At 44.9% G+C, this 143,437-nt stretch overlaps 4 protein-coding genes across 7 annotated transcripts; 2 read left to right on the forward strand and 2 right to left on the reverse strand.

Moving 5' to 3' along the window:
- Positions 1-764: 764 nt before the first annotated feature.
- Positions 765-1,772, reverse strand: LOC133373208 (testis-specific serine/threonine-protein kinase 1-like). Its single transcript, XM_061602625.1, has one exon. The coding sequence runs from the start codon at positions 1,770-1,772 to the stop codon at positions 765-767; it is 1,008 nt and encodes a 335-aa protein (XP_061458609.1).
- Positions 1,773-5,049: 3,277 nt separating this feature from the next.
- LOC133373458 (testis-specific serine/threonine-protein kinase 2-like) lies at positions 5,050-5,889 on the reverse strand. Its single transcript, XM_061603238.1, has one exon. It carries the CDS (start codon positions 5,887-5,889, stop codon positions 5,050-5,052), a length of 840 nt encoding a protein of 279 aa, XP_061459222.1.
- A 7,920-nt stretch (positions 5,890-13,809) lies between these two features.
- On the forward strand, positions 13,810-78,942 carry DGCR2 (DiGeorge syndrome critical region gene 2). Of its 4 annotated transcripts, none has more exons than XM_061602597.1 (11): positions 13,810-14,179; positions 42,470-42,505; positions 52,379-52,501; positions 58,773-58,898; positions 60,511-60,721; positions 62,534-62,610; positions 64,762-64,938; positions 66,492-66,695; positions 69,372-69,524; positions 70,500-70,736; positions 72,402-78,942. In XM_061602597.1, the coding sequence occupies exons 1-11, from the start codon at positions 14,101-14,103 to the stop codon at positions 72,641-72,643; spliced, it is 1,665 nt and encodes a 554-aa protein (XP_061458581.1). In that variant the 5' UTR covers positions 13,810-14,100; the 3' UTR covers positions 72,644-78,942. The 4 variants fall into 4 exon arrangements, with proteins under 4 accessions (XP_061458581.1, XP_061458583.1, XP_061458579.1 ...); XM_061602595.1 differs by having other exon boundaries at positions 13,814-14,179; positions 60,502-60,721; XM_061602599.1 differs by lacking the exon at positions 42,470-42,505 and having other exon boundaries at positions 13,811-14,179.
- A 19,262-nt stretch (positions 78,943-98,204) lies between these two features.
- On the forward strand, positions 98,205-128,461 carry LOC133373396 (carbonic anhydrase 15-like). The gene is made up of 8 exons (XM_061603056.1): positions 98,205-98,293; positions 116,670-116,705; positions 119,368-119,538; positions 121,176-121,336; positions 124,802-124,894; positions 126,219-126,285; positions 127,180-127,346; positions 128,157-128,461. Exons 1-8 carry the CDS (start codon positions 98,266-98,268, stop codon positions 128,367-128,369), a joined length of 936 nt encoding a protein of 311 aa, XP_061459040.1. The 5' UTR covers positions 98,205-98,265; the 3' UTR covers positions 128,370-128,461.
- Positions 128,462-143,437: the final 14,976 nt, after the last annotated feature.

Genomic DNA, 143,437 nt, shown 5'->3' on the forward strand with positions numbered 1-143,437 from the left:
TTTACTAGATCTGGATCTTCTTAAACCTTAATTTCACTGAGATTGCTATCTTGTGTGGAAGCATCAGTGCACGTACCTTACAGGTATCTTGTGCGGCAGAAGTTGCCATTGCAAAGATGTAGACAATCCAAAGGGCTGATGTCTGTTTGAAGCACGCCTTCATCACAGAGAAATTGACTGGCCCTACAGCAGATGGACCTCTGATGTGTTAGATGTCAAATTATTGGTCTTGCAGGTAGCATAACACCAACCTGGTAGGGGTAGCAGACCAAGCCTTATCAGGGCATGGCAACAATCATGTCCACACCATGCATTTAGAGCCCTCTTATACCACTTTAACAGTCATGGCTTCCCCCAGAGAATCCTGGGAACTGTAGTTAAGGGTGCTGACCTTCCAGAGCTACGCCCTTAAGAAACTGCTGTTCCCAGGATTCTCCATGACTATTAAAGTGGTATAAGAGTGCTTTAAAATGTATGATGTGGATGTTCATTGAAGATCAACAATGGTGAGATAAAGCTATTCTCTCTACTTCCAATGTGGTGTATCTTACAGATGTTGAGAGGTGTGGATGTTGTTGGCTCTTGTGGCTTCCAAGACAGAAAATCTGCAAGGACTTGATGGAAGAAAAACCTCTCCCCCCCCCAAATTGCTTTGATCTCTTTCCAAAGAGTTTTCAGAACAGAGTCGTTAAAGAAGTTTTTGAAACTGGTAGTGCTACAGAAAGCCACTTTCATCTTTGCTTGTTGCTGGGTCCCTGGCTTTTTCAGAGAGAAGTCCTTTGCATCTTGTCAGACAGGAGATCCAGATCAGCGTGTCTTTCTTCTTGGATAACTTGTTCATTGTCCGAGGTCTCTGGCCCTGACTCTTTTCCAAACATGGATTTTATCTGATTATGATGGTAGGAGCATTCCCCCGTTTTCATGAGCACGGTGTCTGAAATGGATTTGGGTTCCTGCATCCAAATGTGCATTAAAATCTCATCGATGCACAACCGACGGGAGACATCGGGTTGGAGCATGCGGTAAATGAGATCTTTGCATTCAACCGACAGCACTTTTGACCTGGGGAAATGCACCCGGTGCTCTTTTTGCAACTTGAGCATTTTTTTGATGTTCGAGTCATCGTACGGCATGGAGCCGCAGACCATGATAAACAGAACCACTCCTAGGCTCCAGATGTCATAAACCTTGGGCTGATAGGGGATGCCTTGCAGCACTTCGGGGGCTGCATAGGCAGCAGAACCACAGAAAGTTTTGCTGAGGACCACCTTACCATCATCGTCGCGGGTTACTTGTTTGGAAAAACCAAAGTCTGTCAATTTGATGTTGAACTCTTTGTCCAAGAGAAGGTTCTCGCACTTCAAGTCTCGGTGGACAATATCCATCTCGTGGCAGTACTTGATACCACTAGCTAGCTGGTGGAACATCTTGCGAGCAACTTCTTCAGGAATGGCTCCTCTCCTCTTGATAAACTCCAGCAAGTCTCCTTGTACGCCGAGTTCGGTCACGATGTAGACTTTGCCTTCAGAGGTCTCGAAGATCTCGTAGGTCTTGATGATGGCCTGGTGCTTCACTCTTGCCAGCATCTCAATTTCTCTAGGAAGAAACCTCTCCAGAAAGTCCCGGGGAGCTTTCCTCTTGTCAATGATCTTGACCGCAACATTGCATTTCAGCCGATCCGAGTACGCCGATTTCACCTTGGCATATGACCCTTCTCCAAGATTGATTCCCATGATGTAGCCTCTCTTTTTAAGAACTTCAGCATCATCCATAGTACCTGAGGCAGCGTCTAACCAATATGTTCAAGATGGCTGAGCATTACTATCCTAAGGGGGCACCCCACCCCCATTCACACGCATTCCAGGATGGTAATCTGAAATGTCTTGGGCTGTCCTGCCTCAGAACCCTGAACATTCTTTTGTGATGTCACAAAGCAGAGCTGTTGTTAGTGTTGACTGACCATGCATGAATATGGCTCATGTTGGAGCGAATTCATACGGACACCAAGGGTAAATAGAGGTACGAACATGCCTGCGTGTCACCTGAAAGTAGTGGCATCTTCTTGTATTGGGGAGGCTTTAAAAGGTTTGTCCTGTTCTCCTATGCAAAGAGCAGCCAATATACAGAGATGGGAGGAAAAGCAAATCTCCGTGCTCTGTTTCCCCCCCAAAAAACATTGAGTTGTATTCAACTAAGTCCTGCTCAGAGTAAACCCGTTGAGATTAATGAACTGAAGTCAGTCATGTCTATTAACTTCAGTGGGTCTACTCTCAGTAGGACTTGCATCATCATCATGATTAAGACCAATAAAATTTATATCCTGCCCTTCCTCCCAGTAGGAGCCCAGGGAAGCAAACAAAAACACTAAAAACACTTTAAAACATCTAAAGCATTGAATGACTACTATCCAGTAGGCCTGGGCGTGTCAAAAAAACTTAGGGCCCATTCACATCACACTCAATACCTCTTCCTAGGAAACTCTGGGAATTGTCGTTCTGCGAGTATCCTAATAATTCCCAGCAACCTTCACAAACTTCAGTTCCCAGGATTCTTTGCAGGAAACCACAACTGTTAATGTGGCATGCAATTGCTTAAAATGTATTGGGTGGATGAGGCCTTTCATTCTATTCCAAGGAAATGCAAATTCTTTCGGCCATACCGTATGTGATCTAGGAGAATTGTCTTAAAACAAACAAAAAACTTAACAGCGCTATGGGATTAACATATCACCCACTCCATCTCTCCCAATAGCAAATAGGGACAAAATAGGGATGGTGGTTTTTCAGAGTTGGGAAAAGAAGGATTCACCCCAGGAAACTGGGACAATAGGAGGCATATGTGTTTCAGGATATAGATTTTAAGATCTCCTCTGTTCACAGGGATGGGCGAGCCTGTCAATTTCAGTTTCTCATTTTACTAACCCAATGGGTCTACTCTGGATGGAACCTAATATGTGGTGAATGTATTCCACTCGGATGTAATGTAGTTTCTGAATTCCTGATTTTTAAAAATGTATGATGCATCCATTTATTGATTTTCGCTTTAACTGCAATTAAAGAGAGGCATATAACAGCCTTAGGAAGCTGCTTTATACAGAGTCAGACCATTGTTCACCTAGCTCAGTATTGCCCACACGGACTGGTAGCAGCTCTCCAGGGTTTCAGACAGTGGTCTAGCCCTAACTGGAGATGGCAGGCTTTGAACCTGGGACTTTCTGCATACAAAGCAAGCTGCTTTTGCATTCTCTTGTGCAACAATGTTCCGCTGATGCAAAACATTTGGCCAATGGAACAGTTTGTACTGCTAACTGGTTTTCACGCAGCTCTGCCTGGCAACCAAGATGTCTTCTGTATCTTTAAAAGTTGTGCAGGGGGAAGGGAGAATTCCACCTTGTGGTTTTTCCCCTTACAGGGTTGCAAGAACACCTGCACCTGGCTGACTTTCTCTTCTCCTAAAGATACAGGATCAGTCTCAGGCCCTGAACCTGGCAACCCTAGCATCGCAGGATTCATGCAAATTATGTTCAACGCTTTGGATCAGAGGTTTGTCTCCTGAAAAGGATCTAGAACATAGTGAGGATTCTCCCAGAACCTACAAGCAGTGGAGGCTGGTCCGCTAGGGCAAGTGGTGCACCGCCCCACCAAACTCAGTCTGCCCTCAGCAAGCTCCCACCTGCCAATCTTCTGCCTGGTCTGCCCACCTTCTTTCTTACTATCAATCTAGGGGGTGGCCCTGCTTGCCATCCTCCTCCTCCTCCTCCTCCATCTCAGTGTTGCTCTTTGTAGAACTCAGCAGGGAGGTGGAGGGACACAAAGCCAGAATAACTTGGCTCTGCCTCTCATTGGCTGTGACTCTACCCACTGTGGGACTCCCTGTCTTCCGCCCCCTCAGTCTTAATGGTTACCACTGAACAGAGCTATAGTAGTGGCAGGTTCAGAAAGGAAAGGATGCTTAATTTCCCATAAATAATCAGTAGTATAGTGACAAATTCAGAAGTGCAGGGTCTCTTCATGATAGTCACAGCCACACCCCTCCTCCCTTTTCTTGCTGCTGAGTTGAGAAAGAGATCCTTGTTGATGCCTTCTCTCACAGCAACAGACACCCCAGGAGCCAATCAGCATGAAAGGGGAGTGTGCTAGATACTGAGAAGAGTCTTCTCAGTGGCTTACTCACCTCCGGTCACTCTGATTGGCTCCAGTCCGAAGGAAAGGACAAGGAAGCATGCTAGAAGACTCTTCTCGGTGGCCAACACACTCCCCTTTCATGCTGATTAGCTTGTAGGATGCTAGAGACATAGGGACCCTGCTCCCCAAAAAGTAAGGGGTCTAATACACCCTGAGAGCATGGATGACTATACCCCTGCACATAATACCTTGTAACCATTTAGGTGGTCTCAAAGGACTGGAATAATTAAATCTGCAGCCCTTCTACCTGGCTGCAACTGAGGAAACGGAGTCAGAAAGGCCTCATTATTTATCTTCACCCTTCCCAGAGCTGGCTGCATCAGCTGCCATTCTACATGGCTACTTCAGAGAGAGAGGTCAGACAGTGAGGCCCCCTCCATCGGCTTTGGTGGGACCAACTGCCATTTGGCTGGTCTCCTCTCAGAACAGATTCTACATGGCTGAAAACAGTGAGGACCCCTCCGTCGACTTTGCTGGAACTCACTGCTATTTCCCCCCACACACTGAGAACTGCCTCCATTCTACTTTGTCAATGTGTGACCTCATTATATAACACTATGAAAGAGTTGGTACCTAAATTTGCTTATATTTCCTCTGCCCTCCCCATTCCCTTTTCCTTTCAAGTCATATCTCTTAGAATGCAGTCTGCTGTTTTAAATGGGCTCTGGCGGAAAGCTGGCATTGAATTTTAAAAAGTAAAAAGGTAAGTAGCAAATTAATAAACACGTAAATAATATATCGACCTCGTAAGGAGAGCAGTGCAGTGCAGCTCAAGGAAAAGGAATTCACAATTTACTGCACTCTGCAAAAACAATAAGTACTCCCTGTTATGTTTCATGTTTGCTCTTTACCGGCTGGGTTACTCTCACAATTTGCGTGACTTCAGGCGCTTCCCCTGCACCCAAGGGTGGCTCAAGACGTCTTCAATCCGCAGTCGGTGAGAGACGTCTGGCTGCAGCATGCGGAAAATAAGATCTTTGCATTCGATGCTCAAGGAATCTGGGAAGAGCACTCGGTGTTCCTCCTGTAGTCGGACCATCCGCTTGACGTTGGAATCGTCATAGGGCATGTACCCAGAGACCATGACATACAGGATGACGCCCAGGCTCCACATGTCGTAAACTTTGGGGTGATACGGTCTACCCTGGATCACCTCCGGAGCGGCGTAAGCCGCCGAGCCACAGAACGTCTCACTGGGGATGATTTTCCCACCCCCATCCCGAAAGCACCGCTTGCAGAACCCAAAATCTGACAATTTGATGTTCATGTCTTTGTCCAGGAGGATGTTGTCACATTTCAGGTCCCTGTGCACCACATCTAAATCGTGGCAATATTTGACGGCGCAACACAGCTGGCAGAACATCCGGCCCGCGACTTCTTCTGGCAAGCCTCGGTTGCCCTTGATGAACTCCAGCAAGTCTCCCTGCACGCAGAGTTCCATCACGATGTAGACTTTGCCTGATGTCTCAAAGATCTCGTAGATTTTGACGATAGAACAGTGGTTCACTGTTGACAAGATCTCCAGCTCCCGGGGGAGGAATTTTTCTAAGAACTCGGTGGGAACTTTCCTCCTGTCTGTAATTTTCACGGCCACATTGAATTTCAGACGCTCCGAGTAGGCAGATTTCACTTTGGCAAAGGAGCTTTCACCCAAAGTATGCCCTAGAATATAACCTTTCTTCCTAAGCACAGCGGCATCGTCCATGACACAAAGGGTGGGCACGCCTACCTCCCATCTGAATGTAATTTAGTGGTGCATTCCTTTGGGTCTTGTGATGGTCATCTCAGGAGATAAGAGTCTGCAAGTGCTGAGTGGTCTCCCAAGCACTGTTTTGAATACCTGATGTCATCGGTTGATGTCATAAGGCAACACTGTAAGGCATATGTGATTCAGGGACTTTAATGAAAGGGCACACAATTGTCGCACATAGTCACAGTCTCCTAGTATGATCTATATCTTCAGCTGAGGGCCTTCTCTGGGTCTCCCTTTGGAGGGAGACTTGGAGGGTGATGACAAGGGAGAGAGTCTTTTCAGTTGTGGCTCCCCACCTCAGAACGCTCTCCCCAGCTAGGCCCACCTGGTGCCTTCGCTGACATCTTTTCAGGTAAACACTTACTTGTCTCCCCAGGTTTTTGATGGACCGAGTTGATGTTTTGCTATTTGTGCTGCCAAAGCTTCCTGTGGCTGTTTATTATTTTATTTACTTATTTATTTATTACATTTATACCCACCTTTATTTTCATCATAGAAACCCAAGGTGGCTTACATATGGTTCCCAGGTGGTCTCCCATCCAGGCACTGACCAGACCTAACCAGCAGGGTTCTGGCCTCATGTGTCTTCAGACCATAGCCTGGGACCATAGCTTTTGTGATCTATCTAATCTATCTACCTATCTACCTATCTACCTGTCTGTCTGTCTGTCTAATCTATGAAGAAATAGTAAGTGTTTTGTATGGATTTGTTAATGGTATAATGGGTGGTATTCAGTGCTAATCCTACTCAGAGTAGAGCTGTTGAAGCTAATAGATATGACTAGCTCTGCTCACAGCCGGAGTTCGATTTCAACGGAAGGAGGAAGTCGAATCTCCGGTAAAAGGGGTCGAGGTCCACTCAGCCTTCCATCCATCTGTGGTTGGTAAAATGAGTACCCAGCATATGCTGGGGGGTAAAGAAAGGCCAGGGAAGGAACTGGCAATCCCACCCCATATATACGGTCTGCCTAGTAAACGTCGCAAGACGTCACCCTAAGAGTCGGAAATGACTCGCACTACAAGTGCGGGGACACTTTTACCTTTACTCTGAGTTGATTACAACGCTATGTATTTATGTTGTAAAAAAGCAACTTAACAATAATAATAATGCCACCAAGTCATTCCATGGAACAGAACATAAGAAGAAGAGCGCTGCTGGATCAGACCAAACAGCCTTTTAGTCCAGCATCCTACTCTCACAGTGACCAAAGAAAAGTGGATTTAATGAATGCACAATGAAACAAAGGTAGGCTTGTATTTTTATTTATTTTTTGCTTATTTAACAGAATTTCTATACTGCTTCATCGTAAAAACCTCAAAGCAGTTTACATGAAATAAAATGGGATGACTATCAATGGCTGCTAACCATGATGACTATGTTCTAACTCCCCTGTTGGAGGAAGCCTGCTTCTGAATACCAGTCACTGGAAACTGCAGGGGAGAAGAGACGCCGTTGCACTCAGGTCCTCCTTGCGGGCTTCTCATAAGCACCTGGTTGGCCACTGTGAGGGTGCTGGCCTGATCCAGCGGCCTTTTCTTATGTTCTTGACATGACTAAAATTATCGATCAGAGTTAAAAAGACACAGAGTTAAAAAGAAGTTAACCTAAAAATATGCAAAATAGAAATAAAAGCAGCAGTTTCCGTTTATGAAATAAAATTATTTTAATGACAAAATGATTGGAATTATAAAATTAAAAAATGCCACATCTTGCAGATCTCAACTATAAAATAGCTTTTGGATGGCTTTGAAACTGTTGCCGTCTGGATACGAAGGCTTTCTGAAGGCCGCATTTGATTGCTCTTAACATAAAGCTGCCCCCCGCCAGCACCCAAAGGGGGCGATTTATCTTACGTTTCCTTATTACTGTTGCCTTCTTACCGAGGCTGTCGGGAAGATGAGGCAACCTCCACGACCCTTTTCCATATAACTGCCAAATGAGAGGTGTGTTATTAAGAGCGGGCCGCTGTGAGGTCAGCTGCTCTGCCATTCTTTATAACTAGGAATCATCGCTCAGTGGGCAAGGGCGCGCTCATAACAACATTTAAGCAAATCGCTGCGTGGACGCAAAACACATCCTGCTTAGTAATGAGGCGGTCTTAATCCATCCTCTCACCCTTGACTCTGGATGCACTGATGTGAAGGTTTGGGGGCAACGGGAGTATGCAATGTTGACATGTCATCTATTTATCCATTGCGGTGGTGGGGGACCTGTGGCCCTCCAGATGTTGTTGTAACACAACTCCTTTCTTCTTTAGCTGTTGGTCGTACTGGCTGGGGCTGAAGTGAGGTGGGAGTCCAGCAACATCTGGAGGGCCACAGGTTCCCCAGGAGGGCCACATTTTCTTCTGGGCGAGGGGAAATCCACATGCCAGTGGTGGACAAGGCCAGGAGCAACAGTGGACAGAGTTATAAATGTGAATTTTATGTTGCTCTACGCCTCCTGGATGTTTTGTGAGAGGGCGGTCCATAAATACTTTGATCAATCAATAAATACATATATTTCCTATTCAATCCCCAGGTCTACCCCCCTGAGAGTCGGTGTGGTGTAGTGGTTAGAGTGTCACACTGGGACTTGGGAGATCAGGGTGCAAATTGCTGCTCATCCATGAAGCTCACTGGGTCACCTTGGACCGGCCACCATCTCGCAGCCTAACCTACCTCACAGGGTTGTCATGAGGATACAATGGTGAGAGAGAACCATGTATGCTACCTTGAGCTCCTGGGGGGGGGAGCATGAGAGATATAAGGGTAATAAAATAAAGTGAATAAAATAACAAAACAGTAAGATCTACTGTTCTTGAGTGACATGAGATATATATCTACACTACATATTTGTATAAGTTTTGTACTGGTGTTTCTGAGTTTTCTGCAGACCCACTGCTGGTAGGTATAACGTCTTCCTTGTGTCTTATATTCCTCCTGAATATGAAGGCCTCAGAATCTTCCTCTTGACACCGGTAGATATAAGTCTCCTGGCAGATCAGGGATGGAAAACCTTTTTTCAGTCCAAGGGGCCGCTTTCTCTTCTGGGGGCTGCATGCCAGTGGTGGGTGGAGCCAGAAGCAAAAGTGGGTGGAGGAATCAATGTGAACCTTACCTTTGTCCAGAGCTTGGCAAAGTTACTTTTTTTAAACTACAACTTCCATAAGCCCCAGCCAGCATGGCCACTGGATTGGGCTGATGGGAGTTGTAGTTCAAAAAAAGTAACTTTGCCAAGCTCTGCCTTTGTCCAGTACGGCTAGTTTCTATACACACTCGCACACACACACCCCTCTGTCCTCCATCCAGAGAAGCGAGAGGCATTACTAGAGTTCAAAGTCACATTCCAAGCCAGGCAAAAAAGGCTCAAGGAGGTGCGAAGCAGGGCCGGCGAGAGGCGTGGCCTGAGGAGAGAGCTGTGCCTGGGTGGGGTTGTGTTGGGAGTAGAGCACCAATGTTTGTAACCAGTAGGTAAGTGGCAAATTCAGAAATGCAGGGTCATGATAGTCACAGCCCCTCCCTTCCCCCCCTTTTCTTGCTGCCGGGTAGAGAATGAGATCCTTGTTTGATTTCGCGTCAATGTTAAATGAGCATTACCAAGTCGGGACGATCAGAGCCGCTCCTGCAGATGCTCAGTGATCGAGCTGGGATATGAGGGTTCAGGCAGCCCCTCAAATACCCTGGACCTCAGTTGTTCAGGGCTTTGTAAATTAATACAAGGACCTTGCATCTGCTTCAGTAGCAGATGGACAGCCAGTGCAGATGCTCTAAAAGCGGTGTCCCGTGTTGCTGGCCATGGCCTCCCATCAGCAATCTGACCGCTGCATTTTGCACCAGCTGGAGCTTCTGAACCAGGGCCAAGGGCAGCCCCACATAAAGCACATTGCAGTAATCCAGCCTCGAGATTACCATCGCATGGACTACAGAGGTCAGGCTGTTTCTGTCCAGGAACAGCTGTAGCTGATGAACCAGACAAAACTGGCAAAAGGCACTCCTAGCCACAGAGGATACTTGGGCTTCTAACAATAAGATTAATCCAGGAATGACCCTAGGCTAGGAAGCTTGACCCCATCCAGAACAGGTAACCTGCCTGTCTCCCAAACATGGGAACAGTGGCGTCACTAGCGTTGGTGTCACCCGGTGCGGCCCGCAGCGCCTTCTCTCCGTGCGCGCGCAGCCTCTAGGAGCGCGCAGCCGAATGACAGGGCCCGGCAGCGCGCGGCCGCCTTGTTGTCTGCCGCCGCTTCCACCTTCTAATAGCCAAGGAAGGCAGCCAGCCACGTGAAGACTCTCATTGGTGCCTAGGCGGTGCCTGGGGGGGGGCGGCTCTGGGTGTCACCCCATCTGGTGGTGTCACCCGGTGCGGCCCACACCTGCCGCACCGCCCTAGTGACGTCCCTGCATGGGAACCACCTACCCAAACAGCCTCAGTCTTTCTAGGATTCAAGCACAGTTTGTTGGCTCTCATCCAGTCCACTACAGCATTCAGACACAAGTCCAGAGCATTCACAGCCTCTGCTGATGCACATGTTTTCCACACTTTCCACTGCATTTCCCCCGTTGCTTTCCTTATTGGAAAAAAGTCTGAACTTTTGGGAAAACGGGTTTGTTACACAAGACCTCCCAATCAACTGTAATTCCACAACCTGAATTTGCTTGCAGGTGATTGAATCCCACCCAGAAACTGAGAGTCTGGAAGTACCTATTGTTTCTGAGAGGCTACATAGCCTAGCTTGAAGTGAGAGGCTGGTTTCTCCTGGCCCGTAAGTCCTCTCTGAGCATGTGAAAGGATTGGGGCAACCACAAATAAAGGCCCGCTACTAGAGTGGAACAAAATGGTGTCCATCACAAGAAGGGCAGGCTATGCATTTTCATATATAAATAAAGATTATTTTTTCACAACCCTTCACTAGAGGCTCAATTCTTTGAAGGTTCTGGCTGGTTATAAGTTCTGCTTTTTGGCAGTGCAGTGCCCCATCGGTTGTGCCCTGTGCCGCCCTGTGAGGGTTGTGCCCCAAGATCCTTTGTGACATTGCAAAGGATTCTGGGGCATACCCCTTGGAAGATCTCATATTCTTCCATTGGGATCTGTGAAAATATCACCATTTTTAATAACTGCTTGTAAGGGAAGGCAGTGCTTTGCATGCAAAAGGTCCCAGGTTCAATCCGCAGCATCTTCAGGTACAGCTGAGAGGGACCCCTGCCTGAAACCCTAAAGGGATGCTGCCAGTCAGTGCAGACAATACTGAGCTTGATAGATCAATGGTCTGACTGTGTCTAAGGCTGCTTCCTAAGTATGGCCAGGCTACCACATGCGGATATATATCCAAGTAATTTATACTTAAGAATAGACCTGTTGAAAGTAATGGATCCAAGTTACTAATTCTGAGTAATCTCAATGGGTCTGCTCTGAGTCTTGTTTGCTATAACCCTCATATTTTAAGAGTAGGGAGGAATTTTCACAGCTTTATGCATGGGAAATATGTGTACGCTCTGGTTCACTTTATATCAGTCATATGCAAATAAGCCATGAATAGCGCTTTTCCCCTCTGGGAACAGCAAACAATCGCGTTACAAGTTAGAGAAAAAAAGAACAGAAAAAAAATGCAATGCTGGCACATTTTGCAAAGGCTCTACTGCCGTGAAAGCATAAGAAATAAACTCGTTGTTTTCTTCTCTTTTAAATGAAGGAATGTATAAATGAACAGAGTGTCCTGATGTACCCTGGCATGCGCTTTTGTAGAATTGTAGAGCTGAAACCTTGGAGGTCACCTGGGTTGCATTTGGGCTCAGTTCTGAATAAATGCCCCTAGGCTCTGGGGGAGAGATCCAGTGTGGCATAGCGGTTAGAGTGTTGGACTATGACCTGAGAGACCAGGGTTCAAATCCCCACACAGCCATGAAGCTCCCTGGGTGACCTTGGGCCAGTCACTGTCTCAGGGGAAGGCAATGGTCAACCACCTCTGAATACTGCTTACCATGAAAAAAACACTATTCATAGGGTTGCCATAACTTGGGATCGACCTCAAGGCAGTCCAATTCATTTTTTTTCAGGCACTGGGGGTTGGTGCCCATTGGGACTGGTGGGGCAGAAGGCAGAGGAGAATAACAGTAGGCGGAGTCAGAGCCAATGAGAGGCGGAGCCAGTATTGTCTGCATTCATTGGCTGCGACTCTCCAGGGTTTCAGGTAGGGAGTCTCTCCTAGCCCTACATTGAGATGCTGGGGATTGAACCTGGGACCTTCTGCATGCAAGACAGATGCTCTACCCCTGAGCTACGGCCGTTCCCTGAAGAGGTTGTCTGGAAGACCCTCAGGACTCTGTGAAACCCTTGGATTCTGCAACCATCCCCTTTGGAGTTCTGTAAAGTTTTATAACCTCCCACCCCAGGCACTTTGCCTGTCGCGCAGGGACAATCCTCCATCAAGCTCAAGTTTCACTTTGAAAAGTTGCAAATGGTAGTCCTGCTCAGAGTAAACTCATTGAAATGAATGAACAGAGCTAACTTGGATCCACCAATTGCAGTGGGTCTACTCTGAGTCACCTTCGGTGGATACAGACCAAACATGCAGCTGCATTTATGAAAGTTTTCCGTCTTCCAGTGGCCCAACAATTTTAAATTGCGGAACGGCAACTCCCATCATCGGTTGCCATTGGCAGGCTGGTGGGAGTTGGAATGCAACAGCAACTGGAGGGCCACAGAGTCCCTACAACTGCCTTATAGAGCAGTGGTTGCCAAACTTCTTTCCACAGACCACTTGACAATTGCTGAGGTCTTGGTGGAGCATTTAATGATTTTTCCGCCTGCTGTAGCCATTGTAATGTGCTCTGCTAGAAGCAGCATGGTTTTTAACTGATTTTTTTATTTCTTCTTTTATATCTTATAGATTGCATTTGACTGTATTCATAATAAAAACAGAATATAAGAAATAAAACCCCCCAAATATAATTAAAAATCCATACGAATATTTAAGGCAATGGATGCGCCTCCATGTCTTCAGCCACAAGGCCACAGACCACCTGGGTGAAGCTTGCACCCACTAGTAGTGTAGTGGAAATTCAGAAGTGCAGGGTCCCTTCATGATAATTACATTCACTTCCACCACCACCCCATTTTGCTGCTGGGTTGAGAATTAGATTCTTGTTAATGCCTTCTCCCACAACAACAGATATCCCTAGGAGCCAATCAGCATGAAAGGGGAGAGGGTTAGCTACTCAGAAGAGTCTTCTCAGTGGCTGACTCACCTCCTTTCACTCTGATTGGCTCCAAGCAGCAGGATAGGTCAAGGAAGCATTTTAGAAGCCTCTTCTAGGTGGCTAGCATACTCCCCTTTCATGCTGATTGGCTTGTAGGATGCTGGAGAAATAGGGACCCTGCTCCCAAAAAAATAACGCCTCTATGGCCCCTTGAGATCCTGGACGACTACACCTCTGCCATCCACTGTTTGGGAACCCCTGGTATTAGAATATAAACCCCATTGAACTCAGTGGTGCCATTCAACCGTCGTCCTACTCAGAAGGAGACCCATTCACATGAATGAACCGGGACCACCATGGGAAACCACTCAACGGAGGATACTCGGTAGACCACGCACAAGCATCGCGCGAGCAAATTCGTGGAGTGTGTGTGACTTTAAGACGTGCGTGCGCTCCCTCTCTGGGCTACAGCGAGCAGTTCCCCGCCTGCTCATTACCCATGCGCGCATGCTGATTTCCCGCCCCGAGGCTCCTCCTCCTCGGCCTCCCCATTGGCTGCGAGACGAGGCTCGGCGGTTGGGCGGTGCCTATGCAGATTTCCCGCCCCTCGAGGCTCCTCCTCCTCCCCATTGGCTGCGAAGCGAGGCTCGGCGGTTGGGAGGTGGGAGGAGGCAGCACCTCGGGGGAGGGAATGGGGATGCTGCCGCCATCTTGTGCGTGCAGCTACAGCCAGCCAGGCCAGCCAGGCGGGCGAACGGACCCCTTCGGCTGCCTCCCCGGCCTGTGAGGGAGACGCGGCAGCTGCTGCCGGAGGAAGGAGAGGACGCCCGACTGGTTCTCGGCAGTGGCGACGACGTCACGACGACGACGAGGGAGGCAGCCTCCTCCGCCTCCTCCATTTATTTTATTTTTTCCTCATCCCGACGCCCCCCTCCCGCGGGGGGGTTTATGTTGCTGCGCCGGGTGAGGATGAACGGAGGATAAATGGTGCCCAAGGCAGACAGCGGCACCTTCCTCCTCCTCTTCCTCCTAGTGCTGAGCATCACCGAGCCGTTGCGGCCAGGTACGGGGGCCGGGAAGGGACATTTTTTTAAAAAAGTGGATGGGTGGGTGTGAGAGGGGGAGAGAGAGAGAGGCTGAAGTGTGTGTGTCCTGCTTGCATTTGGGGGTCAACGTTAAGGGGGAGACTTCACCCTCTTGCCTTGGAGGTGATAGGGAGGACCCCCCCTTCCTGGTGGTTTCCCCAAGACCATCTATGTGTTTTATAAGGGAGGGAGCGAGGGAGGAAGTTCAGGATATGGGGCAATGTAGGGTTTAGGGTGTGTGACTTTGTAGTGGGAGGCTTGGGGTGGGGGAGAGAGGAAGAGGCCAAAGGGGTGAGGGCTCTAGACCTACTTGTGTTTTTTGGGGGGGGCCTCTGGAGTGGAACCTTAAGGGGAGACTTCATCCTCGTGCCTTGCAGTTGGGGGTAATGGGGAAGCTCTTTGCTCCTAAGACTATACAGTATGTATTTTGTAAGTAAGGGGGAGTTTAGGTTGTGGGGTAGTTTAGGGTATGACTGTGTGATGGGGGAGAGAGGAAGAGGCCAAAGGGTGAGGACTGTGGACCTACTGGCATTTTTTTGGGGTGGGGGGGAAGAGCTCTGGAGTGGAACCTTAGAATCATAGAGTTGGAAGGGGCCTATAAGGCCATCCAGTCCAGCCCCCTGCTCAGTGCAGGAATCCCGCCCAACGCAGGAATCCTTAAGGGGAGGCTTCAACCTGTTTCCTTCGAGTTGGGGATAACAGGGAGACCCCTTGCTCTCTTGCAGTTTCCCTGAGAATATCTGTGCATTTTGTAAATAAGGGGGGGTCCACTTGCAGGTAGGCAGCTCTGGAGTGGAACCTAAAGGGGAGACTTCACTCTCTCCCCTTGGAGTTGGGGGTAAGAGCATTTCAGCATTTTATAATTAAGAGGGGGGAATTTACAGTCTTGGGATAAGGGGCTAAGGTGTTTTGAGGGTTTGACTTTGTAGTATGTGATTGAGATTTGAGGTATGACCTAAGTGAAGAGAGGGATGGGTTCTGTCCACCTCTGCCGTGGAGTGGTGATAATGGGGAGCCTCTGGGGGGTTCTCAGAGAACTGTGGAGTGTTGTAAAATACTTGGGGTGAGGGGATCTCTTCCAGGCCTTTGCAAGGAGTGATTGCGATCTGTGGGCTGCCTTTACTGAAGGCAGGTAGTGGGGATGTGTTGTTCCCTAGGATGAGGTGTGTGTGTAACCAACATGGCAGTGGTCAAAAAGAACAGAGGTGAACACCTCAAGGGAATGTGGCATTTATTTATCCATTGCCACGAGATAGGGAATTGAGGTTTAGTCAGGCGTTGTGATGTGCCCAGTTCAGGAGCATGTCCAGCAACATCAAGGGGAGCTCAGTGTGTGGGACCATGAGATCATGGGATGGGAGAACTTCAGGGCTGCTTGGGGGCATGAAAACTTGTGGGATACCCTGGATTATCTTTTTAAATGATACCAGGGCCGAATGTTGACATAGGAAGAAGAAGGGGGGAAGCTGCAGTAATAGTTGCCTGCAATAAAGATTATGGGGTTTCAAGGGCTTGGGAATGGCTTAAAAAGTGAGTCCTCAAAAGAGAGACGAGTTTCTGAGTGCCATGTTATTATGCTGTACACCGCCCTGGGAGCTTATTGCTATAGGGCGGTCTAAAAATGTAATAAAATAAATAAAATAAATATAAATAATGTTCGGTGAAGTGATGTACGTGAGAGAAGCATTGGGAGATGAGCCATGCATTTGGGGCACATGGGCAAGAAGGAAAAGGAAAAAGAGTCTTCCAAATGGGATGTTGTGGCAGTTAATTACAGGTCTTGGTAACTCTAGTTGCAGTGTCTTTTTCTCGTTTAGTTCTGCTGTTCCCTCTGTAGTTCAGCGGCAGAGCGTCTGCTTTGCATGCAGAAGGTCCCAGGTTCGATCCTTGGCGTCTCCAGTTAGGGCTGGGAGAGAACTCTGCCTGAAACCCTGGAGAGCACTGCCAGTCAGTGTAGACAGTAGTGAGCCAGATGGACCAGTGGTCCGACGTGGTATAAGGCAGCTTCCTACGTAACTGAAAGCAATATTGACTTTGGAAACTTCAGACCTGGGAAACTTGTTTCCTTTGCAGAAAGCTGATGAATGATGCAAGGGCCTTTCCATACCTCACCTCTGTGTGTGTGTGTGTGTGTGTGTGTGTGTGTGAGAGAGAGAGAGAGAGCGAGAGAGAGAGCGAGAGCGAGAGAGAGAGCGAGCGAGAGAGAGAGAGAGAGAGAGAGAGGGGGGGGAACAGTGAGGGGAACAGTGAGGGAAAACTAGGTTGTTTTCTACAGTGTCCTTTTTTGGGGGGGCAATGTGTGTTCCCAAGATTTGTCTGCAGATTGCAGTGCAAGGAAAAATCTAAAAGGGTAGTTTTGCAGGTAAATCAGGATGCTATCCAACAGAGGTCATACTCTGAGGAGACGCAATGAAATTAGTAAAGTAACTTAAGTTCATTAATTTCAATAGGTCTACTCTTATGACTGATGTTGGATAATTGTCCTCAGTTCAGGAAAAAGGCCTGCTTTGTCCACCTCTCACTGCCTACAGAAGTTACTCGGTAGAGGACTAATGACCGACGCATTCAGAACAGAGAGCTTTGTCTTGTGCTGGAGTTTTAATTGACTGATGGGACCCAGTTCTGTTGTTCTGTTTCATTTTTCTGCAGTGCAACATGGCATTCCAGATAGCTTTGAGAAAAAGTGGCTGTTAAATCCCCCCTCCCCCTTGCACCTAGCTGTGGGGAAAAATATAATGTATAGATGAAATGAATGCTGGGACTTTACTTTTGGGGCTCAGCTATGTTTCTTTGGAAGAGATTGTTTCCTGATACAAAGGATATCAAGTAGCATTTTCAAAGTTACGTGACTTGAGTTATGTAAACGTTTGTTATATGTGCATTGTGGTCATGACCAGGAACTGGGAGAAACATCCAACTGTATAGTCTTTTCAGGACTTGAGGGACATTTTTTTAAAAAAATTAATCTGCTTCCTGAAAATGCTTTTGTCATGTTACATAACCTCGCTGCATGCAGAATTAACAGGTTTTTACTGCCTGTGCTTCTTATAAATATGAATATTGCTGAGAATGTGAATGATGATCTCACAGAGCCTAGTTGTGGCTTGTTTGCTTAGCTGCTGATGCAATATAGCATTATGGAGTATAACATTTGAGATGTAATTATAACGTTTAAAAACCTTTAGAACATGCCCTAGTCTTCAGGTGGCTTCCTTTGAAAGAGGCTTATGTGTTGCTGCAGTATTATCGAGTTCTTCATGGGCTGTTCTTTCCTTTCTTTTTTTGTGTTTTGTAGAAGTTTTATACCTGACCATAAAATGCATGGATTTGACAACTGGAGCTCTTATTGCTTGGAACAATAGCTTTTAAAAAGTTTTGACTGGATTGTCTTGTACATCTTTTACAACTTGGGGTTATGCCTGTACGTGGAAAGTGTGACTTTGGACCAACAAAACTGCATGTCTGTGGCAGAGAGCCATTCTCATAATGAAAGAAGGTTTCCTTGATGCTTCTTGCTCCTGAAGAGGCAAGCCGGATTTTAAATAGGCCTTTGGTTTGCCTCTTCAGCGATAAAAAGGTAAAGGTGTCCCCGCACTTGTAGTGCGAGTCGTTTCCGACTCTTAGGGTGATGTCTTGGGACGTTTACTAGGCAGACCGTATATATGGGGTGGGATTGCCAGTTCCTTTCCCGGCCTTTCTTTACCCCCCAGCATATGCCAGGTACTCATTTTACCAACCACGGATGGATGGAAGGCTGAGTGGACCTCGACCCCTTTTACCGGAGATTCGACTTCCTCCTTCCGTTGGAATCGAACTCCGGCCGTGAGCAGAGCTTCGGCTGCGTTACCACCGCTTACCACTCTGTGCAGTGAAAATTCTAAAGAAACTTTGGCAGCTCGCTGGATTTTTTTTTACATGCAATATATATCTCTTCATTAGATCAGGCCCTGGGTTCATCATTTAAATGTAACTAGTGAAATGAAATGGAATATCTTGCCCTGAATTAATGAAATATGTTGCCCTTTGTGCATGGTAATAGTTGAAGGAAGAAGTGACCACGGCAGAAACACCTTTCTGTGATAACTTGTTATCTGCCTTGGTACCTGTACAGGTTAAGACCTTTGCCTCTGATCTCTGGGTCTTGTGTGTTCAATAGTCTACTCCTGCATATTGTTCTTGGTGCAGATCAGGTGTGGGGAACCTTTGGCCCTCCAGGTGCTCCTGAGCTACAACTCCCATCTGCCCTAACCAGCATGGCCAATGGCCAGGGATGATGGGAGCTGTAGTTCAGCAGCACCTGGAGGGCCAAAGGTTCCCCACACTTACCCTGCTGTAGACACTACATCAGCTGTGTTGTCTTGCTGTCTCACAAATAGCCGGGACGTTTAAATTTTGGTAGGTATTTCTTTTTTACATTACTTGGTCAGTGGAATCTAACTTGGTGGTTTATCACTGGAGGCATTCAAGAGGCAGCTGGACAGCCCCATTAGGGACACTTTAAGGTGAATTCTTGCATTGAGCAGGGGGTTGGACTCGATGGCCTTTTTGGACCCTTTCAACTCTACGATTCTGTGATCATTTCCTGTTAATATAAAGAGCAGAGTCTTTGTTGTTTAATGATGTCTTTGGGTTGTTGTTGTCTCTTAGTTTTTCTAGTTTGCACTTTAAAGTGAAGGTTAAGATGAAGTTGAGTGGTTGGTATGTGTGCCTCTGTGTGTTTCTGTTTAAAGCAGAGATGGGGAGCTGGTGGCCTTCTCAATGTTTCTGGATTACAGCTGCCATAATATAATCCATGTCCACTGCCCTGCTGCCTGACACTGATGGAGCCCAACAGCATCTAGAAAGCCACAGGTTCCCCATCCCTGGTTTAAAGCCTTGAGTCCCCCCACAGCACAGCAAAAAAGTGTCACGTGGCCGTTGTATTACATGGGTTTATTTGTTATCCTGTAACATTGAAGGCAACATTCCTGTATTATTGCCTCATCATGTTGTTTAAAACCATGCTGCTCAGTCTCTTGTTCGATACCTAGTTGTTGACTTGTAGCTAACCTGTTTGTGAATTATTGAAGGGTTTCATTTTGCAGAATTGAGGGGGTCTTCTATGCCCCTCTAAGTAATCTTGGCTGTGTAGTAATCGGGAAGATCAAGTTTTTCACACAGTTGAGACATCTTGTATGTTGTCTCCCGTGTCCCCTTTAGTGTACTCAAAACGAACGATTCTAGTTTTTTTGTGTTCCATAACACAAGTTGTGCTGGTTAAATCCTTTTACGATGAACAGTGTGTGTTTTGCTGTGAAGCAAGTCTTAGTTTGTTGAATGGAGCTTACTGAATATAAAAATTGTCCTTATGCTGTGGCAAGCCATTGACTCTTCTAGCCCACCACTGTGCACTCTTGACTAGCAGTTGCTGGACAAGGACTGCGGTGCAGAGATCCCACTCTGCTGGCTAGCACCACAGAGCATCTCTGGTCCGGATGGTGGGTGGTGCTCTCCTTCATGCCCCACTTCCTTATCTGCCATCACCTGATTGCTCACACCCTTCTTTCCTTGACACCATACACACCTTTCAGGATACTGCTTCCCAGATGCATTAAGAAGAGGAGGGGGCTCTTTGGGGAGCCTCTGCCAGCATAGGAGAACTCTTTATTGGTGTAGGAGGTAAGGGTTGGGTAGTCATCATCTGAACAACACACAGTCTTGAACAGGTAGGGCCATACTTCATGAGATCTCAGTCCTGAGTCTCAGAACAACTGTCTTGCTGTTGTGTGGATGTAAGTCAGAGTGCTCCTTCTGGGGTTTTCTGGCAATGTTTAAATGTTCATATAGGCCTGAGACCCAGCACCTTGAAATTTCTCCTTCCTTTGCCAGCCTACTATACAATGACCTCAGCTCAAATAATCTACTGTTTCCCATCCCATCCCTCTTCTTACCATCTCTTTTCAAGAGGACTTTTCTTTTCCCCCAAAACTCTCCCTCCTTGCCTGCCAAATTGTCATTTCCCCCCCTCCATCCATAATTCCGTCAGATTCCTGAGCTGCACCTTGGTATGTAGTTTCAGTCCCAGATACAGAGGCAACCTGTTCTTTCCTTCCACCCAAAAAAGTCCATTTCAGGTTCTCCCCCCTTTTTTGGCTAACCACAGTGGCAGCCAAGTTCCTCTCAAAATAAAGATAGGCATTGGAGGAAGAGTAGGAGTTGCTTGGTAAGAGCTTTGGTTTCCTGCTCTGTTATAAATATAGGAAGCAGCCTTATCCTGAATCAGACCATTGGTCCATCTGCACAGACAGGCAGCAGCTCTCCAGGCTTTCATGCAGGGAGTCTCTCTCAGCCTTACCTGGAGATCCTGGGTATTGAACCTGGGACCTTCTGCATGCAGAGCAGATGATCTGCCACTGAGCTACAACCCTTCCTCAGTGGCCTGGAGAAGGAAGGCAACAGCTACTTTTATGGTTGTGTTGCATGTCATGGTAAGCTCAGAACCTTGGCTTAACAAGACACTGTATGCAAACTACTTGCAAGCCATTTGCTTCTGCTTTGCTTCTTCCTGGTGCACAGGTGAGTTCAACAAGCCACCAGGTAGGGGATAGCTTTCCACAGGTGTGGGGAACCTTTGACCCTTCAGATGTTGCTGATCTACAACTCCCATCCTCCTTGGCCTTTGGCCATGCTTGCTGGGGCCGATAGGAGTTGTACTTCAGCAACATCTGTAGGGCCAAGGGTTCCCCATGCCTGGCTTAGCACTATGGTCTAACTCAGGATTGTGGCTTTGTTTTACTCTTAAGAAGCTAGGGTTTGTAAGCCAACAACAAACCATGGTTTAAAGCTGGCTAGAAGTCCTGGCTTGTGGGTGCAACACTAATCTATCCCCTTCCTGGTTTGTTTATGTGCTCACACCAGGGGAGAAGCAAAGTTGGAAAGATAGGGTTGAATGCCCAGTATCATTTACTAAGCCAACATTCTTGGTTTACCGCTGCAATGTAGCCTTTACCTGTGGGCCAAAGAAGAGAAGCAGCTCTGGTGAGATATGGAGGTGGGGAGTATTGAGAAAACACCAGCCGGAGATTTAAAAAATAGTGGATGAGGTATCTGTGACCAGTTGGGAGGAGAAGGCATTAATCTCCTATCTCCATATTCTTCTTTCCTGGCTTATGTGCTGTGTGTGTTGTGAGGCTTCACTGCTGCAAACAGTTTTTTTAAAAAAAGACTTTCTGTTGAACTAGTGGTCCATGTGGAGCTTTGCTGAGCTGTCCACGGTGGTGACTGACTCTCCCTTCCAGCGATCTGCGATTGGAAGTGTGTCAGTCCCTAAGGGAAAGATCAGAGCTGTTTTGCTCTAGTGCTTCCTTCAGGAAGAACCTTTGAGATAACATTTAAAACTGTGTAATTAGTGAAACAATAACACTTTGCTTGCTTAGTTTAATGAGGCCAACGATGGAGGAGAGTGTTAACAAGATCCTTAGAAGTTTGCTGTATTACAAAATATCTGGAAACCCAAGGCAGTTGCCGAAGGTCATGTCATTAGATTTCTTCCTCGCTCCTTACTTTTCTTAAGGTCAGACTTTTTATTGAGGTTTCTAGCATGAAGGATATTTTTTTAATTAAAGGATTATTTTATTGAGGTTTCTGTCTTGCTTATGTTCCTCGTTTGGCTAATATGTGATGTGTGATATTATTCTCAAATATTTTCTGTATGAACTAATTGCTAAGCTGTATGAGGTTTTGGCCCGAACTTGTGTCCTCAGACTCTGTTTCTGTCAGTTAAGTAGTCCTAGTTTGCCTTTTGATAAATCTGCCCTGGTATTCTTCCTATATTGCTATATATTTAATTTGGTGTTCCTTTTATTCTCCCCTGTCAAGCAAGTATGGTAGATGTGCAGAAGCAGGCTCGTGTGTGGGTCTGCATTTGAAGTATTTGCTATGAAATTGGGATTCCCCACATTCAGCAGGTAGAATTTCATATACAGTTCCTGTTGTTCTAATGTGTACAGATTGCTCATGGTTAGCATTGCTGTTTTTCCTTTTGCAAAATATTTTTATTTGATTTTTAGGACAGAAAATAATAAGAGTAATAGCAAGAAAACAAAGAGAATAGTAATGATCCATTGCTATTGTGATATAAGGGTCTCAAGACCAGTTATCAATACACAAGTATCTTTTTGTTTTTTTACAGCAGGTGTGGGGAACTTTGGCCCTCCAGCTGTTGCTGAATGACAGCTCCCATCTTCCCTGGTCATTGACCATGCTTGCGGGGGCCGATGGGAGTTGTAGTTCAGCCGCTTCTGGAGGGCCAAAGGTTCCCCACAGCTGTTTTACAGGAATCCTCCTAGATTACCCAGTCATGTGTAGCCAGTGGTCTGCAGTTATTTTCTTTCTTTTTACTTGCATAAATAATACCAAGTTTCATGAGATTTGTCTGCTAGTGTTCCTTTTCTTAGTGTCTTTAGTTTATGCATTCGTTTCTCCATCAGTGCAAGTTTCCACACTAGAAGGATGTTGGGTTCAAGTACCTTCCTGTTTTTTTAGCAATAACAAGGCTTGTGTCAATTAAGAGAAAGGTTACCAGATCTTTGTGCATTGCTATTTGAGATTGACCATCACATGTAAGGAGCAAGGCAAATTGTGGGTCAAGTTGCAATGACTGATTTCTTGTTAATTTCTTGATAGGGCTTTGCTGTTGCTAACTGTGCCAGGTCTCTGCTTGGGAAATGCAGACTTAATCCAGATTCTCTTTTCTCTTCACCCTGATAGGAAACTGCCTTTTATTGAGTCAAGTTATTGTTCACCTCAGTATCATCTATACTGGCTGACACTAGTGCTTCAGGGTTTCAGACAGTATTCCCGCCCCCCTATCAAACTTGCGGCCTTCTACATGCAAAGCATGTGCTCTACCACTGAGCATACATCTCAGGTGATTGATGCTTTAAAAGCAAATATTGCCTACCGTCTGTTTGACTATTATATGCATGTGTAAACTTGCACGTACAGCCTGCTGCAGCATCTGTGCATACCTGTGGACCAAGGCCAGCTTTTGTTCAACGTAACGTCATTGTGTTACATAGGCTTAAACAGAAAAACTTGTCAACTGAGAAAACTGACTAGTACAGCCTTCTCCAACCTGGTTGCTGTGATGGCTGGGGCCCACTAGGCATTGGAGTACAAAACATCTGGAGGGCTCTGGGTTGGGGAAACCTGCAATAGTATGTTATAAACAATTTTTTCACAATTATGTACTTTCATGGCTTCAATCCTTCATTACACAAACATGAAAAAGTGTATGTAAGAAAGCTGTATAATGGATCTTTACACAAGCAAGCTTCTATTTTGTAGGTATGCACACAAAAGACTAAGAGCCATACAATGCCAGCAGCCAAGCTAAACAGCATATGATACACTTCAAACTTTACAGTGAGATAACAGTAAAATGCATGACAAGCGGCTACTCGAGGAAGACTTGAGCGGAAAGAAAAATCTTTAGCACGTGCCCAAAACATGCAATTGTCTCTGCATGGCTTATTTCAGGAGAAAGAGTGGCAGGTGGTCCCACACTAAAGACCCGACTCCAGGTGACCACGAGTTGAATTTCATGTGCTGCTAAAGAGAGCCTCCTCGGGTGACCGAGCAGGTCTGTAAGGGAGACACATTCTCTTGGGTAACTCTCAGCACTGAGTAACTGTACCTAACATCACAGCTTTTGTTAAACATTTCAGGAGCAGAGCATTGTTAACAGAAAACATAAAAGGGCTGTGAGGCCTTACAGAGTTACTGTGGGTGGCCCCTTGGCTTAACTTGTATACATTGGAGCTTTATGTAACTTGTATATTTTGTGGCCTTTTGGCCTTGCTGTTAAGATGGTCTCATCCATCTCAGTTTGTCTCTGCCAACTGAAGATAACCCTGTGCTAGGGGCATGGTCTGCATGCCAAAATTTGCGGGGCCGATCCCTGGCGTCTCCATATTAGACCGGGCAAGATCCCTGCTTGAAACTTTGGAAAGCAGCTGCCAGTCAGTGTGGAGGAGCAAGATGGACTGATGGTCTGACTTAGTGGAATTCCCTCCCTTTGAATATTAGGCAGGCACCATCCCTGCTATCTTTTCGGCGCCTTTTGAAGACTTTCCTCTTTCAACAAGCTTTTTAAGTTGAGACCTATCCCAGTCTGCATCTGTGTCAGAACTGTTTAATATGTTTTTTAATAATGTTTTTAACCCTTTTTTAAGGTTGTTTTTTTAAAAAGTTTTTAATGCTGTTTTGTTTTAATGTATTTTAAGATCTGTTTTTATGATCTTTTAAAGTGTTTTAGTGCTTTGTTTGCCACCCTGGGCTCCTGCTGGGAGGAAGGGCGGGATACAAATTAATTAATTAAATAAATAAATATAAGACCGTTTCTTATCTTCATGCATGTGATCTAGTGTGCTCTGGTCCATGAAGGCCTGCCATCACGTATCTTTCAGCCTATAAGGTGCCACAAAGATTTTATTTTGGCACCCATCTTCGTTGTGCTGCTATATTTGAAAATAACCTACTTTGCTAATTAACATTGGCTTTAATTAATTTCCGTAAAGGAGAAACCTACTTTTTCCCCCATTGAAGATTCTTTTAAGATGAATAAGGGCTTGAGAAAACTGAAAAGTTCAATTTAATGCCTGAAATTAGGGCAAGTCATCTTTCATCAGTTGGATTGTGTAGAACTTTGTTTTAGATTATTGTTGCTCAGGGCAATTTAATGTTTTACATATTTTTCAGAGAGCTGTTACTGTTCAGTGAGGATTTTAACAGCTAGCTTTTTAAAAAATATTAATCTTATTAATAGTTTGGAGAGTGTTATGTAGGGTCACTAGGCATTTTTAGAAGGCTATTCAGTGAGGTTGCTTAATACCCTGTTGATCCCTTTCATAGCATCTCCCCACAACATGGAATAATCAAAGTTACCTGGAGGAAATAATGTTGTTAAAATCTTGTGTCTCAGCTAATCATCATTGGCTACAAGGCTTGCCATTGCTGGTATAATTAAAAATTGATTTCAATCTCATTTTCTCATTAACCTGGATATACTCTCATCCCAGTTGATTGGAGCGGTACAGGGTTAGATACACAGGGGCTCCATCAATGCTGGCTTGGCTTACCAGCTAGGTGTCATTTGTGGTTGCCACCAGTCTCCTCCCCTGCATGTTCTGGGATGCAACGAAGGATTGGGAGGTGAGCCAGGGTTGTCTTTCATTTGTGCCAGAAATGGAAAGAGTAAGCAACACTAGTATGAGTTTTTCCTGCTGCTTGGAATGGAGCCTTGCTGTTTCTTGTTTCTGCCATGTTTTTCAAGCCTGGAGGAATCGGTGTAGTTGCAGAGGTAGGGGCACTTGCATCTGGGGAGCTGGCAATGGATTTGTGGATGCCTGGAGATACATACCCAACTAGGAAATGGTGCTCACAGCAGTGGCTTTCTTCCTTCTTTTAAATTTCCTTAACTTGGATTCTTCCGTGCCAAAGTGACATCCTTGTCACTCCAAACGCTGTATCACCTGTGTGTACCTCAGGGAGACAGCCACTTTTACAAGCACTAGGACAGGCAGGACATATTACATCAAACAGAACATCACCTGCAGGTCCTGCAATATAGTTTACGTCATCGAGTGCAAAAGACCAGGATGTCATATCCAATATGTAGGAAAGACCACAACTGACCTACGCACGCGCTTCAGGAACCACAAGTCGGCAATTTTGACAAAAAAAGTGGAGCAACCTGTTGCAAAGCATTTTAACATCGAGGGTCACAGCCTGTTGGACTTTTCCATTACAGCGATAGAGATGCCAGCAGATCCAGCACCATTGACCAAAAGGGAGAACTTTTGGATATACTCTCTGGACACATTGGCAGCCCATGGCCTGAACCTGGAGGACAGTACCGCCACTCCTTAGCTTCTGCAAATGAAGCCCCTCTGAGCATTCCATCCTCAAAGCTCTATAACTGCCACCTTGGTAACAGCATTTGTATGTTGGCAACTGATGAAGGCGGAAGCTGAAATGTTTTGTTAATACAATAAAAACCTCTGTTTTGTTAATCACAATTACGTTTATATATTTATATTAGGTTATTAACAGAATCCTTATAGGGATCCAGAGCAAGCTTGAGTGAAGTTCTGTTTGTTGCTTTCAAAACTGTCTTATATATATATATATATAATTTAAGCTGCTCATATGAATTTGGCCTATTTGAATAACGTGACTTTCTAAAACAGTCTGCTTTCACTTATTTGAAGAAGGGTTATTGTGGAACGTTAACTGCTGTACGTAGAGAAAGGAAAGTCAATTGAAGCGAAATTGGGTAGCTTTGCCTAGCAGTTGAAGGGAATGTTCCCATAGAGAATAAAGTCCTACCTTTACTACTGAATTTAGTCATTCAACAGTGGGATCCTAAACTGGAAGAAGAGAATTTTATACCGCCTGAAGATGTGATTTTATTTTCCGATGGTACTTTTCCTCTACCTGCTAGATAAAGCTACTCAGTTTGGATTCTGTTGCCTTCTTGCCTAACACACCACCTAAAATTAAATATGACCCTTTTGCTCATATAAAGGACTGCCCAGTTTCTTTTGATTCCTGCTTTCCATCTACCAAGGAACCAGTCTGTTTCTCATGGGGCTGGAGACAGATTTGGGTGACAGCCAGTGCTTGTGTTTTCAGAGATGGGAAATCATTGTTACATTTCCTGGGGACAGGCAGCATTACTGCAGCCTGACACCTTCATAGCACCTAAAACAGCCTCATTTGGATGTCTGCTGCCTCCTCCCCCTGTACACCTTGGTTCTGTGGACCAGATGACCATGGCTTCAACATCAGCTGATCCTGTCCCCTTTCAATTGCTCTGTTTGCTGTCCAGCCTGATGAAGAGTTCTGGAGAACTCAGAAATTGCACATTATTTAACCTTTTCTGACCAGGGACCCACCTTTAACCCAAACTTGCGTTTGAGGACCCATTTCTTTTTACCATATATTTCCATGGTGGTAGTGCTGATGTTGTGATCCACCTTAGATCAGGCTGTCACCCAGTAGTGGATCCCAACACACCAGCTGAAGACCAATGCCCTAATATAGATGTTATATACTGAACAATGTTGTGAGGTGGAACATCTTCCAAATTGGGATTCTTCCCCCGGCCCCCAGACTACTGTATTTCTCCACAGAAAACTTTCAATTTCTTTATGTAAATAGTTTCAGAAAATTGGTTGCATAATGAATGAGTGCAGTAACAATGAAACTAGGCAGTTTTAATTTTTTCCCCAGGTGACTTTCCCTAGGAATCATATGTATTAAACCAATGCCTGCATTCAGGCAATCTTCCAGACTATGGTGTGGTGGAGTGGGATCACACAATCCTCCTGGTTCTGGTAAGTGGCAGACTGTTGATGGTGTTCATTCCAGATATGTAAACATTGATTTGGTCAAGCCATAGTTTGCCCGCAAACAAGGATCACAAATCACAGTCTGATTCTCTTTGCATACGAACCATAGTTTACTGCATTTAGATTCACCAGGAAACTGTGGTGTACTGCTATCCAGAAGTCAAAGCTGCTAATTGCTTCTGCTTGCACCTAGAGGAAGGTGGAAGAGGAGGCTGGACATGTGAGCTCAATATTTGCTGTGGCTTATTCCTGATCCTGAATGCAGCTCTTCTTTCTTTTCCCCTCTTTGCAAAGTAGGGTAGAGGTGGTGCAGTCAATTAAAGTACACATAAGAATTTGGTGTGCCAAATGAGATTTAGGGTACTAGAAAAATTACATAACTGTCTACTGAGAGTAGCTCGCTGCCAAATGACATCAAGAATTTTGAGTCAGCTAATTACAAAATCTTTTTAGGAACCAGGAGCTGAGACTGAATCTTTAAGTAAATGCAAAATTACATTTAATGCTGTTTTTGGTAACATTTTTGCTTCTGTTGCAGTTTTTTGTCCTACAGGATCTTTTAAAACTTTATCCTGTTGCCTGGTGCAACTGTACAGCACAGCAGAAGTATTTAGCCGGTTTCTACATTTGGCAAAAGGTGTGAATTCATTTGGGCTAGGCTAATTTTGCAGGCAATAGCAGTAATAATATAGCTATGTTCAAATTGACCCTCCTTAAAAAACAAAAACAAAAAAACCCTTGGGTGAACGATGCACCAATCTTACCTAGCATTACGACAAATTGTACATCCCGTTTGTTACAAGGGTGGTATAGAGTAAGGGAAGGGCTGTAGCTCACTGGTAGAGCATTTGCCTTGGACGCAGAGGGTCCCAGGTTCAATCTCCGGCTTCTCTAGGTAGGGCTGGGAAAAGACTCCTGCCTACAACCCCGGAGAGCTGCAGCCCGTCAGCGTAGCCAATACTGAGAGAGATGGACCATTGATTCAGTATAAGGCAGCTTTCTAAGAATATTCTAAGCAAATGCTTTTGAAAAATTGCGGTGAGCCTTGTGTGAGGCTTTGCGCAAATGTAATTGAATGATTTGCTGTTGTCAAAATGCTGCTCCATGCAAAGCGGTCCTGAGTGTGTTGAGTGTTGAAATATTCCAAGTGCGAGACGAGTCTTGCCTGAGCAGACTTGGATGGGTGCCTGGGCAGCTTTGTCCTGACCACCCATACTGTGCATCTTGGCTGGCCCAGGAGGCAGGTCTCAACATGGTATCATTCCCTCTCATTCTCTCTCTTAGTGTTATAAAAAGGCTAGAGCCGCCCACCATCCTTGCTGTCCCTTTCAGTCTCAGACTGAGCTGGTTTCCCCAATCTTGCTTCGGGTGCAAAGAGTACATAGCCACCAAGTGGTAGATTGAGGTAGAGCAGGGGCGGGGAACCTTTTTGAGCCCAAGAGTTACATTCCCTTCTGGGCAGTCCTGGGGGGGGGGGGACATGGCAGTGGTGCACCGGCAACAGAGGCAAATGTGGGCGGAGCAAAGAATGTAAATCTTACCTTTGTACTGTTGGCTAGTTTCTACACACATTCACCCCCCCCCCAATCTCTATCCTCCATCCAGACATGCAAAAGGCACTGGCAGAGTTCAAGGACGTGTTCCAGCCTGTCAAAAATACTCAAGAGTGCGAAATGGGGCTGGTGATGGTCTGGGGAGAGCTCCAAGGACCAGACAGAGAGCCCTGGACCTGAGGTTCCTTACCTGTGAGATTGGGCATGCCATTATGTGCTCTGCTAGACTAGTAATATGAATGTAGTGCCCTCAGTGCAGAGCTTGGAAAAGTTACTTTTTTGAACTACAACTCCCATCAGCCCAATCCAGTGGCCATGCTGGCTGGAGCTGATGGGAGTTGTAGTTCAAAAAAGTAACTTTTCCAAGCTCTGCCTCAGTGTGCACACTGTTCTACACAATATAAGAGGGCAGGTCACATGTGGTACCGGTGAGGGTGACGGAGGCTGGGATAGACAGGGTAGAATATATAGTGTTTCAGTTACATGTACTTAGACTTAGTTAAACAGGGGAACTGTGGGCCAGTGGTGACTCATTTGTTTACCAGAAGATCAGGCTGTGTGCCACTCCAGTGTCTTTGTCTCTTTGCTCTTCCGTGGTATGTGCAGCACAAGAAATAATTGTGTCGTGCTGTATGTCAGAACTGGGTGGATAAAAGTTTCCATGCACCCTGACCCTGCACACGTTCACTGGGAACTGGGAAGTAAACCTTTCTGAGCTCAGTGGGGTCTTCTCTGGGGAAAAAAGTGTGCAGTAAATTGCAGTCTCATTGGTTCTTCAGGCCCTCTATTCCAGGTACTTGTAATTTTCATAAAAGCAGGGCTGCGTCTTCTGTGCTGTGCAGCACTCCCCCCATTTATGATCCATTCTGTGCCAACAAAAATGCAAATTTAGCTGATTTGGAGAATTGCTTAGACTACAGAATTTTACTTGTGCTAGTTGCGGGATATTTGGCAGGGCATGGAAGCTCTGCCTATGGCCGCTTTTCCAGGCAGTGCCTGTGCACTTTCAGGCCTATCTATGCAGCTATCAAGACTCAACATTTAGAAGCTGAGACTGATGAATCCTGAACCCCAGGCAGCTTCCTTTGTGCTTACACATCAACAGCAGGATACACACAGTCCTGGATAGAGGAGCATGTGAACATTTTGCAGCTTCCCTTTTCTTGGAATCTGGTTCTTCCACCACCACCACCACCACCACCTTGCAAGAGCAAGATTAAGAAAACTTGGCTGTGTTCGTGCATGTTCTTTCCTCTCCCATCCCCCAGTGCTGAGGCTGTAAGTAAAACTGAAGCTTCTTGATTCTTGCTGAGCATTGTCAGTTTTTAAGCGTCAGCAATTCATTTTATCGAATTAATGGGGGGAAACTATAAAATGTACGCTGAACAGCCAAGCTTGATTCACATTACATTGAATGTGCATAATGTCGCTCAGCTATTGCCAGCCTGGTGACCTCCAGATGCCGTGGACTACAGCTCCCTTTAGCCCTTGCCAGCACAGCTGTGGTCCAAAACTGTAGTCCAAAGCGTCAAAGGGCACCAGGTTATGGATGGCTGAGCTAGTCTTATCTTGAATATTGGCAGATTTTTCAGGAGTGGAGTGTAAGTTTGGCAATGTTTATATTAGGCGGTATAAAATAATTGTATTAGCTGCTGTGGATGGTTCATTTTGCTCAGTGCTCATTCCTATAAACTGTCCTATGCTAGGTATCAAAATGTTTATTACTTGCATTGAAAAAGCAATGCAAGAAAGAGTGTTTTATGTGTAACTATTTGAAATAGCAGTAAGAATATTGACTAAACAAGATATATGCATAAACAGACCAGTAAGACATCAAACATACCAAATACGCTAGGCTCATTCAAATCGAAAGCATATGATCCAGTGGGTACATACATCTATACTTCTGGCAATAGATTTCCAGTATAGCTATTTATCTGTCTGTGCATCACTTTTTTAAAAGAGCAAACAACCCTTCCGCTTTTAGCTCCAAGGCAGGATCATTCATTCCTCTGATTTGGGAATTGCAGTTCAGTCCATGAACCATAGATGTGGAAAGCCCTCACAGAGTCATCCTATGGACCTAGTCATGATTTGGGGGAAAGGCCATAGCTCAGTGGGTTAGAGCATCTGCTTTGTACGGAGAAGGTCCCAGGTTGAATCCCCAGCATCTCCAGGTAGGGTTGAGAGAAACCCCTGTCTGACACCCTGGGGAGCCACTCCCGGCAGTGTAGGGCTCCCAAACTGTGGCCCACAAGCTCTGTTCAGTCAGTCCGTGGTGTGTCCGCATTAAATATTCATATTGATTTTTAGCTGCCTCTTTATTTCTGTTTTTATTTCTTATATTGAATTTTATTGTACTACAACTGTAATTCCATGGAATTCAAATTGTAATACAGTAAAATACAATGAAATTATGCAGCAATTTAGCACAGCGCATTACAATTGCTACATCAGGCGGAGAGATCATTAAGTGGCCCGCCAAGACCCTCTGCAAATTTTGAGTGGTCCCTGGGGAAAACCATTTGGGAACCACTGGGGTAGACCGAGATGACCAACGGTTTTGCTCTGTATAAGGCAGCTTCTTTCGTTCCCCTGATTTCTTTTTCGAACGGAAAGTTACCTGGCGTCTTCTCTCTCTTATACCTCGTATGACTAAGTACTGCAACTGTTTTCATACCGCCCTGTGTGGTTTTTATAGATAGCATGCATGCTTTGTTACCTTCTGATTAATTTTGTTCCTTCTGTGTCTCTGGGTTGCGTGTGTTTTGATGGCTGTAAGGCTGAAATTTTCGCAGAGAGTTGTCTGCCACCAACATGTAATTCAAGAGGGCTCCTCTGTGCATTAGTGCAAAATGCTATGACAAATAGCTCAAGGGTAGAGCTTCTGCCTTGCATGCAGAAGGTCCCAGGTTCAGTCCCCAGCATCTCCAGGTAGGGCTGGGAGAGTCTCCTGCCTGAAACTCTGGAGGGCCGCTGCCACTCAAGTGCAGGCCATACTGAGCTTGATGGACCGATGGCCTGACTCCCTATGTTCCTATCGCTGTTTATTTCAAAGCAACAAATGTGGTGAAATTGCTTAAGAGAACTCACAGCAACAAAACATGACCGTGTACCCTTGTCCCAATACAGAGTGTGTACCATATCTGTGACACTGTTGTTCCTTTTTTTAAATGAACATAATATGTCACTTTCTTCATAAACACAGATTATGTGCGTCAGGGCTTGGTCAACCATTCTAGTTGGCCTGTACTAGAATTTCTATGTGTGTAGTATATTATATGGTGCACAGCTGCAGTAGTTGAATGCTTCTCTGAGGACATGACTTGGCAAAATTGACTAGGCTATGATCTGAAGGCACATGAGGCCACCGCCTTAGTGCAGCTAAGCAGGTTTGGGTCTGGTCCGTGCCTGGATAGGAGATTCCCTGGGAACCACATGTACGCGGCCTTGGGTTTGAGGATGAAAGAAAGGTGGGGTTGAAATGCAATAAATAAATAGTAAAACACTCCGCCCAATCTGAGCATCTTTTCTCTCCCGTCTTCCCCCGGTACAGCCAATCATAGGGTCTCGGTGATTAGCGTTTGGGTCTCCTACAATGTTTTCTCCCCTTAAGATTTCTCTAAGGGATGTTTCTTTATACTGTCACAAGGATTGGCAGTGGACTTTAATTTTTCAAATCGTATGTTTTGCGTTCAGACATGTGCACTTAAGAGCAGCTGAAGAGGAAACAACGGGGCATGGAGCGCATTTAATTAACACTGCCTGAAGAGCAGCCTGTTGGGATGTAGGAACCCAGACAAGTCTTTTGGGTCCGCTTGTTAGCACGTCACCATATTAAATGCTTGTATGTAGTGGATTTCTAGTGTTCTGAGTGTTCAGAATACTGTCCTCAGTAATCCTCACAACAGCTCTTAAAGATAGAACAGTGCTATCATCTCCATGGGGCAGACGTGAGGGGTAGGACTAGCAGCTTCCTGAAAGGCATCTAGTGGCTTTGTTGGCTGAGGGTAGATCTGCACTGGAGAACAACAGCTATTGGCCATGATTAGCCAAGTGGAGGTTCAGAGGCAAATATACCTTTGAATTCCAGTTATTGGCTGGAAAGGCTGTTGCCTCCAAAGATTGCTCATGGGCTTCCCAGTTGCATCTGGTTGGCCGTTGTGGGAAGCAGGATGCTCTTGGCCATGTCATTACACTAGTACTAGAACTATCCATATGGGTTGTGTGTTTTTTGAAGACTCTGTTGCTCCAGTATTCTGATCAAAGGCATGTTGGCAGAGGGTATATTCAGATGTAGTTTGACCATTTCCAACATGTAGAACTGATATAGGGCCTGACGTGTTGCTAAAGCAATGGCCCAGTTCACATAGAGCACTGTACACCATAGTTAATGGCTTACTGTGTACATGCCGGTCTCACATGCTCTGTTCCTTCCCGCTAGCTCATGGAGGAAGCCAACCACGATCCCTGGCCTAGCATTGTGCCCAACCAGGGATCATGGTTTGTGTTGTTCCAAACAAACCACAATCTGAGCCGACATTTTGTTCCTGGCTTACTTTTTTTTTTTTTTTAATAATTTTTATTCAAATTTTTCCAAAAACAAACAAAACAAAGTCAAAAAGACATAACAATACAACAACAAAAAATAAAGATAAAATAGTTGACTTCCGATTTGTCGCAGATCAGCTATAAGTATATAATATACATCAAACCTGTCCCTTAATGTATACATACAGAATCCCTTTTCTCCATAAGCTGTCTTAATTAATCGTCAAATCCCAGTATCATCATTTTATTTTGATCTTTCAACAAAAAGTCTAAGAGAGGGTTCCATTCCTTAAGAAATGTATCTGTCGATTTTTCTCTAAGTAAACATGTCAATTTATCCATTTCTACTAAGTCCATTAATTTCAATAGCCATTCTTCCATTGTTGGTGTTGATTCCATTTTCCACTTTTGTGCATATAATAATCTTGCTGCCGTAATCATATACAATATTATTCTTCCATATTTCTTTTCTATTTGTTTATCCATAAAACCCAATAAAAAAAATTCTGGTTTTGACTGAATATTTATCTTTAGAATTTTTTGCATCTTCCTACCTATCTGTGCCCAAAATGATTTTGCCTTTTTACACAACCACCACATATGATAAAATGATCCTTCTTGTTGTTTACATTTCCAACAAACATTAGAAACATTACTATACATTTTTGACAACTTTTCTGGAGTCATGTACCAACGGTACATCATTTTATAAAAATTTTCTTTAAGATTATAACATAGTGTAAATTTCAAACCTTTTTTCCACATATTTTCCCATTGATCCATTTGTATGTTATAACCAAAAATTTTTGCCCACTTTACCATACACTCTTTTACTTGTTCTTCCTCCATATCCATTTTCAATAAGAGTTTATACATTTTCGCAATTATATTTTCATCATTTGTACACAATCCTATTTCAAAATCAGATTTACTTATTTCAAACCCATACATTTTCTTGTCCATTTTATATCTTTCTAACAATTGTAAATAAGCGAACCATTGAAAACTATATCCTTCCTTTGTCAGTTGTTCTCTCTCTTTCATTATATATTCTCCATGTACATTTTCTAATAGTTCTTGATAAGTTAACCATTTCTCTTTTCCAGCCATTTCTCTTCTATAAAACGCTTCTTGGCTTGAGACACATAATGGTATTTTCGAATAAAACCTTGGTTTATATCTATTCCATATTTTCAACAGAGGACGTCTTATAAAATGATTGTTAAAGGCTACATTTACTTTTACTTTGTCATACCATAGATATCCATGCCATCCCCACTTCAAATTATGACCCTCCAAATCCAATAGTCTTTTATTCCTCAATAAGATCCATTCCTTTATCCAGACTAGACAGCAGGCAGCAAAATAAAGTCTCAGATTTGGTAATCCCAGTCCTCCTCTTTCTTTGGCATCTTGTAGTAGTTTAAATTTAACTCTTGGTTTTTTTCCTTGCCATACAAATTTAGAGATATCTTTTTGCTATTGTTTAAAAGGTAAATCAGAGGATATTACAGGTATTGTTTGAAACAAAAACATCATTCTCGGTAATACATTCATTTTTATCACAGATATTCTACCCATTAATGACAGTTGTAGTTTATCCCATCTTAGCAAGTCTTTCTTAATCTCTGTCCATAATTTTTCATAATTATTATGAAACAACTTTGAATTTTTATTTGTCATAATGATACCTAAATATTTCAACTTTTTTTCTATTGTAAAATCTGTCTTGTCCATTAACACTTTCTGTTCCCTTAAAGTTAAATTTTTCACCAACATCTTTGTTTTTTGATTGTTAATCTTAAATCCTGCTAACGGTCCAAATTCTTTTAATTTGTCCATCAATACATTAATTCCTTCCAAAGGATTTTCTAGTACAATTATCAAATCATCAGCAAATGCTCTCAATTTATATTCTTCTTTTTTTATCTTTAATCCCGAAATTCTTTTATCTTGCCTTATATCTCTAAGCAGCACTTCTAAGACCAGAATAAATAAAAGGGGAGATAAAGGACATCCCTGTCTTGTACCCTTTTGTATTTCACATGAATCCGTTAAATCTCCGTTAACAATTATCTGAGCCTTCTGAGATGTATAAATCGATCTAATCCATTTTATAAAATTGTCTCCAAAATCCATTTGCTCCAAAACCTGAAACATAAATTTCCAATTCAAATTATCAAATGCTTGTTCAGCATCTAAAAAAATCAAAGCTGCTTGTTTATCATTTCGTTGTTCTAAATATTCCAAAACATTCAAGACATTCCTGACGTTGTCACGTAATTGTCTTTTAGGTAAAAACCCTGATTGATCTTCCTGAATAAATTGTTGCAATATTATTTTCAATCTTTCTGCCAAGATCATTGTAAAAATTTTATAGTCATTATTCAATAGAGATATTGGTCGATAATTTTTTGTTTTAGTTAAATCTTGCTCCTCTTTAGGTATTAATGTTATATTAGCATTTTTCCAACTATCCGGTATCTTTCCCTCTTGCAGAATAAGATTCATTGTAGACTGTAAAGGTAGTAAGAGTTCTTCCTCCAAACATTTATAATACATTGCAGATAACCCATCTGGTCCTGGTGCCTTTCCTAATTTAATTTTGTTTTAGCTTCAGATATCTCTCTTGACGTAATAGGGCCATTAATAGCTTGTCTCTGAAAGTCTGTAATTTTAGGCAAATTCTGTTTAGATATATACTCTTCTATTTTTTCAGATGGAATTTCCTGACATTTGTACAATGTTGAATAATATTGATGAAAAATCTTTTTAATTTTTACATTATCTGTCAACGTCTCATCTCCTTCTTGTATCTTTAAAATAATATTTTTTTGATGTTCTTTTCTTAATTTATATGCTTACCATTTCCCCGGTTTATTTGCAAATTCAAAAGTCCTTTGTTTAGCAAAATTTAGTTTTCTTTCAATTTCTCTAACTGTCAGCATTGATACTTGCTTCTGTAACATTTTAATTTGATTTACAATAGAAACTTTAGTTGGATTCTTTTTCAATTCTTCCTCTTTTTGTTTTATTTCTTCCAAAATTAATTGCATTTTCTGTTGTTTCTTTTTTTTTAATTCAGAGTTACATTTAATAAAATATCCCCTCATAAATGCCTTACTTGTATCCCAAACGATATTTTCACTTGTTCCTTTATGTAAATTATGTTCAAAAAACTCTTTTAATTTCTTCTTACATTCTTGTACTACTTTGTCATTCTGTAATAAAGATTCATTTAGTCTCCATCTAAATCCAAGATTTTTCTTTTTTAAAGTTAATATCACAGGGTTATGATCCGAAAAAGTTTTTGGTAATACATCCATTTTAAAAGTATCCTTCGCTAAAATTTTAGACATCCAAATCATATCAATCCTCGAGAATGTTTTGTGTCTTTCTTCCGGGAAGGGTGACTTAGCCTGTGCCTGCTTTTGAGACGGGCTCCTGCCTCAAAAGAAGCTTATTCAGATATATCAGTCAGATTTTTTTTTTTTTTTGACTGATTAAACTTCTCCCGGGTAGGGAGAAACGAAGAGATTAACCTCAAAGCCTATTTTTGTTGGGACGACCAGATCTCATTAATTTATGGGACGAGGTCCAGCCGACGAAGGTGGGACGGATTTTCAACAACAAGCTCTATCTGATAAAGCGAACGTTCATCTTATCTTCTAAGAGAGAACGCACTAACAGGCAAGCACCCTTCTTTCTATATTTTTCTTTTACTTGACTTAAATTGTTGCTGTTTAAAAGAGATTTGCCAGATTGATCGGTTTTTGACATCTCACTGGGGAGCCATAACTTCTCTCTGCTACTCACTAATTAATAGCTTATCTCTGTTTTTGTTGCAAAAAGCTGTCCTGGATTTGCATTCTAAAGATATACACAGAAGAGGGATTTCTATTCCAGATTTTTATTTTGAAGAATATTATATTGTCTGAGACTACTCTCTTTTTGGTCTATTTTATTTTGACGAATCTGTTTCCTGACGACCGCCATTAATTGTTTCGATCCTGGGAACTGCATTTTGTTTACTTAAGCATGGAGAGATAAGGCTGTCTGCTCTGTTTATACTGTGATGTCACCAAGTTTGGAGTATTAACCCAATTGTTGCTGAAATAAGAAGTGGTTCTCTTATATTTTTCTTTTAAAATGGCAATCAAAAAAGTGGCTGAGAATCTGGAAGTAACTAGGTTTCAGAAAATAATGGATGAGATTGAGATAACGAAACGAACCCTGCGACAGGGTTGTAAGGAGCTGAAAATTGAATTGTGCAAAATGATCCAGGAGTTTAAAGAAATAGGGGTCCCTGTGAGAGAGGAGACCCTGGAGCCTGGAACAAACGTGGAACAGGAAAAAGATTTGGAATTTATGGATTTTAGAAACAAAATCTATTGTCTGGAGACACAGGAGATTAAAGACATAGGGGTCCTTGTGAGAGAGGAGACCCTGGAGACTGGAACAGGGGTCCCTGTGAGAGAGGAGACCCTGGAGACTGGAACAGGGGTCCCTGTGAGAGAGGAGATCCCGGAGATTGGAACAAACGTGGAACAGGAACAAGATTTGGAGTCTATGGACTTTAGAAATAAAATCTATTGTTTGGAACTCAATGTTATCTCTGAAGAAATTAATGAAGATTCTAGAGATAAAGTTATCAATGGCATGGATAATCTTCTGGACTGGAATGATGTGATGGAGCCCAATATAGAGAAAATCTATGGAATTAACTGCAGCCATGTGACAATGGAAAAACTTTCAAGAGATGACCCAGTGTATTTTGAAAAAAAGAACAGAGATATGATTTTACAGCAGTATTTCAGCAACCTATTCAGAATGGATGGCAAGAAAATATTTGGGATAGAGGTAATTCCCATCAGACTCTTACTATATGACTATGGCTTTGACAGCAAGATTATTATGGAATACTGATAATGGAAGATTGGATACTGAAATTACTGGACTTAACAAGACTATTGAAGATGGAAGATGGAAAATGGAACTAATAGGGATAATAGAACAATGGCTACTGAAATTACTGAACCTAACAGATTCTGATGTGATGGATTAATTGAAATGTTTATTTTGACTATGGTTATGACAATAAGATTATCATAATTAGTAATGAGATGGATTAATCGATATGCTTATCTGGAAAAAAAAATTGATAGATATATTTCTTAAAGAATTGAAACCTCTCTTTGACTTTTTGTGGAAAGAATAAAGTAATGTTTATGAGATTTGATGATTAAGTAAGATAACTACTGGAGGAAAGTGATTTTATAATATGACTTAAGAGACAGGATTGTTATATATTATAGACTTATAACTGATTTGATCTTTGACAAATGGGAAGTCAATATTTTACTCTTTATTTTTTATTTTTGTTTTTGTTTTTTTTTCTTTTTTTCTTTTTGTTTAACTATTTTTGATTTTGTTTTTTGTCTTTGAATGTTTTATGATTTTGTCTTGTATGTTTTATGAAAATCTGAATAAAAATTATTGAAAAAAAAAAAAAAGAGAATGTTTTGTGTCTTTCTGAGAAATAAGTAAATTCCTTTGCATTATCATTTATATATCTCCAGGTATCCACCAATTCTAAATTTTCCATCAGTTCAAAGCAAATCTTCGGTAATTTACCCTGTGTCTCTTTGATATTTTTTTCAGAAAGCCTATCAATTTTTGGTGAGATTACTCCATTCCAATCACCCATAACACACCAATGGTCATATGAAAACTCTGACAATTTTTCCATAAGTCCTGTGTAAAACCTTGTTTTATCTTCATTGGGGGCATAGATACCCACTATCAAAATGTTTGTACCCTGTAGAGTAATTTCAACCCCCACAAATCTACCACTATCATCCAGTAATACCAATTTAGGAAGCAATTGTGGGTTAATGTAGAGAACAACTCCATTTTTTTTTTTGGTCCAGCCGAAATAAATTCTTCACCCAAATTTTTACAAATCAAATATTTGGAATCTTTCTTCTTAATATGAGTTTCTTGTAAACAAATTATATCCAATTTTAATTTTTTCAAATAATGAAACACTTTCTTTCTCTTCTGCGCCGTATTGGCTCCATTTATATTCCAAGTTAGATATTTGTAATCCATCTTTAAGCGTGTATTTTAAAATGTGCCTGATGCTCCTTTTAATCCATCATCTTCCTTCCCTTCCTCTGCATATCTTTGTTGACTTTGTTTCCCAGGAATTATATCCATATCTTTGAGTTTATCTTCATCCATGTCTTTTGAAGCTTTTCTCAAGAAGTCCCTTGCTTTTTGAACAGTATTCAATCTATATTTCTGTTGTCTGAATGTAAAGATCACTCCTTCTGGAACATCCCATCTAAATTGAATTTTGCGTTGCTTAAGTTTCTCTGTAAGGAAAGCATATTCTTTTCTCTTACGTAAAAGTCTAATAGGAATTTCTTTCATCACCAGTATTTCCTTACCATCAATTTTAAAGGTATTTTTAAAGTGTTGCTGTAATACCATATCTCTGGTCGTCTTCTTTATAAAATGAACAAGCACATCTCTTGGAATTTTATTCATTGTTGCATATCTGGAATTAATTCTATACACTTTGTCTATTTCAAATTCCATCCGATCTTCATTCAAATCCAGAAATTTTACTAGAGCATTAACAATTTTATCTCTGATGTCTTCACCTGTTTCCTCAGGAATTGCACGGAATCTCAAACAATGTTCTTTATTTCTCATTTCAGTCACAGCCATATAATCCAGGTTTTTTTCTAATTCCAGATTTAATATATCTGTTCTATTCTCCAAGATTTGTACCTTTTCTTTAGTGTTTTTTGCATCCTCCTTTATTTGCCCAATTGTCCCTTTGATCTCATCCACTTGTGTTTTAATATAGTCTTTTATATCTGTCAGTTCAGTTTTCATTTCCTGTTTTATATCATTAATCCCTTCCATTATTTTTTGAAACATATCTGGGGGTATAGCCCCTTCCTGTGGATCAGTAGAACCTCTTCGCTCCTGGGCCTTAGTTGCTTTTCTAGTTGTCATTTTCAAGAGAAGCCTTTAATTTCTGATATTAATCACTGTTTCAAAACCTAAAGGCAGTCTATTTCTTTTTTTTTTCCTCCACCAACAAAAGAGTTAATATTCCAGGCCTGTTATTGAAGTCCAGCCAGCACAGCACAGTTCTTATCTACATCCAAGAATGCAAAACAATTCTGGTTGCCAACACCAAACAATTAGTAACATATACGAGCAGCAGATTCGTCCAAAGAGAAATAGTCCAAAGAGAAAAATAGTCCAAAATATAATAATTACCTCTCATCCGTTTTTAAACTTTAAAACTCCAAATTCAGGCCAGCTTTTTGTCGTAAAAAAAGTATATAAGTTGTTTACATTTTCTTTCTTCCTTAATTATATTTAAAAGAGAAAAAGTATGACTCACCCAGGTTTCTCAGTTGCTGATTCGTAAACAAATCCCTTTTATTGCAGTAATTTAAGCCGAATGATAAGATTTAGACAGAAGTAGGCTCGCTGGTTAAGAACGTTTTTTTTTTAAGAAGAAAAAAGAACGCTTCGCTTTTTTCCAGTACAGCTTGCGTGGAAATCCTGACTCCGTCTTCAGCCGATCGGCATGCCTTCTTATCTCAGGAATTTCCTGATCAATTCCAGCCGCCGACAGCTCAACGAAGTCTTGTGGAAAATCTGATCGGTTCTCCTATACCTTGGAGAACATTTAAACCAGTCCAAGATTCCTCTTGGCTGGCTTTTAACCTGAAAAAAGCTTCCTCTGAGGCAGAGCTCCCTCAGAGACAACCACCAGCCAGCACTACTTCCGGGAAGCCCCATTTTGTTCCTGGCTTACTGATCACGGTCTGTCTTGGCGAAACCTTCCCTGATCCCCGGTTCAGACATAAAATGCTAAGCCAGGAATTTTAATTTGTTTTCTCCTTGTGCTAGCGCAGTGGTGGGGAACCTTTTTGGCCCCATGGGCCAGCTCCTTATCAGGATTGGACTTGTGGGCCAGATTTGACAGGTGGCCGGGGCTGTCCACCTGTCGATCGCATAACATCATTAAGATGTCACATGATTGGCAGGTGGGTTGTCCTGCCAACCTGTCAAAATCCCTTGCAAAGGATTACTAAGCACCTGACAGCCAACTGGCTGACGGGCATTTGGGAACTTGAGCACAAAGGGAGTTGCTAGCCCAATGCTCAGCGCTTTTGATCATTGGGCTGGCAAAGTGCTTCTTCCTCCCCTCCCTTATGGGGGAAAGACAGCTGCATTTTACCAGCTGGAGCCGAAGGGAACACTTTCTCCCCTTTGTTCCCCTGCCCACTGCTGCTGCATTTTACAGGCTTTCTTTGCCTGTGTGTGCCAAATTGGACTTCCTGGTAGGCCAAGATTCTGCTGGTGGAAAGGAGCAAAGAGTGAGATTGGGTTGTTCTTAGTAAACTATTAACAACAGTTGCAGTGATGTGTACTAATGCAGCTAATAGTCAGCGTGCATTACAGAGTACTGTGGTGGTGGAAGATTTGGCTAGATCGAAGGTGCCCTCTAAAGTGCCCATCACCTCCTTCCCAGTAGGACTTTTCCTTTGGAAAGTCTACGTTGTGCTCATGCAAGACGCCTGGTTCTATATTTTACCATTTTAATGTGTACCTTGTTAAAGTACATTAATTAAATGTCTTCATACCTTTTTTTTAAAGGGACAGATGACCTTTCTGATATTGGCACATTTAAGTCTCTTATCCTTTTGTAAGTTTTCTTTTACATTTCAACTTGCAGGTGCAAGACAACTTGCAGGTGCGCGACTTCTTTCAGGTGAGTGTTTGATCTGGACAGGGACTTGAACCTACCCAGGGGACTTTTTGAATTTTGTTCGGGCCATGTTTTTCCTATAAGGTTTCTTTAAATGCCCCCCGTTCAATTAAACTGCCATATTTGAAATCTTATGAAAGACTTGAGATACCTATGAGTAGTTTGCCCTGTCCCACCCTTGTATTTAACAACTTGTCTGGTAGTCATAGGTGACCAGGAATTTCATGTAGGCCAGTGATTTGGAGCACAAAACTTCCCAAAATGGGAAACTTTCTCTTGCTTTATTTTTCTGTGGAAATTTTTCCGTTTCCTAAGTTTAATAACAATGAGCGACTACAAATTGCAAACGTTAGGCCAGCTTGCCAGTTGCAAAGGTTTTAGCTTTGTTTACTATAGAAAAATAAAAGGAACATTAAGGCAGAGCTAGCCAGTTCCAGATGTTGTTGGACTCAAACTCCCATAGTCCTTGACCATTAAGAACATAAGAGCCTGCTGGATCAGGCCAGTGGCCCATCTAGTCTGGCATCCTGCTCTTCCAGTGGCCGAACAGATGCTTGTGGGAAGCCCACAAGCAGGACCCAAGTACAACAGCACTCTCCCCGCTTGTGCTCTCCAGCAGGTGGTCTTCAGAGGCACCTCGCTTCCAGCCATAGAGGTAGAACTTATCCTTATCCTCCATGTTTTTGTCTAATCCTCTTTTTAAAGCCCATCCAAGTGGCCATAGAACATAGGCATGTAGGAAGCTGCCTTATACAGAGTGATACCATTGGTCCATCTAGCTCAGTATTGCCTGGCAGTGTCTCTCAAGGGTTTCAGGCAAGGTTTTTCCCCAGCCCTACCTGGAGATGCCAGGGATTGAACCTGGGACTTCTGCATGCAAAGCAGGTGCTCTGCCTTTGAGTTATGACTCTTATGGGCGTTGGACCCCAGCAACACCTGGAGGGCAGAACATTGGCCACCCCTGTTCTAGGGCATCAGAAAATGTACCCTAACTTGCATAGGAAACTGTTTCCAGTTCATCCCCCCCCCCCGTATAACCCACGTTACTGATTCAGGTGAGTGAATAGGCTGACAAAGAAGGGATGGATCACTCTGTCTGTCCTCCTGCCAGCCTGCTTGGTTTTGTGCTAGCTGTAGGAGGAGGAAAGCCCTCTCCTCTGCCACCAGCAAGGAAACGCAAACTAGTTAATGGTTTTGCAGGCTAGTAACTTGCATGCTTATTTGCAAGGCCGTCCTGTACATGGACTCATGGTTTCCTGTTTTTTTAATGTCTAATGTATTCTGCATGCTACGCTGGATTTGTGAGGCATGGGATGCAAGCGGTTTATAAAATTAGGAGTGGAATGGAGAAAGTGAGCGGTTATTTCTTTCTCTTGTAACACTAGAATGCAGGAACCGCCAACAAAATAGATTGGCAATAGATTCAGGACAAGGGGTGGTATTCACTGCTAGCCTTACTCAGAGTTGACCCATTGAAATTAATAGAAGTGACTAACTCAGGTTCATTAATTTCATTGGGTTTACTGTGAGTAGGACTTAGTTGAATACAACCCAAAATATTTTGTGCAGTGTGTAATTGGCTTATGGCAGGCGTGGGGAATCTTAGGTCCTCTGGATGTTGCTGAACAACAACTCCCATCATCCCTGGCCACTGGCCATGCTTGCTGGGTGGAGGGCCCAGGGTTTCCCACTCCTGGCTTATAGAATGCCAGACCTAGAATAGGGCTCTGAGCACATTAGTCACCTACCCCAAAGCGTTCCCATTGGCCACGCTGAAAGAGGAACGGGTTGATCGGTTGGTCTGCCGATCAGTTGTGAAATCTCCTTGAAGCAAATTAAAAAAAAATACACTCAAGCTGATCCCATCAGGTCTTTACATGGAACAGGGGTGGGGTTTGACTAGAGTCGTGTGCCCCTCTTTTCGGAAGAGAGGGATGGAGATGCACTGGAACTGGCAGAACAGTAATCATCCCTGAACTTTGGGCATGCTTGCTGGGGCTGATGGGAGCTGTTCTTCAGCAACAACGTGAGGGCCAGAGGTTCCCCACATCTGCTCTAAAGGGTTCTTCAAACTTCAGGAGTGACAGTTGAGGTGCAGGAATGAGGGGATTTTGTGAGAAGCCCTCCCCGATCGTTCTGTAGGCCTCACATTGTTCTTTGCTTCCGACACTTTTAATTTCCTTGCTTCATATATTTTTCAGCAATTCTTTAAAAAAATCCTTGAAGGCCTTGATGTATTTTATTAAATTTTGTGCACCCCCCCCCCGAAGAACTCTTTGTATGTAATTCTGTTGCTTTGGTTTGGGGGCAAAAAAAAGTTGGGAGAATTCAAGAATCTTTCTCAGACTTTGGCCCTCAAGTCCATAACATGCACAATATAGGCTTGACATTTGGCTTGACACGACTTGCTAGAATGTCGAGATGTCTTTCATAAAAACCTGCTGACGTGAGGACTGCTGAAAATCTGCATGCCTCAGGCTCATCCCATCAATTGCGACACGGAAGCTGTTGGAAATACAGGCCAACAAAGTCAGAAGCTGACTTGATGGTTATGTTAACTCCCTCAAACTTGTCCAGTAGTGTTAACTCACTATAGTTGCTCAATAGTCATGTTATTAGCAGGGCTGTGGAGTCGGTACGCCAAGCCTTCGACTCTGACTCCAACTCCTCTATTTTTCTACTCTCCGACTCCATCCAAAATTGCTTCCGACTCCACAGCCCTGGAAGACGCTGTAAATGTCTTTTTAAATTAGAAGCTCTCGTAGGAGCATTTTTATCTCTGCCTGAATATGCGCTGATCTTGGCATCACAGCATTTGTCATCATTTGGGTCCTGTGTCATACACTGACACACACAGTGTTTTCCATCCTGAGTTATGGTGAAATGCTCAAATACAGCTGACTTCATGGGAAGCTTCTTTGACATTTTGAATTTATATTTTAAAAAATTTGTCAATCAAAATTTATTTTGAAGCCGGAGTCGGTACATTTCTATCGACTCCGACTCCACCCAAAATTGCTTCTGACTCCACAACTCCGACTCCACAGCCCTGGTTACTAGGTTTGGGAAGTTTTCCCTCTATAAGGAATTGTGTGGAAATTTTGGAATGGAACAGCTAATGCATTTACTCTTAACTATCCCTGTTTACCAGATGAAAGTGCATGAACAAGAATACTAGGGAACATTGGGTTGTATTCAGTGTTAGTCTTACTCAGAGTAGACCCACCAAAGCTGAAGGGCATAATTTACTCCAATCTGTTAATTTCAGTGGGTTTACTCTGAGTAGAATATAGTTGGATGAAACTATCGGTGCATAGCCTGCCCTTTCTCACATTGCAGCTGCTAAAGCAGGGATAGGCAATGTTGTGCCCTCCAGATGTTGGCTGGACTACAGCTCCCATCGTCCCTGACATTGGCCATGCTGGAGTCCAGCAACATCTGGAGGGCACCATTTTGTGTACCCCTATGCGAAGGCATATTTTGAACTATGTTAATGCCCTATCGGAGGAGAGCCATATTTTAGCATAAGAACATGTACTCTCTTGGCTTATAAATCAGCGGAATACATTCCAGGGTAAATGAGTGATAATGTAAAGCAAGTGTGGTAGAGCATTGGCAGTGTATAGTAGTTGGGGAGGGAGACCCGAGAGTCCTCTTAGGCATGACGATTGTGGTGCTATAAGCATGCCCCTATTTTCATCTGTGAAAAGTTGCAGCGCAAGGTGACAACACCTGGCTCCTTTTAATCTCACGCTGGTCCTGCAGTGGCTACATTGCAGTGTGTATTTTTGATCGCAGGCAGTAGAGAATTGGGAGGTGGCGAGCAGACTGAAAGCAGAAATATGTAAAGCTGAAATAAACAGTGGTCAAGAGGTTGGGATCCAGGATTGCTTCAGGGGTGACAGCTTTGGTCTGTTTTGTCTATTGGAATACAGGGCCCTGGGCTGATCCTAGATGACAAGCTGTGGCTGGGAAGTTTGTTTTCACCATTTGGGTGTAAAGGCAGTCATTGTTTTTCACAGATGGGATTCACTGGGTGATTTTCCAGGTGCTAAGAGATGTTAAGCAATACCACATGCATTTTCATCTGAAATACTTTGGGATCTGCCCTGAACTGTGAGACAGGGCATGTGAAAACATAAACACAACATAGTCTTTGCCCTGCAGACCTCTTGCATGTAGTCCTCTTAGTGGCCCACTTTCGTTCAGTCTTCTTCAGCCTTGGGCCTGCAGGTCTTGTTGGACTACAACTTCTACTGTATCTGACTATTGGCTGAGCTGGCTGGGGATGATGGGAGTTGGATTCCAACATCTGGGGACCCAAGCTTTGTGAACACTGCTCTGGTTTAGATAATGTGGGCAGGTGACTTGGGAGTGTTTGTATTTTAGGACCGTATGAGCTTCAGGGGCTTGGCGAAGGCTGTCTCCAAGCTGCATAGTTCACCACCTTAGGGAAGGTCTCAGAGTTCAGATCCCCACTCGGCCATGAAGCTCACTGGGTGACTGTGGGCCAGTTGCTGTCTCTCAGCCTAATCTACCTCACAAGATTATTGTGAGGATAAGGTTGGTAGGGGGAGAACCATGTTTGTACGCCACCTTGAGCTCTTTGGAGGAAAGGTGGGATATAAATGTAATCAGGTTATTTATTTATTTTAGAAAGATCTGTCCTTCCAAGAGTTTGCCCTTTGGGGATATGAATATGTACAGAGCCATGGCCCATTAAACTCAGTGGGACTTAGCTCACGAGTTCTGAATATATATGCGCATATATCTTCAGTCTTTGCCAACCTTGGTGCCTGTAGACGTTTTGTATTGCAACTTGCGTCGGCCCAAGCCAGCATGATGTGCAGCTGGCGCTAAAGGGTGTTGCTGTGGAAGCCACCAGGTTGGGGAAGGCTGAACTATAGGATCAGTCTACACGTTTAACATACGTTGGGCTACTAAAGACTTCTTGGAGGCAAACAGCTTTCACACTGTGCATGCTTGTAATGTATGAATGTGCTTGTGCAATAAGGATTAAGAACTGGGTGTTGCCTTGTAGCCTATCAGCGTTTCATCTCATCACTTGCATTGTCTGATACTTAACGAAGGACTGCAGTTGTGATTGGCTTGACGTTAAGGCTGCTTTTAAAAGCAACAGTAATGCTTAGTTGCTTCTGTGCTACACTCCCAAACCAATTGCTGCTGTGATGTATACAAGGCATTAATTGTAGGTTGGTAGGTGAGTCATATGTTCTTTATTTGTAAAAAGGGAGATTGAATAATATTATATGTCCAGATCTGAGACGTGGCAGCCCTAAAACAGTACCAGCTAATCCTAATCCTGTGAGCTAGTTTATTGGTCTGAAGCCCTGGGATGACAAAATGATTCATAGCCCAACACTGGCACAGCATTTTATGGGTTGATTTGATGTTGCAACAAGTCTAAGATTTTCACTTCACATTTTCTATTTGGACATTGATTCCATGTATAGAATACATGCATGCACCTCCTGATGAGTAAATGCAGTAAAATCAGGTTGAAAATGGCACATATCAAGCTGTTGATAACCCATCTACTCTGACAGTGGCTTTCCATGGTCTCAGGTGTGGAAGTGGACTGCCTTCAAGTTGACCCCAGTTTATGGCGACCCTATGAATAGGGTTGTCATGGCTAGCGGTATTCAGAGGTGGTTTCCCATTGCCTTCCTCTGAGGCTGAGAGGCAGTGACTGGCCCAAGGTCACCCTGTGAGCTTCAGGGCTGTGCGGGGATTCAAACCCTCCTCTCTCAGGCACTTGTTCCATTCATGCAAGGATTGACACATATATTTATATTTTAAAAAATGTCAAAACACCTTGACAGGATGAAATGCAACACATAAAAGCAATCAGTAGTGTTCACCTTTCCTCCTCATGAGCTGAACCTAATCTCAGAGTTTGGCATTCTACCTTTCCTTTGCTTCTGGATTTGAATAGTTTTTAGCTTTGCCTTTTAGCTTTGTGTTTCTGTCATGGGATGTGATAATTTTGGGGGACACACCCCTCGATATGAGTCAAAGCTGTTCTAGCCGTGCTGTAACTTTTGTTGTCATCCACAGCAGTCTAGCAGGTCTGAGTTCTTAGCTGTTTTTGTGACCTCAATGCTTACTCTGAGCAGGAGGTGTGTCTGGCAAGAGAGTTTTAATTTCCTTCCTCTGGCTCAAGCTGCTTTCATGAAGAGAGCATTTTACGCTATCATGAAACTTACTTGTCTTATTACATATTTTATTTTAGTGTCTTTTAGTTCCCTTTTGGCATGTGATCTTCTAAGTCAACTCTTAACTTGAAAGGAAAGTGCAGTTATGCAAGAGCGAGAATAATTTCAGCATAAAAATATTTTTTAGTTCTCCTTTGCCTGATAAAACTATGGTGAAAAGCCAAACTGCTTAAGTTTAAACAGCTCCATGCTGTCAGAATAAATCTCCGTTTGATGGATTCCACTTTAGGCACCAAAGTGTTGGTAGATTATTGCTGCAAGCCTTAACTAATTGGAACTGTAGAAGGACCTTTGGTACCGCACAGTGAAGGTGACCTTGTCAAGGTTAATGACTGTCAACTGAATGGTCACAAAACTCTGTCTACTACAGATCCCCTTTATCTGCAGTCCTGGCCAGCTGGATATTGACAGCTTTGTTGTAAAACAATAACAGGCTTCTATATTCATGTCTTGATATTTCAACATAAAGTTGCAGCGTTTTTCATTTCGTGAAAGGTAGCGTTTTGTATTTTGATGAAGCCGTTCTACTGGCTTTTGTCTCACGTTAGACTTGCAGCAACTGGTAAAGAGACGTTTTGCAATTGCTAATATAGGAAAGACTGTTGATACTGATAATGTCTGAATCAGGAGAGGCTCTGCAAGCTCTGGACCAGCATCTCATTGCAGTGATTGACTGGTGAGGGCCAATAAACTGAAGATGGAGGCTCTGTGGGTATGTGGTTTCTGTGTCCGTGTTCTGGATGGAATTGTGTTCCCTCTAACGGAGCAGCTACCTTAGATATCTTTGTCATTAGATGCCCAGGTGGCCTTGGTGGTTAGGATTGCCTGTTACCAGCATTGTCTGGTTTGCCAGCTATGGTTCTATGTGGATCGGGATTACTTGGCAATTGTAGTCCATGCATTGGTAACCTTGAGACTGGATTACTGCAGTGCGTTCTAGGTGGGGCTGCCCTTGGGCCTGGTCCAGAAGTTCCAGGTGGTGCAGGATGCTGTGGCTAGACTTCTAATGGGGGATGGGGCAGTTGGCCAACAGCATGCGAGACCTCTGTTAAAACATCTGCACCGGCTGCCCATATATTGCTGAACCAGGTTCAAGGTTCATGTGTTGATATACAAAGCCCTAAATAACTTAGATCCAGGATACCTTCAGGACCGCCTGAGCCCTTATATCCCAGTCCAATAACTGAGATCATCTGGAAGAACTCAGTTGTCCCTCATGTTACAGAAACCTGTTTAATTTTTTTTTGACTAGCCAGTCATTTTAATGAGTGTTTTATATTGCTTTTAAATGTTTTTACATTGCTGTCCACTGCCCTGATGTTTTGTGAGGGCAGGATATAAATACTTTTATAAAAAAAAATACTAAGGACAGTTTATTCAACTTTGTTTAGAAGTTTATTTAGAAAGTTTATTCAACTTTATTTAGAAGAGGCTCATTAGGTTCTAAAGGTATTCATAAGTGAAATATTTCATTCTGTAGTTTGCATTCAGAAATGGGTTTTGGCAGGTGGATCTGCTGTACAAGGTGTGCAGAGACCTGGTGTACGTGTGGGAGAGATGGCATTCAGCAACACACAACCTACCTTGTAGAGATCCTGATGTGCCCCAAGATTGTGCAGGTTTTTAAAAACTTGCTCCCATAGCTTTCTGACATGTGGCTATGTCCACTTATCGTTGGATCAATTCATAGAAAGTTTCCTTTGCATCTAGCTCAGTGTTGTCTACACCGACTGGCAGCAGCTCCCCAGGGTTTTAGGCGGAGGACATTTCCCAGCTTCACCTGGAGATGCCAGGGACTGAACCTGGGACCTTCTGCATACAAAGCAAATATGAGCTATGGCTTTCCTAGACAAACCGCTAGGCTTGAGGCAGAATTGTAAGCAAGATCACTCCCTGGATTACTGCTAATATTTTATCTGTAGGGCTCTTTAGTAGGTCTGACCTGTGTTGCTGTGTTTACATTGCCTTAGTTTAGTTCTGAGAGCCAGTGTGGTGTAGTAGTTAAGGTGTTGGGAGTGGTTAAGGTGTTACGACCTGGGAGACCTGGGTTCGAATCCCCACACAGCCACGAAGTGCACTGGGTGACCTTGGGCCAGTCACTGCCTCTCAGCCTCATGAAAACCCTATTCATAGGGTCGCTGTAAGTTGGGATCGACTTGAAGGCAGTGCATTTACATTTAGTTTAGTTCTGCATATTTAGTTTAGAATTAACCTTTTGTCCCCTTCCATCTTGCCTGGAAAATCTGTGCTATAAAAATTGGCAAGCCTTGCGATCTCCTCCCCACGCCCGCAAAAAGTGAAGGCTGTGTCTCTGGATACTGTCTCCTTAGGAAGCACTTGCAAAATGCATAATGTGAACACAAGTTTACAGTCGCACAGGTAAAGTCACTTTTGTGGGCTGTGATTCCAAGAGTATTTTATATACAGTATTTATCCTTCATTGAATACTTGCTCCCCCTCTATACCTCACACAAAGAGGGTCTCGCTCTGTGGCTGTTGAGCAGTTTAACACCTTTCACCCCCCTCTCCAGCCCAACCAGGCTCTCACCTTGAGTGGTAGGAATTGCTGCCAGTGAGCATTCACAGCAAGAGCCTCCCACCCCTTGTCCATAGTGGCAACAGAGCAAACAACAAACACCAAAGAAAAGGAAGGTGCCATCGTCATCATCTTTATAATTTACCCGCCCTTTATCCTAAGGTCCCAGAGCAGGTTACAACAATATAAAATGCATCATTAGAAACAATCATGAAAACAGGGTAGGCCCCTAAAAATATACATCTTGGGTGTCAAAGGCCGGGTAAAGTGGTACATCGTCAGCATTCGCAAAACCTGTACAGTGAAGTTGGCAGATCCACCTTTACGGTGAGGGAATCCCACAACTTAGGGGCTGCCAGAAAGCATGCCATCTCTTGGGCCACCCATCTGAGCTTCTGAGGATGGCAGAATTATCAAGTGTCTGTAGGGAATAAACAGAATTTTTCTCCCGTTCCCTGTCCTAAGGAAACTCTCAGGTCTCAAGGTCAGCAGGATTCCTCCTTACCAGCCGGTACAGACAGCATGCAGCATCATTGGATGGAAGAAATAAGTGGGACTTTGTTCCAAGTAAAACCTTCCCTCATGGCTCTGTAGCTTATGCCGGTGACGATTCCTTAGCTACAGTTAAAGAGGAGGACTGGGTTTGCAGGGAATGCTAAGCTCTGGTTAATGTTAACTAAGGTTTATAAACCAACTACAAACCTTGGTTAATGGCAAGCTTTGATCATAATTAATAAACCATAGTTACTCTGTTGGGCTGGGTGACACTAAGCCAAGGTTTAAGAAGCTGTAGCTTAATAAACCATGATTTAGCATTATGTGCAAACCAGGCCATTGTGTGAATTAGTGCTAGGTCTCCAGAGTAATGATTTCATTGGAGCTATGCCTGTTTTTCAGGTGTGTTTTTTTCCCCTTCACCTGATAACGTTTTCTTCTGATTGTGTCTTGACTATTATTTTCATCCTGGCAGCCTTATAAACAATGATAAGGCGTTAAACTTTTTTGTATTCGTTACAGTGGTATAGTAATTTCAAGTTTCCATGTAGATCTGTTTTGGATACTTTGGTATGAAATCTTCAGCAGCTGCCCCCTTGTGTTTTGCAGAACTGCGCTGCATCCCAGGGCAATTTGCTTGCCGCAGTGGTTCCATCCAGTGCATCCCATTGAACTGGCAGTGTGATGGCTGGCCCACCTGTGAGGATGAGAGCGATGAAGTTGACTGCCCAAGTAAGTGCACCTAAAATGACTTGTATGTGCCACTCAAGCAGGAAAATTTTGCAATACCTAATAAGGGTGGTAATAGAAAGTAGCCTAGTTCACAGAGGTAAAGTTCACGTTTGATTCTCTCCCCTGTTTGCTTTTGGCCCCATCCACCACTGGCATGTGGCCTTTGGAGGGTTGCTCAAAAGCCTGAAAAAGGTTCCCTGCTCCTCTTTTACTTGAGTAGATCACTGCTCTTTTCTGGGCTTTCTGTCCAGTTGGTCTGTATGCTTCTTCTGAACAATCCTGATTCTTAGCTGAATTTTGGACTCTACGCTTTTGAGATTTCATGTAAAAACACCTATAGATGAGTCACATTTAATAGCAAGTTTGAAGTCTCTAATGTGTGCAGCTGCATCATTATTTCTTAAAACTGGCTCCCACTGAAGCTGGAAATCCAGAACGTCGAGTGATCCCTTGGCAGGGAGAGAATATGCAGTGTAGAATATGTGGTGTAATCAAAGTGTCTGGTAGGCTTACATAAGAGACTTTTTTTGCCATTTGTGTACGGTTGCCAGCTATTTTCCTGTGTTCGTCATTTGTGTTCAGTGCAGATGGAGAACTCTGACTGCGAAAAGAGAAATAATTGAGAGTTAAAGTAAAGGTAAAGGTGTCCCTGCACTTGTAGTGCAAGTCGTTTCCGACTCTTAGGGTGACGTCTTGCGACGTTTACTTGACAGACTGTATATATGGGGTGGGATTGCCAGTTCCTTCCCCGGCCTTTCTTTACCCCCCCGCATATGCCGGGGGAACAAAGTAAACCAGAACTATCACTAGAAGCTAAAATGATGAAACTGAGGTTATCGTACTTTATGTAATGAGAAGACAGGATTCACTAGAAAAGACAATAATGCTGGGAAAAACAGAAGGGAGTAGGGAAAAAAAGGCCAAACAAGAGATGGATTGATTCCATAAAGGAAGCCACAGACCTGAACTTACAAGATCTGAACAGTATTTGATTTGGATTCCTGTGTTGAGCAGGGGGTTGGACTTGATGGCCTTATAGGCCCCTTCCAACTCTACTATTCTATGCACAGGGTGGTTCACAACAGATGCTATTGGAGGTCGCTGATTCATAGGGTTGCCGTAAGTCGTAATCGACCAGAAGGCACGTAGCAACAACAGTACGCCTAAATAAGTGAATCTGAGCACAGTCAGCTAGGAACAGGGAGCTTCTGTATACACGGCAGGAGGAAGCCAGCTTGCATTGGGTGGGATATATAAAGAGAGGCGGAGAGTATGGGGAGACAATGCTAGCCGTGATGTCTGTGTTCCACTTCCACTGTGGGAGGCAGCGTGCCACTGAATGCCGGTTGCTGCAAACCACAGGAGGGGAGAGCACCCTTGCGCTCAGGTCCTGCGTTTGGGCATCCCACAGGCTTCTGGTGGGTCATTGTGAGAACAGGACACTGGACTCGATGGGCTGTTGGCCTGATCCAGCAGGCCTCTTCTTAGGTTCTTAATTAGAGGAGGGCAGGAGACGTATCAAAGTAAACCACTCTGTCGTGTATTCAGAAAGCTAAATTCTGATATTTGGTTTCTTGGAGCTGAACAACAGCACAGAAAATGATAAACATGCATGTAGGAAATACCGATCCAATGCACAGGTGTTTGCATGTTTTCCTGTGAGACAAATAACAGCTTTATGTCAGTAAGTTTAGATCAGGGATAGAGAACCACAGACATGGGAGCCACAAGTAGCCCTTCAGGCCTCTCCATCTGGCTTTTGGGGCCTCTCTCCCAGCCATATCATCCTTGAGTGTTTTTGCCTGGTTGGAAACATGCCCTTGAACTCTGATAATGCATCTAGCTTGCCCGGATGGGGATTGGAAAGGGTTGTGTGATTGTATGTGGAAACTAGCCTGCTGTACAAAGGCAAAATGCACATTCATTGCTCCATTCATTTTTGACTATTGCCCCGCCTGCTATTGTCATAAGGATTAGAAGCAGATGCAGCCCGTGAGCTGAAAGGAGTTCCCCACCTCTCATTTAGATCATGGAAACAATGTGGGAGGTAGGGGTAGGCCTGTTTCTCTCCCCCCCCCCCCGCTGCTGTTCAAACAAGGTTTAAGTTGCCCTGTCTTCACAGTGGCTTTTAATTAAAAATAGAAATGTCAGATTTGATTGCTAGCCTCTCACTTTCAGTGTAGTGTAGCCCAGGAGGTGCATCTCGGTATTGCTTTGGGGATCTTTCTTAGAAAGAAAAGGCCTAGCAGTAATGAGGAATGGAAACATTAGTTTTGAACTTCTAATTTTAAGGGTCAACCATGTTCTGAAGAGTAATACTGCTGTGCATTTTTTACAATCTCTGCTTTCTAGTGTCGCAAATCTCAGGGTGCGAGGTAGGACCCCTGAGGAAAGGGACAGAGTGGATTTTCTAGGAAAGGAAGTGCTCCTTTTTGTAGGGTTGGGATGCCTGTTGATTGATCTTGTTATTATCATAGTCAAATACAGCATGAAGCCAAGGATGCCCTTGTGTAGGTGCCAACCTATTTATTTCATTTCATACATTTCTATTCTACTTAATAGTCAAGGCAGTCTCTACCATTCTGAATTTGATTCAGGAAGTGCTAGGAATATAGGAAACTAGCTTATATTTAGTCAGTATTGTCTGCACTGAATAGCAGCATCTCTTCTATGTTTCAGGCAGGAAGTTTACCACTCACAGAGAGTTACAATTCCCAGCGCTGTTAAACTACAGCTCCCAGGATTCTTTGGGGGAAGCCATGCCTCTTAAAATGGTATAAGAGTGCTTTAAATGTTCTTTTTGGGGGCAGCCGGACCAGAACCTGAGCCCTTTATTGCTATACAGCACAAACAGATAAGGTTTTAGGAGAGTGGGAAGGGGGGAAAGGTGGCATTTTTCATCTTCTTTGCCCCCCTTTCCGCTGCAAGACCTAAAAGAGCACTGGAGTAAACGGCAGACATTTTTCGCAGACTTCGCTTTACTCTACATATCAAGTCACAACAAGATCAGTTTGTCTACTTAAAGGTGTTGCAGCTTGCAACTTCATCTCAAATACTGGCTGCATGTGCACTTGTTGGAATAAAACCTTGAACATCTATACTGTTAAAACTGAACATGCTGAAAGTTGTTTTATGTTTTAATGACTTAGCCAGTTATGCAGAATCCGTTTCGCGTTAAAGGGGCTTATTGAGTTTTGTTCTGATGTCACATATTGCGTTGTTTGGTTATAGGTGAAGGAGGCGGGAAACGAGGGACTGATTTGTTTTCCCTTTTGGCTTCAAAACTTTTGGAAATTTTCCATCTCTACATCACAGCTGTCCATACTGTCAGTCGGGCGGGCGATTTGTTTTGGGGGAAACACGGATACTTTGGCTGTCGCTCCAGGAAGCCAATCCTATGAGGATTGCATGAACGTAAAAAGAGCCCTGCAGGATCAGGCCGAAGACCATCTTGTCCAGCATCTTGTTCTCAAAGTGGCCATCCAGATGCCCAAGGGAAGCCCACAAGCAGGACATGAGTGCCACAGGGCTCTTTCCTTGCAATTCCCGGCAACTGATATTTGGAGGCATACAACCTCTGACAGTGGAGATACAACATCACCATAGTGGCTAGCGATCTTACGGACAGTGGTGGTCTTGCATCTGTTACTGTCAGGTGTGCAGTGCAAGGGCTGAAAGTCCTAACATCTCTGTACTGCACGGAACAGAAGTATCAAAACAGAAATATCAAAAAATTAGGGGGATCCTAAATGTGGATTTATGGGAGCCCTTTTGTCTTCCACTGCACACGAGGGAGCTTAATCCACATGACACATTTGGAATAGGCTGAATAGTTAAAGGGCTCTGGGAACCTGTTCATTTTTCCCCCAATCGGTGCCAAGTCCTGCTGTATATTACTACCCCCATCTCTCCTCTCTACACAAACGTTATTTTTGGCAACCAAATTCAAGCCCTGACACTCAAAACACTTCCTTTTTCTTAACATCTCCCACTCTGCTCCCACCCCGAATAACTAGGAGTATCTCTGGCCCAGTAGTTTTGTATCTTTGATCTTTTTGCTCAAAAAGGGGATGAAGTCTCTGGCTGCCGCTAACTAGCCTGCATGTTTGATATTACTGGGAGGATTTACACAGCATGCGCTTGCAGCTCCGTTTCCCACCCCTAGGTCTTAGTTACATGAAATAATGTTCTGCTGTTTTCTTAAAAAATTGGCAGATTTTGCCAGTTCAAATAGCAATAGCATCTGCGTTCTAATACCTAGAGGTCGTGTATTATAGCTAAGGCTGTTTAAATCTCTTGTCCTATTTTAAACACAGCAATTGGTGATTCTCCTCCTCTCCTCCCCCCACACCCCTAGGTTTACTTGGCAGTGATGGTTCACCTGGCAACACTTTAAAACTGCCTCTTTAAGATCTGGTTGGCACTGAGCACTCCTGGGCAAGGCATCTTTCCCCCAAACTCTGAAGCTCATCCAACCTAGCTGGCTCTCTGGCTTGTCGATTACAAAGAGGGGAAGACAGTCTCATTTACTCAAAACCTCCTTCCTTGCCACATGGGTTCCCGAACATCTCTCTCCGAGACTGCTTAAAGTGAGGGAAAGAAGACCTAAAAGGCATTAGATTGAGGTGCCACTACAGAGGTGCCAATATTGTAATGCTGTTAGACAAATCTATGGTGCCGTTGGAATACTGTGTGTAATTCTGGTTGCCTCACCTCAAAAAGGATATTGTGGAGTTGGGAAAAGGTCAGAAAAGGGCAACCAAAATGTTCAAGAGGGTGGAGAGAGTCACCTATGAGGAAAGCTTGCAGCATTTGGGGCTTTTTTGTTTAGAGAAAAGGCGAGTCAAGTGACATGATAGAAGTGTATAAAATTATGCATGGAATGGAGAAAGTGGATAGAGAAAAGTTTGTCTCTCACACACATTTAAATACTAGATCTCCTGGACATCCAGTGAAGCTGAATGTTGGAAGATTCAGGACAGACCAAAGAAAGATAAAGCACATAGTTAATCTGTGGAATTTGCTGTCATAAGATGTAGTGAGGGCCACCAATTTGGATGGCTTTAAAAGAAGATTAGACAAATAGATGGAGGATAAGGCTATCAGTGGCTGCTAACTATGAAAACCGCTCTTGCACTCAGGTCCTGCTTGCGGGCTTCCCATTGGGGCATCTAATTGGCCCCTATGAGAACAGGCTGCTGTATGAGATGGGCCACTGGCCTGACCCAGCAGGGCTGTTCTTATGAAAGCCTTCTCCCTGCTGGCCATTCACCTTGTTTCAGAAGGCGGGGCACTTTTTGCTGGGCCTTCGGTGAAGTTCTTAAGTAGTTGTCGATCTCTCCGTTTAACTTTTCCTCACTCCGAGGCCATGTTTTCTTTAGGGCGATGAGTTATTTTTCACTTTACTGCCAGTCTTAGGTGCCCCTTCATGACCCGTTCTTTTTTGCTGTTAGGCATTTTTCTGACAGCCCTGTTATCAATTTATTTTCCACTGGAGGTTACAAAGGGGCAAGGCAGCTGACTTGGCACCAAATGAATGTGCGTGCGTGTGTGTGTGTGTGTGTGTGTGTAGAGCTGATTTTGTCATCCCCACAAGAGGTCAAAGAGCTTTTGACTTCTGCTGACTGTTCCATGAACTCCTCAAAATGACATTCCTGTTTCCCCCTCTCTCGGTCAGAGACCTTTCAGAGGAGAATGACAGAGGTTGTAATTTCACAACGTGTATGTAAACAGTTGTGCACGGCCAGGTCGTAACCACCTGCTTCTTCATGTTTTCCATTTCTTTGGGGACACATTTGAAAATTGAATTTGCAATCCTGGGGGTTTTTTGCATTGAAAGAAAGGCTGCTTATGCACAGTATATGAGAAAGAGGCAGCCACTGCACTGGTGTAATCTGTGTAAAGCTGCATTGAGCACCCTGGCAGCTGCATTTTGCACTAGCTGCAGCTTCTGAAGCAGGCACAAGGATAGCCCCACATATAGCGTATTACAGTAGTCTAATCATGAGGTTATCAATGTACAGACCACCGTGGCAAGGCGTTTGGGCCACAGGATCCCCACACTTGCTCTAACGCTCCTTCCACTTTCTTTTGGATGGTAATACACACTGGTCTGTTACCTGTAGCTTCAGAATCTTTATTTGTGTGTGCTCGCTTTGAGTAGCCTTTGCCAGTTTGAACGTTGGGAAGGATTTATGATGATACTTTTCTTTTAACTGGATTGAATAAAGAAACGACGCTGTCTCTAAGAACAGAATGTGTCTCACTTTAGATTTTACCGGGGACCAGCGAACGTACTACGGGAAGGAGAATGTGGATTCCAGGCACAATCGTGGAAGAGGAGGGGACATGACCCGCTTTCACACGGTCAACGTGGCACAGCCAGTCCGGTTTAGCAGTAAGTTGCAGACTTGGAAGCAGGACCCAAATCCCTGAAGTTGCCAGCTGACAACTGCAGGACTTGGCACATGCTTCTTAAAAGTACTTCAGTGTGCAAAGCATCTTAAATGAAATCTCCAAAAGGAGCAGATTCCTTAACTTCTCAGGGCAACGTAGGCTGCAATCCAATACATGTCTACTCAGAAGTAAGTTCCGTTGGGACTTACTCCCAGGTAAGTGTGTATTGAATTGCAGCCTAAGTCTGTTACTGTTCTTGTAGTCAGATTCTCTTAATATTCAGAATAAATGTGCTGTCCTACAGTATCAAGCGGTTGCGTAGGGTTGGGTCTCCAGTACATACAATGAACACCTGTCCCTCCCTAGCTTTCTGCATCTCTGAAGTGAACACAGGACACCCAAAGCTGAGAGTATCCAGTTGTACCTTAGTCCAGGTGTGTGTGTGTGGGAACCTTTGGCCCCCCCAGATTTGCTGAACGACATCTCCCATCATCCATGGCCGTTAGCTGTGCTTGCTGGGGCTGATGGGAATTGTCGTTCAGTGACATCTGGAGGACCAAAGGTTCCCTGCTCCTGCCTTAGCCCATTTGGAAGAGGCAAGGCTGCATGCAGAAAACACACACTGTGGGTTTGTGTGAGTGTAGGAGCTGCTGTGGCTGATGCTGAAAGATGCCGAGTCAGGGCAAAGGATCTCGATGTTTACAGGACACAGGAAGCCGCCTTACGCTGAGTCAGATCAGTGGGTCCACCTGGCTGATTATTCTCTATGCTGACTGGCCATGGCTCTCTAGGATTTTAGATGGCGGGCTCTCCCAGTCTGCTCTGGAGATGCCGGGGGTTGAACCTGGGACCTTCTGCATGCAAAGCTTGTGCTACGGTGGTACAACTCTTCTTCTGAACACAGGAAGCTGCCTTATATCACGTCAGGCCACTGGTCCCTCTAGCTCAGTATTATTTACGCTGGAGTAGTCAGCGGGTTGCCCTCCAGAGTTTGCTGGACTACACCTCTCCTCAGCCCCCAGCCCGTGTGGCCAGGGATGATGGGAGTTGTAGTCCAACATTATCTGGAGGGCCACAGGTGCCTCACCCTTGGTCTGTCCTCCTTCGGATGGCGGCATGAGGCTCCCGTGACTGGGTGCTCCTCCATACAACCACCACACATAGGACGACATCGGGTTAGGCTGGAACCCTTCAGGTCAGCGGAAGCTGCTTTATACTGAGTCAGACTAATGGTCCATCCAGCCTAGTATTGTCTGCACTGAATGGCAGTGGCCTTCCAGGTTTTCAGGCAGGGAGTCTCTCCCAGCCCTACATGGAGACGTCGGGAACTGAAACTGGCACCTTCGGCATACAATACAGCTGCTCTGCCGCTGAGCTACCCCCCATCTCTGCAGATAAGCTAGGGTTTTTTTTAACGTGCACAGAAATTCTCGTGTTTGGAGAGAATCCTGGCCACCTGAACCTCCAGCTGTCCTTCCAGACGCATAGACTTTCCACTCAGTGGGGACTGGGCCAACGCTAACGTTTCCCAAAACTTGCAAAATGCGCAACGAGTCAGGTGGCGATCCTTACTTGGGGGGAATTGTTTCCCTTCTCTCCTTCATGTTTCCTAGGGAAGTGCCCGTCAGGATGGCATCACTACGAGGGCACTGCCAGTTGCTACCGGGTGTACTTAAGCGGTGAGAACTACTGGGACGCCGTCCAGACCTGTCAGAGGGTGAACGGGTCCCTGGCCACCTTTACCACCGACCAGGAGCTCAAGTTTATCTTGCAGCAAGAGTGGGACTCAGAAGATAAAGCCTTTGGGAGGAAGGACCAGAGTAGGTGAGTGTGCACAGAAACCAAATTTCGCCCTGAAACAAAACCCTATTTTTCATTCGGCAAATGTGTTCTGGTGCCTGCTGACAGTGGGTTTCTTTTTCTCTCCATAATTTCTCTGTATCCTGTTTTTACAGTGGTTTCCCCCCATCTTTCAGCATTCACAGTCATACTTGCATCTTTGACCTGAGTAGTGTCTGCTGCGTACCGTTTAATCATTGACTGTATCAGTCTTAGTGGGCTCAGTCCTGCCCACCCCCATGCTGCATGTTGAAGAAATCTGTCAAAGGGGCTTAGATGGTTTTTAAGTTCCGGGCTGTTGGTGACAGTGAAGCCTTCAGGAGGGATGAAGCGTCTGTGGAGTCCAACAGCCATCAGCCCCAGCCAGCATGACTGTTGTCCAGGGGTGATGGGAGTTCAACAGCAGCTGGAAGGCCACACGTTCCACCTACTGTGGGCCTCTTGGGTCTTCAAAGAGGGTAGGGGTTTTTTGTACCAAATTTAAGAAAATGCATGAAGGCCTTCAATTTTTTTCTAAAAGAAATGCTGAAAAATACACAAAGCAGGGGAATTAAAAGGGTCAGAAGCAAGAACAATGAGAGGCCTTCAGTGCACTCAACAGAATGATCGGGGGGACCCTTCTCACAAAATGCCCTCATCCCTGCACCTCGAGTGTCACTCCTGAAGTTTGGAGAACCCTTTGGAGCAGGCGTGGAGAGGCGTTGGCCCTCCCAATGATGTTGGATTACATCTCCCATCAGCCCCAGTAAGCACGGCCAGGGATGATGGGAGTTGTAGTCCAGCAACATCTGGTAAGTTATAGGCTCCCCCATCCCTGGCATGTAGGTTGATGGCAGGACAAATTTTTTTCAGAGTTCCAGACCACTCATCTCCTGGGTTGTCTAGGTAGAACAGGAATGGGGAACCCAAGTGTGGCCCTCCAGGCCTTTCTCTGTGTCCCTCATAAGTCTTCCAAGGCCAGACCTCCTCACTGGTCCTGCTTTGCACCCTGACTGTTTTTTGCCTAGCTGGAATGTGTCCTTAAGCTCTAATAATGCTGCTTGCTTGCTTGGATGGAAGGTAAGAGAGGGTTGTGTGAATGTGCGGAAACCAGCCAACTGTACAAAGGGAAAATTAACACTGATTGGTCTGCCCATTCTTGCCTCTGGCCCTGCCCACCTCTAGCGTGTGGCCCTTGGAAGGTTGCCCAGAAGGGAATGTGGCCCTTAGCTTACAAAAGGTTCCCCACCCCTGTGCTAGAGTTTATTGGCCCCACATTGCTCCTTGTTCTTCCCCATACGTTGCCCAGGTCTGCTGCTTTCTTCCTACTTCCATTTCACAAGCTACAGATAGGTCTGAAGGCACCTGACGCAGCTTGCTGATGCTAAGCAGATCTGGGTCTGGTTATAGCCTGGATGACGGATGGACACTTAACCACCTTGAGTTCCATGGAAATCAAACTCCTCTAGATTTTTCTTCACTTGAAATAATTGCAGAACCGCTGGATATTGTCTAAGAGATTGTGCTGGAAAATACTGGATTTGGAGGTTTAAATGAGCTTTGTAACAACATTAGCATGGCTTTTGCGGCCCTTTGCTGGATTTGCTCTTGTTTGTGGCAATTGCTTTTCAGCATGGCCTAGCCTTGTTAAATAGGAAGCCTCTTGAAGAATAAGGGCTTAAGAGCCTAGACACTGCCTTTATACTGAGCCAGACCATTAAGTTGTTCAATGTACCTTTTAGCGTTTTGCTTTTTTTTTTTACATATGTTTTTTTTCCCTCCCTGGAGTTGACGGTGTTCAAAAACTTCTAATTGCAGGCTCTGGGTTGGATATCAGTTTGTCATCACCAACCGAAATCATTCGCTAGAAGGCCACTGGGAAGTTGCTTATAAAGGTAAACGTCAAAAAATGAATCTGCACCATATGTTTAAAGCACTCTTATCCCGCTTCAAACTGTCATGGCTTCCCCGAAAGAAGCCGGGGAATTGTAGTTTGTTAAGGGTGCTGAGAGTTTTTAGGAGACCCCTGTTCCCCTCCACAGCCACAGATCCCAGAGTTCCTTGGGAAGAGGGATTGATTGTTAAACCGATCTGCAGATTGTAATTCTGTGGTTCTGTTGGCGTTCTGACCTCTTTCATTACAAGCTTTACTCAGGTTCTTGTGTTCCATTGCCCGCTGTCCTATTTTTAAGGATGTTTGAATTGTTGGCAGCAAATGACTGATGACAGAACTTTCCTGCACTTGCAATGAGGCTGGTGTGTGACGCAACGTGTCCTAGTTGCTGTTGTGCAAGAAGTGTCACTACACCTCCCTTTCCATCTCTCGACAGACCTTGCAGCTTTTTTTTTTTTTTTTTAAACCCAGGCATTGACTTTGTGGCCAGTTTCCTGAAGGAAGACGGGCACAAAGACAGTGCCTGTTTTGAAAAACCATCTTCCTTCATCACACTGGCCGCTCCAGTCCGTTTTGTTGTCTGCCTCCCCTGTGCATCCCATCTTAACCACATAGGAAGCTGCCTTATCCCGAGTATTCCATCTCACTCAGTATTACCGGCACTGACTGGCAGAATCCCTTCAGGACATGCCGGTGGTTGAACCTGGGACCTTCTGCATGCAAAGCAGATGCTCTGCCACTGAGCTGCACCCCTTCCCCTGCTTGCTGTATTTCTATCAGCTCTTGTGCGTTCACTTCTCTGAGCCTTTTCTGTGTTTTGAAGGGCCCGTGCCACAGCCTCCCTTTTATTCATAGCCACTCCAAGGCAGCCTTTGCAACCATGTAGGGCTTATACTTCTATCTGTCTGCATAAATACTTTCTGGATCTTAATGATGTTCTGAAACGTAACTTGGCAAGCCAAGGCAGTACATCGGCAGCCTCTGACCATGGGACTGAGTCAGCCTTGGTTGCCCTGATGGATGACCTTTATAGAGAGCGGGTCAGGGGGAGTGCAACTTTGCTTCCGCTTCTCAGTCACTCTGCTGCTTCGGATGCGTCCTGGACCAGCACCGTGGAATGGGAATTGGGAGCACTGTGCTACAGTGGTGCCAGTCCTACCTACAGGATCAAGTCCAGACGGAAGCATTGTTTTTAAAGATGTTTTAATGTATTTTAAAGTCTGTTTTTATGATGTTTTAAAGTGTTTTTAGTGCTTTTGTTTGCCGCCATGGGATCCTGCTAGGAGGAAGGGTGGGATATAAATCAAATAATAAATAAATAAGTATTAAAGTGCACACCTATTACTCAGGGCACATTCCAAAAGTTGAAAATCTCAATGCTATCCTAAAACAGTACTTGATACAAAATACAACAGAAACAGACACAGGAAATAAAATGCCATGTTGTTTAAAAACTATAAACCACCGGGCATGGCAAAAGCCTGCTGGCATAAAACTGTCTCCACTAACCAGTGGAAGATCACCCAAGTGTGTATGTGTGTCCCTCTTTATTTGCTCTACCACTGGATTTGTATTTTTTATTGCCTGTTCTGGGCTTATTTTGAAAGAAAAGTAGTTTTAAAAAAAACTGGAGTTAGGATGCAAGGCTCAAGGACTCAAGGTTTATATGCTTAATTTTGCAAGCTGCTGAACATCTTGTCAGCGTGTGCAGCACTTTGGAATGTAAATACGGGTTGAATACCTGAAGTTAGCCAATATTTTGGCATCTGTAAAACCTATAATATGGCATATCAAGCATTTTAGTAGATCAGTGATTCCCAAACCGTTTTTTCTCCCTGGTTCACTTGAAAAATTGCCCAGGGTCTTGGTGGACCACTTAAAAGTTCTGTGCTAGGCGCTGTATGATTTTTAATTGTAATTTTTATTGCTTCTTTTATTTCCTATATTGTACTTAATGGGGATATGCGCTCATGGACCACTGGTGGGTCAAGGACCCCAGTTTGGGAACCCCTGGAGTAGATAAGGTGTGCATCATGTTAAAAGCTTATTTTTTTTAAAGTGTTCCAGCATGCAGCAAAGCAGAATTTGTCCACAGACTCTGTAACTGCATCTTTTTCTGCTATGATACAGGGTTTTTTTTTGGTCATTTCAGGTTCGTCAGAAGTATTTTTGCCGCCTAACCCTACCTTTAGTACATCTGTGTCTGAAAGCGAAAACATCCTCTGCGCCCAGTTTCAGTATGCCCACTTCCCATCCCTTCGACACCATGGCTTTCACAGCTGGTATGCTGAAAACTGCTACGAGAAATCTTCGTTCCTCTGCAAAAGAAGTGAGTTCTCTTTTCTGGGTTACATATGGACACTGTAAATGTGGAGGAGCACTTCTGCAAAGCGCTGTTTAGGATGCTCGCTTGGACTATAGCCGGGGCAGGAGAGGCTGAAGCCACCCAGTGAGTACACTTCTGTGGTGCAGCACGAACCAGGGCCAGGACCTCTCTCTGGACCACGGCAATATGCACATTCCATGCAGCGGATGCTGTTGCAATAGGTGCAGTGGAAGTGGAGAGAATCGCCTTTGCCCCACTTAACAAAACGTTGCAGTGCAAGTGGCAGACAGACCCATTCCCGTTAGCAGCCACGTTTGTTTCTTTGCCTTTAAGGATTTATACTGGGATGGGGAACCTTTTTTGTTCCAGCCCAGGGGCCTGTATTCCTTCCGGGGAAACCTTTGAGGAGCCACACATGCCAATGGTGGGTGGGGGCCAATGGCAAAAGCCGTCAAAACAACATATGTGTGTGTTGCCTGGTTTCTACACACGTCTCTCTGTCCTCCACCCAGAGAAGCGTTACCAGAGTTCAAGGACTCATTTGAGCCAGGCAAAAACACTTGAGGATGTGGCTGGGGAGGGATTGTGGCCTTGGGACAATCCCAAGGGCCAGATAGAAGGGCCTGGAGAGCCACATTTGGCTGGAGGGTTCTCACCCTTGATTTCTACGCTGCCTTTCAATCAACTTCTGAAGTGGCTCATAACAGATTATGGCCAAACATAAGCAATATGGCTTCTGTTAGAATGATGCTCCTGGCTTTTCTCTTGACAATGGGATGACTTAAGAGATGTGGGGGGTGGGCAGGGGAAGAAAACGGGCAGGCATTGTGTTAGCCTCCCCCCACCTCTTTGATATGTTTGCTGCTGCCACTGAGGTCCTTTTGAGGTCCGCCTGAAATCATTCCCCCCTACCCCCAATGTGCAGCCAATGATCTTACCTTCACCGAACAACTGAACATTTATTAATAACTTGATATTGTTGTCTATGTGTGAAGTGGCTCCGGTGTGGATTGTGGCCATAACCAGAGCCCTACGTGGTATGAATCTACCCAGAACCATAGATCTTCTCCAGGTCCCACCTCTGAGGGAGGCTCGGAAGGTGGTGACCGAGAGGGCCTTTGCAGTTGTGGCTCCCCATCTGGGGACTTTGCTCCCCATCGAGGCCCACCTACACCTTCTTTGACATCTTTCTGGCACCAGAATAAGACTTACCTTTTCTCCCAGGCATCTGATAGACTGCGATGATGTTGCTGGTTATCAGAATGCTGCAAAAGCTTCCTGTGGTTGCATGAGGGAGTGTCGTTTTTATGGTTTTGTTTCTGTAGTGTGATATTTTGTTTTAGCATTGTTGTAAGTTGCTTGGAGGCCTTCGGGTATCAAGTGTCTCATAAATCTAACAATAATAAGCAATGTACAGTGCAAAAATACTTCATGCGGTGGAGCATTGCCTCTTTGAAAAGACGAGGGAGCTGTTGGATGACGGCCCTAGGATCTTAAGCTGTCTTAGCTGTGAGGGAGGATGTAGCTAACATGCGTATGCTTTTTCCGATTTTCAGGCCAAACCTGTGTAGATATTAAAGACAACATTGTCGACGAAGGCTACTATTTCACCCCAAAAGGAGACGACCCCTGTTTAAGTTGCACATGTCACAATGGCGAGCCGGAGATGTGCGTGGCAGCCCTGTGTGAGCGGCCACAGGGCTGTCAGCAGTATCGCAAAGACCCCAAGGAGTGCTGCAAGTTCACGTGTTTAGATCCTGGTAAGCGGGTTTTTTCCTTTTAAAAAAAAAGAAAAAGAAAGAAAAATCAACATACTGACTTAATCTGACTTATTTTCTCCCACTGGTCCAATTGCGGTTCGAAGATAAAAGTTAGCTTTTTTGAAAAGTGAAGCACTCTCACTAAGAAACTGTAGTTCCTAATAAATATTCATTAGAAAAAAACACCTGAAATAGTGTCTTGCTCAGTGGCAGGCAACTTGCTACCTGGAATTCCCCCCCCCCCCCAAAATGGAGGAATGTAAAAAAAGTTACTCTTCAATGTGCAAGCAGGTTTGTTACAGCTGTAACGGGAAGTTCAGATTAACTTGGTTCAGATGTTGCCAGTCAGCTCTTTAAGCCGTGATTTCGCATTGCAGCTTCATGCTCCCTCTTTCCTTCCCTTGCATGCTGTGACTTGAATCTTCTCTGGTTTGTTCAACCACAGTTTCCCGCTGCATCCAGTCTGAAAGGCTGTTGTTTAATTTCTGACTCCAAGCCAGAATCAGAAATGTGGTGATTATCTCTGAGCTATCCCATTGCACAAGGCACATTCAGCCATGCCCTCCTGCACGCAGGGATCTAGGCATCGAAAGGCGGACGGGTGCAGCAAGACAGTGTTGCAGTGCAGCCTTGCTGCCTAGGAGGAAGTGCTCCAGGTCAAGGTTCTTGCCAGCCAGCTGTGCCCTCCTTCAGGATATCATAAGCTCTAAGAAGCTTATGGTAAAGATGTGGCAGGGGCCAAAAGGGCATTTGCAGGCACCGCCAATCAGCTGCTAGGTGGCAGCTGCAAAACCCTGTGCTACAGTGCTAGGCAAGTCCTATCAATCAGCTGATCGGCAGGGCTTACATAGTGCTATCCCTTTGCCTGCAGAGTTTGAAATCAAACTGCCTGGCCAAAAATTGGTCACCTAACAGTATAATGTCAAGGGAATAACAGGTTGGCAACCCTGTCCACCTGTCAAACGTCACCCATGAAGGATGCCGGAGATAAGGATCCAGCTCACCAGCTGGTTCCGGTTCCGTCTTTAAGAGCTGCTGCATTACAGCCACGGACTGGCCCGCTCTGACTCAACCTTGATTCTTTTCTTTAAAAAAAAGAAAAGGTAACTTGCATCACGGAAGATAAGTGGCAAATGTGCTATAGGAGTCTGCTGATTTGGATTAAGCCACAGATATGGGGTGGGAGCACATTTACCTTTGCATTGTAGAAAACATTGATAAAGTGCACAAGTCCCTTTTCTGCTTTGTGTGATGCCATCTTTCCGTGTCCAGCAATTAAATGTGATGCATGCCTGGCAAAGCCACAAATAGCCAGAAGATGGCGTTGCTGCTGTTTGGTCTTCCATCCATCCATAAAACTGATACTAGCCCTCGGTTTATTGATATTTTCTTGCCTAAAAATCAAACAAAATTTCCTCCCTCACTTCTCTTTTGCAGCTGAAGAGGGAATTACCTTTGACCTTACTGGTCGTCTCTCTCCGAAATCATGTTAGTGTGAACACCTTTGAAATAAGAGGATTTTCTACAGTTGGTGTTCTGGTTTGAGCAGCTTTTAGTTGTCGTGAAATATTTGTATTCTTTCAACACATGGTGGTTTTCAGATGTTGAGATCGCAACACTTCCTTTTACATTATTACTTTTGAAATGCCTTGGTTTTCTCTATCTACAGTAAGTGGATTTGCCTGCATTGGACAACAGATTAGCAACTAGCTACCCTGGTTTTGTACTGGGGAAAATAGTGAAAAGGTTTTAGCTGCCTACACATTTCTCAGAATGGAGACTTCCCTGTTGATGTAATTACTAGGAAGCATCTTCTTACATTGTTTTGAGAAATCATGGCAGTTAAAATTGAGTGTCTTCCATTCTGAATTCAAGTGGAGAGGTTTGATTTCCCCACCATGCAGCTTCTGCTGGAGGAAACTGGCGTACATCTTGTCACTCTATCGGTGCGTTGGGAAACTAGCTGGGCAAGAGCGGGGTCACTTGGATCTGTCTGCAACCTAAGCGTGCCAGGTGGTTTAAAATGTGGTGGTGGCACCACACAGCAGGCTGTATGTTTGAAAGAGACTTGCTGTGTGGGTTAGCACCATTGTGAGAAAAGTCATAAGAAGAGTCCTGCTGGGCCAGGCCAAAACGTCCATCAAGACCTGGGACGGGGAACCCTGTTTGGCCCAGTGGGCCAAATCTGCATCTCCCCCACCCTCGCCTACCTGTCAGTCATCTGAGGCCACATTGTTGTCAGGTAAATTGTCCCTCTGATCTTTCAGTGCTGGCCTGTTGGGTCAGCTGCACTGAACTTCCTGCGCGTTAGCTGTTGCAAGGTTTTGTGTAGGGCTCAGGTGCGCCAGCCAGTTCCCAGCACATCGGCTGTTGCACGGGGAGTTCCATCCTGCTTTCTGCAGCCGATTCGCTCCGTGCCCCACACCTGACATCACATATGATGTTGGGTGTGGTTTCGGAAAAACTGCCTTGTGGGCTGGAGGTTTGGCCCATGGGCTGGAGGTTTCCCACCCCGATCTAGACATTTCCGCTTCTCCTCTTCCTCTCACCCCCCAGGAACATTTCTGTTCGCCCTTCACCCCAGCAAAGGGCCAAAAAAGAACTCGGCCTAAACAATTGGACCTGGCACTGATTTTTGTGTAATATAATAGGTTCTGTTTTCTTTTCCTCTCGCAGATGGCAATAGTTTATTTGACTCCATGGCGAGCGGCATGCGCCTCATTGTGAGCTGCATCTCTTCCTTCCTTATTTTGTCCCTCCTACTTTTCATGGTTCACCGGTTGCGGCAGCGACGCAGGGAGCGCATTGAGTCCTTGATTGGAGCAAACCGTAAGTCACCTGACTCGGCAAGCCCTTCTTAATCTGGTAGCCCCTAAGTTCTGGAGTTCCTCAACTGTGGCCCACGAGCATAATCCAGGTGGTCCGAGGCGTGTCTGTGAGGAACACTCATGATTTGAATTCTGTGAAGTTCAAACCCTTAATACGATAAAATACAATATATGTGCAATGAAATAAGCAACAAAAATACAATTAAAAACCACACAACATCTAGCACGGCTGTTACAAGAGGCAGAAAAACCATGAAGACCATTGGCAGTTTTCAAACGGTCCCTGGAGGAAAGGAAGTTTGGGAACCACTGCTGTCAGTTTCCCTTCCCACAGTAGTGCTCCTGGCACCTTCCTTATGCAGTTTCTGTAGTATGCTGAAGACACACCTCTTTCCCCAGGTCTTTGACATGTGAGATAAAATATATACATTTGAGGACCCACCCTATTTTAATAATTCATGGGGAAATAGGGTGTGTTCCCCCACCCCAAAGAGGAGGCGTTTCATCTGCTGAGCCCCTCCTTGCATTTTGAAGTGGTCTAACTCAAATATTAACTACCTCAGACCTTCACTTGGGAGGAAGAATGTCAGGGAAGAGTCTGCAAAGCATTGTGCATCCCAAGGAGAAGAAGGACGCATTCAGCACTAGACTTCCTCAGGTTGGACCCACTGACATTAACGGACGTGGCTAACTTAGGCCCATTAATTTCCACGGGTCTGCTCTGAGTAGAACTAGCGTGGGCTACAATCAAGAGTCTTTTAATAGACCGTGTCAGTTTCTTGTCGAGATGGTAACTCTCTGCGCTGCGCCAGTCACTCTTACAGGACTGAGCTTTTGGTGCCCAACTTTTGAGGCAAAGAACGGTAACCTGCTTTAGCATTGCTCTTTGCAGGATGATTGACTTGCTTGGTCAGCAGCTGTGCTGCAATAACGTATTTTGGTTTTGCACGTATGTGTTTCTCCCCTCCCCCAATAGTGCACCATTTCAACTTGGGTCGCAGGATGCCCGGTTTTGATTACGGCCCAGACGGTTTTGGGACTGGACTCACCCCGTTGCATCTTTCTGACGACGGGGAAGGTGGGGCGTTCCACTTCCATGACCCTCCACCGCCATACACGGCTTACAAATATCCAGATATTCAACATCCGGACGACCCACCTCCACCTTACGAGGCTTCCATTAACCCAGACAGCATCCTTTGTTCTCCCCCAGGTACGCCACTGGAATGTTGTCCTTCTAGTACTGTTGTCCTGCACAATCTCATCAGTAGAGCATCTGCTTTGCATGCAGAAGGTCCCAGCATGCAGGTAGGAGTGGGAAGACTGTCTGCCTAAACCCTGGAGAGCCACTGCCAATCAGTGGAGACAATACTGAGCTGGTTGACGAATGGTCTGACCCAATATGTTAAGGGTGGGGAGAGGGGCAGCAGGCTTCATGCCCTGCCTGTGAGCTCCCCAGAAGCATCCGATTGGCTGCTGTGCGAACCAGGTTCTGTACTTGGTTTGACCTGGCAGGGCTGCTGTCTATTCGTCGCTTGGCAAAATGCTGGTCTGTCTTCATTGATTGTTTCTCAGCCTCCATTTTCCAGTCAGGGCAATAAATGCCCACCTTATGTGGGGGGATGCTGTGAGCCTGGCCACGGTCCATAAAGCAATGTTTGAATTAAGAGCCCGCACTTTAAACAGCCATTACTTCCCACGCAAGCATCATGGGGAGTGCTGTTTGTGAAGGGTGCTGAGAGTTGTTAGGAGACCCCTGTTCCCCTTCACAGAGCCACAATTCTCAGAGTTCCCCGGGAAGAGAGGTTGCTGGATACATTGCAAATGCCTGCAGTTTCAGCCTTCCTAAGCCTATGTCAGCTTGGCCCAGGCTCTTCTGGACTTCAGGCCCAGCTCTTTTTGGCCCTCTCTATGAATGTTTGCAGCTGCCTCCTTCTCTTTTAGCATCCCCAAACTTATTTGATGAGGAGAGCTAACAGTGACTCTCTGTTTGGCCCCCCGAGTATTGCTGCAAGCGTATATAGAAGCATCCATGGATATCGGGAATACTTGCAAATGTGGTTTCTGACATCACCAGAAACGGCGCCAGGAACCTTTTCACGACAAAGGTAGCTGGGAACCTTTAGAGCTGTCTCAGGACCCATGAAGGACATTTCCAACGGTTCTTATGGCCCCGAGTGTAATTAGTTTCATTGACTGTTAAACCACACTGGTTTTGACATTGACAGATTTGTCTGTACCTGCCTAGAGGAAAGCCCCACAGTGTTTAATGGGGCTTACTCCCAAGTAAGGGCATATAGGATCAAGGGCCTTTCAGGCTGATGACTAGTGTGTGAAATTGTCCTGAGACATCCTAATCCATGGCCCCATCTGTACTGTACATTTTAAGCAGTGTCATACAACTTTAAGCATCCCCTAAAGGATCCTGGGAGCTGAGAGTGGTTAGGAGATCCCTATTCCCAGGTTGGTTTTTAACAATCAATCCCTCTTCCCAGGCATTGTAGCATTGCGAGGGGCATAGGAGGCCCCCTGACAACTTTCAACCTCTTTAACAGTTCCCAGGATTCTTTGGGGGAAACGATGACTGTTTACAGTGGCATGATACTGCTTTAAATTATAGTGCAGATGGGGCTACGTCAGGGATGGGGGATCTGTGCCCCCACATGCGTTGTGCGGCTCCCCGTCACCCTCAGACTGCACGGTCAGTGATGATGGGAGTTGTAGCGCGACAGCATCTGGAGGGCCGCAGCATTCCCCATCAATAGAGTTCTGCTCGACAGAATTCTCAAAACAACTGGAGGTGGCCGTGTCCAAGTAGCCATGACTTGTAGCGGTCCCCCTCCGCTGCCTGATCCCTCCTTGCTTGTTTCATTTCCAGATGGAGTCCATTCCCAGACGGGCCCGAGCAACCAGCTCACACTAGGCAACGGCGATGCCTCTCCACCCCTGACCGAGGAATCTCTTCCGCTCTCTGTCGGACCTTCCCCGGTGGAGCTGGAAGACTCTGCCGACAGCAGCACCCTCCTCGTGCCTCCCGATACGCCCTTAAGCGAAAGCACACCGGCAGAGACGCTTTCAGGCAGCCACCACAGTCACTGTTCTCTGAATACCATTGTATAAAGGGGAAAGAAGATCTTACTGCCAGGCAGAAAAAAAATTTTGAGCAGCTGTTTGCACACCAGATGTACAGACGGACAGTCATGGACTGAACTTTGGAAATAAGCTCCACTTTTTTTTTTTTTTTTTTTTTAGGGGGACACTACTTTTATGTTCTAGTTTTAGAATTGTGCGTCTTGGCTATTGCAGTCATTCTCCAGTCTGATTGGGTTCCTCTCTTCTTTTTCTTTTAAAAGGATTATGGAAACTGCACCATTTCCACTAGGTATGGAAAGAGTCTGCAGGATGTTCTTTTTTTTTTTTTTTAAATCATCATCATCACAACTTTTTTTGTTTATAAGGAGGAATAAAATCATGGATCTGCCTCTTCCACTTCCCTTGTAAATCACGGAAAGGAAAACCATGAGATGTACATTGGATGAGGAAGTTTCTTGAATTTTGTGTGTGTGGGGGCTACAGGATCTTAGAAAAGCAGAAGGTTACAGAGTGGCCAGCTGCTGTGAAGTCTCTTTGTCTCCCTCCTGCCCCCCAAGCTCAAATGTATGTTCGTCGAGCCTAGAAGATTGGACTCTGGTGCTGCCGGGGCTCTCTTTCATCAAAAGGCAGAGAAATTCCCCCTTCTTGGCAGATAGAACTGTGAACCAAAGGAGAGAGAGGCAGCTGGGCGCTGGGTACAGCTTTAGATCTTCACGTTCCTTCTGCCACTGCCTCGAATGAGGGACTGTGAGGATAAAGGGGGGTTGCTGGACGCTGTGCTGAATGTGGGGCACTGAGATCTAAATGTGGCGGGGTGGGTGGGTTGCAGAGAACCTGATTTCTTCGCTGTAAAACTGTAAGTCTTGGCTGTGGCTGTTTAAACTCTGTGACCCACAAACACAGTGGGCTTCTACACACGCACTGTGCATTTTTCAGGGACTGGGGTTTGGGGAAGAGATGGTGTGGTGGTAGTAACTCCATAAAGACTCAGTTAATTGGTCCAGTTTGATCAGGATCACTCCCCCCACCACATTTCATTCCAAGTAACTTCCTTGGGTAGCACAGCAGTGAGTATTGTGGTTACGCAATAGTTACTGCTGTCACTGAGTGTGAATCAAAACGTTCTGTAGGCAGGTGGCTTTTTTCTACCCACCACCCCTTTGGTCCCCGGCATGGACAAAGTTGTCATGGGTGAATGTTGCTGAAGTCTGTGAACCCAAGGCACAGTATGCATTTATATCGCCAGGTAATCGTGTGCCAGATGTATTCTGAATGGGAGTGATGCTCCCCCCCTGCCTCCCCTCCCCCAAGAGGTTTGTCTCCAGTTTGAAAAGGTGAGTTTTGTTCAAGAGATCTCCAAAGAGGGCTCATAAATACAGAGGAGATTCTCAAGTGAGCAGAGAGGAGCTCACTCCTTGCTAGCTGGTCCCCAGCTGGAGAGAATGGCCAGGGTTAGTTGGAGAAGGTTGAGCTCCACATCCTTCAGGGATGTGTTCCTCTTGCCTCACAAAATGCAGGAAAGCCAAGAGGGACAGGAAAGGAACATGCAGGTGTGTGTGTGCGGGGCTTGTGGTCTCTAGCCTTCAGCTGGCTAGCCAACCTGATGCAGTCCCCAGCTTGTCCAAAGTGTTTTCCCTCTTCAGCTACTTTTGAATTTGGTAGCGGCAGGTGGGTTGGCCACGGTTCCTCACTTAGATTTGTGACTGCATCCACCATGGAGGCTGGGTTTAAAAGAGGTTGCTGCTTTGTATGCAGAAGATCCCGATCCTTGACATCTCCGGATGGGAAAACCAGCTTGGAAAAACCCCGCTCCGAAATTCTGGAGAGCTGCTTGCCAGTCAAATAGATGATACTGACTCGCTGGGCTACTGGTCTGAGTGTAGATGAGGCAACGTATGTTCATGGTATCTATCAAAGGAAACAATCATAAACCGATTGAAGACAATTTGCCGTGCAACAATCGTGCGAATATTCAATAACATTAGAGAATTGCTGATGAGAAAATTCCCTCTTTGGAGGGGGGGGGGAGGGTGCTATTGCAGACACGGCCCTTTTGGCTGACATAGGGTAGAATCACAGAGTGGCCCCTCTCCCACAGCCCAGTGGCGCTCTTTGCCGTTGCCCCAAGGGGGATAACTACAAGGAAACCAGTCTTGTAAAAGGACCTTGTGGAATGGCAGAATGTTCCCCCCCTACCACCACCTCAGGCTAGTCATTTTGCATGGCGGCCAGTGAGAGCCAGAGCTGATGCCACCACAAGATGCAAGCCCATGTCTTTCTCTGCTCTGGTTAGTTGCAGAAATTGCCACACAATTGGAGAAAAGCCAGTTCCCCAGATTCTCTCTCTCCTCCCTCCCTGGCCCCAGGATGCCTCAAACCAGTGGTGCAGGGTAAAGGGTGCCATCCTTTATCCAGAGGACTCGCAGCTACTTCTGCCCTTCTCAGCTGTGAGTCCTGGTGTGGATGGGCAGCTGTGGCCACAGGTACGTGTTCCTCGTCGGACGATGCTGAGAGTTTCTGAAGCATGAGAAATAAAAGCGGGTTATGTGCATTTTTAGCACACTCATAAGTTTTATACATTTTACGTACTGACTTTAGTTTTATATGTATGTGTGTGTGTGTTTGTGTGTGAGGTGCTGATTATACCTATGTTTACAGTAGCTTGTTATCTCAAGCAGAGCACAACAGCAGCACGTGATAGGAAGCTGATCCCTCCCCCCCAGGCTGCAGTGCTGGACCTTGGATTTGTTGTCCAATGGGTCTGGGAACAGAAGCGTAGTATGGCACCCAGCCGACCGTACCATCAAGTCTTTCAGTAGCAGAGCTCAGTTGGGTTTCATTTGCTTGGATTTGAACATTCATTTTTACCGGCGGCTTCCCTATTTAGGTGTGGCGGTTTTGCTTAATAACCCAAGCATTTGAACCGGTCATCGTATGCAACCAGGCCTCCCTGTGTATTGCACCCTGTGCCTTTGCAACCTGCACAGTTGCAAGGCTGTAAGGCAGGTGTGGGGAACCTTTGGCTGAACTATAGGAGATACTGTTCAGCAACATCTGGAAGACTAAAGGCTCTCCAGGTCTGCCGCACCTGGAGCCATTAAAAGGGTCCCTTTGCAGCTTCTTTAATCTCTACTTTTCCCCAAGAGCCAACATCGATGTATAATTTTTTAATCTGTTGTTCTGATCTTCAGTACAGTTTTGTTCTTGTGTCGCTTCTGATAAGAACATAAGAAGAGCCTGCTGGGTCAGGCCGGTGGCCCATCTAGTCCAGCATCCTGTTCTCACAGTGGCCAACCAGGTGCCCGGGGAAAGCCCGCAAGCAGGACCTAATAAGAACATAAGAACATAAGAAGAGCCTGCTGGGTCAGGCCGGTGGCCCATCTAGTCCAGCATCCTGTTCTCACAGTGGCCAACCAGGTGCCCGGGGAAAGCCCGCAAGCAGGACCTAATAAGAACATAAGAAGAGCCTGCTGGATCAGGCCAGTGGCCCATCTAGTCCAGCATCCTGTTCTCACAGTGGCCAACCAGGTGCCCGGGGAAAGCCCGCAAGCAGGACCTAATAAGAACATAAGAAGAGCCTGCTGGATCAGGCCAGTGGCCCATCTAGTCCAGCATCCTGTTCTCACAGTGGCCAACCAGGTGCCCGGGGAAAGCCCGCAAGCAGGACCTAATAAGAACATAAGAACATAAGAAGAGCCTGCTGGGTCAGGCCGGTGGCCCATCTAGTCCAGCATCCTGTTCTCACAGTGGCCAACCAGGTGCCCGGGGAAAGCCCGCAAGCAGGACCTAATAAGAACATAAGAACATAAGAAGAGCCTGCTGGATCAGGCCAGTGGCCCATCTAGTCCAGCATCCTGTTCTCACAGTGGCCAACCAGGTGCCCGGGGAAAGCCCGCAAGCAGGACCTAATAAGAACATAAGAAGAGCCTGCTGGATCAGGCCAGTGGCCCATCTAGTCCAGCATCCTGTTCTCACAGTGGCCAACCAGGTGCCTGGGGGAAGCCCGCAAGCAGAACACTCTCCCCTCCTGAGGCTTCCGGCAACTGGTCTTCAGAAGCATGCTGCCTCTGACTAGGGTGGCAGAGCACAGCCATCACGGCTAGTAGCCATTGATAGCCCTGTCCTCCATGAATTTGTCTAATCTTCTTTTAAAGCCATCCAAGCTGGTGGCCATTACTGCGTCTCGTGGGAGCAAATTCCATAGTTTAACTATGCGCTGAGTAAAGAAGTACTTCCTTTTGTCTGTTCTGAATCTTCCAACATTCAGCTTCTTTGAATGTCCACGAGTTCTGGTGTTATGAGAGAGGGAGAAGAACTTTCTCGGGAGTAAGGGTGTTGCCAGATGGACTAGGAAGGCAGCATAGCAAATGGGAGAATCAAACTGCAGTGCTAATTAGTATCTGAGGTACCAATCCCCCCCATTTCCATATCACTACTATTGCTGGGCAAACACTTGTCCAACTGGCTTTTCCTTTCCCTGCTTATTTTTTAATACTGTTTTGCCCCTTTTTGTTTTTGGGAAAGCTGATTTAGCTGTAAAAGTTCTGCATGCCACTGCCGCGAATCTCTGATTTGGGCTATTAGTCTTTAATTGCCACATCAGCACATAAATGTGCCCAGCGGTTAATCTTGGAGCTGCAGGGAGGGTATCCTTTGCCATGAACAAAGATGGTGAATATTCCTGTGCTTTTGTAGCTTCTGGTAGCAAATAGGTGAAAGAAAAGTGTGTATATGGAACCCTGATGCCGCGTTACTTTACAGCAGGTGTGGGGGCACCTTTGGCCCTCCAGATGTTGCTGAATTACAACTCCTGTCTTCCCTGGCCACGCATGCTAGCGCTGGTGGGAGTAGTCCTTTAGCAATATCTGGAGGGCCAAAGATTCCCCACCCTTTATAGGGGATTGTTATGCTTTTGTTGGGCCTTCTGAGTAAAATACTCTTGTTCCGTTCATTTGAATGTGAAAGTTGGCTGCTCTAGTCTCCCCTGCTTAAAATAAATCAGATCATAAATGGCTTGAGTTTGACTGGATCGCAGACCTTTGTTTCCCCTGCCTCTGCTCCCTTGTCGGTGCTGCATTATTGAATGCAGAAGCTCGTGTTTGGTATGGGACCGGGACCTTGTTCCTAAATGTGCATGTTTGGAAGTATTGCTCCGTTGACTTCTGCTTCTTGTGAGATAGATGATTGCGTAGGGTTTCTATATCATCCCTCAATTTCGACAGTTAGAAAGGCTAGTTGCCCGGAGGTGGCGCTGCACATCCTCAATTCATTTTGACAGGACTTGCAGGCAGGAGTGGTGGGTGGGATGGAGAAGGTGTAGGGAGCTGCCCTGCCACTATTTACCAGACTCTCTGTCCTTGGGCAGTTTGAACTCCAGCCGACTCAAGAAGCAAAGGCAAGCCAGTATCAGGTGTGTTCTGAGATGGATTCCTTTGGCGGTTAAGGGGATGTCCTCTTGTCGATGCAAAGAACGCACTTCACATGTTAAATCTGAGCTTTTTATTATGGGAAAACGTCCAAAGGGAAGAGCCATAACTCAGTGGTAGAGGGTGTGCTTTGCATGTGAAAGGTCCAACGTTCAAGCCTAATATATCCATGTAGGAATAGGAAAGGCTCCGATTGGTGTTGACCAGAGGTAAGAACCTTATAGCCTTCGAAGATGTTGCTTGGCTGCAGTTCCCATCATCCCTGACTGTTGGCCATAATGCCTGGAGCCAGTGGGAGGACCTCAAGAACATCTGGAGGGCTACATATTCTCCACCCCCTTGATGTAGACAATTCTGGGTTCGATGGACCAATGATTTGACTTGGCATAAGGCAGCTTTCTGTGTTTAGATCTCTTTATTATGCTTTTATGTTATAGGCTGAATGCCAGGCTTCCTATATGCTTGGGAGATACACTCTGTGTGTGTGTGTGTGAGAGAGAGAGAGAGAGAGGGGGGGAGAGAGAGAGAGAGTACAAGGCAAGAAATTAGACTTCTTATTCCCTTTTCTTAGAAAATCACTTTCAGCCAAGGCTGTGTCTGCTGACCTCCCCTTCTCTGTCATTGATCTGTGACTGGATTAAATTGTGGCACGTGTGTGTGTGTGTGTGTGTGTGTGTGTGTGTAAAAAGATTTTGATATTCCATGAAATACTATGTAGAAATTTGATACTGTAAGAAGTCGGTCCCTGTGACATTTTTTGTTTTAATGTTTTGATTTTTTTTTTTTTTTTAGGAGAAAGAGAGGGTGGGATGGGATGATACTAATCTTTTATTTTTCTCAAGATGCTGTGAGAGACATTTCATCCAAAATGCCAAATAAATTGTGTTCTGTAAAGAACAACTTGTCACAGTGTTTCTCTATCTCTCTTAAAGGGAAGTAAGGGAGCCCCAAACTTTTCTAACAGTTTACTGGAGTGGTTCAGGGAAAACTTACAAGATCCCTTATATTTAAACCCTGCATTTCTAACTTTAATGAAATTCATTATGGCATGCACGGGGTTCCCATCAAGACAGTGACATGCCCCAGACCTACCAAAGCTTCAGCAAGATGCTGCCCTGGGATCCTACTAGAAGGAAGGGTGGGATATAAATTTAATAAATAAATAAATAAAAATAATAAGATTACCAGATCAAGCATTCCATAGTTCTCCCTGTGGGGCAGGGCAGTAGCACAGCTTTCCCCCAGTCTGGTGCCCCCCAGAGGTTTTGGACTGTAACCCAAAGCATCTGGGAAGTGTATGCAACCCCGCATGAAGCAAGATGGATTTCAGTTCAGTTTTCAGCAGCACAGAAACAATCCCTAGTACAGGGATGGCAGATGGAGCTCCAAACATCAGAAGGGAACTACAACTCCCATCAGCCTCAGCTAGGACGGCCAATAGTCAGAGATGATGGGAGTTGTAGGCCACAACATTGGGGGGGGCACCACATTGGCTACCCCGTCCTAGTAATAAAAATTGGATGTATTCAGTCAAGCATTTTACACCCTGTCAGATTTTTTTTAAAGAAACTAAAGAGTGGTTTGGAATCCAAACACACCATCTTATATTTTGAACACTCTGGGCTGATATGGCAAACGTTGACATCGAAGCCAAAATTGTTGATGATGATCAAAATGGAGATATCCGGTAAAAGAGCAATTAGCTACAACCTTTCTAGCTAACCACGTTTCCTTTCACCCACTTAAAATAGTACAGTGCATATACAATGCAAGTAAAACTCATTTAGCCTTGAGAGATAAAATGCAAAGTGCTCAGTCTTGATTTGGCAGCAGCCTATTGGGGTTTTTCATACCAACATATTAACTCTAAAGGAGAGGGGATACTAAATCTCAATTTTCCACTCTATAAAGGCCATGGAAGCGATTTCAGACAGTTCTACAAGTGAGGCTGGCAGCTTTCCCCAGTCTCACCTGGGCTGCTTTTCTTCAGTCTTTTTTAACCTGAGGAAAGTCATGTTCTAACCCTCCTCTAGGGACCTGTTCATAAAAGCCAAAAGGGTTTGTGCTGGGGGAACAACGGTGCAGAGAAGTATTATACCCAAGTCCCAAATGTGGGCTTCTGTTGAGGAAAGGTCAAAGCTCAAGGGTAGAGCATCTGCCTGGGGTGCAGAAGGTCCTGGGTTCAATCCCCAGCACCTCCAGGTAGGGCTGGGAGAGATCCCTGTCTGAAATCTTGGAGAGCCACTGCCAGTCAGTGTAGACAATACTGAGCTAGATGGACCAATGGCCCGGCTCGGTATAAGGCAGGTTCCTGTGTTCCATGGCCGTCATCTGGTTAGCTACTGAGGGAAGCAGAATGCTGGTCTGGATGGGGCCTTGGAATGATCCGGCAGAGCTCTGGTTACGTTTCCACCACTGTAAACGCCTCACCAGAAAGGTATATCAACCTGTCACGAGGAGCAGCAAGATACTTATAGGGCTACGAAGGTTTGCCCATGAATAATTGTTGTAAAAAGGGTGGGCTGTTGACAAACTTTAGCTTCATTCTTACTATCTGGGCACATGTGCAAACGTGGAAGGGGCCCCAGCTAGGTGGCAGAGCGTACGCTTTGCAGCCAAAAGGTCCCTGATCCAATCCTTGGTATCTTAATTTAAAAGGCCTTGGCACCGAAGCCTTCTCTGCCTGCCACTCTGGAGATCTGTTGCTGTTCAGAGCTAACAATACTTGGGAGTCGTCGGAGTCTGATCTAGCGGTTTGCAGCTTCCTGGGTGTCCCAAAATGGGGCTAGAATCCATCTTGGATTCTCCGCATCCCAGCTGCCAATGAAAACTGTGCCAGATAACAAATGGTGTCTTCATAGAGGCAGGATCATGACCAGCATGGAAATTTCACCTTTCCCTTTTGATTTACTGCTGTCAATGTTGCTACCATGGAGAGTTCCTGCAGTTCCCCCTTTTCCCCTGCGAAGGGCAGTAGCTTCAATCTTTTTCATATCTCCAAATGAGCCAAGCCTCTGCTTTAGAAACAGCATCTTAAAACTCTGGAATCATACTGATTTTTAGATGACAGGACAGTCATGCAGCTGAACACCGTCCAAAGCCCTTGTAGCGAGGTGGGGAAGAATTTCCTTTTTCGTTTTGTTTTTAGTGGCTTACTTTTCATAAGATGGCGTAAGCACAGTTTTTTATTTTTAAGAAAGCTTTTCTGTGCTTGTTTAGGGTAGCTACCTAAACAAAAAATCCTCCAGCAATTGACATAAAAATCAATTAAAATTTGCCCTAGCAGCTAAAAACAGAGTTAAAAGCTGCCATAAAACAAGAGACATCAGCAATAACATCTGTTAAAAGCCTGGCAAGGACTGAAATCATAGTAGCTAAATATATCATATAACCCCAAGATTGTGCTCTTTAGTTACATGAAAAAAAATCTTGAGACAGAAGTTTGTATTCCCCATTAACCCTACTCAGAATAGACCCACTGAAATTAAGGGCCATGACTGAGGCCCACACATTTCAATGGGTCTGCTTTAAGTATACCTAAACCAGGGGTGTAGTCATCCAGGGTCTTGGGGGGTCTTAGACCCCCTTGCTTTTTTGGGAGCAGGGTCCCTCTATCTCCAGCAGCCTATGAACCAATCAGCCATGAAAGGAGAGTGTGTTAGCCACTGAGAATAGTCTTCTAGTATGTTTCCCTGTCCTTTCCTGTTGATTGGAGCCAACCAGAGTGAAAGGAGGTGAGTGAGCCACTGAGAAGACTCTTCTCAGTAGCAAACATACTCCCCTTTTCATGGTGATTGGCTCTTAGGGGACATCTGTAATTGTGAGAGAAGAAAGTACTCAGGAGTGTGGAGAAGGCGGAGAGCAAGGAAGGGGGCATGGCTGTGAGGAGGCGAGGCATGACTATCATGAAGGGACCCTGCGTTTCTGGACTTGCCACTATATTATGGGATAAAACACATAGAATTGGTTGCATATCAGTTAACCCTTTACCAAGACCTGTGTTGCAGCCAAAAGGGCAACTCCAAACCCTCCTATGTTAATCTGGCTTAATAAAATATGGCCAGTAGCTTGTATGTGTAAATCAGCCTCCATCAGCCTAAGAACGCAAGGGCTCTGCCGGATCAGGTTGAAGGGCCATCTAGTCCAGCATCCTGTTCTCATGGTGGCCAAGCAGATGCCTATGGGAGCCTGACATGAATGCAACAACATGATCGCCACTTGTGCTTCCGTCAATGGTCCTCTGCCTCTGACAGTCGGAGCCATCGATAGCCTTATCCTCCATGAATTTGACTAATCCCTTTTAGAACATAAGGATTGCTTGGTTGCCGGATCAGGCGAAAGGGCAATTACTCCAACACCCTGTTCTTACAGTGGCCAACCAGATACCTGTGGGAAGCCCAAAAGCAGGACCTGAGCGCCCTCCAGATGTTTCGGACTCCAATCTGATTCTTCATCCTTTAATCTGGAGGTCCCAGGAATGGAACTCGGGACCTTCTGCACGTTAAGCAGGTGCCCGTGAGCTATTGGTTCTTCCCATAATAAAATGTTCACATGTAGTAATTCTCGACACTGAGTGTGGGCAATTTTCTCCATACCATCACAACCTTTGCTTTATTTTGGGTGTGTGCTGTGGGTATGGAACAATCAGCTGATCTCAAAGGCAGAGTTAGTGGAAGATTTCCCCCCCATCCCTTCCCCTCAGTATTTTGTGGTTTCTATCGTCCGTTTGGGTGGCAAATGATAGAGGTTAGATTTATTTGTGTGCAAGATTTACAGTGAAAACATTCAAGAGGAAGTATTTAATGAAACAACATCAGGTGTCCTGGATCCGCAGAGCAGAAGGGAAAACAGGCTGTGGTCCCATCCATCAGTCAGGGGATCAGAGGCTCCTGAGAGATTGTATCTCCAAGGAAGAGCATCACCGCAAGGGGAAGATTAGCATGGCCCCATCTATCAGCCAGGGAAAAAGCCTCTGTAAGGAGCTTTCTTCCCTCCCCTCCCTGCCAGAAAGAACATTCAGCTCCAATTGCTCTGGGGTTGCAGAGCTGCAGGGAGGCCTACTCTGGCCCCATCCACCAGCCAGCAGGCCAAGGGTCCCTGGGAGGCTTCTCCTCCTGCCTCTTAGGAAGAACATCAATGTGAAGGGAAGATCAGCTTGCACCCATCTATCGGCCAGAGAAGGAGCAGCTACAGGGAGCTTGCATTCCAGGAAAACAAACACCACCACTTCCAGAAACTTCCTAACCAAAAAAGTCCTAACTGTTAGAGCCATACAACAATGGAACCAATGACCTAGAGAGGTAGTGGGCTCTCTGACGCTGGAGGCATTCAAGAGGCAGCTGGACAGCCATCTGTCGGGAATGCTTTGATTTGGATTCCTGCGTTGTGCAGGGGGTTGGACCTGATGGCCTTATAACCCCTTTCCAACTCTACTATTCTATGATTTCACCTTCTCTGGGACTGCAGAGCAGAAAGGAAATTTTCTCTGGCTCCGTCCATCCTCCACTGCATAAAGGGTTGCTGGGTCCTGTGGGTTTAGGGTTTTTGTGTCTCTGAGTATTATTGCAGTCTATCGTAATAGCCACCTCAAGAATCATTTGCTTGAAAGGCATGGTATAAATCTTCCCAATAAATGACAAAAAGCGGGCTGTTAATTTTCTTTTTCAATAATCCACAGCAACTGAACAATCCAAGCCAGCTGAACTGATGGAACAGTCTCTCTGAGGAAGTGTGCTTGGCGCCGACACTGTTTTCTTTTCGGCGCCAAGTTAAAACCTTCCTCTTCTCTGAAGCATTTTAATTTAATGTTAATTTAATTTTAAAATCTTGCTGTAATTGATTTTAGTCTGTCTTTATGTTTTATTGTATCATATTATGATTTATTGTATTTCCTATGTTCACCGCCCAGAGAGCTATTGCTAGTCGGGCGGTATATAAGTTTAATTAATAATAATAATAATAATAATAATAATAATAAATAATGATCAGCCCTGTCAACAAATTCATATCCTAGAACAAAACACTTCCCTCACAAGAATCCTCTCTGCTTGTACAGGCCACGCCGGCTGTCATGCTGATGTCATCCCTCTCGCTTGCAGGGATCCAGTGATGTCATCGCCGCCAACTGGCGGAGCAAGGTCACCTCATGAGTTACTGGGGTAGGAGGCAGACGCCTCCTCCTTTCCGACTCCGCTGTTAACACAGCAGCTAGCGTGCGTGTGGTGCTGTTCAGCCTTTGCATTACGGTTCTTTGGGGAGTTGCCAAAAATCCACCGTGCATGTCCTGTTTTTTTTGTTCATTTCCTCCCCCCCCCCCCACATTGCCATAGAACACAAGGAGAGATCTGCTGGATGAGCGCCACAGCCCATCTAGCCCCAACTCTTCTTTTCCAGGCAGGATTAGCTGGATGATTCCGGGAAGCATGCATGAAGGTAACCCCCCCCCCATTTCCCCCTCCACAGCAAATGGTATTTGCAGGTAGAGTACTTCTGAACTTGGATGCTCTATTGTGAGCCTTTCAGCTGTCCTAAAGCTATCAAAAGTTATCCATTGATCTTCCCTCAAGGAATTTCTTGCACCCCTTCCTTTAAAGCGATCCAAAGAGCAGGGGGTCCCAGCCATGCTCTCTGTCAATTTTACGAAACAGGACAATAATTTTATATTGTTTTTAAGTAAGCTCTTAATAGAGTCTGCGCTTTCATTTTGTGTAAAAACACACACACACCCCCTCCCACCTCCCACAAAAATTTGGAAATTTTTCCAAAGGTAAAATGCTTTTTTTTTTTTTGGTAAATAATAATAAAAAAGTAAAACCATGGGGTTTCAGGTGAAAAAAAGAGGAAGAGGGGCCCAGGGGGTGAGAGGTAGGTTGAGATTTTGTCCATGTATCAAATCCTCTTCTCTGCTTCCTGCTACCATTCCGATTTCTACATCTGTTGCTGTCTCAGTTGCCTCCTGGCTCTTTAGAACAATTTATTTGTTGCTTCCGAATCCCAGAATAGGCACATCTCACATGCTGTCACCGCTTCGATGAGATGACTGAAGCAGCCACATTTGTTCAACAAGGCTCTGTTCCACCCACACACTTCTGAGTGCAAGCATCCTTCTGGGCAGGAGGGAAAAACTCCTGTATGAAACTCTCCAGAGCCGCTGCTGGTCAGCGTAGAGAATCTTGAGCTCGATGGACTCTGATGGGGATAAGACAGCAGCCTATTTAATGCAGTCCTTTATTTAGAACCATGAGGACTAGAATCTTTCTCTCTTTTTTTTTTTACGGGGCAGTGCCATAGCTCAGTGGTAGAGCATCTGGTTTGCACGCAGAAGGCCCCAGGTGCAATCTTTGGCACCTTGAGGCAGTGCTCGGAGAGACCCCCGTCTGAAACCCTGGAGAGCCGCTTCCAGTCAGTGTTAGGAGGTCTCCAGACCGTCAGCATTCAAGTGCACACTGGGACATTTAGGGTTGTGCATTGAGTCATCCTATGACAACACATCCACTTTAAAAAAATGTTTTAAGTGTTTTCTTGCAGTTAGCAAAAAGTGGCAAACGCAATGAAAAGAGTGGAGTGAACAAGCGATAAGGGGAAGATGTCTAAACCTTCACAAGCAAATCAGGATGGAATGTTTACTTCCCTGCAAACAAACCCGAACGAATGCTCAATAAAGACTGGATGTAACCTAACCATGCTCAAGAAAGAGGTTGTCTGGAGGAGCTCTAGATGGAGCAATGGCCTGAATTGGGATAAGACAACTTTCTATGCTTTATCTCCTTTCTTTCAGAGCTCAGCTTAGATCATATCTCCCTTGGAGGTGGTCAAGCATCACCAGAAATCCCCTTTCTGTACAGCTTAGAGCTTCATAGGCTTGGATGGGTCTCTCGTCACATGGCTAAGCAGATTGGCTCATTCTGTGCTTAGGAAAGGCTCAGAGATATTCCCATCATGCACCCAGCTTGCATCTGCAGGGATTTCCATCTCATGCCAATACTTCTTGTGTAGGGTTTTTTGTTTTTTAAGAAATCCCTTAGGGATATTATTTTCCTACTGAGAGGTGGTTCTCCTCAAGGCTTTTATGTAACTGAGAACTCATAGGAAGCTACCTTACACTGAGGTAGACCAATGGTCTCTCTAGCTCAGTATTATGTACAGTGGTGGTAGCTCTCCAGGATTTCAGGCAGGGGTCACTCCCAGCCCAGATGTTGGTAATTTGTAAGCCGTGCAAGGACAAGGGACCCCATCATCTTGATTCACTGCAAAGTGCTGGCACGTTGGTGATGGCGCTCAATAATAGCAGTGTTGCCAGAATAGCTCCTGCCGGCTGCTTTTCCATCATCATCTGCTGCCTTCAACACTCATCTGTGTGCTTGTCAGAAGAACAAAGAGAGCTTCTGGCACCTGCTGATATGCCAACTGTTCTGCCTTGGATTTAGCTGTGTTCCCCCCCCCCCCCAACCTGCGTTCTCTGTCAGGGTCAGGTGACACCTTTCAACTAAAATCAGTTATGAGCCCACAAGCGCAGAACTGAAACAAGTTTTCACAAAGTGGTGTGTGTGTGTTGGGGAAGGCTCGGGGTCTGATGCAAGCATGCACATTTCCCCCCCCCCCGCAGCTTGCAATCTTGCCTCGTGGCAAAGTTGGCATTTTTGTACTGCTGCTACAACAGAAGGCACAAGCTCTGAGCTTGTATATCTTCATAGCCATGTGCTTTTGGTAACTTGTGAATAGTGATGGGCCAATAGCCCCAGTCTCAATTTAGAAATGACAGGGCCGGCCTTACCTTTAGGCAAAGTAGGGATGGGCAAATCTGTCTAGTTCAGTCTGCCATCTTGATTCAAAACGGTGTCCAAGCATAGGTGAAACCCTTCTCCAGCAAGCATCATGCAAAATTTGGTTACAATATCTTAAGAGGTGTCCAAAAGCATATCAGACAAACAACTTTCCAAAATATATAGTTGATTTAATTAACGGATGATGAGTGTGTGTCTGTGCGTGCCTTTTCCCAGGGCTTGTGGGATTTTCTGCGTAGGTGCCAAAATAACTTCTCAGCCTTGGAGATTATGCAACGTGACTTGTGTATGTGTGTGTGGTGTGCACTGGCTTTTTTGCCTTAGGCAATGAAATGTCTCGGTTCAGCCCTGGGAAGAAACGGGCTTGGCAAATGGAGCGATTCCCTCTGCAATCCCCCCACCTAAACAGAAAAGTGCTCATTATTCCTTCTGTTTCTGATGTTCTGTTCTGAGTGCCATTACTTCTGTTACCAAAATGGCTACATAAAATGGCATCATGGTGCATAAGTGGGAGGTCTTGGCAGACTTGGTGGGGGGAGCCCTAAGGTTCACAGAAGTTACAAAAAGTCTTCGGGGGGGGGAACATTAAAGTGGAAAACGATCCCAACCCCATCTATTGAGTGTGTTTAGTGGCAACAAAATGCTGACTAGTTGGAAAACGTGGGTGTTGAGGACATAGGAAACTGCCTTATATATAGCCAGGTGATTGACCCATCTAGCTCAATATTGTCTACACTGATTGGCAGCACCTCTCCCAGCTTTCAAACAGGGAGTGATTCCTAGCCTGACCTGGAGATGCCAGGGATTGAACATGTGACCTTCTGCATGCAAAGCAGGTGCTACGGTCCTTCCCCTAATAAGAAGCCGCTTTATACTGAGTCAGATCAATGGTCAGTCTACCTCTGTATTGTCTGCACTGACTGGCAGCATCTCTCCAGGGTTTCAGGCAGGGGACATTCCCAGCCCCACCCCGAAATGCTGGGGGTTGAACCCTGGACCCTCTGCATGCAAAACAGATTATCACTGAGCCATGGCCACAGATAAGGAAGAGCGAAAGCAGAGTTGGGTGTTGTTGTTGTTTTAAAAAAAGCAGGGGTGAGTTCCAGGTGCAGAATGAGCAGAAAAGGTGAAATACATAAATTCTGAGTACCATGATTGAATCATGGGGGCCAGACCTTTTCCTCAATCCTGTGCCTGAGTAGCTCTTTAAGCTGTATGGTCGTCACTGCCAAGGCTGCATTTAATATCAGCTCAGGCTGCGTCAGCCAGGAGCCTCTTTCAAAGCAACCACATTAAGGATGCGAATCTCTGTGCTAAACCAGCGAATGTCCTTATTTGCAGAGAGCCAGCCCTGCAGAGCCCAGGCAGACTCCCCAAACTTCTGTGACTCACGAGAGAGAGAGAGAGATGGTGAGCCTGTTTTGACTTGCCTAGCTGCCAAAAAACTCTCCCTTTATCAGTGTAGCCTTAAAAAGGAGGGTGCCGATCTGATCTTCCAGCCAGCAACTGTTTTAACTGTGAACGGTGAAGGAGAGTGGTCATGCACCTGTGGACAGAGAATTCGGCTTGGATCTGGAGGGTCAATGTTTCTCTAACAAGGAACCTGTGTGTTTCCCTTAAGGCTGGAGACAGATCTGGGTAACTGGTGCTAGGTTTTCTATTGTCAAAAATGGAGGATTAGCCATTTTGTGTTTTTGTCCCAGGGGTGAGGTGTGACTTCATTTATTTTAAGTACATTTTGCCCTGCACTTCAGTCAGAATGTCTCCCAAAGTGGCTTACAAATTAATTTTTTAAAAAAAGCAAATCAGTCCCTGCTTTCGAGCTTACCTTCTGAAAAGGCATAGCACAAAAGGAAAAGGGATGAGGAGGGAAGAGGAAAAAAATGTAAATCTTGGCACCAAATTCTGGCACAATCATTGGTGCTGCCCAATGCCTGGGAAAATAAAAGTGTCTTTCTCAGGGCTGATACATGGTAAAGTTGTCACCAAGCAGGCCTCCTTGGGGAGAGCATGCTATAGACCTCAACCTACCACAGGAAAGACCCATTTTGTCATTCCCACCCTGAAGACCTTGCTTGGAGGTGGCATGTAGTGAAGGGCCTCACATGACAATCTCAGGGTGTGGGCAGGTTCATATAGGGAAAGACGACCCTTTAGGTGGTCCTAGCAGCAGGCTCATTGAGAGGGCCCAGGACAAGCCATGTGATGCACCCGGCTCTGTCGTCCAACAGAGGGGAACAGCTTGGGGGTCTCAGAAGGAACAGCCAGGGGGATTGACTCCACTGCCTCTCCCAACATCTGCCACCTGGCATAGTTGCCACATTCTGCCTAATGGTAGGATTGTGGCGTTTGGGTTTCCTGGGTCTGGAACCAATGCCGTTCAAGCAGTCAAAGATGGGGAAAATATATGTTTCTGGATTTTAAAGAGATTTCTGGGACTGAAAAGGAAGCCCCATGTTCTGGAAATATATATATGCAGAGATCCTCAGTGGTCTGAGCTGCATGTGTGCCAGCCTGTGTATTAACCTTACTGAGACTTAAGACTTAGTAAACAAAGAAAAGCGACTTTATTTATAGAGATACATAGTACATAGGAAAGGCATACTTCGTTCTAACTAACTAAGTTGGGTATTGCTGTCATGGCTCAGAAGAGAGAGCAAAGTCAGAGATGTCTCCTCTCTCTCAGACAGTCCAAGAAGACAACAAAGGAAGGAGGGGCAGGTCAGCTTCCCTGAAAACATCAGTTTACAATGGAAGGAAGTTAGGCAGAGAAGAGCACAGGGAAAGGTAGGCAAGCCTAGCCAGCTGAAGGACCCGAACTCTATCTTCCTTCTGGATAACAAACAAAAGAACCCAAACAGGAGTTGCTCTTGCCCCACTTCCAACACCCCAAAGAAAATGTCGGAATCCCGCTAAGTAGAAACCTTGTGAACATCCGCCCTAAAAGGACTTTTTTAAAAGGAAGAAAATTTTGCAAAGGAAACCTTGAGGCAACATGGATGGCTGCCATCCATGAACCAATCTCCAGTTTGTTTCTGAAGAAGCCTGATGCAAGATCAGAGCTTGGAAAAGTTACTTTTTTGAACTACAACTCCCATTAGCCCCAGCCAGCATGGCCACTGGATTGGGCTGATGGGAGTTGTAGTTCAAAAAAAGTAACTTTTCCAAGCTCAGTGCAAGATACAATCCTGGAGAGCTCATCAAATGATTGTCTGTGCCATTTGGAGAACTTCATTGGGTCTCCAAGCTTTCAGGCAGGGAGTCTTCCTCAGCCTTAGCTGGAGATGCTGGGGATTGAACCGGAAACCTTCTGGGTTCAAGGCAGATGTTCTAACACTGACCTATGGCCCTGGATAAGGCCGTTGATCCCTGTCATAACGCTTCCCCAAGAGGAAACAGTTTGTGAGTGCCAAGCTGAGTGCTATAGCACTGAACGAGTTGGCTGTGATTGTGACCGTCTGCTCAACCAGGTGGTTGAGGGTTAATTGTCCTCAAAAGAAGGCTTTTGTCTTGTTTTCAGGGCAGCTGCAAAAATCTCCTGCCCCCACTGCTATCGAAGACAAAGAACCATTGAATGGAAAAGAACAGGGACTCCAGAGCAGGGCCACAGGGCTTGGAAGGAGTGTTGAGAGTCTGAACACCCAAAACTGGGGTTTCTCTTCCACCTCCTCCAGAAAAGCTCAGCCCTTAAAGTTTGGCTAGGCTAACAAATATCACTGGTAGTGTTGCGGGAGAAACTCAGTGTGGCTTTGCATTTCAGGGCAAATCTACCCAGTTTGCTGCTTTTATTTTATTTTATTTATTTCCCATCCCAAAGTGATTTCCAACATGCTAACATATTAATTTATTAAATTTGCATCCCGCCCTTCCTCCCAGAAGGTGGCAAACAAAAAACACTGAAAGAATTTTAAAACATCTTAGAAACAAAAGACTTTAACACATATTACAACAAAACATCTTAAAAGCATAGTTTAAAAAAGCATCTTATAAAGCAAGTCTGCCACATGTTTTATAGGCGGATGCCGGGATGCCTGAAAGATGCTCTGGAGTGTCAGCAAAAGTCCTCCCCTCTCGTCTGGAGCAAGGGGGAGGTGTCGTCTGTAGCAGCAGTGGAGAGCAGACAGTGTCCAGGGAGCGAAGACTTTTAAAAATAATAATAATAAATAATCAATTTCTTTGCTGTTCGTGGCCCAGTCTGGATTACTTAGAGCCCCCATGGGGATCATGGCCCCCAGGTTGGGAACCACTGCTTTAGGAGAAATTTGCACTAAAACTCTGATGGATTTTTTTTTGAGGACTTTTTAAAAAAAGAAAATTTATTATTTTTTATTTATTGGATTTATATCCTGCCCTTCCTCCCAGTAGGAGCCCAGGGCGGCAACCAAAGCACTAAAAGCACTCTAAAACATGAATGAATGAATGAATAGATTTATTTTGGTCAAAGACCACATAGCCCAATTACAGTGCAATAAAGTGCAGCATAAATAGCTTCAATATTAAAAGGCAATTAAAATTTTGAGAACATTACATAAAACTTGCATAAAAATCACCATGGACTCGTATTACAGAGGACATGTTAGCTTCCTCCTACATGCTATAGCAGCTGCGCAGAACGAGGCCACCTTCATAGTAATCCGGTGATCCTGATCTGCAAGCAGGTGATATAAAAGGTTGGCCTCTGAGCCCGAGGAAAATTTAAGCAAAATTAGGGAGATGAAAATAGTACGGAGGTCCGAATATAAGGAACAATGTAATAATACATGGCTTGCAGACTCCACCTCCCCAGCCCCACAGGGGCAAACCCATTCACAGAGGGAAAAAACCCTTATACCTTCCCTCCAACAACGCTGATGGCAGGACATTAAATCTCGCTAAGGCGAATGATTTCCTATATTTAAAAATGTGCAAATTTGCTAGATAATTGGCAGGTGCAAAAGGTTTTGCATTGAGAGTAGGCAGCAGCCAAGCTCAGATTGTTTTGAAATTCAATGTCTTTAAGACGTTGGATAATAGCTATTTTGGCCTTCAAGTAGCCTAAGGCCCCAACCTCTTGGAGCGAGAGGCCGAGGTCTTGCAGTTTTTTAATCCTTGCCTGCTTCCAATTGGACTGGAAAGTATCCACCAATGTCAATGGCGCTAGCCCAGTGGGGGAGAATAATAGCTTCAGCCAATAACTAAATCTATGCATCCAGGGGTGGGTCTCAATTAGTAATATCCCTAGCTCAAGACGTAGAGCCACATTAGAAACACAACTAGGAACACCCATTATTGTTCTCAAAAATTTGGATTGGGTAGATTCCAGCAGTGCGTAATTACCACCGACACAGATCTGAGTCCCATACAGTAATTGGGCAGTGACCTTGGCATTAAATACCTGTACAGCCGAGGGGACATGTTGACCACCTTTAGTATAAAAAAAAAGGATAGCAATGCCTTTACCGATCTTTGGGCAATCGCGGCGGTCTTGTTCAGGTGCGCCTTCCAAGTACCCGAGGAGTGAAACAGTATTCCCAGATACCTGAAAGCAGTAACCTGATTGATAGGGTGGTTATTAATTTGCCACTGTTGCTTACGCTTTCTTCGGGAGAAGACTAATACCTTGCACTTAGCGTGATTAATTTCTAGTAATTCTTCTGTGCAAAAGGAGGCAAGCGCTCTCAGCAAACAGCGGAGTCCCACACTTGTTTGGGATAAAAGGACAATATCATCTGCATACATGAGTGAAGACACCAATCTCTTCGCCAAATTGGGGGGTTGGGAGTTTACCCCCTCTAAACATTTAACTAAGGAGTTGATATAGAAATTAAAAAGGGAGGGAGCAAGAATGCATCCCTGCTTGACTCCGTTAAAAGTTGGAATAGGGGCAGACAAATGTCCAGCTCGATTATATCTAACCCTTAAATAAGTTTTCTTGTATAGACACCGAATTAGGCACAACAAGCGTCTGTCAATATTTGTGGCCTGTAATTTTTCCCAAAGTCTCTCCCGGAAGATAAGGTCAAATGCCGACTTAAGATCAATGAAAGCAATGAAAAGTGCTCCCCCCTTGGAGGAGGTATATTTTTCTACCAGGTGATGGAGAACAAGGCCCTGGTCCACAGTAGAACGTCTTGATCTAAAACCGGCCTGTTCATCAGCTAAAATATTTTCATTCTCCATCCAGGTGGTTAGCTTCTCGAGGAGATGGCTAGCATATAGTTTGCTAATGATACGTAACGAACTAATGGGTCTGTAATTTGCTGGCTCCGACCTTTTACCTTTTTTGAAGATGGGGACAATAATGGCCATCCGCCAATCCTCAGGGATATAGGCTGATTGATCAATAGGGGTAAACAGGGCCGCCAAAATTGGCATCCACCAGCCTAGATGTTCCTTAAGGAATTCCGGGGGGATGTTATCGCCACCAGGAGCTTTGCCCAACTTAAGTTTTTTAATAAGTGCTGTTATTTCATGGATGGAAACGGGGCCATTTTGGTAGGGTATTAAGATCCTCCCACACTAAACAAGTAGTACTTTGTCTTTTGGCATAAATGTTAGTAAAATAAGCTTCCCACTCGCTAGCCGGTATATAGTATTCAACACACGACGGTGTGGACTGCCACCCCCTGGAGACCAGTCTCCAAAACATTGCGGAATCTTTCGGTCTGGAAGCTTCTATTAAATTTTGCCAGGCTTCTCTTTGGAACTATTTCTTTTTCTCTTTAATTAGGATTTTATAACGTCTCTTTAATCCTAGATATTCTATGGGCAATGCTGGTAAATCAAGAGCTCTATACCTCCTGTATGTTTCCATAAGAGCATTCTTCAACACAACGCATTCATGGTCAAACCAAGGCTTAGACACCTGCGCAGTAGCGCAAAATCTTAACTGATTTTGGAAACTTGGGCAGTTATTTAAAGATCTCATCAGTTCCTGAAACAGCAAATGAATTGACTCAGGAGCAGTTTCGAATACGAAGCCGCTCCGGAGGCGAAGGCTGTCATTGGAATATAAAAATTTGGATATCTCATTTGCTAAAGTAGGAGTCCACCTAATATGGGAGGCTCTTCTCTCCACCTCTAAATTGTGCATTGGTTCGCACGCCAAGAGCGGCTTCACATTACCCAAGCTAAGGGTGAGAGCCAAGGAGACGTGATCACTCTCGCCTCTGGTACCTACTTTGCAACTGAACACACGACTTAGCAAATTGGGTGAAACAACAGAATAATCAATAGTCGATGTCCCATAGCACGTTACAAAGGTATATTCACCACAAAGGTCTCCCGCAACACCCCCGTTCAGCAAAACCAAATTGAGGCAATAGGTCATCTGTAAGAGGCAAAGAGCGGCATAATTGCAGCCCTTGTCCTTAGATTGCCTGGAGGGTAGCAAATGAGACGATTCCACTACTGGAGGGACAAGATGAAAATGTTCATACAGAGCTTCGTCATTATGACCCGTCCTTGCATTAAAACCCCCCGCCACAATAAAGTGAGCTGAAGGGTACTTGGTCATCAAGTTGTTAATGGACTCCTCCATCTTAGACCATATCTCCCTAACTAGCTGTTTCCGAAATGGGGGGGGGAGATAGACATTGATCAACACAAAGATATCAGAGCACAGCTTAAATAGTAGGGCAAAAGCAATGTCCTCCAATGCCTCTAATCTCATCGGTTGAATACCAAGTTTGGTCGAAATCAATGTAGCCAAACCACCTTTTGGGCAACCACCCCTGGTGCTGGGAACGGCCTCAAGAGAGTAGACAGCAAAGCCACTCAGGGCTAGTTCCTCGCTAAGCCAGGTCTCTTGGAGCAATATGATGTCGTAACGAAAGAGGGATCAGAGCACTTATTAGACCAGCCCGCCACATTCCAGGAGATTATTGATAAATGGTCGTCCGGCTGTGATGCCTTGTGTCAAATGGAGGAACAAGGCAAATTGCCTACAACTGCAGGGTTAGCCACACCGTTTCTGGGGGAAAACTGAAGAGTACCTAGCAGTGAAGGGTTATCCAGCACATCGCAGTGCAAGTTGGTTGTGCCGGAGGAGAGACCCCAAGGGGCATGATCTTTTAAGACCTTCCCTTTACTCTGCATTTTGTTTGTATTGGCAGAAGTATGCTCACATCCCTTGTTGAGCATGTCTCTGCCCTTCTGCGTCTCATTTACTTCCTTGGATGGCAGAATCTCTTCCACCATAGGGCTCCATCTGCTAACATTGGAAATGATTCTGGTAGTAAACTTCTTTGATTGGTTGGGAGGGGGAGTTAGAATTTCTGGGCTACCCTGCTCCCAGTCCTCCAAACGTCTCATTTCCAGCCAGGATGACGATTTATGCGTTAGGATAGGAGGGCTGTTAACTAGGTTGCTCTCCAAAGGACTCAGTAAATCAGAGTAATCAAGTTTGCTTATAGAAGAATTGAGTTCCGCAGCAACCTGAAGACTGGGAGGGCCATGTGTCCTTCTTAGCCTACCCCCTGGAGACATTGGGCTGATTTTATTGTAAAATGATGAAGAGTTCTCTGCCTCCCAGTGGACTCGGTGCTTGCGTGACTCCTTAACATCTTGAGAAAATGAGAGCAGTCGAGATTTTAAAAGATCTAGTTTCAGTATTATATCTATTTGGGCTTCTGCTGGAAGAGCCCTGAAAGAGTCAAGTAGCCTGCACTCCTCCATGTTGAAGAAGTCCTTATCCATGTCCTTATCTGAAAAAACAAAAGGCCCTTGAGCGAGTTCATCAGCATTAATGTGCTCCATGCACTCAAATTCATCTCTCTCCTTATGCGTAGGTGCAGAAGACTCTTTAATTACAGCCTCAAACCGGTGCCTAGATGATTCCTCGACCCCACTGGGGTTCAGGCGGTTGCATAGGTGGTATATCAAGGAGGAAGGAGGTGCCACATTTTCAAAGACTCTTAGCACCTTAATATTGCAACTATTGAGAGCTTCCCTGCAAACGTATAGTTCATTTGCTACACTGCGATATCTAAGAGTGATCATTGCCCGTGTGGTGGCCGCGGAAACGTATAGGTATTCAACACGCTCTATGTCGTAGACAGATAAGGTGTTGGATCCCCTTCAAAAGTTTTAGGAGGTGTAGTTTCAGCTGCTTCTGTGAAAGGAGGGCCCTCGGTTTAGGATAATTGCAAAATGCCAATTTCTTGCAATTTAGTATTAAAGTCCAGTTGTTAAAATTATAGGGCTTCTTCCGGCCAAGATTTGCTTCTGGAGGAAAATTAGACCTTAGAGTCCTGTTATTAGTTCCATCGGCCAAAGTCTGAAAGAGGGGCGGGTGATGGAAAACCGCACCAGCTGGGTTCAAGACCTGCAGGGTCACGGATTCCTTAGTTCTATCCTTTTTGCGAGGAGATGCATTACTCTGAGGTGCCACTCTTGGGGGAGGGCCCACATCGAGATGTCTGAAGAGTTTGCCAAACTGCATTTTCTTATACCTGGGGGCCTTTGGATTATTTATGTTTTTGCTCTTCTTGGTTTTATTAGCCACTTTTTTGGGGGGGGGGCTTCTGTTGGTCCCCCTGGAATTTGGAATCTTAACATTCTGTATGCGGGGCTTAATCTTACTTGGTTGGATTGCCATCCTCGCTTTGGGCAGTTTGTGAAGTACTTCCAATGTAATTTCAGCAACAGTTGTTAGTAGGTTATTACTCTTATCCAGGAAGGATTTGATGTGTTCAATTTCCCTCATAATCAAAGAAAGCCAACCCTGAATTGAGAGTCCTTCGGAAGTGGATATCTCTAGTTGATTAGAAGACCTTTGGGTAATTTCGTCACTCTCATGCAGGGCCTGCTTTAAAATTTGCTGTAACAGTGGGTCAGATGACAAATTTCCTTGGGTGCTTTGCCTTTCTTGAACAAATGCATTGGAGGGCACAGGGCGACTAGCTGCTTCCGCAAGTGAGAGCTCACAAGCCAGGTTAGGGGTGTTATCATTGCCCTTTAAAACAGAGAAATCACCCTTCCAACCAAGAGTCCAATCGTGACTTGTACACTGTTCCTCCATATTCTCTAGTACCTGCTTCTCCACAAAAAACTACGTAATCTTCATTTGGGTGTCTCTCTCTTGTACAGATCCATTCTGGGGGCAGGGGGAAATTCCCAAGGCCTTATAACCAGTTCTGGTAAGTACCATGCCTTATGCCTTGTTAATCTTTTAGCAAATTCCCTAGCACGATATACTAAGGAGGAGGCAGCACTCTGGTCCTGGGAACTAGAGAAGTACAGAGGGACTAGGAAAGCTCCATTCTCAAACAAACGGCTTATGACTGGCTGAGTGTATTTTTCTTCTTTATTTATGTGACTCAGAATAGTTGCCCTCTAACTAGCCCCTGAAGCTGTCTTATTTCCTTGTTTTCTTTCATGCAAAAGGGCGTCTCTCGAGATAAAGAACCAGCCGGGGAGTTTTAAAGGAGAGAGTGGGAGAGAGATTTTCCAAAAGGAAGCAGAGCGAGTATAAAGTTTGAACTCTCAGGCTATCAAGTGGAGGGCATTCTTTGCCACTAAACAAACACTGGTCGGTTGTTGAAAGATTAAATAGTCGAGCCCGGTATGGCAATATTGTGCTAAGATGATATACACATGGAGAATTAGATAAATACTCAGCTGGAAAAGGAGCTTGGCCGGGGAGCTGCTGATGCCATCAGTCTCTCAACTGGAAGTCCATCCACTCTAAAACATCATAAAACAGACTCTAGACTAGAATATTACAACGAAACATCCCCAGAAACATATTAAAACAAAATATCTTTAAAACCATTAAAAAAAAGGTTAAAAAACACCTTTTTTAAAAAAGCTTAAAAATCATCTTAAAATACTATTCCAACACAGACACAGACTGGGATAAGGTCTCTACTTAAAAGGCTTGTTGAAAGAGGAAGGTCTTCAGGAGGAGCTGAAAAGAAAAAAAAGATGGCACCTGTTTAACATTTAAGGGGAGGGAATTCCAAAGGGTAGGTATCACTACACTAAAGGTCTGCTTCCTATGTTGTGCAGAACGGATGTCCTGATAAGATGGTATCTGCAGAGTGCAGTGATTGATTGGGTATATAAGGGATATCCACTGTCTATTATTATTATTATTATTATTATTATTATTATTATTATTAAATTTATGTAACGCTTACATGCCAAAATGGCTTCTAAGTGGTTTACAAGTGTTAAATCAATTTAAAAGAACCCCGTACATAATTAAATTGTACAATGAAACAAGCCAGTTAAAAAGTGTAACAATTAAAACAAATAGATCAGGAAGTTTAAGGACTGTTCACCTAAACAGGTGTGCCGTCAAGAGCCAGCGGTATGCCAATACTGATGTGAAGCCTCTCGTATTTCAGCAGGAAAGGCATTCTACAACACTGGTGAAAAAGCCTGCACCTCTGTGTTACCACAAACTGATATTCATCAGGTGGTGTCAGAATTAATCGGATTCCATTTGCTGATCTTGATGCCCTTACCAGCCAGCGGAGGGGATGGTGAGTTAATGGTTACTGCGTTAAACATGAACCTGAAAGATTGTGGTTCATATTTCAGCTCTCTGCCATTTATGATCTTGAGTAGGGAACATCGATCTTCAGCCTTTCCACGGCTGAATGAATTGCACCCCAGGGCTCTGCAAGCTAATTAGGTAATGGATGTAGAACTCAGCATTTTAAAGAATTTCAGCTTCCTTAAAAATAAGTAAATAATTGCAAGCTTTTAGTCCTTCATGTGTATGGTAAAATCTCAGAATCCAGAGCCTGGACCGATTAGGATATCTAGTAGATGTGGATATCCAAGTGCTTCATTGACCTAACCACTTGTTTACTAGTCGAAGTAAAAACAATTATGCAAAATAAGCAGATATCTGCACATTTTCTTTGATTTATTTTAATTAATACCAATACAGAATCTAGTTCTTCTAGGTCAAAAATGTTTTGCTTTTCAGCTTTTAGTGAAGGACTTACACATAGCCCTGCGAAAAGACTATATATCATGTTGCACATATTGATCAATCACAAAAACAGCTGCATATACCAGATAAATGTTGCTTGTTGCTTCTCGCAAATCATACTTACAATATGTTCTCTCTCTGTGTGTGTGTGTGTGTGTGTGTGTGTGTGATAGAGAGAATGAACTTGCACCAATATACTCTGCCCAGTGATGATGTACAGCTATACTTAAGGCTATGTCTATTCCACAAAAGTTCACACTGGAAGCTACAATCTGGTGTAGCATTTGACATCCTGATGTTCTCTTTCTCTTTCTGTGTCCAAAGCAGGATGCACTTCCATTTTTTATTTTATTTTCATTGTGCTCATGATGATATTGGGGCAGTTATCTGCCATCCTGCTTTCAACACTGCACCTGAAAAACTTAGGACACCTACTGCTTCATTTCCAAGAGGGGCATGTCCCATAACTTCCTGCTGAAACCCTATAGCTTTTCATACCGCAAACATTCTGAGGGCTTCCCCCCCCCCCAGTGTTTCTCCAGTTGAGATGTGCTAGAATTCCACCCAATTCGGATTTGGAACCGAATTTTACATAAATTTGGTTATTCTCTATAGCTGTGGATCACATTTCTATGCAGCAATTTTCCGTGGCTATTTTCCAAAATGGATTTTTTTAAAAAACAAGCCTCTAAAATATCGATATTACTAACAATAATTGTTTCAATATTTCCTTTCATTTGTCAATATTTCCTTTCAAAATATTGATATTAATATCAATATTTTTTTGCGAGAGGGGGGAGGCAGACTGGTAAAAGCAGTGGCTACTGGCGTAGTGGTTAGAGTGTTGGACCACAACCTGGGAGACCAGGGTTCGAATCCCCACGCAGCCATGAAGCTCACTGGGTGACCTTGGGCCAGTCACTGCCTCTCAGCCTCAGAGGGAGGCAATGGTAAACCCCCTCTGAATACCGCTTACCATGAAAACCCTATTCATAGGGTCGCCATAAGTCGGAATTGACTTGAAGGCAGTCCATTTTCACTGGAAAAAGAATGAACTGGAACTACTGGCCTGTTAGGTCGACAGATTGCTTTTGAACTGACACTGCCCAACGGATCCCTTCTCTGCCTCCAGATGGCAATAATGCAGTAGCATGGGGCAGCGTTGCAGAACAAGAAACAAACCTCTTTAAGAGTCATGCCTGATCTGTAATAGAACCTCTCCTTTTGTCCCTGGTTGTGGTGCCCTTTACAGGTAAGTGGGGACTAGCTAGAACCTCATTCTTGCCTATGTAGCAAGCCCTGCCTTCTAGACTGAGGGCTCATCTACACTGTGGTTTAGTGTGCGTTTGGTGCTACTCGCATCCCCTTTGAATTCACATGGTTCACATGACGTTACCGGCAAACAGAAGCTCTCACGCACTTTTCCCCCTGTAAGTCAGTACTAATCCACTCCTCTGAAAATACGAAAAGGGAAGGAAAAAGCATCTTCACTCTGTATCTCTAGCGCTTGCAGACACTGTGCTCTGATGCTTTCAGGTGGGCGTGTCACTTGTTCCTCTCTCCACGCCCACTCCCTTCTCCTCCCTTCTTTCATTTCATTTCCTGTGGGCTGACAAACAACTTCTGGCCTCTCTCCCACGTTTTGAAAGCCTTTTTTTATGTTGCAAACAGTGCCTTGTTTTCAGGGATGTAGTTGTCTAGGGTCTCGGGGGATCTTAGACACCTTACTTTTTTGGGAGCAGGGTCCCAGCAGGTCCCTATGCATCCAGCATCCTATGAGCCAATCAGCATGAAAGGGGAGAGTGTTAGCAACTGAGAAGAATCTTCTAACATGCTTCCTTGTCCTTTCCTGCTGATTGGAGCCGATCAGAGTGAAAGGAGGTGAGCCAGCCACTGAGAAGACTTTTCTCAGTAGCTAACGCACTCCTCTTTCATGCTAATTGGCTCCTAGGGACATCTGCTGTGGTGGGTGAAGGCATTAGCAAGGATCTCATTCTCAACCCAGCAGTAAAAAAGGAGGGGAGGGGAGGGGTGTGGCTATGGCTATCATGAAAGGACCTGCACTTCTGAATTTGCCACTACACTGCTGCTTATTTTTCTTTTCCCCCTAACTTGTGTGCAAAGCATAACACTGCTCAAATAAAGATTTGTATATTAGCTGTGTTGTACCAGTGAAAATACAAATAATTGCACTTCCGGGTTGTTTTTTTTTTAAATGAAACCAACTGGTAGAACAAACTGAGCATGCTCAGTTGCCAAGTAACCAGAGGGAGTGGAAATGTTAGAGACCGTGGTCATTAGGAAACTGCATGGTTGATCCTTCCCCTCAGTGTGAATAGAAAATACCGTGTTTGCAGCTGGCATTGAGCTCTTACTATGGACAGTGCAAATGGAAAATGGAGGTAAAAACAGTGTCTTTAGTATGAAGTAATGCTCCCATGTGGATAAGCCCTGAATTCCTCTCACAGATCTACAATTCCCAGAGTTCCTTGGGAAGAGGGATTGACGGCTAAACCACTCTGAGAACTGTAGCTCTGTGAGGGGAATAGGAGTCTCCTCACAACTCTAGGTGCCCTTCACGAACAACGGTACCCAGGATTCTTTGGGGGAAGCCATGACTATTTATAGTGGAATGATACTGCTTTAAATGTATAGTGCAGATGAGGCCCAAGACTGTGATTGACCAGATCCTTGGAAATAGATCCTGTTCCCTCTTTAAATATGGACGGTTGTTGGACATGGCAACTCTTTACATTCTTAAAATTGTTTTGATTGCCTTAAAAAAAGAGAGAGATTTCTGTACTGCTTACTTGCCATAATGGCTTCTAAGCAGTTTACAAGCATAAATAAACGATAAAACCCATACATAATTAAAACACTCAATAAAACAATTTCATTGAAACATTAAAAACATTTAAAATAAACAATAAAACTTCATTATAATTTTATTTATTTATTATGCTCTCTGGGCGGTTTACAGTAACTAAAAACAAATACAATTTAAAATACATCTTTTAAAAAACAATTTAACAATTTAAAAAATTAAAACAATATAAAGCAGATGAATGAAGCATTTTTTTCTAAAAGCAATTAAAACAGACGGATTACAAAATTCAGCTTCAGGGGAAAGCGTGGAATTCATTCCTAGTCCCATTCCGACTAACTGAAGATCATAGACATGACAGGTACAGTTTCATTAATTTGAATGGTTCTACTCTGAGTAGGACCCATCACACCTCCTTTTTAGGCTTGCTGCTTCTGTTCCGGAGACAAAGAGTTAAAATACTGAGCCCCAGTCTCTTTGCAATGAATATTTAACAGCAGGCAGCACAGAGGCTGGAGCCGGAGATCTCTTTGCCTGGTCTTGACGGCAGTGGCTGGTTCAGAAGCCTCCTCTGGTCTGCGGATTGATGCTCGGGGATTTTACACAGCAGCAGCAGGAGGGCGCAGAAGAGAGACCGGACGGCTTCAAACCTTCTCCTTTTCTGAATGTGGCAGAGGGGGACTGAGAGCTGTGCTTGGCAGATCCTCACTCTGCTTGGGGTTTCCTGCGCTGCTCATTTAGGGTCTCCTGACTGCCCGACCCTTTTGGCTACAATGAGGATACCAAGCCTCCTTGGGATAACTTTTATCACTTTGCCTTTTGTCATTCAAGCGGGCACAGCAGGTGAGCTGCTCAATAGGAGATGCTGTTCTTTTTTTTGGTTGAATGAAACTGGTGTGTGTGTGCATTTTGGGACTAGGGATGGGCCAATCTGTTGATTTTGGCTTCTCTCTGTTCCTCGTTTTTCCAGCCTTAGCATTGAGTTCTCCATATTTCCACATTAGTTTCTGATATCTTTCTTTGAAAACTCAAGTCCTCATGAAAATTCATCAGTGAATTTCTCCTTATGTGCACGCGTTGGTGTGTATTATATTCCGCAAGACAATGTGCCTGCGCAATTTTGCCAGATGTATACCTTTTTGCAAGCCAATGTTCCCTAATATAATGTACTGTTGTATGTTATTTTTTGTGGATGCATGCATTTTAATGCACATTTTATCGTAGCGTGCGCAGTTTTGTACGCATGAGTTGGCTGGAACACTGCGTTGCAAAATTCAGAGAAATGCACATTTTGAAGGTTGGCTGTGTTTCAGCTTTGTGTATTATTTTGGAAAGTTGAGAATTAGATAGATTCGCCTTGAAATGCAAACTGAGTCTAATTTCCCTGCTATCCCTTGTGAGGTGTGGATGGGTTACCGTTTGATCAGGCAAAGTAGCCCAGGGATCACCAAACCTCTCTCCCTCATCTCGACCCACCTTGCTTTAAGCACCTGCTGGTCAGTGGCCAATTCTGCTTACACCCCACAGCACTTCCTGGTGGTGTTGGACTGAGACAGTGAAATCTCCCTTAAATTGGGGACCACTCCTGCCATCTCCTTGTCTGTAGCCTCTTTCTCTTCCTTTGGAGACTCAGCTGTCATTGTTTGTTCCTAACCGGGTGTCAATCCTGATTAAGCGCCGTGCTTTGTAATTTACCGACGGACTAAAAGTGAGCCATTCCTGTGCCAGAACATCCTCCAGGGAGGAGTTCTCCTCTGTATGAAACAGGAGTAAGTTTGGAAGGATTCAGATGCTGTTTCTCTGTGTGCGAGAGAGGACTGAGAGAGGGACAGGGCTGTAACCCAGTGGTTAGAGCATCTATTTTGCACGCAGAAGGTCCCAGGTGTGATCCCTGGTAGGGGTGTAGTCATCCAGGGTCTCAGGGAGTTTTAGACACCTTTCTTTTTTGGGAGTCAGGTCCCAGTAGGGGCCCTATGTCTCTAGGGTCCTATGAGCTAATCAGGATGAAGGGAGATTGTGTTAGCCACTAAGAAGAGTCTTCTAACTTACTTCCTTGTTGTTCCCTGATGATTGGAGCCAATCAGAGCGAAAGGAGTTCCAGTTAGTTCCTGCTTCAAAAAGCCAAGTTGTGGAGAATAATTGCAGAAGACGAGACAGTGAATCCTGGTGGTAGCATCCCATCTACATGCAGCAGGAGATAAATGTGTAGGCACTGAATTCAGTAATTCAGACAATATCTCTGACAGTGAGAAAGGACCGTCAAATGGTGACAGTGATAGAGAAGCGGAAAGCAGTGTTCAAGCTTGGCCAGATTAAATTTTAGAAAGCTATATAATCTTAGGTGTGGCTATGAGGGGCGTGGCTGTGACTATTATGAAGTGATTTCTGAATTTGCCACTGCACTGCTGCTGGCATTTTTAAGTAAGGCCGGGGTGTAGGCATCCAGGGTCTTGGGGGGGTCTTAGACCCTTTACATTTTTGGGAGCAGGTTCCTGGCAGGTTCCCTATGTCTATGAGCCAATCAGCATGAAAGGGGAGTGTGTTAACCACTGAGAAGAATCTTCTAACACACTTCCTTGTCCTTTCTTGCTGATTGGAGCCAGAGTGAAAGGAAGTCAGCCACTGAGAAGACTCTTCTCAGTAGCTAACACACTCCCCTTTCATGCTGATCGGCTCCTAGAGATGTCTGTTGTTGTGAGAGAAGGCATTAACAAGTAGCAGAAAGCAGTATTCAGACTTGGCCAGGTGATTCTATAATATTAGGCTGTATAATCTTAGAAGGGGCGTGGCTGTGAGAGGGCGCAGCCGTGACTATCGTGAAGGGACCCTGCACTTCTGAATTTGCCACTACACTACTTGGTAAGTTGGGGAATGTCTCCCTGCTTGAAATCCTGGAGAGCTGCTGCCAGTCAGAGCAGACAATACTGAAGTTGATGGACCTAGATAGGCTCAATTTCTGTAAGCCAAAACAGCAACTTGAATTGGGTCCAGAAGGTAATAGTGACCTAGCACAGAGACTGGAGAACTGTGTGATGTGCTTTCAATTACTGGGCCCTATCAAAGGCAAGCCGTCGTACTCTGGGGCCACCGGAAACTTCCATGCAGCCTCCAATAGGCAAATCATGTAGTACGGCAGGCTAGCCTCAAGAAGACGAAGGGATGAAGCTGTACTTTGGCAGATCCAGGGCAGACGAACAAAAAGTACGTCTTCACACAGCGTATAGTTTGTACGATGCAATTCGTCCTTGCAAGATGGCCGCCAGCTTAGATGGCTTTAAAAGAGAATTAGACAGATTGATGGAGGTTAAGACTATGAATGGCTACTACTAGCCATTTGCTGGATCGTCACCTTGTAGTGGTGAGTGGCCTTGCGTGTTCCAATGAACCCTGCAAGCGATGCCGTCGGGAGTCATGTGCTCCCAGCAGGGTCATCCATGGTGGTAAGGTCAAGGGAGAGGAACCAGACAAAGAACGATCCAAGAATGTCCTCAACGTCAGAACAGGCGGAGGATAACAATGTGTATGTTACAACGGCTGTGAAGGCAGATGAAGGCTCAGACTCTAATGTCGAGGCTGAACGAGTTCCGAGCTTGAGGGAGGGATGGTACCTCAAATGCCAGACAGAAATCTGTCCCGTCAGGAGAAGAGCCAGTCGGCAGGCAAGGTCTCCTTAGGAGTCAAGGTCTCCTGTGGATGGTCTCCTGGACGGAAGAGCTGCTGGAACGTCTTCAAACAAGAACTGTGCTTTTGACCAAGCTGATCTCTTGACTATTCTGAACCTGACCTCAGACCTGTCTCCTCCCCACACCCTTGTTTGCCCTCGGACCGATGTGTAGTGGTTAGAGTGCTGGACTAGGACCTGAGAGACCAGGGTTTGAATCCCCACTCAGCTATGAAGCTCACTGGGTGACCTTGGGCCAGTTGCTGCCTCTCAACCTAACCTTCCTCACAGGATTGTTGTTGGGATTCAGTGAGGAGGGGAGAGCCATGTTTGTACGCCACCTTGAGCTCTTTGGAGGAACGGTGTGATATGAATGCAATTGATCAATAAACAGTAAATAAACCAACACAACCTTGGACTTTGCTTCTTCCCTAACTGCTTGTGTTGGACTCTGCATACCTGGGCACTGGCCTTGGATGCCACCTGTGCCCATGTTGGTGTTTCCATTGGTGAATACCCTGTTTGCTCGAGAACCTAGTGAGAGCAGGCCACGATGCTAGAACAGTTGCAATGTCTTGGCTTTCTCCTTCTGGAGTGCAATGGGATTTGCTGCCATGATCACTAGATGGCACTCCCTGATCCTTGCAGATCTAGCCCTTGCAGCACCCTTATAGTTGAGGAAAGATTATATAGAGAATAGGGACCAACTTTGATGTTAGTCGCCTTTGATTTTGACTCGGCAGCTGAGCTCTCACAGTTTCTTCCACCTATCTTGGTGTGCTTGTTTTGAGACAGAACAGATTCCCCCAACCTGGTGCCCTACAGAGGTTTTGGACACCAACTCCCATCAGCCCTAGCCTGCACAGTCAATGGTGAGGGATGATGAGAGTTGTAGTCCAAAATAGCTGGACGGTACCAGGCTGAGACAGAGCGTGGTGGGGTCCAAGCCATTCTCTGTTGTGTCCTCTCAACAGCCCTGTGAGGTAGGCCTCTAAGCAGAGATATTTTATTGATGGTAGAATTGAAGCTGAAAGAGACAGTAGCTGGCACCTAGCCTATCTAGAGGTGAACTGCATGGTCCAGGTATGGGGCAGCTTTGGCCCTGCAGATGTTGCTGAACAACAACTCCGATCCGCCCCAGCCTGCGTGACCAATGCTCAGGGATGGTGAGAGTTCATGCAGCCACTTAGGGGTGGTTGATTGAATACTGCATCCCCAGCCTGCGGCAAGGGACTTTGCTTTTGCAATGCAAAGCTGCATTTAACATCCTTCTAGTTCAACCTCTGGATTGGCAAGATAAATCTCACTTAAAAAAACCACCAACCACCCAAGTTGGAGTAAGAAGGATTTGCTTGAGGATTCTTGTCACCACCTCAGCCTTAGTCTCTGCTCTAATCCAGGCGCAGCTGCCGCCGCCAACTAATAGGAAAACCAATGGCTCCTCCAGTTTTCTCCAGCTGGGGAAGGATGGAGCAGAATGGCTGATATCTAATAAGTGCACGTCGAAGAGGCCGCAGGGTAGAAGGCGCTCTGTTCTTGCTGCACAAAGCAAACTTCCTTATTACTTTCACTGCAGTCTCAGAAGGCGTTTGTGGTATGTGTGTGTTAGGCGGTCATCTGCCTGCCTTACTTTCCCAGCCTGATGGTAACCAGCCAGCAGGACAGAGTTGAGTTAAAATGATACTTGCTTTTCCTGGTTGCTGAGAGAGAGGCACATAGGAGAAGCTGCCTTGTAAAAAATTGTTCTTTTAGTGCGGCAGCACCTATTCTTTGGAACTCCCTGCCTATTGACATCAGGCAGGCACCTTTGCTGCATTCCTTTTGATGCCCACTTAAAAAGTTTTTGTTTAGGCAATCCTATTCAGACACAGACACGCTGATCTGTTTTAATCTCTTTAGTTAGTCCATGTTTAATTGTTTTAAATATGATTTAATTACTCGTTGTAAAGTTTTCCATTGATAATTTTTCAAAAACAAAATAGAGGTTTGTACATTCAGGCGGCATATACATTTTGTGAAATTAACTTATTTATTTCTTTATTATATACCGCTTGAATGTTAATAACCTCTAAGTGGTTTTTAATTATTATTTTTTTATTTTAAGAATCTGTCAGTTTTGGGTCCTCATTTTTCCAACCTTAAGTTTAGTTCTCCATATTTCTGCATCAGTTTGTGATTTTTTTATCTTAAAAGAATCCTCACATAAATAAATAAATGTTTTAGCGTGCATTTCTTCTGTTCACATTAGTGCAAGCACGTTTCCCTAACATGATGCATTTTTGAGTCCCCCCCCTACTAGTATGTGCATTTCTGTGCACCCTTTCTCCTAAAAAAACAAGCCCAGAACATTATTTGGTTGGGGAACTGCATTGCAAAATTTGGAGATGTGAAAATTTCACAGGAGAGCTGTGCCTCTCTGTTTCAGTACTATTTTGGGAGGTGAGGGTTTCTGAACTGAATGTCTTCCCCATCACTAATGAGAGGTACATGATTGGATTGGTTGACTTTTTAATAGAAAACTCTGAAGTAGCAACAGCGGACTATGGCTTTGAGCAGAGCAACAGAGCCAAGTAAAATGGCCACTTTGGCAGCATCAAAAATGAGCGAGGGGAAGGACATAGACTTGCATGTTGTAATGCCTATTTTGAAATAATCATTATCATTTAAATTAGGGATGGAGATATTAAACATGGTTTGCATTTCAAAGCAAGCCTACCTGATTTGCACTTTCTGAAACGGAGACAGATGTGAGACCTCCTTTGAAATTTGCACTTCTCTGGATTTTGCAATGCGGTTCACCAGCCAACGAGGGTGTAGAAAAAATACACATAGTAGGAGGGTAAAGTTTGCTTAGAAATGCATATATTAGTGAAAATAACATCAGCAGTGTAGTGACAAATTCAGAAGTGCAAGGTTTCTTCATGATAGTCACAGCCATGCCCCCTTCTAAGATTGGTGTAGTGGTTAAGGTGGTGGACTACAACCTGGGAGGCCAGGATTCAAATCTCCACATAGCCACAAAGCTCACTGGGTGACCCTGGGCCAGTCACTGCCTCTCAGCCTCAGACTGAGTCAATGGTAAATCCCCTCTGAATACCGCTTACCATGAAAACTCTATTCATAGGGTCACCAGAAGTCGGGATCGACTTGAAGGCAGTCCATTTCCATTTCAAGATTATAGAATGGTCTGGCCACGCTTGGATACTGCTTTCTGCTTCTCTATCACTGTCACCATTTGACTGTCCTTTCTCACTGTCAGAGATATTGCTTGAATTACTGGATTCAGTGTCTACACATTTATCTCCTGCTGCTACCAAACTGCTTGATGATGTAGATGGGATGCTATCATCAGGATTCACTGTCTCTTCTTCTGCAATTACAGAATTCTCACTCTTCACAAATTGGCTTTTTGAACTCAGAACTGATAGGAACTCCTTTCACTCTGATTGGTTCCAGTCAGCAGGAAAGGACAAGGAAGCAAGTTAGAAGATTCTTCTCAGTGGCTAACACATTTCATTTGGCTGGTCCATGACCGAAATAAATTCATTGACATTCACTCGCCTTTCATGCTGATTGGCTTGTAGGACACTGGAGACATAGGGACCCTGGCTGGACATGGCTCCCCAAAAAAGTAAGGGGTCTAAGACTCCCCCCCCCCGGGACCCTGGATAACTACATCCCTGAATAACATGCAGACATACTTGATTTTAGGGGAAACTGCTTGGCAAAAATGTGTATGTTAGGGAAAGTTGTTGTTGTTGTTATTATTATTTATATCCCTCCCTTCCTTCTGGCAGGAGCCCATGGCGGCAGTTGCATACAATGGTTGTATATTTGGAGATGTTCTCACTGAAATACTGATGAATTTTCATGAGGACTTCTTTTTTTTAAAAAAAATTGCAAACTGACGCAGAAATGGATTGAACAAGGATCTAATTCTCAACCCAGCAGCAAAAAAGGGAGGGATGCGAGGAGATGTGGCTGTGACTATCATGAAGGGACCCTGCACTTTTGAATTTGCCACTGCACTACTGCCCTTCACTGGACTTGCTTTGCACCCTCCTTGCCTGGCTGGAAATGTGTCCTTGAACTCTGATCATGCCTTTTGATTGTCTGGCTAGAGGATAGAGAATAGAGAGTGGTGTGTGTGAGCATGCATAGAAACTAGCCTATTGTACAAAGGTAAAATTCACATTAGGGGCTCTGCTTACTTTTGCCTTTGCCCCCCTCTCCCCACCACCGGCATGAGGCTCCAGGAAGGTTGCCCCAAAGGGGATGTTGCCCTTGGGTGGAGAATGGTTCCCCGCCTCTGCCCTTCAATAAATGGAGCTCCCCCTCAATGATACTGCATATGTGAGCCGCGAGAGGTTCACTGAATGTTAAAGAAATCTGAGCACAGCCTCTCAAAAGCCGGAGAGCAAACAAATCAGTCAGGAAAAAAGTGGGGAAGTATATGAAGCAACCTTGGGGATAAGCTGTTGTTTAGCAGCAGTAAAACTAGGAAATGATGAATACAGAGACCGCAGGCTACTTGCTGCCCGCCGAGCTTAGCAGCTTCTGAGAAGACAAACGCATTTTCAAAAATGGAGAATTCCAATGAGGCTCAGGTAGAAAGAGAACAAACAGCAAAGATGCCAATTTCCAGGGCAAACGAAGCATCAAAATGCAGCTTCCCAATCAGAACAGCCAATGCTATTTGGGGAGGAGCCCTCTCCTCCCTCTCTCCCTCCCCCCCTCCCAAGAAGGGACCACTATATTCAGTGATGTATACGGTGACCTCCGGGTTACATTTTTATCTAAATTACAAGGCAGTGGAGACTTGCAGAAAGAGAGATGATGTGAAATGTTTTTGAACGAAGCATGATGGTCAAATGGTTAGGGAGATTTGCTGTATTCCTAAAGAGTTCAGGCTTTTTTTTTCCTTTTAAAAAGTGGGATGTCATTTTTAATTGGCGTGAACTGTGGAAAACAGTAATCACTCAAGGGCCTTGGGTGAGTGGTGGAGCACATGCTTTGCTTGCAGAAGGTCCCAAATTCAATCCATAGCATCTTCAGGTAGGGCTAGACTATGTTCTGGACTACAGCTCCCATCAGCCTCAGCCAGTGTAGCTGATGGGAGTTGTAGTCCAAAGCATCTGGAAGGCACCAAGTTGGAAATGGCTGCAGTACAGTGTGATACTCTGCTAATCCCATTGCATGCCTGTTTCATGAGCAGGTGAAACCATACAACCAGCTTGTATAGAAGGCAAACATCCTTATCAATTTCATCTCTAGAGTGTCATCAGTAGGGATGGGTGAATCTGTCAATTTCGGTTTCTCTCAGTTCCTTATTTTTCCAGCCTTAAATTCAGTTCTCCACATTTCTGGAGCAATTTTTGTGTGTCTGTGTTTTTAAAGTCCTCATGAATATTAATCAGCAGCTGAGTGCAAATTTCTTTAAATAAACAATATTTGTTTGCATTTTTGCCTAATAGGCACATTGTTGCAAAGCAATTTCCCTTGATATCATGCATTTTTAAAATATTGTTTTCACTAATATATGCACATTTTCCCTAGTATATGCATTTTTGTACGCGTGACTTGGCCGGAAAACGCCACTGCCAAATTTGGAGAAGAGCAAATTGCAAAAGAATGCTGTGTTTTGGTTCACATATTAGTTTAAGTCCACCTTAGATTTCTCCCCTCCATCCCTAGTCATCAGTTACTTCAAAAATAAAAATAAAATGTTATTATGTGTTTCAACAGGCAAGCCTCTTAAAACAAGCACAATCGTTGAAGTGCATGGGAATGTATTGCAAATGTCAAAAGAGAAGGGCATAGAGAACTAATCAGCAGGTTTCTAGATGCATGATCATGGGAATGGAAGCAAAGGAGGCTCCCATTAGCCTTTTATTACACACATCTCTCTTTCAAGGGGAGCGGGAAGGCACAGCCGGTGCCAAGAGACTGCGTGGAACTGTGGCAGCTTCTGCTGCGACTGCTGTGCTTCTTATTTTGTTGGCTGAACTTAGCCATGTTTCCCCGCTCACTTCCACTCTTCTCTAGGGATGCAAACAAATGAGGAGGACAAATAAAAGAATCTCATCTAGCTGTGCCTTGAGCAGCGTCCAAAACAAAAAGTAAAAATTAAGACCCAGAGTCACGGAAAGCCAGTGGAGGCTCCTCCAGGAGGGCGAGTGGGGCACTGCCCTGTCAACTTCAGCCTGCTCTCAGCCAGCCCCCACCTGCCTGCCATCCTACTTACATCCAGCCCAAGAAGTGGCACTGCTTATCACCATTCTTCTTAATCCCAGTGTTGCCCCTTGTAGAACTCAGCAGGGAGGACATGGGGAGAAGACTAGAATTAATTGCACTTGTCATTGGCTCTGGCTCCACCTACTGTGGGCTCCCTGCATTGCGCCTTACCAGCCCCAGTAGGCAGTAGCCACCATTGAGGAAAGCTTGAGTAAACATATAAGTTTTCAAGAAGCATTTAAAGGTCATTATTCTCTCTGCCTGAGGAATTCCGCGAGGGAGGACATTTCAGAAGGTTGGTGCTGTCACTGAGAAGGCCTGTTTTGGTGTGGTCTTCAAGTGACAATCTACTAGGGTCTCCTCAAAAGGTCTTAAAAGAGTTTGGGCCATACCAAGACAGATGGCCTGCTGAGTATACTGGTTCCAAGTTGTTTAGGGCTTTGAATATCAACAATGAAGCATTGAACTTGGCTTCATAACTTATAGGGATCACAATCTCCCTCTATCTGTCTGTCTCTCTTTATTTTTATTATTTATATCCTGCTTTTTTAAAAAGTAAAATCTTTCCAAAGCAGCTGCCTAACCAAGATGCATGCAGCCCCATTCAAATGTAATCTTTGAGACCAAGCTATGTATGATGCTTAGTAATTATCTCAGGATTTTCTTTTCTTTTTTTCCTGAAAAAATAAGACTATTTGTTGGAAGTGCGATAGCAGGGATCATTCAGTTTGCAGCTGAAGGGTTAATTCTGTTAATGTTAGTCAACTATCCAAGAGGGGGATGAGTGAAAGTGTTGATTGGCAACTAGGCAGAGTGGCCTGATCTTCTGTGAGGTAGCACATGCTCTTATTTGCTATGTAGTTCTGAGGGAGTCTTTGCTCTGTGTGTTCAGTTGTACATTATGTCTCCCTGCAAAGTGCAAGGTCTGACTTAAGAAAGACAAATCCTCTGTTTTTTTCTCCTCAAATTATACACTGGTTTTTTTTTGTTCAGTTTGCTCAGTAAAGTGTCATCAGGACTTTTCTCTCTGGATTCCATCTGTGTAATTTAAGTGGCTTTGCTAACACAGGGGGCATGATTTTGATTGGGACTTCATGCAGGGAAGTTTAACCCTTCTCTCCCTAGCTGCAGTCTTGATGAAAATTGTTCATTGTCCTGCTGGTGCTGCAATCAACCTGGGTGGGGTGGGTGAAATCCCATCGGTGTCAATGGAGTGGAACTGAAGGCAGGTGATTGGGTAGATGGATGGACTTGACTCCTTCTACTTGGATGAAAACCCATACTTTTGAATCCGTAAGTTCAAAGCTCATCAACACCATTAGCTCCTCCTGCCTCCCCCCTCCCCCCCAGGAACTTACAGGGATTCCTCTTGCAGCTCAAGGCCCATTTTCCCTTCTGGGCAAATTTCCAAGGGCTATATCCCAGTGGTGAGTGGAGCAAGAGAATAAAGTGAGTGAAGCAATAAATGCAAATGTTACCTTTGTGTAGAAGGCTCTGTGCATCGAGGGAAGCAAGAAGCATTATCAGAGTTCATTATCAGAGTTCTAGGACACATCCCAACTAGACAACCACATTCACAGCAGGTGAGAAGCAGAACCAGTGAGGGGCATGGCCTGTGGAAAGGGGGTGTAGCACGGGGAGAGTCTACCTAGAGAGGTTTGGAAGGCCACATGTGACCTCCAGGCTTTACCCCTGCTCTAAGTTACAACAGGATAGTGGAAAGCAACAATCCCAACTTTCCAGGAGCTGTCCAAAGTGCTGAACTTATTTTGGGACTACGTTTCAGCACCTTGGACAGCTCCTAGAAAGTTGGGGATAAAACCCAGAGCAGTTTTCACTGACATTCTAGGGGCCACTGGAGGAGAGAATTTTCATATACATTATAGAAAGGTCGTAGGTGGAGTATAGGCAAAGTGGGGGGGAAATCATATGGGTGTTGACATTATTTTATGTATTTTTATTAATCGTCCCCGCCCCAAAATATAAACTCATTGTATATTCCTGCGAGATTGCGAGCTGCAAAATGTTAAGTGTTTTTGCTGGAAGGAATTAAGAGGCCAGATCTCATGAGTCTTGACAGGAACCCAGAATGTGGAAAAATTTAAAGAGTAGCCGGAAAAGGTAAGTCAAGCAGAATTTCATGCTGGTAAAATCTGAAGGAAACACACAGCAAAAGGCGACAGAGGCCAGCCTGGTTAAGAGGAGGTGTAAAGAATCCAAAGAGTGAGAAGAAAGAAAAACACAACCACAAGTAATTAGCTTGCAAGGGGGACTCTATGAAAATAAACACAGGCAGGTTCTCAGGATAATGAGAGAAGCACAGCAAATATTGAATGATGAACGAGACTCTCTTGGCTAACAATGAAAGGGTCTTCAGATCTTTTATTAATAGACAGAACATAAAAGAGAAAAAGCAGCCTAGTTAATTTTTTTTGAGAGGGGTCAGAGCATTTGAATTTAAGGGGGGGTGGATTATTGCAAGAGTTTGTTGTTCTCTTTGCAGATATTAAAAGGGCCTTTAAGATGGGGCATGAATTTAGTTTTAATGGGACAGCTGGTTGTTGTCTCATCTTTTTATTTGGGTGGTGGGGTAGGGATGGGAGACAATTCAATTCAGTTTGCATTTAAAACCAAACCTATCAAATTCGCATTTTTCAAAACGATGGGCAAAACAAAACACAACCATCCTTTGGGAATCTGCACTTGCCCGAATTTTGTGATGCCGTTCTCCAACCAGTGTTTACAAAAATGCATGCACTAGGGGAAAGTGTGCTTACAGATGAATATATCAATGAAAACAAAATACAAGAGATAGTTATGTTAGGAGAAATTGCTTATAAAAATGTGCACATTAGTCAAAACCGCTTATAAATTAGTATATATAAATAAATTAGTATATATAAATTAAAGAAATTTGCACTGAAATGCTGAAGAATTTTCATGAGGATTTTTTTTAAAAAAAAAACCTGCAGGTTGCTGCAGAAATGTGAAGAACTAAACATAAGATTAGAAAAGCGAGGAACTGGAGGAACTAAAATTGACAGATCCCTCCATCCCTATGGAGTGGGTGGGGGGACTTTTTCAGACTGAGGGTCACAATCCTATCTGGGCTGAGTTCTGCAAGGGCAACACTGAGACTAAGGAGGAGGAGGGAGGTGAAAGGCCTTGCCACCCCTGGACTGGTTGCAAGCAGGGGTGTAGTTGTCTAGGGTCTCAAAGGGTCTTAGACCCCTTACGTTTTACAGAGCAGGGTCCCAGCAGGGTCCCTATGTCTCCAGCATCCTACTAGCCAATCAGAGTAAAAGGAGATGAATCAGCCACTGAGAAGACTCTTCTCAGTAGCTAACACCTTCTCTTTCATGCTTATTGGCTCTTAGGGACATCTGTTGATGTGGGAGAAGACATTGACAAGGACCTCATTCTCAACCCAGCAGCAAAAAAGCAGGGCGGGGGGCAGAGAAGGGGGCATGGCTGTGATTTCCAGTCCATGCTGTCTTCAGCATCAAACTCAAGGACTGCCTTCTAGAGCTTTCACATTCACTTCTCTCTTCTCTCTTCGTGCTGCAGGCTCCAAGAGAAAAGGAACAGGTATGGCTTGGCATGCTGGCTTTGGGGAGATTTGGACAGACAGGTGGAGGAGTATGGCTGCAGGTGTTTTGAGACTAAGGAGAGGGGAACAATAGTCTAGGAGAAAGCGTTTATTCAAGTAGTCCAAAATGCAGTGGCTAGATTACTAGCTGGGCATCCATTTAGAACTCACATAACCCCGATTTTGAAGCAGCTGCATTGGTTGCCAGTTCATTTCTGGTGTTAACTCAAGGTACTTGCACTAGTGTTTCAAGCCCTCAGCGACTTAGGCCCCAAATATCTGAGAGACCACCTCCTTCCCTACAGACCCTTTCGGGAGTTGAGATCAGCAGAGCAGGCCCTCTTGGTAGTTCCATCACCCTTGGATGTTCAGGGGGAGGGCAGCCCCCTAAGTTGTGGATTTCCCTACAGAGGCGCGTCTGGAAACTTCATTGTAAAACTTGCACCATATGCTGAAGATGCACCTCTTTACCCTGACCATTGATAACTTAAATATAAATATGTTTAGGACCCACCTGATTCTTCTGATTGCAAATTGTTTTCTGTCTGTCTGTCTGTCTGTCTGTCTGTCTAATCTTATCTTATCTATCTATCTATCTATCTATCTATCTATCTATCTATCTATCTATCTATCTATCTATCTATCTATCTATCTATCTATCTATCTATCTATCTATCTATCTATCTATCTATCTATCTATCTATCTATCTATCTATCTATCTATCTATCTATCTATCTATCTATCTATCTATCTATCTATCTATCTATCTATCTATCTATCTATCTATCTATCTATCTATCTATCTATCTATCTATCTATCTAATCTACTGTTATAACCTGCCCTGGGACTTTATGGTGAAGGTGGATAGGAAATCAGTAATAATAATAATGAAGAAGAAGAAGATGAAGAAGAAGAAGATGAAGAAGAAGATGAAGAAGATGAAGAAGATGAAGATGAAGATGAAGAAGAAGAAGAAGAGAGAGATTGTATCAGACGAGACTCATAAGCATGACTAACTTAGGTCCATTAATTTCAGTGGGAATATAATGGGTCTACTTTGGATCAAACAACCAAGAGGTTTGTATACAACCCTATGATCGTGGAGTTCCACTTGCACGACAGGACTTCCCCCTCTTCTTTCCATGTACCCCCCCTGCCCAAATCTGCTCTGGAGAGTGCCCACATCCTCTGGAGCAGATTTTGAGGATGTCTGGTGGGGGCTATAGGGTAGAGGAGAAGGTCCACTGTGTAGGCGGAAATCTGTTGTGCAAGCTGAACGGCAGCGCTAGATACAACACAGAAGGTCTACAAATAATAATACTTGCAGCACCATATGGTGCATGCATACTCAAAAAAGCAGGTCCCATTGAGTTCAATGCCCTTGTCTGCAGCTTTTCTAGCTCTGTGGAACCCTTTAGAGATGGAATGACTGATTCAATGCCCTCCACTGCCCTACAGATCTTTCTTGGTTTCTTCAGATAACACATGACATTTCCCCCCGGCTCTCTTTCACCGGAAACAGCAGCTTTTGCTTCTCTGTTGGGTCTTCCCTTCCCTATCAACTTATATGTTTACTTTCTTCATCCTTCCCTCTTCCCCACAATCCAGGTACTTGGTGCTATGACTCACAAGATCCTAAGTGCGGTAAGTACTTGAAACAAGGTTTTGCATTTTTCCAGGTGTGCACTTACGTTGTATAAGACAGCCTTCCCCAAACCTGGAGCTCAGATATTTTGGACCTGCAGCACCCATCAGCTCCAGCCAGCACACAGATGTAGTCCAAAACATCTGGAGGATTACAACTCCAAAGTGGATAAATCCAGACAAGATGGAGACACTGATAGTGGGTGGTTCCCTAGACTGGATGGAGGGATGTGTTGGGCTCTTGATGGGGTTAAACTCCCTCTGAAGGAGCAGGTGTGTAGCCTGGGGGGGTTCTCCTTGATCCAGTCACTTGAGGCTCAAGTGGCCTCGGTAGCAAGGAGTGCCTTCCATCAGCTTCCTCCCTGCGAGAGACAGGTAGGCGCGTGCACATGCCAGGGGCCAGGGCTTGGGCAAGCTGGTGCCCAAGGCCCCCGGCATGTCTGGTGCTGGCCCTGTGTAAGGCCATTGGGTCCAACCCCCTGCTCAATGCCTGACAGGTGGCGGTCCAGCTGCCTCTTGAATGCCTCCAGTGTTGGAGAGCTCACCACCTCTCTAGGTCATTGGCTCCATTGTCGGACCGCTCTAACAGTTAGGAAGTTGAGTCAGACCATTGTTCCACCTAGCTCAGGATTGTCTACTTCAGTGGTTCCCAAACTTTCCCCCACCACGGACCACTTGAAAAATGGCTGAGCGTCTTGGTGGACCACTTGATGATTTCCCTGCCTGTTGCAGCAAGTGTAGTTCCATAGAATTCAAGTTGTAACATGGTCAAAAAAAATATAAGAAATGAAAGAAGGAATGAAGCTACAATTCAAATCAACATAAATATTAAGTGCAATGGATGTGCCATCTCCCATCTTCAACCATGAACCCAGAGACACATCGCAGACCACCTCAATGGAGCTCATGAACCACTGGTAGTCCATGGAGCACAATATGGGAACCCCTGGTCTATACTTACGGAAAGTGGTTCTCCCAGGGATTCAGACAGGAGTCTCTCCCAGTCCTGTCTGGAGATGCCAGGGGAGTGAACCTGGGACCTTCTGCATGCAACACAGATGCTCTGTCACTGAGCTATGGCTGTCTTCTGTAAAGGCTGCCTAACCTGGGACCTGGTGCATGCAAATCATATATTCCCCCACTGTGATGTCACTAGTCTATGGATGCCCTGAGAGAGAATAAAATAGGGGTTGAAATGGAAGCTGCTGTTGGTCTTTAGAGATGGGAATGTTCACAAAAATAACTTGTTTAGCCTGTCGGACTAAATATAGGCCTAGTGAGGAAACCCTGTTGAATTATAAATAAGAAAAAAAAACCACCCTGCTTCATGATTATTAATGAAGGTCAGCTCAGCAAGAGGGCATCTCCTGTTGACGGCAGGAGAAATGGAAGGAATCCCAAAGGAGGCTAATGTTTGTTCACCGCCCTGAGAGCTATTCTGCTAAGGGCGGTATATAAATTGAAATAAATAAATAAAATAAAAATAATGAGCGTGTTGGCCGAGGCAGCCGGCGGAGGTGTTGATTTTACTATGAAAGTTTCTGCAGTCAATACGAATAGCTTCCACTTAACTCAGGGGTGGGGAACCTCCTTTCAGCCTGAGGGCTGCATTCACTTCTCGGCAACCTTCTGGGGGCCGCAAGCCAGGGGTAGGCAGAGCTGGTGGCAGAAGTGGATGAAGCAATGGACGCAGAAGCATAGTGGCAAATTCAGAAGTGCAGAGTCCCTTCATGACGGTCACAGCCACATCCCTCCCCCCTTTTCTTGCTGCAGGGTTGAGAATGAGATCCTTGTTAATGCCTTCTCCCACTACAAGCACCGCCCCTAGGAGCCAATAAGCGTGAAAGGGGTGAGTGTTAGCTACTATAAAGAGTCTTCTCTGTGACCAACTCATCGCCTTTCATTCTGATTCGCTGCAATGAGCAGGAAAGGACAAGGAAGCATATTAGAAGACTCTTCTCAGTGGCTAACACTCCCCTTTCATGCTGGTTAGTGCCACCACACTAAAGGCCCACTTCCTATGTTGTGGAGAACAGACCTTTTGATAAGATGGTATCTGCAGGAGGTCCTCACTTGCAGAGAGTAGTGATCGACTGGGAATATAAGGGATAAGACGATCTTGTAGGTATCCTGGTCTCAAGCTGCATAGGACTTTGCACACCAAAACCAGATCCTTGGACTTAGCCCGGTACCTAATAGGTAATCTCTAATGTGGAAACGTGGAGACCTGAACTTAAGACTGAAAAAATAAGAAACTGAAATGGACAGATTCACCCATCCCTAGCTGATGGTCTCTTAGCTGATGAATGATCAAGAGGCATGAAGGAACCCAGGTATACCCAGGTACTCAGAATGTACCCTCAAGGCAAGAAACCTTCCTTCTTGTTCCTTTAAGAGGAGGGGCTGTAGCTCAGGTATATAGCATCAGCCTTGCATGCAGAAGGTCTCAAGTTCAGTCCCCAATGGTGTCTCCATGTAGAGCTGGGAGCAATTCATGCCTGAAACTGGAAATCCGCCAACAGTCCATGTAGACAATACTGAGCTAAATGGGCCAACTCAGTAGAAGGCAACATCTGAGGTTCTCCACTCTTTGTAGCATTAGTATTTCATTCACCTTGGGCCTCCTGTCTTCCTTTCTACCACACACTTCCAATCTCTTCAGGCCCTTTGCACTGGAAGGACATCTCAGCAAGCTGTGGGGGACAGAACCAGTCGCCCATTAACATCGACAGAAGGAAAGCTCAACGGGACAGGAGCCTTGATGAAATCTTGTTTGAAGGCTATGACCAGGCTCCTCCTGGCAGGTGGAGACTGATGAACGATGGTCACTCAGGTGGGCATGGAGGGCACAACTTCTTCTGGGGATGCTTTCTGTCTATCAAAAGTAGGGGGAGGAAACCTGTTTTTGGATCAAGGGCTACCTTAGCAAAGGTGTGGGGAACTGCTGGGCCTCCAGATGTTGCAGAACTACAACCCCATCAGCCCCAGCAAGCACGGACTGGGCAGATGGGAGTTGTGGTTCAACAACATCTGGACCATCAAAGGGACTTTCTGCCTGCAAAGCAGGTGCTTTGCCACTGAGCCACGGTCCTTTCCTTGCCAGAGATGTCTTCTTCTCATGTGGCATGGGCACCAATCACATGTCCACCTCACTCTGCCCACAGCATGACTTCAGTGGGTCTGCCTTCATTATCAGCAGACTAGTCAGCAACTAGTCTGCTAGGGTGAGGGATGGAGGTGTGGGAAAAGCTGGTGGCATCTGTAACAGAGATGGTGAACTGCCCTCTTATATGTAGACCTCTCCGAAAAGACTGTATAGGAAAACTCAACATGAAAAAAACAACAATTACTATACAAACAGCAAAAAATTGACTTCTTTAGGTGCTACGATGAGATCAATGCTTTTCTCTCTCTTTAGTAGTGCGTTATGTATTCTTTTATACTGTACTGATATTTGTATACCAAAAAAGAAATAAAATATTCTTGAAAAAAAAGAGAGATGGTGAACCTTTTCCAGGCTGAGGGCCGCGTTTCCTTCTGGACAAACCTTCTGAGGGCCACATCCCAAGGGTGGGCAGGGCCAGAGACAGAAGTGGGAGGAGCACTGATTGTCATTGTTACCTCTGTGCCGGAGGCTAGTTTCTACACACACTGACATCCTCCCTCTCTGTCCTACATCCTAGGAAACAAGAGGCATGATCATAGTGCAAGGATGAAACAAGAAGGGTGTGGAACAGGGCCAGTGAGGGGCATGTCCTGTGAAGAAGCGGGGTGATGTGGGAAGAGGGGGTAGCCTGGGAGAGTCCCAAGCAGGGGTGTAGTTGCCCAGGGTCTCGGGGGGTCTTAGACCCCTTACTTTTTGGGGAGCCAGGTCCCAGCAGGGTCCCTATGTCTCCAGCATTCTATGAAACAATAAGCATGAAAGGGGAGTGTGTTAGCCACTGAGAAGAATCTTCTAATTTGCTTCCTTGTTGTTTCCTGCTAATTGGAGCCAATCAGAGTGAAAGGAGTTCCTATTAGTTCCTGCTTTAAAAAGCCAAGTTGTGGAGAGGGAGAATTCTGTCACTGCAAAAGAAGAGACGGTGAATCCTGATGATAGCATTCCATTTGCATCATCAAGCAGTTTGGTAACAGAAGGAGATAAATGTATAGACACTGAATTCAGTAACTCAAGCGATATCTCTGACAGCGAGAAAGGCTAGTCAAATGATGACAGTGACAGAGAAACAGGAAGCAGTATTGAAGCCTGGCCAGATTATTCTATAAACTCAGAAGGTTGTATAATCTTAGAAGGGGATGTGGCTGGGACTACTATCAAGGGACCTTGCAATTCTTTGCCACTACATTACTGGCCCCCAGAGCCAGATGGAGATGCTCAGGCCTGAGGTTCTCCAGCCCTGATCTCTGAGGATGGCGGAGAGGTGCTGTCTGTCCCTGAATTCTCTGGTTTTGACCTGGCCTCCTTTGCAGTTGTGATGAAGCTAGACGGGGCTTCTGCTGCAGAGCAGATTAACATCACCAAAGGAGGACTTCAGGACACGTACCGGGCCCTGCAGTTCCATTTTCACTGGGGGGACCTCCACAGAAATGGCTCAGAGCACACCATTGATGGGCACCAGTACCCAATGGAGGTAAGTCGAGATTTTCCGATTTATTTATTTTTGTTGGCAATGTACTGCAGTCTTGAAAAGAGCACTTAGAATGCTCAGAGTCAATTTATATAATATTCCATTTATTTATTTGAAAAAACGGATGTCCCACTTTCCCTCACCAATAAAACGGTTTCAACTGGGCGTCTGAAACTCAGTAGGGAAGGTGCCTGTCTAACTTCTAGTGGGAGGGAGTTTCACAGAGCCGCGCCCATGACACTGAAGGCACCGAAGACTCCTCGTTGACGCGAGTCATCCTTCTTGCCCATGGGGAGCCCCTGTGCTCCCCCAGATGACCTCAGGGATTGACTTGGGGACATACAGGGCAAGGCAGAGCATGCTGTCCTGGGCTCCTCCGAGGAATGATGGGCTAGCAGAGGCTGGTCCATTAGGGCACACCAGGCATTGCCTCACCAACCTCAGTCTAACCCCCCACCCAGGCTTCACACGTCTGCCTTCTTACAACCAGTCCAGGGGGTGCTTCTGTCTGTCAGCTTCCTCTTCCTCCACCTTAGTTTCAGTGTTGCTTGTCAGCAAGGAGGAGGATGGAGAGAAAACTAGGATTAGTTGTCTGTGCCTCTCATTGGCTCTGGTTCCGCCTACAGCTTGGGACCAGGATATCTGAAAGACCGTCTTACCCCTTATATACTCAGTTGATCACTGTGCTCTGCAGGTGAGGACCTCCTGCAGATACCATCTTATCAGGAGGTCTGTTCCGCACAACATAGGAAGCGGACCTCTAGTGTGGTGGGACCTACTCTTTGGTATTCCCTCCCCTTAAATATTAGACAGGCACCATCTCTGTTATCTTTTTGGCGCCTACTGAAGACCTTCCTCTTTCAACAAGCCTTTTAAGTAGAGACCTTATCCCAGTCTGTGTCTTTGTTGCAATTGCTTTTTAATATGTTTTTAAACCTTTTTTATATATATATAAAAAGATGTTTTTAAAGCTTTAAAGATGTTTTTATTTTTGTTTTAATATATTTTAATATGTTATGATGTTTTAAAATGTTTTTAGTGCTTTTGTTTGCTGCCCTGGGCTCCTACTGGGAGGAAGGGTGGGTTAGAAATCTTCTTCTTCTTCTTCTTCTTCTTCTTCTTCTTCTTCTTCTTCTTCTTCTTCTTCTTCTTCTTCTTCTTCTTCTTCTAATCATCATCATCATCATCATCATCATCCCTGTTAAATCTATTATTGAATGGAAACCAGACCCTTAAGGATAAAGAATTGATTAGGTTTCTTTTAAGTTGCAGCCCAGATATTAATAGCATGGTTTTGGAAGGATCTGAAAGCTATATCTATTTTGTTGTGGTATAGTAAAGTCTGGCAATTAGCCTTAACAGAGAAATTGCCACAGAAGCTAAAGATGGTGAAAGGACAGAAATGTAAAGATTCTTTGTGGCAGAGCGGGGGAGCTTTATCACATATACTAATGTAGCAGGCAATAAAAACAAGGTTCCCAAGACTTTTCAAAATTTATGGAATCTATACAGGTGACCAAATAATTTGCTTGTATATTTAAGTGCAGGAAATCTTATTTTATATATATATGTTGTTTACTCCTTACTCTCAATGGATGTATGGCTTTTTTTTTTGAAAATTAAAATGGAAAAATCATCATCATCATCCTTTTTAGGCTTCCTGACTCCCATCCCACCAGTCCCAATGGGCCCCAGCCACCACAGTGGTGGACTAAGCATTCAATAAAATCAAATCAAGAAACGCAGCACTGGAAATATCCCCTGTTATCACACCACTTCCAGCTCTTCAAGAACGATGGAAACCATCCAGGAGCTTGACTGTCTCCAGCCTGAGTGCTCAGGCTCTGAAGTGATGAGTTCTGAAACGATGAGTTCAAAGGCAACAGCCGCCCCGTTAAATGGCATGCACCAAATAACCCTAAATCAGTTCTCTATGGTTGAGCAAGAAGCTATTAATTAGGGAAGGCCCTCGGGCTTTGATCTTGCTAGCCATGGACAATCCAGCCATTCATCCCTTGAGTTGGTGAAAAGGAGGACGACATGAAAGGGCTTTTTAACAACCCTGGGGTGATGATGGGGCCTCCACTCAGGTCATTTCACTGACTTTTAATGGTTAAATCAAGAGAGTATGAAAACAGGTCGCTCAAAGCCACTGGACATGATTGCCTTTGAGTTGCAATCTGCTTTAGGTGGGGTTGCCTTCGTACCTGGTCTGGAAGCTTCAGCTGATGCAGAATACCGCAGCCAGACTGGTCACAGGAGCAGGTTACTGGCAATGTGTCCAAGGCAGAGAGTGGTGCCCTGGTTACCAGTTTGCTACCAGGCTAGGTGCAAAAGACAAATAGTTAGAATGGAAGGACAGCATGCTTTGGAGAACATCCTGAACCTCAGGATTTGTTTTCAGGGCCAGAACTGACCTAAACTCAAAAGTCCACTCCCCTGGGGTAACTCTTTTAATTTCAGCAGCCTGATTTAGGTGGGAAAGTCTGTTTTCTGCTGCTGCTGTTGCTAAGCAATTTGGGTCTCGCCCACACCATACATTTAAAGACATGGCTTCCCTCAAAGAATCTTGGGAACTGTAGTTTACCCATCACAGAGCTACAATTCCCAGCAACCTTAGAACGACAGTTCCCAGGATACTTTGGGGAAGGGGGGAAGCTGTGTGATTTAAGTGTCCATTCAGTCTGCCGTCAATGTTACGCTCTGGTAACTTCTAGACTGGATTACTGTAATGTGCTCTACGTTGGACTGCCCTTGAAGACTGTTCGGAAACTTCAGCTAGTGCAAAATGCGGCAGCCAGGTTGTTGACGAGGACCAATCGGTCCGCGCATATAACACCTGTCCTGGCTCGCTTGCACTGGCTACCTATTTGTTTCTGAGCCAGATTCAAGGTGCTGGTTTTGACCTATAAAGCCTTACACGGTGTGGGACCGCAATACCTTGTGGAACGCCTCTCCCGCTATGAACCTACCCGTTCACTTCGTTCAGTATCTAAGGCCCTCCTCCGGGTACCAACTCACCAGGATGCCCGGAGGATTGTTACTAGATCTAGGGCCTTTTCTGTGGTGGCCCCCGAACTGTGGAACAGCTTACCGGAGGAGATACGCCTGGCGCCTACGGTTCTTTCTTTTAGGTGCCAGGTTAAGACCTGGCTATACTCCCAGGCATTTTAATGTTTAATGTTTTTATGTTTAATGTTTTAGTTTAATTTTGTTGCTTTTTGTTACTGATTTTATTCTAATATTGTATTTTAATCTTGTTTTGTACACCGCCCAGAGAGCTATTAGCTATGGGCGGTTTAGAAATGAAATAAATAATAATAATGTATGGTGTGGACGTGACCTTGCTGGTGTCAGGATCCTTTGCCAATCTAAAAGCCACCCAGAGATCTACCAGTTGATTTAAAGTCTGCAAGTGGATGAATATCCCAAAGGGCCTCTGAATAACTCTTGTTTCTTTTTCAACAGCTGCATCTTGTTCACATGAACACCAAGTACAAAACCGTCAATGAAGCCAAAGGGCACCCAAACGGACTTGCTGTGTTGAGCTTTTTGTTTAAGGTATCTCTTAAGAAGCAGCTGCTGTTATTCTATTTCATAGAATCATAAACTTAGGAGAGTTGGAAGGGGCCTATAAGGTCATCGAGTCCAACTTCCTGCTCATTGCAGGGATCCAAGATAAAGCACCCCAACAAATGGCTGTCCAGCATTTAAAGTACTTAGATCTATCGATCTATCAATCTATCGATCTATCGATCTGTCTGTCTGGATAATTGAGCTTCATATATGCAGGACAGTGGTGGGAAACCCTTTTCAGTTCAAGGGCCACATTCCCTGCTGAACAACCTCCTGGGGGCCACATGTCCAAAGTGGGTGGGGCCAGAAGCCAAAGTCAGCAATAAATGTGACTCTGGCCTTTGTTTAATAGGTTACATTCCAGCCAAACATCACAGGCTTCTATACATGCACAGTCTTGAAGAAGGCATGGAACAGGACCAGTAAGGGGTGTGACTTTGGGGTGCGTGTGGCTAGGGGAGAGCGAGCCCCAAGGGTCAGACAGAAGGGCCTTAACGTTTTTTTTTTATAGCTTTCCATGGTTCCTGCAGAGGAACTTTGCAGAGGTGAAAGCACCTGGGAAGATTTAGAGTGGATTAATGGCATGTTTGGAGAGGGCTGGTTCCAGGGTTTGGAGTGGATAAATAGCATGTGGGGCTCACCCTCAGTGCGGGTCCCAGGGTTTGGAGTGGATAAATGGCATGTGCAGAGAGGGCTAAGCATCCTCACCCTCACTGCTGGTTCCAGGGTTTGTGTGTATGTGGAATCCCTTGCTGCTCATTTGCTTACACCTTTCCCTCTGGGCCAAATCTGCACAGAGGAAGCATACAAGGGCGTCAGGCCTGCTGTACCATCCCCACTTGCCAGTGCTTGCATATTTGGAGATGGGAGATGAGCAGGCACTGATGGATAGGAGGAGGGGCACTAGGACCAAGAGGCTCCAGAGAGGGGCTGTGGGCCCCATCAGAAATCCAAAAAGTCAGCTCACCCCACCCCACCCCCTGCTACTCTTCTGCAGTAATTGCCTCTTTCCCCAAAGTGCTTTTCATTTCAAAATACAGCCCAGCCCTTCTGCTTTTGAGAGATGGATGTCCCGGAGTTGCAACTTTTTCTGAGGCCATGCCTTCACTGGAGAATGGCAACGGCAGCAAGGGGGGGTTTGCTCTTGTTTGACACTGTGACCTCACTGTGCACCTCCTCTGACATGCAGCTATTGGTGGGGCATCCACTCGAATGGGGAGGGAATTTGCTTCGAGTCGAGCCCCATCCGTATGGCTCGAGCACCATCTATACGTAGTAGATTTTTTCCTCTCTCCTCTTTGCAATGCAGATCTCTGATGCGGACAATACCAATTACAACACCATTGTCACCGGCCTGAGAAACGTCACTCATGCAGGTGAGCATCAAGCCACGGGCAAGGCTTTGGGAGGCTGAGATTTGGCGACTCAGCCCCCTTCTTGCTGGAGTTTATTGTCCCCTTCATTTCCCCTCACTGGACAAATTAAAATCCATCCCAAAACTAAAACATCTGAGATGAGAGGTTGACGTAGGTCTTGGTTATGGCAATCTCTTCTCGCCCCTTGACGCTAGTGGGATATAGGAGGCTGCCTTGTACCAAATAAGACCATTGGTGCATCTATTCAATTATTGTCTACACTGACTGGCAGCAGCTCCCCAGGGTTTCAGATCTATGAGCAGCAGCCCCATTGGCCCAGCCCAAACCCACTTGCTGCGTGGCAATGCGCCACCACGGCAGCGCCAGTTGTGAGGCGCATTGCTGCTTGCTCTTCTAGGGATGGAAAGGTCTGTCAGTTTCAGTTCTCTCACGCCATCACTTTTCCAATCTTAAATTCACTTCTCCACATTTCTGCAGCATTTTGCATTTTTTTTAAAAAAATGAAAATTCCCCAGAATTTCTCCTAATAAACACATTTTTGTGGGCAGTGTTGACTCATGTCCGCATTCTTGCAAGCCATTTCTCACCATTTCACTCAAACATTCATTTCAATGCACACTTTCCCCTAGTATATGTATTTTTGTAAACATTTTTTGGTTGGCGAACTGCATTTGCAAAATTCGAATACGTGCAAATTTCAAAGGATGGCTGGATTGCGGTTCTCGTATTGCTTCAGAAAGAGCAGACTGGTAAATTCGTCTTGAAATGCAAACTGGATCAAAATCCTCCCCTATCCCTGCCTCCTTCCTTCCTTCCCATCTCACTTAAAACAAGGAATGAAGTTCTTCCTGTCCCATCTGTCTCCCTCATCATCGTTTCTGCTTCTCTATCTAGAAGATTACGTCGATTTGGCATCCACGTTTTCTCTGAGCAACCTCCTCCCCAGCATGGCACTGCTCTCCAAATATTATCGCTACATGGGCTCCCTCACCACCCCAAACTGTGAAGAAGTGGTACAATGGACTGTGTTTGAGGAAAAGATCCCAATCAGCAAGTCACAGGTAAGAAAACCCGAAAGCGTCATGCTGGAATGATGTGTTATAATTGGCATTTAAACCCAGCCATTTAGCCAAAAAGGCTGTCGGAGCAGCTGACAAACATCAGTACTAAGACAGGCTCTGTTCTCGGGCTCAGAATCTAAAAAGACAAAAGGAAAAGCGCTGCTTGGATCAAGGCCTGTCTAGCTCAGCATTCGGTTCTCACAGTGGCCAACTAGATGCCCCGATGGGAAGTCTGCCGGCAGGGCCAGGGCACTACCCCTCTCTCCCCACTTGCAATCCCCAGCAACTGAGATTCAGAGGCATACCATCTCCGACAGTGGAGGACAGAATACAGCCATCGTGGCTAGTAGCCACTGATAGCCTTATCTTCCACTCATTTGTCTAATCCTCTTTTAAAACCATCCAAATTGGTAGCCATCTTTGCCTCTTGCTGGAGCGAATTCCATAGTTTAACTCTGTGCAGTGTGAAGGAGTACTCCCTTCTGTCTCTTCTGAATCTTCCAGCGTGAGATGGCCCCATCTTCTAGTATTGTAAGCAACTGACAAATCTTTTTAAATAAAAAAAATGTCATGCTTAACCCTCTCCCCACATGCTATTTATCCACTCCAAAACCTGGGACCAGCACTGAGGGTGGGGATGCTTAACCCTCTCCCCACACCCCATTTATCACTCCAACTCCTACCAGGTGCTTTCATCTCTGCAAAGTTCCTGTGCAGGAACCATGGAAACTTAAAAAAAACAAAACTAAATAAACAAATGGCAGGACCCAGCCTCTAACAACTGGCAAATTATTCTCTTTTTTTGTTCAGATGAATGAGTTTGTCAACACCATTTACTTCAAAAATGTTGGAATGACATCTCTGAAAATGACCAACAACTTCCGCCCTCCGCAGCCTCTTCATAGCCGTAAAGTATATGCATCCAAAGATGCCACCATCAGCTGTGGCTGTCCACTTCCTGTCAATCTCCTCTTTCCTCTGCTTTTGGCTATTTTGGTTGGCCAAAGCTCTGGCCCCTCCTAGCTGTTTCATGGCCAGTTGCCAAAGTCTAGAATCAATGATGGCTTCATGGCATCTTCATACCCATGCTTCTTCACTGTGATCCTTTTCTAACTACTGAGCTGGACGATGCATGAGTTGGAACTGAATTGGCACCAAGCAAAGAACACAACATTCAGTGGCTGCATTTTGCTGAGCTTTGGAAAGATGCTTTCATCCTGTTAATAGGCTGGTTCAAACTGCTGAAAAGGCCTCCAGAAAATTTGCTGACTGCAGTTTTTTAAGGAGTTGGTGGCAAACTGTTGTTTCCTCGTGAGAAAAAGTGTGCTGAATCTGAAAATGTAAATTGCCACATTTTCTGATGCCTTATATTGCTGCCATCTTGAAATAAGGGTGACCTTGTTAATTTTTCTGCATTTTCCAGCAAAGGCAGCTTATTTATGTTATTATAAAAGTTGTGACCCACACAGTTCTCAAAAGTCGCTGACATCCCCTTCAGAAAGCATTTGGTGCTTCAAGCTTTCTAACAGTACAAGGGTGGATATAGTTACCCTGCAAAGCCCTTTCTTCTGGCCCATCTAAATAGTGTTACGATTCCAGTACATAACACGGATGAAGTTTAATAAGAGAATTATAAAACTGGACATAATACCATTCTTGTTAAAGGGGACTTTTTAAATTTTTGTCCATGAGTACATTTTGGTACATACCAATATTTGATCAGCAAATAAAGATGAGCTCTGAAGTTCAGTCCATTGATCTGTTAACACACATGCTCTCTCTAAGGTTACATTTAGAGAGGTTACATGGTACATATCATTTTGCTGCTTTTACACGCACACTGACCTACTCCACATCCTTTCTTGCATCTGCAAAACCTAATGATCTCTGCAGAAATATGGCGATGGCATCAATTACCATCAGCCCAGGTTTCAGTTCTCCATTTTTGGCTGTCAATCCCATGTATGCAGGACTTGGAATGACACAAACAAGCATACCACTTGCTTCTGTACTATGCTCCAGTAGTGCCTGGTGCCCATTGGTCGTGCTCCAGGGGATGTCCTCAGAGGAAGAGGCCTAGCTACAAGAGATATAAGCTTTCACCAAAGTGCCCACCAGTGAGGACAGGGTTGCAGATGCAAGCACAGTCCAAATAAATCCAGGTTAAGTGTGGAGAATGAGTCTAGGTCCAAACATAATTCAGTGACAAAGTCAGGCAACAGGCCAAGGTCAATATTCTAGGTAGTTCAGGCAGGGAAACTAGACCCAGGAACTAGGACCCAGAAACTTGTGTTGTTTTCAGAGACTGGAAGGCTCAAGGGGGAGACCTTATGTTCTCTGGCGTCCTAAACTGCAAATGAAATAGAGCTGAAGTTTCTTTCTAAAGCTCAGTCTGAGGATGATTGTGGCTGAAACAACATTTGTGCTCTTCCCTGGCTTGTTAATAAACACCTTCCATGCTGAAATTGCTCTATGGTTGCTGGAGGAGATGTATTATGATGACCTGTCGGAGCATGAAAAAGTAACAATGGAGTCTCGCAGTCAGGCAATCAGCAAGTGTTGGCCGACTTCTTGTACATTAATGTGCTTTCTTTCTCATCCAACATTCTCTGGAAGGTGGAGTACTTGGCAAATGTACCAAGACATCAGTGCCTCAGAAGAATATGACAACTGCATCAGATTCATGAGGAACATATCATGCTTGAAGGATGGGTTTTTGTCGCTTTTCTCATGGGAAGCCAGTAAAGGTGTTACATCCAACTTACTTTTAGATGTACTTCAGGTGGATCAGCAAATGGTCCAGCTGCCACAATGTCCTTGCCACTTGGTGCCTTTGCCATTAGCTCAATAGCTAGAAATTTTGTCTGCCTTATTGTCAGCTAATGCCATGAAGTTCAGAGTAATCCTTGCGAAGGTGGCTACAAAATGTTTGATATAAAAAGTAGGTTTGATAGACTGTACACAAGAACCAAAAATGTGAAAACTGGTGGCTATTTTCCAAGATGGCGGCCAAACCACTGAGCAAAACAATTTGGCAACTGAGATGTTTGAATTCAGTGCACTGTTTTTCATACAGAAACAGCACCACTTGCACCTAATTCCTCCCAAAATGTTGTCACCTTCCCCAATCTGGGAAAGGTAGCCTAGTCTATAAGACACTTCTCCACATGGTGTCTGCCACGCAGTTGATGTACCAGGTTGGGGTAGCATTGGGATTAGAATTGTGCCAAACTTTCAACTTTGCCAGATGATGTGATTTGCTTGCAGAAGACAGAACATGGCGCACCATGCACCTTTTCATCAGAATGTGAAACAAATGCTGAAACGATGTAAACTGACGTTATAATGAATAAATCAAGAGTTCTTAATTTTTTTCATGATGGGAGGTCTGTGTCACATTCATTCCTCACCTAAGGTATTAAATGGCCAACCTAGTTTTTGGCTGGTGCCCATTGGGACTGGTGGGGCGGAAGGCAGGGAGCCCAACAGTCAACGGATCCAGCCAATGAAAGGCAGAGCCCATGAATTCTAGTTTGCGCCCCATGCTTTTCCCTGCTGAGTTCTGTGAGGGCAACACTGAGATTAAGGAGGAAGAGGAAGCTGACAGGCAGGGCCACCCCTGGACTGGATGTAAAAAAATCACAAATGGCTGTGATGAAAAGATCTGAAGCTTTCCTCAGATCCCCCCCCCCCCGGGCACCTTCAAATTGTTAATCTTTTGCAGGGAGGGTTCAGTCACCAACCAGAAATTTAAGTTTGCATGATTAAAGTGGATTAAATATTTCTTCTTCTTCTTTTTCTTCTTCTAAAAAATAAATCTGAAACATTTGTGGGAAATTTTTAGGAAAAAACCCTCTAAGTAGGGAGCATCTCTCTCTCTCCCCCGCCACAACAACCCAATGTGGATGAGGGCAGATCTACAACATAACATTTAAAATACATTCAACACAGATGTGAAGCTTCCCCCAAAGAATCCTGGGAACTGTAGCTTGTAAGAGTGCTGGGAATTTTAGCTATGTGAGCAGGAAACTACAGTTCCCAGGATTCTTTTTTTTTGGGGGGAGAGAATATGCATTAAATGTTTTAAATGTATGGTGTGCATCCTCCCTGAAAATGCTCAGTGGCCATGGAATGATGACTGACCTGGAGGAGGGAGGATAGATAAAGGAGGGGAATTGGAAGGAGTGACTGGGACACCAAACAGCAACACTCTGTGCATTGTATTGCAAATCCCGCTGGTAACAATTTAATTTCCTTTCCAAGTTACACCTCTGAAAGTTGGCATTGTTAACGTTCCCTGGGCTGTCTGCTGCATAGATTTCGCTTCCCTCTTGTCATGGGGCTTTTAGCAGGATTCTCCTGTTCCCTCCAATTGAAATTTCAAAGGAGCTTTGAGCAGGAAAATCCCGTTGAGAAAAGCAAAAAGAACAGGCAACCCTCCTCCGCCTTTCCTGTCATTTGTCGGGAAACCAAGGAAATGGAGCTCTTCCGGAAATAGCAAACCTGTTAAGGAGACACTGCAACTCCCCCCTTTTGTTCTCCTTAATTACCAGTTTAAATTCAGCACCCACAAAGAAAGTTCTCCTGGTCTAAAATTAGCTTCCAGAGAGGCCAGCTGGTTTCTTAATACTCGTAAGAGAAAAACACAACACCTACACGCTTCTGGCAAATTAGACTTTCGCTGTGTGGTTGTTTTGACTTCTTTAGAACATTGTCCCATCATTAGCCTTGATCCTAATTTCAACAGCATACATTTTTTCAGAATGGATGCCACTGGGCCAGGGAGGATGATAGGTCTTACTTATATAATCATTCCTTCTAGTTCCAATGTTTGGGTGTGAGTGCTGATGGTTATGTCTTCAAAATGGTGCTATCCACTCAAAGGAGGAAGGGATGGCTTGGGGAAACCCACACATGCCTAAGAGGCAGGGGACCCCCCCAAATGCCAAATGATGACAGAGCATGCTGATTGGGCTGGGATGCTGTTGGGCTGTTGTTGGAGGGGGACACACAAAACTGGGGAGGGGGAACAGAATGGAAACCTAAATAGGGAGCACTTCACAGGTGCACGCAGCCAACGCAACAAGACTGAACCCCTGCTCACCAGCTGACAAGTGGGAGTTCAATCCTGTTCAGTTTGGTTGTGTGCACCTGTTCCCTGCTGGGAGCAGGCATTCATAGCCAAAGAAACCATGGAAAATGTAGGCGTCTGTCTCTGCTCCTCCCCCCCCAAGGTAGGACACACAGAAATGCTTTGACATTCCTATGCTTGGTGCTTCCAAAAGTGTCAAGTGTAGGGTTTGCCATACCTCTTGTGCTGGAGTTCCCCACCAGCTGGCTGTTGGGTGCTTGGGAGCCCCGTAGAAGGGATTTTAACAGGTAAGTGGGACAACTCACCGGTCAATCATGCAATGCCAAAATGATGTCACGTGACTAACACATGGGTGGCCTTGCACACCTGTCAAATTTGGCCTGCTAGGCTGTTTGTGGCATGGATCTGGCCCGTCAGAGCCAAAAAGCTTCCCTACCCTTGCTGTAGATGGCCTTAAAAAGATCAATTTATGGACAATCAAGGCTATCAACAGCGGCTGATCATGATGGGTGTGGACTGCCTCCATGGCTGGAGATGGCATGCCTCTGAACACCAGGTCAACAGCGGGAGAAGGCTATTTTGCACATGTCCTGCTTCTGGGCTTCCCAGAGGCATCCAGCTGGCCAATGAGAGAACAGAATACTAGAGAAGAGTTTGATCCAGCAGGGCTTTTCTTACATTCTTATAACACCGAAAACCCACCTTCTCTCAAGGTCACACTCTACGTTGTACCCAGAACACCAGAATCTGCCTTATTCTGAGCCAGACCATTGGTCCATCTAGCTCAGTATTGTCTACTTGGACTGGCAGTGGCTCTCCAGAGCTTCAGATTGAATCTGGGACCTTATGCATGCAAGGCAGTTGCTCTGCCACTGAGCTATGGTCTTTTTGTCAGTAGAGCACGGAGGCTCCAAGCATATGAGCCTCCCTGATTACATGGCTGTTTCACACACTTCAGGGGCCACTGGAGGAAAAATAGGGTTGGTCTGCTGCTATGGTGCCCTCCAGACGTTTGGGCTCCAGTTCCCATCAGCCCCAGCCAGGATACTCAGCAGTTAGGGATGATGGGAGTTGTAGTTCAGCAATATCGGAAGGGCACCTTGTTGGCTGACCATCATCAAAGTGACCTCACACTAGGGATGGGAGAGAAATTCGATTCAGTTCTCATTTAAAGCCGAATGTATTAAATCTGCACTTTCTGAAACAATATGAGAAATGAAGCGCAGCCATCCTTTGAAATTCGCATTTATCTGAATTTTGCAGTGCAGTTATCCATCCAAAGAATGTTTAGTATATTAGGGGAAAGTGTGGACAGCATGAGAGTATTGTTGAAAAATAACATACAAAAATGCATTATATGACGAGAAATGGCTTGCAAAAAATGTGTACATGAGTCAAAACGGCATGCAAAATGTGTTTAACAGGACAAATTCACATTGAGCCGCTGAAGAATTTTCATGATCTTTAAAAAAAAAAGAAAACAAAAAACCCACAGAGATTGCTGAAGAAATGTGGAGAACCAAATTTAAGATTACAAAAATGAGAAACTGACAGATCCGAAACGGACAGATCATTCCATCTCTGTCCCACACACACACATAATTGGAGCTTCTATACCTGACTGGTACAACACGGTACATTCAAACACCTGCTACCATGCTACATTGGTAAGGGATGAACCAGCCTTTTTAATGTCAGTGTGCAATATGCACTGATCTGTGCAGTTATATGGGGTTGACATCCCATGCAAGATAAACTGCACGCCTCGAAGCTCTGGAAATGGCCCGGCTAGGCCACTTCTGTAGCCCTTTCGTACAGCACGTAATTACCTTGCTGTGTCACTGTCAATATGTTTCTGCTACATCAATTAGGAGTGTTTGAGTGCTGCCGGGTAAGTAATAGATCACCAGGGAATTTCTGGCACTCTTGACTTGACAGAGCACACCATGTAGACCCAATAAATCAGGGGAGGTTGTCTGTTAGCTAGCAGGACTGGCTTCTGCAGATTCAAAGTAACAATGATGGCAAAGTTAGGACCTTGGGGGATTTAGATTATGAACAGAAGTGTGTGTGTGTGTGCGCGCGCTAGGGATGGCAAGATCTGTCAGTTCAGTTCTCTCAGTTCCTCATTTTTCCCGATGTTAAATTCAGTTCTCTACATTTTTACAGCGATCTGCAATTTTTTTTAAAAAAAAAATCCTCATGAAAATTCTCCACCATTTTAGTGCAAATTACTCCAAATAAACACATTTTTTTGTAGGCAGTTTTGACAAAGATACACATTTTTGCAAGCCATTTCTCATCATTTCATGCCGCGGCTTATGTTTTCTTCCCTGCATTGTCAAACTCTTTAACGGTGTCACTTCAATCATTTCGTCAGGAGGCTGTTGGGATCAGCAGAGTGACAGGTGTTCAATGGCTTCGGGTGTAATTGAGCTGTTATGTTCTCGCAATGAAAGGCGTGATGGGAGTAATCTTTTAAAAATCTATCTCTATACCTATCAGTTTGTGAATTGCATTGATTTTGAAACTGGCAATTTATAAATCCTAACATAAACCCAGCCAACCCTGTTATATCGTCTACATCTCCCAATCCCACCCTAAGCGGATGCCTCATCAACTAACTAAGGGAAAAGCAAAGAAGCAAAGGGGATTTCGGAACAGGAAAGGGTGTGTGTGGCTAAAAGAAGGTTACAGTCTAAGGTAGGAATGGGAGATAAGTTTGATTCAGTTTGCATTTTATGCCGAAACGATCAAATGTGCATTTTCTGAAACAGTATGCAAACAAAAACACAGCCGCCCTTCCAAATTCACACTTATCCAAATTTTGCTATGCAGTTCTCTAGCCAATGTGCACAAAAATGAATATATTAGTGACAATAACATACAAAATGAAATGACTTGCAAGAATGGGTACGTTAGTTAAAACTGTATACAAAATGTGTTGATTAGGAGAAATTCACACTAAAATGCTGAAATGGTGAGAGGTGAATTTAAGTTTGGGGAAAAAACTGAGAAACCGAGGGGACCAAAACGAACAGATCCTTCCATCCCAAATTCAAGATTGCAGTGTAGAGGCTTTGATTGCTTATTAAAACATTTCTGAATGTGTCCTCCACATCTGATCATCAGATCAGTCCAGGGTTTTCTGTCATAGGAAGAACTCTGCAGGCCAAAGGCCTATCTAAGCCCACCATTTTGTTTCCTAGCCCAGGGGTTCCCAAACTGTGGCCCATGGGCTACCAGTAGGTTAAATGATCAATCCTTCTTCCCAGGGAACAGGGAGCGACTATTAAACCACTCCGGGAATGGTAGCTCCGTGAGGGGAATTGGGGTCTCCTAACAACGCTCAGAACAAACTACATTTCCCAGGATTCTTCGGGAGAAGCCATGACTGTTGAAAGTGGTATAATAGCGCTTTAAATGTATGGTGTGGATGTGGCCGAGTGTTTATATCCCCTCCTGAAGACGTTCCTCTTTCAACAAGCCTTTTAAATAGAGACCTTGTCCCAGTCTGCGTCTGTGTTGGAATTGCTTTTTAATATATTTTTAAATGGGAGAGAGGGAGAGAGCTTTCTCAGCTGTGGCCCCCAAGCTCTGGAATACCCTACCCCAAGAAGTTCGCTCTGCTCCCTCCCTGTTGGTTTTCCAGAGACTTCTGAAAACGATCTTGTTCCGGAGAGCCTTTGGGAGGGACTGAAGGTATTTATTTATTCATTTATTTTATTAGATTTTTATACCGCCCGACCAGCATTAGCTCTCTGGGCGGTGTACAACAAAATATAATAATACAAAAACGTCTCAAAATCTCATAATAAATACAGCATAAACATATATAAAAACAAGGAATCAGAAACAATTACAACAAAATTTAAAACTAAAACAAGTTACATATTAAAACGCCATAGCAAAGAGGAAGGTCTTAACCTGGCGCCAAAAGGACAACAATGTCGGCGCCATACGCACCTCTTCGGGGAGACTGTTCCACAATTTGGGGGCCACCACTGAGAAGGCCCTAGATCTTGTCACCGCCCTCCGAGCCTCCCTATTGTTTATTTATTTTATTTATTTTATTACATTTTTAGACCGCCCTATAGCAATAAGCTCCCAGGGCAGTATACAGCATAATAAAACAGGTTAAAATACAAGTAAATATATTAAATACAATGTAAATACAATACACAATAAAACATAATTAAAAATTTTCAATTTTAAGTTCAAATTTTAAAATTTTTAAAATGCCTGGGCGAAGAGGTAGGTCTTTACCTGGCGCCGAAAAGATAACAAAGAAGGCGCTAGGCGTATCTCATCAGGGAGGGCGTTCCATAGTTCGGGGGCCACCTATGAGATGGAACTCGGAGGAGGGCCTTCGATGTAGAGCGTAGTGTACGGGCAGGTTCATATCGGGAGAGGCGTTCCAACAAGTATTGTGGTCCCGCGCCGTATAGGGCTTTATAGGTTAAAACCAACACTTTGAATCTAGCCCGAAAGCATATTGGCAGCCAGTGCAAGCGAGCCAGAACAGGTGTTATGTGTAGAGCCTGACACTGATTTTATGTCTTCCACATTAAATTTTACCTTTGTAGTCTCTTTAGTATCAATCCCTATATATATGTATATACGTGTGTGTGTCTATATATATATTATTTTATGTATTTTAATTGTATTTTATGTATTTTAATTTATTTTAATGTTTTTGTGATTTTACTGCTTACAATTTTATTATGTACATGTTTGATTTTATTTTTGTAAGCCGCCCTGAGTGCCCTATTACAGGGTAGAAGGGTGGGACAGAAATATTTTAAATAAATAAATAACCCTTTTCTTTTTTAAAAAAATGCTTTCAACGCTTTTTAAAAAGGTTTTTAAAGATGTTTCGTTTTAATATGCTTTTAATGGTTGTTGTAATATATTTTGAAGTCTGTTTTTACGATGCTTTAAAGTGTTTTTAGTGCTTTTGTTTGTCGCCCTGGGCTCCTACTGGGAGAAAGGGTGGGATATAAACAAATAAACAAATGATCCCCAGCAATCGATGTTCAGAGGTGTGGAGGCAATATAAGAACATAAGAAGAGCCTGCTGGATCAGGCCAGTGGCCCATTCATCCAGCATCCTGTTCTCACAGTGGCCAACCAGACACCTGTGGGAAGCCCCCACGCAAGATCTGAGTGCAACAGCACTTTCCCACTTGTGATTCCCAGCGTACTGCCTCCGACAGTGGAGGTCATGGCATTAAACAGGAACAATTAAGGGTGTCCTGTTTTGCTATACACTCCCTCTGAATTATCCAACCTCCACACAAAGGTCAACTTGCCTGATGCAATGTTCTCCTTTACAAAATAACAAATCTTGGTGCTATATTCCCTGGAATGAGCGAAGTACGAATTAATCTCTGGCTACTTCCAAACATAACAATTCAGTGTCCTTTCCCATCACTGAATAGAATGGGAAGTTCTGAAAGATGTTGTCTTCTGCCCCTGACTGTGTAAACAAGCAAATAAATAAGTGCATCAGCTGAAGGGCAGAAGCGCTGGACCCATGTGAAAAAGACTAGCAGTGAACGTGCTGCATTCAAAAAGTTCATTCACAGACTTGTGCAAAATTACAACCAGGAAACAAAAAGGCTGTCAATGTAGTTGACTTTAATTAAAATGTAAATGTAAATTTGACAGAATGATTATGAAACTGTTCATCATAAAACAGTTCTGTTATTATCCAGGGCAGCCTTTCCCAACCAGTGTGCCTCCAGATGTTGTTGGACCATAACTCCCATCTTTCCTGGCCATTGGCAATGCTGGCTGAGGCTGATGGGAGTTGTGGTCCAACAACACCTGGAGGCACAGTGGTCGGGAAAGGCTGATTCAGGGACTGAACCTGGGACTTCCTGCATGCAAATCAGATGTTCTACCTACGGCCCCTTCCCCATGGGGAGTTAGAAAACCTCGCTGATCTACCGCAGATCCCATCCCCATGAAATCAACCAGTAGATCCCAATCCACCTTTTCCCAACATTAGCAACCCTATGAAGAAATCCTTCAAATGCACAGATTGCAGGTGGCATCTAAGTTCTGCTCAGAGTAGTCTCGTTGAAATTAATGTACCTAAATTAGTCATGTCCATCCATTTCGATGGGATCCAGCCCTACATATCTAGGTTTTGTGGGCAGTGAACAATCCTCCTGAAACCAAAGCAGCTTTGAGACTGCAAGTTTCACCACCTTTAGGTAGACAAGATACAGAACAAAACATTCATGTCCACCCAGGAGTCTTTGCCTTTTGATAACTTGATCCTCAGGAAGATGGTTGTGTGGGCTTTAGGGACTTAGGAAGCTGCCTTATATTGAGTCTCATCGTTGGTCCCATCTAGCTCAGTATCGTCAATATGGATTGGAGAGCAGTGGCTCTCCAGGGTTTCTGGCAGAGGACATTCCTGACCCTAAATTGGAGGACCTTTGACCTTCTGCATGCAAAGCAGATGCTCTCCGTACTGAGCGATGCTCCGTCCAGCTCTTGCAATGCCGCCGTTTTACAAGTTTATCATGCGACCCCAGTTTATGCATCTCCTCCAGGTGGTTTATTATCTAGTGCGCTATTTACTTTTCACAAGATTATCTTTGATTTCTTTTTAAGTGCCGAACGTTTTGAAACTTGTCGGGCTGGAACTAATAGCGGGGCTCGCTGCAAGAATATTCAGCAGGAAGATCAAGTGGCTGGCAGATAAAAGAGGCAACTTAAAGGGCTCTGCTTTGCGCTGCAAAGCAAGTTGTGGCCAGAGGTTTTCCTTACAGCTGCTCCACAGAGAAAGGGGTGGGAGAACCGGTGGCCCTCTGCATGTTGACGGACTCAGAGCAGGCCCTAATGTGGGGCAGAGTGAGGTCGCTGCCTCAGGCAATAGATGCTAGGGGGCAAAGGTGGCAGTCCCATGACTGTCCCTCCTGATCTCCTCCCAGCCATTTCCTTCTACTGAAGGACAGACCTGTGAGTGAAACACGGCTCGTCTTGCACCCCCTAAACTAGCCTGCTGCCCTTAGATGCAGTGGAGGATGCTCCCTTCACTAGTGCTAAGGAAAGGACCAATTGCTGGCAGTGGAGGCTGGTGGCTTCGATGTCAGTGGGGCAGTGAATCTGTTCTGAGTTTCAGTCTGAACTTTTATGGGGCTGTCCAAGGTTCTGAACCTATTGTGGGATTAGCTTTCAGCACCTTGGTCAGCTCCTTGAAAGTTTAGGTTAAAACCTGGAACGGATTCATTGCCCCACTGATATCATAGCCACCAATCTCCACTGATTCTTAGTCTAGTCACGGGAATGGGGGAGGGTGCCATCTTGACCTTTGTCTTAGCAAAATATCTTAGGGCAGCCATGGCTGGACTCAACTCCTATCATCCCTGACCACTGGCCATGCTGGCTGGGGCTGATGGGAGTTGGAATCTGACCACTTCTGAAGGGCCATAGTTTCCCCACCCTTGCCACAGACAGTACAATTAATCTGAGAATGGCATAACCCCACCCCCTATTCTTTCATGTGAACCAGACTCCTAGACTTCCGAGCCAAACATGGGGGTGTAGGAAGGAGAAAATAGACCTACCAAAATCTTGAGAAAAATATTTTTCAGCATGCAGGGTGAATCCAGAGTTCACCATTGTCCTGATGTTAAGCCATCCTAAAAGTTATGGAGGCCCACAAGAACGAGGGCCACACTGCTGGGCATCCAAAGCTCACGAGGAGTGTCTATGCTTTTTGAATCCCCATAAACCACCTGCAACTGTGCTGAGCAGGGAAGCCTGGGCTGGTCAGTGAGGTTTGCCTTCGCTGCCCCCACATGGCGGATGAGGCGCTGCCGTCCTGGAGGTTAGTTTGCCGCTGTACTTTCCATTTGACAAGTAGGTCCTGGTAGCTGGAGGTGGCATCATCTTTGTGGGGAGCTTCTTGGCAGCTGGTGCTTTGGGGATCGCTGGTGGAAAGACAATCCCTTTTGCCTGCGCCGGCTCCACTGGGTCTGAATTCGATCTGGACAAGCTTGATACAAAGCTGTTTTGGGCTGTGATGGTGGTCACGGCTCGGAGCAGTGCTTGGTTCTTGCTGGAGATGGGTAACGGGTGGAGTGTCGGCACTGACCGGGATTTGAATTTCTCTTCCATTGAAATCATTGCACTCCCCAGCTTTGTCCCCAGGGAAACCCTGTGGTGGCTCCCATTGAGTTGCTCTAGGATATTCTCATCTAGTTCTTCAAGAGGGCTCAGGTCTGAGGTGTGGAGAAAGTGGTGGTCATTATAGGCCTGGAGGGTCTCACGGAGACTGCTCAGCTCCTCTATCACCTCCCTCTTCAGGGACTCGACACTGGCTGTTAATGCTTCCTTCAGCACCGCTAGCTCCCTTCGCAACACCTTTTCTACCTCTGCGGGCAGCCCGTTGGAGCAGGAGGACGCGGCTGGGTCATCGAATGATCCACAGACTGGACAATGCTCCTCCCCACCCATGTTGTTGCTGGCTGGCGTTGCTCCATCCTCGCCTTCCCCGTGGACCATTCTCTCCACTAGTTCCACCAGCTGTCTGCCCGGACTTTGGTCCTCTTGCTGCTCCTGGATGGAGAACTGGGCTTGGAGATGACTCCGCAGCTCTGCCAGCCTCTCTGCATCCACTGTTTCACTCTTGGGGTTGGGAAGGTCATGACAAGAAGGGCTTTCCTCCTGATCTTCATCTCCATCATTTTGCTCTTCTCCTGTTTCTAGGGACACTGAGGCCATCTCCTCCTTTTTCTTCCTCATTTTCCTCTCTGTCTTGGGGACAGCAGAAGAGTCTCTATCTCTCCTCAGTTCCTCAGTTGCCGCGTGCAGGAGGCGCATGTGGTTCCAGGCTTTGGGGGGCTCTGAAGTCATCCTGCACTTCCCAGTTACGCAGTAGCAGACAACAGCATGTGTGTGTTCCTGCCGGTACACTGGAAGATGAATAATGCTTGAGGGTTACTTAACAGATCAGCGGATGAGTGCCAGAGAATCCCATAGGGAAGGTAGGAGGGAGCGGCATGAAACCACTGCCATAGCTACTGAGAAGGTGTTGCCTTCCAACGCTTGTAGCTGTGGTGAATTCTCCAGAGAAATTCCTATTTACAATGCTGAGGACGGTCAAGCAATTTGGCAAAAGAGGGCAAATTTTGGAAAGAGGAGAAATGACTTCTTTCATCAGAGCAGAGAATACACCCATTCTACCCCCTTCTAAAATCTATGGGGTTTTATTTTTCACCCACCCCCACCCAAATCATGAATGAGAAACCTCTGCCCCTTTGTCAGCTGTCTGTCATGGAGGGCGAAGCACACTTGTGTTGGCAAACTATCACGGGACGTTATTATGGTGGTGGTTGTAGGTGGTGATATTATTATTATTATTATTATTATTATTATTATTATTATTTGCTAGTTGCTTAGGCCTCCAAGTGGCTTCCGACACTGTTAAAAACATAAACAAATATATCATACTATAAAAGCAAAACAGAAACAAAACAAAACTAGTAAAACAACAAAAACAACATCCCCATATAGCCACAGGAAGCTTTGCCAACATGCTTCTAAGGGAAGGGCCACAGCTCAGTGGCTGAATGCATGCAAAAAGACCCATGTTCAATCCCTGGAATCTCTGGATACAGCTGTCGAAGGCGTGGTCTGGGTAGCTCGATGTAATAAATTTGCTGAACACTTCCAGCATAAGATCTCATGCATTCGCCGGGACTTAGACTCCTATTTAATAGCAGTTAATCCTACTGAGGTGTCCGGAGCACAGTCTTGTCATGTTTTGTTGGATGAGTTTCAGTTGGTTCAGTTCGAGGACGTGGACAAGGTGCTTGGACAGGTTCGTGCGACCACTTCGGTACTGGATTCTTGCCCCTCTTGGCTAATTAAAACTAGCAAGGAAGGAACAGTTGGCTGGGCCAAGGAAGTGATTAATGCCTCTTTACGAGAGGGAGTGGTCCCTGGCTGTCTGAAAGAGGCGGCAGTGAGACCACTCCTGAAAAAACCTTCCTTGGACCCAGAGGATGTCAGCAGCTACAGACCAGTAGCCAATGTTCCGTTCCTGGGCAAGATCCTGGAACGTGTGGTTGCTGACCAGCTCCAGGCGCTATTGGATGAAACCGATTATCTAGATCCATTTCAATCGGGGTTCAGGCCTGGTTTTGGCACTGAGACTGCCTTGGTCGCCCTGTTTGATGACCTATGTCGGGAGAGAGACAGAGGGAGTGTAACTCGATTCTCCTTGACCTCTCAGCGGCTTTTGATACCATCGACCATGGTATCCTTCTGGAGAGGCTTGCGGAATTGGGAGTTGGAGGCACTGCTTGGCAGTGGTTCCGCTCCTACTTAGTGGGTCGTCTCCAGAAGATACTGCTTGGGGAACATTGCTCGACACCGTGGGTTCTCCAATGTGGGGTCCCGCAGGGTTCGGTTCTGTCTCCCATGCTTTTTAACATTTATATGAAGCCGCTGGGGTCGGTCATCAGGAGTTTTGGAGTGCGTTGTCATCAGTATGCTGATGACACGCAGCTCTACTTCTCCTTTACATCTTCTTCAGGTGAGGCAGTCAACGTGCTGAACCGTTGCCTGGCTGCGACAATGGACTGGATGAGAACCAGCAAACTGAGACTCAATCCTGACAAGACTGAGATGCTGTTGGTGGATGGTTTCTCTGTTCGGATGGTGGATATATACCCTGTGCTGGATGGGGTTACACTCCCCCTAAAGGAACAGGTGCGTAGTCTGGGAGTCATCTTAGACTCTTCCCTCACACTTGAGGCTCATGTAGCCTCGGTGGCCCGGAATGCGTTCTACCAACTTCGGTTGGTAGCCCAGCTACGTCCCTATCTGAGTAAGGAGGACCTCTCATCAGTGGTACATGCTATGGTAACCTCGCGTCTGGACTACTGCAATGCACTTTACGTAGGGCTACCTTTGAAGACGATTCGGAAGCTACAGCTAGTGCAAAATGCGGCGGCCAGACTGCTAACAAGAAGTA

Source organism: Rhineura floridana, chromosome 19 (assembly GCF_030035675.1).
Source record: "Rhineura floridana isolate rRhiFlo1 chromosome 19, rRhiFlo1.hap2, whole genome shotgun sequence".
NCBI lineage: Eukaryota > Metazoa > Chordata > Lepidosauria > Squamata > Rhineuridae > Rhineura > Rhineura floridana.

What these genes read in the sequence shown, in the direction of transcription:
- LOC133373208 (XM_061602625.1), bottom strand. Translation starts at nt 1,772, where the DNA reads ATGGATGATGCTGAAGTTCTTAAAAAGAGAGGCTACATCATGGGAATC.
- LOC133373458 (XM_061603238.1), bottom strand. Translation starts at nt 5,889, where the DNA reads ATGGACGATGCCGCTGTGCTTAGGAAGAAAGGTTATATTCTAGGGCAT.
- DGCR2 (XM_061602595.1), top strand. Translation starts at nt 14,101, where the DNA reads ATGGTGCCCAAGGCAGACAGCGGCACCTTCCTCCTCCTCTTCCTCCTA. An exon ending in CACCGAGCCGTTGCGGCCAG is followed by an intron (nt 14,180 to 42,469) that starts GTACGGGGGCCG and finishes TTCAACTTGCAG; the next exon opens with GTGCAAGACAACTTGCAGGT. An exon ending in ACAGCCAGTCCGGTTTAGCA is followed by an intron (nt 58,899 to 60,501) that starts GTAAGTTGCAGA and finishes TCTCTCCTTCAT; the next exon opens with GTTTCCTAGGGAAGTGCCCG.
- LOC133373396 (XM_061603056.1), top strand. Translation starts at nt 98,266, where the DNA reads ATGCCCTTACCAGCCAGCGGAGGGGATG. An exon ending in GATGAACGATGGTCACTCAG is followed by an intron (nt 119,539 to 121,175) that starts GTGGGCATGGAG and finishes CCTCCTTTGCAG; the next exon opens with TTGTGATGAAGCTAGACGGG. An exon ending in TGTTGAGCTTTTTGTTTAAG is followed by an intron (nt 124,895 to 126,218) that starts GTATCTCTTAAG and finishes TTTGCAATGCAG; the next exon opens with ATCTCTGATGCGGACAATAC.